General features: G+C 38.4%; 4 protein-coding genes across 4 annotated transcripts; 2 read left to right on the top strand and 2 right to left on the bottom strand.

Moving 5' to 3' along the window:
- Positions 1-378: 378 nt before the first annotated feature.
- LOC309409386 (neural-cadherin-like) lies at positions 379-65,718 on the bottom strand (the record flags this gene model as incomplete). The annotated part of the gene is made up of 33 exons (XM_082005529.1): positions 64,662-65,718; positions 48,669-48,866; positions 47,565-47,790; positions 44,778-44,982; positions 43,098-43,209; positions 41,714-41,963; positions 38,735-38,877; positions 35,435-35,607; positions 34,264-34,432; positions 33,342-33,512; positions 32,220-32,392; positions 30,997-31,164; positions 30,166-30,415; positions 29,941-30,068; positions 28,885-29,071; positions 27,936-28,079; positions 26,199-26,482; positions 24,062-25,676; positions 22,196-22,289; positions 20,824-21,008; positions 20,381-20,610; positions 17,967-18,244; positions 16,922-17,136; positions 15,801-15,928; positions 15,012-15,139; positions 12,699-12,822; positions 11,957-12,137; positions 10,880-11,046; positions 9,842-10,106; positions 7,888-8,068; positions 6,675-6,919; positions 3,856-4,010; positions 379-780 (listed from the first exon to the last, which is right to left on the bottom strand). Exons 1-33 carry the CDS (start codon positions 65,683-65,685, stop codon positions 379-381), a joined length of 8,598 nt encoding a protein of 2,865 aa, XP_081861655.1. The 5' UTR covers positions 65,686-65,718.
- Positions 65,719-78,677: 12,959 nt separating this feature from the next.
- PDCD5 (programmed cell death 5) lies at positions 78,678-81,987 on the top strand (the record flags this gene model as incomplete). Its single annotated transcript, XM_082005702.1, has 6 exons — positions 78,678-78,743; positions 79,911-79,951; positions 80,316-80,377; positions 80,839-80,930; positions 81,184-81,255; positions 81,620-81,987. 6 exons carry the CDS (start codon positions 78,678-78,680, stop codon positions 81,665-81,667), a joined length of 381 nt encoding a protein of 126 aa, XP_081861828.1. The 3' UTR covers positions 81,668-81,987.
- A 4,113-nt stretch (positions 81,988-86,100) lies between these two features.
- Positions 86,101-119,895, bottom strand: ANKRD27 (ankyrin repeat domain 27; the record flags this gene model as incomplete). Its single annotated transcript, XM_082005890.1, has 28 exons — positions 119,779-119,895; positions 118,503-118,613; positions 117,285-117,441; positions 115,604-115,758; positions 115,219-115,278; positions 115,068-115,121; positions 114,921-114,986; positions 114,765-114,841; positions 114,273-114,394; positions 113,230-113,308; positions 112,255-112,387; positions 108,540-108,632; positions 107,600-107,727; positions 107,062-107,144; positions 106,172-106,287; positions 105,291-105,383; positions 104,724-104,921; positions 104,340-104,399; positions 104,108-104,227; positions 100,137-100,181; positions 95,355-95,477; positions 93,334-93,531; positions 92,062-92,181; positions 91,295-91,456; positions 90,274-90,382; positions 88,796-88,877; positions 88,165-88,237; positions 86,101-86,376 (listed from the first exon to the last, which is right to left on the bottom strand). Exons 1-28 carry the CDS (start codon positions 119,878-119,880, stop codon positions 86,101-86,103), a joined length of 3,195 nt encoding a protein of 1,064 aa, XP_081862016.1. The 5' UTR covers positions 119,881-119,895.
- Positions 119,896-130,558: 10,663 nt separating this feature from the next.
- RGS9BP (regulator of G protein signaling 9 binding protein) lies at positions 130,559-131,398 on the top strand (the record flags this gene model as incomplete). Its single annotated transcript, XM_082005492.1, has 1 exon — positions 130,559-131,398. The coding sequence occupies exon 1, from the start codon at positions 130,685-130,687 to the stop codon at positions 131,396-131,398; it is 714 nt and encodes a 237-aa protein (XP_081861618.1). The 5' UTR covers positions 130,559-130,684.
- Between the last annotated feature and the right edge of the window lie 8,216 nt (positions 131,399-139,614).

The following is a 139,614-nucleotide window of genomic DNA, read 5'->3' on the forward strand; positions in this document are numbered from 1 at the left end:
CAGCATAAAGGGATTTCATTAAGTTATAACCAAAGTTAAAGATCACCATCCATGCTGCTCCATTCCTTTACCTGGATCTGCACTCTGTCCAGTGAGTGGGTACCGTAACTGAGGCTCAGTCAGGGAAACAAGAGGGATGTAATACGACATGGACTTTATTTTCACAAGAAAATGTGCTTTTTCCATCAAATAACTGCTACTGCTCCTACTGAAAACAGTACACACAGCATGCATTCTTCATGCTTTGAGCACCATCTTAGCTTATGTACGTACGATCTCCCAAAGAGTCCTTTATTACCTTAGTGACAACAGAATCTTCCTTCAACACTGCGTGTGAATGACAAAGTACCCCACTTTGAAAATAGCAGACTTGGTAGCCTACAGGTCTGCATCTGTATGGGAGTACAGTTCACTTAATTTCTCAAACTTTGGTCCCCACCCTTTAATGTCATCAAACTCTATACCCTCATCTGGTCCAGAGGAGCTCAGGCTACTGAGACTGCTGGCAACCGAGCCTTCTCCTTCGGTGCAGAACACCTGCAGCGAGTCCTGGGGCGCAGCCTGGGCAGGACGGCCAGCATCGCTGACATCTGATGAGTACCAACCAAAGTCTCCACTAGTAAAAGAGGCTTCTGTAGTCGCTGACATTTTGGTCTGCTCCTGTGTGCTTTGGGACGCGTCACTAAAGGAATGCTGCAGTTTTGTTGGTTTTTGTCTCTTCTTGTAATAGGCTGGGCTGGCATGAATAGACACCTGCAGTTCTGCCATGTTGTATGCATCCTGGAGTGAGAAACGGTTCACATTAAATCGGTACTCTCTCTAGGTCCCAAAATTTCACGTTCTAGTGGAAATAAAGAAGGAACAATCCCGAGGCAGTCCGTTTGGTGTGAACACATGAAGGATTGGCTTGTTCAACTAACTCTGCTACCTACAACGTGCCTAAGCAAGCCAAAGCCCACCAAGCAGATGAGGATGAGTGAGGAACACCTGCACAGCCTACACTACTACAATTAGGTTTAAAATCAAGTCTAATTTCCTGTTAGAAGCTACATAAAAGGGACAAAAATGCCCCAATTTTTGTTCTGAAATTCGGATCTGAGTATTTTTTCATCATTAAACACTGATAACAAGTCTGGCAACAACGGTGAGAAAGGATATTCACAAATAGCATGTTAAATTTCTGCATTAGTAGTTCAAACATCTGCTGTGATTTCTGTTAAAATTTTATCAGTCTGTGGAGTAACTGTTCTATGGCATGATTGTAAAAGCCAAGCAACTACGTATTGCACACACACAAAATTTCCCTTCTAGTGAAGCAGCAGTTAATGCTGTCTGATAATTATGCCGCAGTTCCTGAAGTGCAGCTTCTGTCACTAAAGCCAGCACCGTAAAGGTAATTGCATTAACTGATCAGAATCTTTATGCTAGCTGAATGAAAGGAAACTGTTGTCCTGCAGCATCCTTCACCTTCCTGCAGTCCAAAGGTTGTCTCTGGACTGACTTACAGGCAAAAGAACACCACTGACAGACTGTGCAAGACAGAATTCATTAGAGCAAACAAGTAATTACTTGTATTGCTCATGCTATGCATCTGAATAGTAGCCATCAGTGACAGAGGTGTCAAATCGGCACATTCCAGAAGGTTAACAATTATTCTCTCGCATGTTGAATTGTGCACAACACACATCTCCTAGGTAATCTTGGTGAGCCTTTGGAAATTTCAGTCGGAGACAGAGAACTTCAAAATGAACCCAACCTACCTACAATCAAGAAGCCACGTAAGTGGCAAGACTAGGCTTTGGGATAGGGCTGTAATGTAGAATAGCTGCTTATTTCCATTCATCCAGAGACTAAACACCCTTAGTGATGAACAGTGTGAGACGTACAGCACAGCTGCCAATCTCAGGCATACTCTCAGTGTAAGCTACAGTATGATCCCACTGTGAGCATTTTATAACAGCATGGCTACCAGTATAATCAATAAAACATGGCAACTTTTAGTTGTACAAAATTTAAACAGGAGTTTGTCCAAATACAGATTTAAGGATCATCCCTTCAGTGAACTCGGTGATATTAAAATGACCTTTCACTGCTATTAGTTGTTCATTAAAATGACACATTTCTTCTGACTATACACCATTCTTTGTGGGCAGTCTACAAACCTGAGTCAATCCTTGCCTCTAGCTCCAAAGCTGGCTTTTAACAACCAGTGTTTTAGTTGTGTTAAGTATATACTGTTAAGTATATACTCAACAGTGCAGTAATCCACTACAATTTTTATGAACTCCTAATTTCTCTCAGAGGGATAGTTGTTTTTATTTCAGGTGCAGAAACTCCTCAGTGAGACAGCCTCTTGTCCCTGCAGTCCCACCCTCTGCTAACATTACCAAGACAAAACTCTGTTGTCCAAGCAACCTCGTGATCCTTTTGTTAAGGTAACATTAGAATACAATTAGGTTATTGTAATTCTGGGAATTTAGTTGTTTTTTTAAATCTAGACAAACAATTAGATATTGAAAAGGATACTGGAAAGTTTTAGCTGTAATGCCAGCAACTGTCAAATCTGAGTAATTTCAGAACAGTATACAGAACCCATAAAGGCTTCACTCCAAGCAGCATTTCTTCAAGACATAGTAACCGCCTCAAATGAAGATCAAGTCACTAATTTGATTCCCCGGCTTATAAGAACTGTCCAAAAGTAATTAAACATGTCATACAGTAACTGTGGATTTCCTCAATCTACAGACCTTCGGGGTGTAAAAGTGGAAAGTGCTGCAGAGGGAGTTAATCTTCCTGAGGAAAACAGGATTTATGCATACAGCTTTCTGTGTTATCACATGGAAAATGTCCCTGTGTTTTCACCAATTCATCAAGAAATTAAGGATCCTCTACAAGTAAGAATATTTTCTCAAGTGACCTTGTAAAACATTTTATAACTAAAAATTCTTGAAGATATTTGGAATTTTGGGACAGGTCACATTCAGTTCTTTAAATCACTGGCTTTTTTTGATCCATCACATCAGCACCCTGACTTATTACCTCTGCAGGGTCACATCACCTTCTGAATCTATGAAATGAACAATTTCAAAGGCAGTAATGACGTTCCTTACCTTTTTTAAACATAGTAAATGTCCATGGATCAGCAAATAATCTATTTAAATTACTCCTCTAGAATATCTACAGTTTTCTTCCAAAGTTCTGGCTTAAACTGACATGTAGAAATCCTTGAAACAGCTAGCAGAAATGCTAATATTGTCTGGTTTAGGTATAATCTGGTCTACTGTAAGTATAAACACGACTTGTGTTCGCTAATGTATTTTTCTCCACAACAGAAAAATGCAGAAAGTTTCTTCCATAACCACCATGTGCTTCAGGGACTAAGAGGAACAAATGTGGTACCTCGGTTTCTTAACAAGTCAAGTCTGAATCGCTGCTGTTATGAGCAGTCTCCAGAACAAAACTCTCCATAAAAAACAGCTCACGTCAGGCTCTTTCAAGCCCTCGGTGCTACAGCCGTAGTTACCACTGAGAACCTCAGTGGCTCTTCAGCCATGAAACCAAAACTATCAGCTGTTAGTTCTTTACTGCTAAACTCACTCTACAAGCATTTTTAAGTATGCACATAGGATCACTTGCTTTAAGACAAATTAAAAATTGATAGGCACTTCTCTCCGCTTACGAAACACGCACCCTTGTGTACATAACCTTGCAAATAATTAATGTACCAGTTGCAGTAATGAATCCACAGAACAAAGGCTAAGGTCCTCAGTTATAAAGAAAGCATAAAATATTTCTTCATTAGAATAGTGAGCCACCAGTGCCCTCCCAACTGTAATGTAACACAGTGATCCTTACTTGGTCTTGTTCCCCACCCCCTTCTTCATTGTAGTTGAGGATATTTTCTCTGACGTCCTCCAAATCCTCATGATGCGCAGATACGCGGTAAACTCCTCCATTCAGACTTCTGCCAGTCTTCCAGCGAGCCCACAAGAATGCAGCACTGAACAGAGCTGTGTGAACACACAGGAGCAAAACAGAACATCATTCAGAAACAAGTAAAACATTCATATACAAAACTACTGCAGGATGGCTTAGGCAGCAGCCGTTCTACAGGAGAACTGCAGCCCTGGTTTGCTGTCAGAGCCAGCAGCAAGGCTGTAGTTTTGTGTTTCTCAGCAAATCAGCTGATGTTTGATTTTTGCACTCTTCAATGTAGTTACAAGTGAGCGAACATGAAAGAAAAGGCCTTTAATGAGCATTTTAAAATACCCTTTAAAGAACAACTTTGTACTTGTTCAAAGCACAACCAACTGAAGAACCGAATGACCCACGTGGTGTTGAGAGGCCTATTTAATGTATCGAGTTAAACTTTGTGAGAGAAAATGCATACAAAGGGGTAGCACTTAAGTAACAATGTGTTGACAGTAACATACAATTACACAGAAATGAAGCACAAGAAGACACGAGACAAAAGAGGAAATTACTTTATATATTTTACTAGAAAGAAAAGAAATCAGGCACATTTTGCCTTAACATCCATGAATTTAAACATTATTCTTAAATGCTGAGGTGCATTTTACAAACTGACAGTTGTAAAGCTTCAACATCAGATACTGAACATTATGTAAATAGAAAGTTGCATACCACTGTGTTACCAACTCTATAAAAAGTGATAAAGCCTCATAGTAAGACCTCAAACCATTGGATACCATAAACTAACAGTGCAGTGAATTAAAGAGACTAAATCTCTTACACAGTATCCACACGACAGAGTGCAGTTCTGTGGAGCAGCATCTAGATGAGCTTGGGTCTGAAACCGGTGTACACGCAAGTCTACGCCCTGCACGGTGCTGTGTAGCTACACCCTTCAAGCTGAATCGATGCGTTTGAGATGTACTTTTACCTCTTCCACCCTGCTCCCCACCCCCAGTTAAGAGAACATGTCACACAGATTTTCACATGGTAACTTTTTGGCAGTCATTTTTTAGCTGAGCTGATCTCAAGATACTTAAGTCTTTCAGTGTTCTATTCTTTTCCTCTGCTAAGCAGCAGCCAATGCTTAAAATGAATATAGCCCATGTTCCAAGAGTATAACAAGAGTGTAAACCAGAAGCATCCCCACTGCAGATAGTATCTCTTCCATACAGATACCAACAGTGTAAGCTCCTGCCTGGTTTTGTGTCTTTAAAAGCATTCTGTGAGGTTTATTGTTTCTTTGATCCATTGCATTAGTGGTAGGGCAGTTGCAAGCTCCCAAGTATCACCATGTCTTCAACTGAACAAAATGAGCTGAAGTCCCCTCCTGGCAGGAGGGGTGGGGAAGGTTCGTGTGATACCGAACCGAAGTGGAGCGCCCTGGTATCGGTTTACTTACAGAGTGGTTCCATATTTGAATTTAAAACATGTAATCAGATGTCAGAAAAACAGCTCTTCTAATATATTGGAAATTTACACATTTATAATTAAAACTGCATGAATTAATCACTTTTAAGTGCATTAGCACTTTCTGGAAGCTGTGTAAGAGAAAGGGCATCTGAAATCTTGAGAACAAGGAATTAAAACTTCTTTTAACAAACGTTACTTGTGTGATAATACTATTGTTAACAACATCTACTAAAACTCACAAAATGCACACCACTTGGTTAAAAACAACTGTTTCTAACTCATAATTGAGACCTGAAATATTAGCAGGATTATTAGGTAAAAGTTACAGGTTTTTCAGCCAAGTTCAGTCAAGCACAGGCAGCAACACGAAGTCACTCACAATAAAACTGCTCTGACACAGCAAAAAAAAAAAACACTCCTTTGTTTAACATAACAATCTCTGGTCAGCTTTAACTAACTGGGATTCCAAAAAGCTATGAAACCAGTTAGCTTCCCACATTATCAGCTGTTAGTATTTGCATGGCAAACATAGTATCTAGCAGAGTTGGGGAGAGTGATGGTATTTCAGGTGGCTACAGATGGATGCAAAATAGTCCATGATACATTTCCATACTTTTGCTATGACTTGAATGAAACTTAATTAATGCTGTAAAAGCCATGAGAAAAATCCTATGTCCTTACTCAAGCAAACTTTCATGAAATTTGAATAAACAAGGACTCAAAGATTTGATCCTTCCTGACTAGTGAGATCCTTCTTTGTCTTTCCTCTTCTTTTTGAGACCCAATGCCTAAGCCTGAAAATGGCTGACGAAGCCAAAAGCAGCTGTTAGGAGTTGTGACACAACTGGTAAGACGCAAGAAATTGCTCCTGTCTGACCAAGTCTATGCCTATCAGACTGTATTTCTCCTAGACTGAAAAATATGTTTCATGCTCAGTAGTATTTTAAACAATGCTTGTCTGGTAGCAATTCTACTCTTGCTGTTTAATCGAATTTGCTTCCAATTATGCATCTGAACAGTTCCTTAGCAATGAAATGAAAATGTGCAGAAAATAAAACTGCAAAGATTTTCCACCACTCACAAATGTTGATTCACTTAGCAATATATGCACACGGGGATGAAGAATAAGTTACTGATAGACCTCAGACCATGGCAAAGAAATGAAGGCAGAGTCAAGTCTCCATTAGGAAACTGAGTTTTTCAGCAGGAGGATGAGATGACGACCATTCAGGACAAGATGGATAAATGAGTTCACCAAAGGTAATACAAGATGTAGTTGCCATAACTACCTAACAGCGCCAAAAAGCAAATGCAGATGGCAAACATGGAACTAAAGCTCAGGCCTGTATCCTTGCGAAAGACCGCCAGTGTGATTTCACAGTTAGGTCCAGTATAGCCATCAGGGCAGTGACATTGGAACTTGGTTGGTGACTGCGAGATGCAGGTACCATAGTTACAGGGCCTTTCAGCACATGCAGTGTAGACACACTGTCTACCAGTGGCATTCTCCATGATCATGTGTCCCGGAGGGCAACTGAAAAGACGAAGGCAAAATGAAACCATTAAACTTTGAGAAAAGTAGGCATGAAAGGCAGCATTTAAGATTTTAAAACAGTCTTTGATGACGCTCTGTATACAGTTTCTGAAGTAGCTACTAGAAGTAAGTTACTTAGAATTACAGGATTATCATCTTTTCTAAAGCAGTCATACAACAGTGAGCTCCACAACTTTAAACCCTTACATCTGGGGCTTTCAGAACTCCAGTAGTTCCACTGGCTTCTGCAAGATTACCCATGTGAAAAAAAGATGGATTAGGGTGCGCAGTTCTGTCTAGGCAGAATAAGCTATGCTGTGTTCTTTGTGTTTCCATCACAGTGAACTTCCAGGAAAAAAAATACATCTCTAGAAAACTCTGTGCGGACAGTGGCTGGCAGTAATGCTTAAAGTGTACGTTTTCACAGCACAACTAACTTGAATTAGCGTTGTCCTAACCTCAGCCCCAGTCACACACAAGATCTCTGAGCTTAGTGATGTGGTGCTTCTAAGGCAACTGAAGTGGCCTGTAAGGGAACAGAGGTCACAGCTTAAGACAGTGTACAAAGTCAGACTCTAACAAAAGAAAGCACACCTACGTTGCACAGCACGAACTTCACGAGACAGGTAGCCATGCTAGTGTTCCACTCCACTTGAGCCAACATACCTTCTTTTCCTAGGTTGCAGGGTTTACAAACATTCTGGATTTGCTGCTATTCTTTAAACATTTTCAATTAAGACAGGCAGCTGCAATTGTTACAGAATCAATGGAGATACGCTTATTTACATCAGCTAAGGGTAGTACCTAGAAGGACAGTGTTCTGGTAACCTGACGCCTATGCAGGCATCTACCTTAGTGTTTCACTGTGGTTCAACTGATGTGATGACATCGCCAGTGGCAGCCTTCAAGTTGCACATCCACCCTTTCCCACCTGAATCTGGAGAGGTACTTTTATTTCCACCAATTACCTGCATTCATGCATCATCCACAAATCAATACAAATAAATTCCTGGTTACAAGGGTTATTCCTACAAGCCTCTGAAGAACAGCCTTCTTTGACGCCTTGGGCACTTAATACTGACACCAGCTCCTTCACGCGAGTATCCAGAGGGATCCTGTAGTTATTAAATCTGACATCCTTCATACATCCTGAGGCAAGGCACAAAGAGACTGTTTTAAAAGCCATTCAGCAAGAATGATTTGAAGCAGCTGTAAGATTTGGCAGTTTATATTTACAAAGGACACAGGCTACCAAAGTTTAAATCTAGCACTGAATTTATCTAAAGCTTTGTAGCATTGTTCTCTGGTTTTTGACTGAATTTCTTAAAGTTTTGATCAAGACGCCCTGTGTTTTCCACAAGAACCAAGTGCTGCTGCAGGCCCCTACCTACTTGTGTTCAAGACAGCAGAACACATATCTCTTCACTATGTTTTCAATAGAAAAGTCCAAATATTGTGGAAAATCTGTTATATGTGGAAAGTCTGTAATATTCTTCAACGTGTACCTGTATAAATTGTGTTTTGATTTTTAATTGTAGTTTACAGCTTAACTTTATAGAAGAGCAAACCACAAATAATAATGAAACAGCCTTGAGTCACTGATAGATTTGTACTGAGGATGTGTGGCATTAATTTCATATGCATGAGATGCTTCAGCATAAAAGCATGTACCTCAATGAATCAAGTATATTTTGTAACTTCAAAGCCCTTAAGTTTCAGCTGCGTAACAGCAACATTAATTGTCCTAATTGAAAAGATCTTGATGTAACCATTTGACTTCTTTGATCTATTTACTTAAAAATAAATACTATTACTCCCATAAATAAAAATTAAAAATATGGTCCCTAGTTCTCAGCATAAACTTTAGTTATTGGAATACTTCTAGTGAAACAGTAGAAAACAATCTCTTTCCAAATAACTGTAGTACACTTATGCTGTAAGTTGTTATTCTGTTTAATGCATATACACTTCATAAGTTTTCGCCTTGCACTTTTGTGTTATTCACTGAAATACTTCTATCTGGTGAAAACATCATCACCTTGTTTCAGATGGGTTCACTAGAATCTGGTTAAAGAGGTGAACAGCATGGGAGAGAGAGGTGATAAATACCAGGCACATTTAACCAAGAAATGGCATGTGTCTTCCTTGTCAGTATAAAACACATGCCGTGTAACTGCATTACTTACACTGTGATTTTAGGCAAAGGGTGAGCTGCCAACTGAGAACAGAGTAAAAAGCTGTTATGGATAACTTAACCTTACATTTCTCTGTATTTCTCCTTTGTGTAACTATTCAATTTCCAGGCTGAAAACTGATCTGTTTTTTAAACAGACATCATGACTTTGTCCACTCAGTTACTAAAAATGTAAATTGTTAGCTCTCATTCAATAAACCGTTTCTAATTTTAGTTAATGCTTCAACTGAGTGACTGTAAAATCCAATAATACAAAGGTTCCTAAAGGGAATAAACAAGAGCTGCTCATGTGCTATGCAATGCACATATAAAATGGAAATATTCCTTTCAGCATAGGGACAATTGTATTTGGTAGGGAAGGAGAGCTGCCGAATGGGCTGGACAGAACCATGCTACGAACCAGTTCTGTGCATTTAACGGAATGAGCCACCCACAGTCCACCTGGGAGGCGCTTGTGGATCTCCAGTTACAAATACTCTACACGCACTCATGTGAAGAGGTTACCATCTTTGTTCCAAGTCCAGTAGCTAACAGTATTTGCATATAAATTCCCCGCTGTACCTTTTTCTAGTCAGAACAGTTTATTTGTCCCTTTTGCAAAGTGTCATGCAAGACATCTGTTTACTTTGAGCTCTACCTAAACAAGAAAGCTTCACGCAATATGCCCATGTAGTACCAATAAACCTTCATTTTTACAGGTGTGAACAGTGAGATCAAGAATTCCTCACCTTGAAAACTCTTGTTTGAATTGAATGGGTAGGTGTTTCCAAGGACCAAGCTGCTGGGGTCAATCACAATCTCTTTGTATATTCCTGGTGCTTTCTGAATTTCTCTCTTCCCACCTCCTTCATAAAGGCGAAGAGTAAATTCATTTTCGTTTCTCTCCAGTGTGATATGATGCCATTCACCATTATCAATGTGGTAGGAGGGAAGGCTTACAGAATAGTCTCCATCACCCAGATTATATGAGACCACTAAGAATCCCTGAACAACCTTGTAGATAATTAACAAAGTAGTAAGAAAAAAAAGAAAAGTCATCACCTGACATTCTGTATTGACCTGTAACTGTCACATTACTTGAACTAAGACTTGTATGTAATCATCAATCTTAAAGCATTTGTTCACATTTAGGGTATGTTTACACTGCACATACAGCGTAACATAAAGATACTTCAGGTGCTACTGAACTCAACTAAATACTGGCAGCAGTGTACTCGCACTAGTCTGTAATTCACTCACAGTAATCTTACCCTGCTTCTCAGAAAAATTTATGGGATTCTTCAAATGGTTGAGAATCTGGTGTATCACTTCTACACTGACAGGTCAAACCAACTTGGCTGAAGAGGTGACTCATTCAGTGGCATGTATAAAATGAACAGGTTGTCATTCTGAGAGGCGGCCATCATTAGAACTGCTACAGGCACCTTTCTTGGCAGGTCTGAGCTATGCAGAATTAGACGCTCATGACTACAGCTGAATAGGACACTAGGGCAGACACACTACTCATCCTATTCTGTACAGCAACTCTACTTCACTGTAACTGGCAATAAATTCCTCTGAAATCCAGTGGGATACCATTGTTGTGCAGTCAGTATCTTAAGTGAAGGATCAGATCTGTAAGTGTCCATAAAACAAATTCCAAAGTTTTTGTGCTTAGATAAGGTTTTCGGTTCTATTTCCAACTATTAAGCTAATGTTTCTCTGGGCTAACTATTCACTGGCATTGATGTAACTTAGGCTATTGCTGTCTGGGATGCCTTGCTCACCTGCAAGGTGATGTGTTCATCCTTATTTCGAGACAACGTACTCATGATAACACTGTCAGGCTGCCGTGTCCTAATCATGGCTTCAAACAGTGTCCTGCGGGCAGGCACGCTGACGGGAAGCTGACAGCGAACGTGACTTCCTGGCCCAAATGTATATTCTTTGGCAACTAAAAGGACAGAATAAAGACCTTTAAACCATTCTGTAAACCATTCTGTAGGGAGACGGAAATATTAATATTTCTATTATTTTCACAATAAGAGTTGAAAATAAAAGAAAAAATGTAATGCACAGCATGGATCCATGAGACATAACTTGTCTTTTGGGATATGTCCCTTTATCAATTTCCAGAACTTCCCCCATCACTCTCCCACTTCATCTTCCTCTGTAAAGAGGTGATCTCCCTCCTGACTTGATCCTGCTTGTGGTTCTCCTTACAAAGCTCACACAGGATGACAGCAGGAAAGCAGAAGCTCTGACCAAGACAAAAGAAGAGACTGCAGACAAAGTATTAAGTACCACAACCAATTTTCACAACCTGCTATTTTATAGTCATCTTTTTGCTGTGAACTTTGGCTCCATGAGGGCTAAAGAAAAGATCCTACTATACTGAAAGCACAGATCCTTAAGCCAATAGTCTCTTCCAGACACCAACAGAGCAGTAACTTCTGGTTCCAGTTGTGTAGTTCTAATTCTGCACAGTAAGTGGTACTGGCACACTCACATTTAAGTTTTAGGTTATTAGATATTTCTGAAAGTGTAAACAGATACAAATTCAAAAAATTATGACAAGAACAAATAATTTTGTTCACAATTCTTTTGTCATGCAGTCTCCATTATACAGTTATTGCACAAGCACCCTCAGGACTAAAAAAAGTATCTGATACTGAGAAAGTAATTTCTCAAAGGGAATCAGAAAAGAATTTCTTAAAGATTGCTGGCAACTACACTGAAATATGGCTTTACACAACGTAAACATCAGAAACCACCTCAGCAACCACCACCTGCAAACTTTTAAAGTTTTCTGTACTGTAAAGTTTACCACCCTGTCAATAATGTAACAGAAAAACAGACTTCACCTTTATCACATCGATAGCCATAGTAGCCCGGCAAACAATGGCAAGCAAACGAGCCCCAATCTCCAAGACACCTCCCATGAATACCACAGGAGGATGACCCCATGGTCTCACAGCTCCCATCTGTAAGTGTGCAGCCAGGAAAGCTATTCAGAGACTCTGCAGGAGACTGAAGGTCATATACCTTCAAGAGAAAATTGTATGACACCCAAATATTACTTAAGAAACACTTATGCTTCATTCGTAAACAGAAATAGCTATACCACACAACAGTCTGTTCTTCATCTGCATTGCTTAAGATGCTACGTTTGCTTTTTGACATTCAGATTTCAACTTATTTTATCGAGACCATATTTTGCCTTTGAATAAACTCAACTCACTACAAAAGGAAAAAATCCTTAATATTTCCTAACAAAGCAGCAGACAGCTGGCATAAATATACCATTATACAACTGCCATTCAGAAGTTCCCCGAATGCTCAAAGAAGCTTGGAAGACAGCTGCATGAAGCAGGGGATAAACAAAGGCACGGTTTCTGGCTCACAAATCCATCTGTTTGTAACTGAGAAATAACTTTTCAAGGTAGTTATTCTAATTATGAAAGAAAAATCCAGAATTTTCTTGTATTTTACACTGGCATCATATAGATTAATGGAAGGAAAAGTTTCTGGTATAATACAAATCTCCCCAAAATTTAATAAAGACGTTTACTCCTTTGCTAAAGCAAAATGTTACACTTCTCTTACCTGAGTATCCAAGATGAAATTGCGCAAACAACCAGAAAAGTGTTTGTGCAGCAATTGTGGGTAGGAATATGGTAACGATTCTTTTACACCACCCAGCTGTAGAACATGGTTCACATTCAAATACCTTTAAAAATTATATGAATAATACAAATAGATGTGAATTTACCTTCAAACACAGACATTATATATTAAGGCGCATAAATAAACATCTACACTGCACTTCCAAATAATAGAGACTTTGTAAAATAACAAAAAAATGCAACTATTTTATCTCCTTCTTTCTCTGAAATACAGTCAGTCAATGAGCAAAAGCTGGCCCTTTAAAATAAAGGGTAATTTATTTTTTAAACATGATAGTGAAGTCTAGTGGGAGTTTAACTGTGGGACACTACTACAATTCGGGTACATTCGAGTTCAAGTTGGGAACAGCTGTGAAATTCTAGACACCATATTCTCCTTCAAAGTGCTTCTGTGCATACACTTTCATCGTATACTGTAGGAATACTACAGCAAAAACTGTTTTGCGTATGACAAAGGCCAGAAACCTAAAAGTTGAGTCAATGTGATCTAAAAGGTACAGTACACATGTCCAGGCTCTGCAATGTCTCCCAGTCATCTCTCCGAGCCAAAGAATTCCATATATTTTAGTCCTCACAGTTTCTTTTTCCCCAAGTTATCAACTCACTATTTTGTTTTCCTTTGTTCTTGTATTTTTCTTATTTCTTGTGTGCTGCTTTCATGTCCAAGAGGGCTCCATGCATCTCCTGACAAGGCTTAATCCCAATGCTAATCAGAACACTTGCTGGGACTATCTATTCCACAGCTGAAGTATCTTCATTAGTACAAAGGTTTCCCTAAAATATAACTTGAACATTCCTCACTGTAAATTAAAGCCCTGTAAAGAAGAGATTGTCAAAATCCTCTTTATAGTATTCTTCTCTCTGTCTCTCCTCAATTTTCCATTCTTTCCGTTACATGACCTCAGTTCCTTCATTCTTGATAGGCCTTATTCTCAAGGCAAGCCAATTACAGTCATTGCTCTTCTCTGGACTATACCCAGTTGGTACACATCTAACCTGCACTGTGGTGCACAAACTGGACCCAGGACTCCAGCTGAGGCCCAACAGTGCTAACCAGAGTGGAAGAATTATTTTCCATGTCTTAGAGATCTACACAAGTTGAGGTATTACTGTGTAGTGCTTGCCTTTTTCGCGTTAATGTGGCATTGCTGACTCGCTTGCCGACTACCATCTGATACTTAGCAGTTCTTCCCTTCTCTATATTTGTGAAGCCAATTATTTCCACCTACGTACAGTACTTGGCCTTTGTTGTGGTGGAAAAATACAGTATATTTCCAGGTCCTATTTTCAGTTTGCTGAGATAATTTTTAATTCCAAGCCATGCCCTGCAAAATACTGATCATTTCTCCCAGCTTGGTGTCATCAGCAAGGGCAATAAGCATCAGTTGAAAGGACTGAGGTATACTGAATCCAAACCCTTGCAGAATGCAGCTGAACACATCCTTCTGCTTTGAATGTAATAATTGCTTTTTGAATAAGATTTTGCAACTTTTTCAGTTTTAACTGGGGCTGACCCAACAGTACAAGCAATTTAAACCATCAGAATCATTATTGCACCTTGGCTGTATTACTTTGCTGGAAAAGAAACACGGGGGATTGTATGTCTCGTTATGAGACGCTGCAGCCCACAATCGGGCACACCAGCACCAGCCTACTTTAATCAGCAGTTTATAGGAGTATACCAGGCTGTGAAGTGAACAGCTGAGGTATGGATGCATGTGCACATCCCCTGACTCTGCTATGAAGGCAGTAGCCTTGGATCAACCAGAGACCCTGATGTGTTACTCTGCCTCAATACGTTCACCAAAGGTTGTGAGTAGAAGCCCTCGGGCTTGCACTGATCAGATAGGAAGATTGGTTGAGGATCCGGAGTTATTGCCATTGAAGAGTCAACTGGCCTAATTTTGTGAGGTTTTCAAGAACAGGTTTACAGTGACTTGATAAATAAAGTGAGAGAAACCCTGTGTGTAAGGGGTGGTACAGAGTACCCACAAAAGCTCCAGTATTAGCCATGTAGTGCTCTGGGGTTGTCATTTAGTACAACACTACTTGGAGGAAGACTGGTTCCTTAAAATCTGTTTAGTGCTTTAAGGTCCAGTCTTGGCCCAGAAGGTTCTACAGAAAAGCAAATGCTTTTATGCTCCTAGTTATTAACTACTTTGCCTCAATTTGATAGTTAAATGTTTAAAGGCCTTAAAATAAACTGTCTTTCGGTGGATCTCCGGAAATATACCTTGCTCTTCGTGGAAAAGACCCAAAGACTTCACAATTTGTACGATCTTCAGTGGACAGCCATTTGCCTAGTCCTTCTATCTCTGAAACAACAGCTGCACTGCAGTGATCCAAAGTGAATCGAACATCCTACACCAAAACATAGGATTACTGAATTAAGAATTTCTGTAAAATTCAATAAACAAGTTATATCAAATTTTCATCTTTTTCTCTTTGCATACCATCAAACAAAAAGGGCTGGGTTTTTTCCTGGTCTGTTTTCCATCTTGCAATGCACAGTAAAGCCAACTACATTTCATTTATGCTTCTGAGTAGTTTAAACAGTTTCACAAAAACTGTAACTGCATTTGCAAACAAATAGTTATCTGCTTTTTGTGCATAGGTAATTGATTTCAGTGTCTAAATGTGTACACTGAATGTGCAAATTATAACTAAGCCTTTATGCACATTCCACGTGTGTTGCAGAGCTTAAAAAAGAGGAAAAAGACTCCTCTGATCCTGGAATATGGATTACAACATAGGTAAATTTGGAATTGGTAATGCTGTCTTCCCAAAATTCGTATTAGCAATCAAATCTACAAGCCCAGTTAGAATAATACATGTAATTACCCGGTCTGTTTTTTCAAGACATGGTTTAGTGGGCATGGTGGTGTTGGACTTGACGATCTTAAAGGTCTTTTCCAATCTTAATGATTCTGTGATTCTACCCTCCTGTTTCTGCACAGGCAAATGCTGTGGGAAATACAAATATCCTGATGGGGGGGAGGAGGAGGAGGATCAAAAAACTGACCTGACCATTGGTTCTGACTTCTAATTGATGCCATTTTTTGTCCGCTACATTTAGGTGACTTGGAAACTGCAGCATCACAAAACCTGAGCCATGGCTCATCTTCAGCACAGGAATACCGCCAGAGAGTTCTAATACAACACAAAAAAGAAATGAAATTCAGCTACGATAATCTTTCCATTTTGGATATTTTAGCAGTTAGTGAATGTACTGATTTAATGGCAACTGCTGGTCACATAAAGTAGGGTTCACTATAGAAATAACTATAATTATATTCTATTACTTCTATTATGTAGAAATACTCATTGAATATAGTATTTTTAGACTTTAGATTGTGCCACTTCTTTTTCAAAACACTGGAAGTAATTCCTGATAAGCAATCTGCAATTTTATAATGCTCTAAAACAATTACACATGCAGGTTTTACTCCCTCCCATCTTCTACTCAAATTTAAAAGTAACTGCAAAACAAAGCAAAAAAAGAGGTTAATGATTAACAATATCCAACAACTTTACATTTCAATTTATTAGGAAAATATACCAACCATACTGTGCATCTTGTGTATTAATTCACAAAAAATAAGCAGTGGTAACCTTTTAAATATGCATCAACATAAAGCACTAAGTTCTACTTGTGTATAAATTTTCCTACAGTGGCCTGCTGGGGCTGGATTCATCCATCAAATCATTGCCTGTTTAAAAAAAAGTGCAAAAATGCCCCAAGACTGAACGCAGTTTAAATGGATTTCTTTTCTCGCCAAACTAGGTAAGAATGACATGCAACTAAGACTGCATTAATCACGCAACCTATTTTCAAAGTACCTGAATTCCTTTATAGCACTACAGTTTTCCTAGGGGGATTTTTTTGTTTTTAATACATATCAATCTATTTTCCCCTTGATTTCTACAACTCTGTGATGGACCTAAAGCCATACGTGCAGGCTACAAAAATAGACATCAAAGAAGAAACACCTACTAGGAAATGTTTCAAAATATTTTCAAACCAGAAAATAAATTATCTCGTGAGATGGAAAGACAGAATCCATACTCTAACTACTACACTGTTCAAAGGCAACCCGTTCCCAAAAGACATTTATTTTTTTTCACACTGTTTTGCAGAAGTACCTATTGCAATGAAGTTTTCTGTACTCCCATGTTCTGGATTTGATAAAGGACCACTGTATAGTAAAAGTCCATCTGGAACCACAGTAATAAACTCTAGAGAGAGTGAGCTTTCAAAACAAGGCCTGATGGGACGAAACCACGCATAACCATTTCCATGGAAACTGTGCTTAGTCTGCTGGCAGTCTGGTCCATGAAACGAAGCAGGACAGAGACATCTGAAAGAGCACGAACAAAAAAAATAGTTAAAATTCAATGTTCAACTTTTTTTTTGGTTTCACATACACCAAATGTAGCACTTAAATCACAGTAAAAAAATAATAGTGAAACAATCAAGATTTTAGTAGAGTCTCAGGGGTGCTTGGCAATTATTAAAATACTTTAAGAGTACAAAGCATACTTATGCACTATACTATGTCTATCAAAAAAAGTATTTTTGAGGCCATGTTTTTGAGAACAATCAATTTTTTTCACTAAATAAGTAACAGAGAACACCAAACATCAATTAGTCAGTTTATTACAGAGAAAACTCAAGGTTAATTCCTAGCTAGAATAAACCAGTCTGTTTTCACTAAAGGAATACTGGTGCATGCCAGCAAGTTTCCTAAACTCCTTATTACCCATTGTTGAAATTACATTTCATTCCCCCTACATCCTTGCTGCTACCACTGATATTTACCCTTATTATTACTCTTCTGGAAAAGAAAAAGAGGAGAAAAACAAAAACAGAGCACACCTTCCATTCCTTCGTACTGAATTAGGTGTTCTTAAAAAAACGAAGTGTTAATTACACCACTGTTTTTTCCCCAGGGTTTTCTTTCTTACTCACACACTATTTCCACTGCTTTCAGGACTAGAGCACCATTATTGGGCTGTTAGTAAAGATTCTGTTGTCATTCGATCTACACACCAGTGCACTCGTGGGTTTTTTTGTTTCGCCTTCAGTCAGAAGTACATTTATGATTTTTTTAGACCTGTATCTTGTAAGCTTGACACTTTAAAAATGAAGAAAAAAAAGTAAGAGAATCTGCAATACAAGTTTCCTCACCTGTAACCATTCAAAGAGTCAATACACATCCCACCATTGAGACAAGGGCTTTGAGGGTAGGAGGAACAAGACTGATGAACTCGGTCCCTGGCTGAACAGGTGCAGACCGCGTTGATGGTGGTTGTTACCGAGATAAACGACACGCTTCCAGTATCCGTCACTGTTGGGATGTCACTCATGGTGAGGTAGTTTGTACAACCGTTGCCCTCACTACAATTTGCACTCCTACATTCATCTACATCGATCTGTGAAATGTTCAGTTGCAAGGCTGACTGGATCTAAGAGAAAATACAGTTTAACACATCACCAGTCTCTTCCTAATGAATGCTTTTATTTACTCCTTAATTTCTGAAAAATCTAAGCCATCATAGACCAAAGTGCTTCTTTTTTTTTTTTTAAACTTGTGCAGTCACCTCAATTCACCACTGTAAGAACTTTGACCTTTATAATCAATTGTCAGTATATCCTCAAATATTGTAACATGTATTGAAAAACATGTCCCCAGAGGCATAAAATATACTTTATAACAACATGATGTATCCTGTCAATGCAGTTTCGTGTCTGCTGCCCACATCTATCACCATTAGTGGAGTCTATAATGCACATTTAGACAGCAATGGAATACTGTTATAGAAAAACATAGCATACATAAACAACCTTGGCTGCTTTACAGTATTACAATGGATTATTTTTCTGCTAAGTAGAAACAGTTGTTGTCAAGCTATATCCCAAGGAGGTAATGCAAACATATTATTTATTTAGCAATTCAATGAATAATTTCAGTGCTACTTATTTTCTATATTTATAGTTAAACATGTGTACAAAAACTACTGGAGAAATTCTCCAGCTATGATTGGTTTTCTGTAAACTATTGGTAATTACTCACTAGAACTATTCATTAAATATTGAAAGGTGATATATAATTAATACAAACATTTTTTCATTAAAATATGTGAAGCAATCCCCTTGTTACCACTTTGATGAATTCACCTGCCATATATTATGGCACAGAATATTTGAAATCTATACAATTTTCTATATTATTGTTGCAGTAATTCAATAAATATGCAAAAGAAGCCATCATTAATGCTTCATGAATATTATCGGTCTCTAGTATTTCCTACTTGGTCACTCTGAAGAGTCTCGTAATCTACACAACTGTTTAAGATACAGTAAGATGTAGGCAGGTGGTAAGTTAAGATATCTCTGTTTGGTTCCCAGAATCAGGCAGACCCTACCATATCCACACAAAGGAAAGTGCTGTTTTCTCTTCAGGAAAAATCCTCCATAAGATGCACCACATATTAAACTTAATATGCCCCCACAGCCACAAATGACATGTCAGGAAGTACCCTGGGCATTTGTCCTTCCTCCTTGTCCAGGGCAAGTTACAAGCCAGGCAGTGGCATTTTGCCATTGTGTAAGGCAGCAGCTCTAGTATATATTCAGCAGCATCTGCAGGACTGCAGCAAAGCCAAAATCTGGAGGACTACGGGAAATAAAAGTGGGGCCAAGACAGACTGTGTCAGGGTAACGGAGTTACAGGGAGTGCAGGATCTGGAAGCAGGACAGCTAGGGAACATCAGCAAGTGGAAGAAAACATCTTACACTCAAAAACTATTTTCCCCTTGTAACAGTAAAAAAAGTTGGGGGAGGGTGTCACTTTAACAGTAAAAAAAGTTGGGGGAGGGTGTCACTTTGCATTTAAAGTTGTCCTTTGGTGAATTAAATACAATCACAAAATTGGTTTTCTCCACCTCACTTATCTGTTTTAACTGCTCTTCTAACAGTTACATATTTCTATGTATCTATATCTAATCTAATGTAGATATAGAATAATATATCTATAGAACAATAGATATCAGTATCTAATATTCCTTCCAGCAAGATGTTTTCTGTGGACTGTCATCTCTTTGTACAGTACAAATTCCATCTGGGTGGCATCAAGCCTCTACTCTAAGTGTCTAACCACAACGTGATGATTTGGGTATTTCCAACAGCATCTGGAACGTTCAAAAAGCTATCATTTTCAAGACATTCTCTGCACTACCGTACCACTGCGGCTTCTAGGAATTCTTCTGATTTCATATTCAGAAGTCTGATAAGTTACACAATGAAACACTGACTGGAAAAAACACAGTTAACTGTACCATGATGGGAATGAAGAACCATCTTTCTGCAACTAAAAAGTGGTTATATTTATTGAACCAGAAGTTAGTACAACCATATAATAATTGTATGTATGGGACTAAGGAGAACAAAGAAAGCTTGAATTAAGCACTTGCTTAACAAATGTTTTTGTCCTGAGTGAAGCCAAAAAAACTTATCTGTAGGTCTGATGTTTGGCATATGTACCTTGCAAACTCAGTATTTGAGTGAATTACAGAGAGGCATGATAACCCTAGAGAACATACCTCATTTTTAAATGCTGCCATCTCAGCATGCAGTTTCTCAGGTCTGTAATACGCCGAGCCACCATGGACTGCAAATCTTACATCTGTCTGTTTTCCATCAATGTTCATCACACTGAAGACAATGATATCACTAAGCTTAGCAGGTAATATTTTTGCTAGTAATTCCTTGAACTTTTCATGTCTCGTTTTGCCATGTTCATCTCTCCTTATGAACTCCTCTGCTGTGACATCTGAGTTTGGGATTCAAAAACAGATAAACATGAAATATTGGGAGACCACAGGTTAATTTCTCAATTTATTTCTTATTTAACAACATGGAAACATACTGGAAAGTGCCCTACAGTGAGAAGTTAATCAAGTATTGGTATAATAATACCTATATCACATAATCATTCAGTTATAGAAGCAGCTAATCTAAACTCTCACCAGCAAATAAAACTAACCTGATAGGCGCACAGTGGCCGAGTTCTGTATGGCTTCATTTTCCAGCTCTTTGACATGGATTTGTACTGTAGATACAACATCAGGACAAACTCCATCAGAAACTCTAACTTTTAAATTGTATATTCCTTGAGGAGCATTATCGACCATCATCAAAGAACCAGTCCTCTGATTTAATCTGAAAGACCTAGACATAAATCTTCAATTAGGAAACCATAAGAAATCAAAATTGAGAACTTACTTTGTTCATCAACATAGTTCAGAAGGACTTAAATGTTACTATGAAGACTATAGGATCAAAACTTATTGGAATTAGCAACCAACCTCTGAAAAGCACCAGAAACACCTTAATTCAGAAATTACAATCTGCAGAGCTTATAAAAAGATGTTTCTGCCACTCCCAAATCCTCAGACTTTCCTAATACTGAATAAAAGCAGTGTGTAGTTAAAGCATGGGGTTCAACATAGTCGTCAGGTCTATAAGATAAGTAATAGAAAGTGACAAAGCCACACAAAGTCATTCCAGATGCTCATTTATGCATCTAGAACAGAATAAAGTTGGTATGAAATCTCTGCTATCATCTTAATTTGCTACCTCAAAAGGACAGCAGTCAGTAATTATGGAAATATTCCATGACCACCATTATGGAACAGTAACCTCTTAATATGGAAACAGGCCCAGGGGCTGCTGATGGACAGAAACTCAGTCTTTAATTTTGGGCTACATAAAGCTTTTAAACCCTTATTCACAGCGGAGACAAAAATTCACATTCATTTTCACACCCATTTTCTGTATTTCAAACAGCATACAATTATGCTGTATGCCACCACACTTTATGACATGAACAAAGAATGGGTAAGTAGGAATTAAGAATCCAATTCAACATTTCAATTAACAGAAAAACCTCCAGTAATCTAAGAGCCATGTTTTTTGCACGCAATTGTTAATTTAGCCATCAATGGAGATCACCAAATTCCTTTCCACTTTTGATGAAATAATTCCATTCTGCCCCTTTAAATTTGGGATTTGTATTCCATCAACACTAACATTTGAGAGCAAGTATTAAAACCTCTGCCTATTTTTAAATTAGATCTTACAGAATACACGTTTTTATATAAATTAATGATGACATCCGCCTAAAAACAAACATCATGGTGTGAACCTGCATTCTGTTGGAAAAAATGTTTCATGCATTAATTTCTTAATACATAGTTACCCAAGTCAAAAAGAAAAAGAGCATTCAGAAGGTACATTCCGTAATACACTCAGTAACACCAGCCTTATGCACATCCTGAACACAGAGAAATACATGGTGAGTAAAATAATTACAGAAGCATAAATATTACTCATTTTGACGCAAATACAATCCTCACTTGAGTAGTTTTCCTTCAGAGACAAATGTTTTATTGTCCCAGTCATCTTGATCTGGTGCAAACACTTCCCCAAGCACTGTTGTTGTCCATTTTCCTGTTGACATAAATTATAATAAATCTGCATTTAATTTTTGCTTTTCAGTGAACTTTATATTCTGCCGCATTCACTGCTGCATTTATTATTTTCAGAATCCTGCTCAGTTTGGTGGTGGTTATGATCCAAGATTCTTAAAATAGTGCATAGCCTGTCATGTAATTTCTGCCAGTTCTGGAAAGGTGAGTACACTATGGATGTTACATGCAAGAAGAAAAGCTGAAAGCAACACAAAACAACAACAAAATGATACAAAATACAACTTTATATAAAATCCTCAGACAAAAAAAAAAAACCAAAAAAAAACCCCACCACATCAGGAGTTAATCCCCAAATGTTTCATTGCTACTCTACTATTTTAAATGGCACACCAGTGGAATCCAGCAAAAGAGGGAGAGCATTCTGTGGGGTGCAGCTGGGAAAGAAGGACGTGACTGAAAAAAGGAAATGGGCAAGAAGCCACCAAGCTGTGCCAGTTCTTGGCTTTTTTTTCAGGCCCCGGTGGACTATCACAGAAGTGCAACATCCAAGCAGCTGTTCTAAAATAGCAAAAGGAGCAACTCCAGGGAAGGAGACCTTTGAATTCCACAGCCAAGATCCAGCAACATGGGAAGTTTTTAAGGTTCAAATCGGGAGCCAATCCACCCTAGAAACTTCATTCTCTCATTTCTGTGGTAGGATCTGGTCATATCTTTTTCTAATTTAGGCATACTGAATTCAGCAAAAATAAGTCATTGCAAAAATACCTTCTGTAGATTAATCTTCTCTAATATCAGAAATTCTACCATTGCAGTGACAATTGAGATATAGCCAAGTCTATCTGGAATGGAAGATTTGGGGAAAGCTGTAACAAACCATGCTTAATAGGGGCCACCAAGACTAGTTTAAGGTCAAGTTTTGCAGGTAATTTCAGGAAAAAACACAGTAATAGAAATTCAAGACAAATTTTAGAAAATATTATTAAACTGTTCATCCTCTGCTAAACCACTCTGATGAAAAGTAGTAAAGCATTCCGTTAATGGCTGCATTTGCTCTGCTCTCTCCTACTACAATGTTTAAACCTCATAGTACTGTGGCTGCTATCACAGAGCAGCTCTCCTGCTGGTATTTCTTGAACTAGGTACTCTGCACCACTCTCAAACACATCCAGAGCAGCATATTTTTTTTTTTTCCAGTTCAAAGACTACATGTTCTGGGAAGCAGTTACGTACTGCACCCCAAAGATCATTGTTTTCCTAAAAAAAGGACTGACCCAGCTTTCTCTCGGATCCTTTCTTGGCAGCAGCAAACGTCCCTCCTCAAGATTTCTATCCTGCTCAGCCACACAGTGGCTGTGACAGTGGAGATGGGACTCCTCTACAATTTTTGGTTACGGCTTATCTATGAACCTCTGTTTCTCTCAGTTGCTTCAAATTCTGCCATGCTCATCTCAGATACTTGCCAAATCATGTGTGCACACACAAAAAACTTCTCCTCTGTGTAGGTGAAAACTAGTCAATGGAAAATATATTTTACTGGTTTATAAAAATACTGCTTTTTCTGCAAGTGCAATATGTACTTGTTTGCGCCTAACGGATTTTCAGTAGATGATCTTTTACACACTAGAGTCTGAGCTTTGCAAATATACTTTACTCATTCCACTTCAGAATTGGAGTTTCTGTTTCAAAATATGTAAACCATCTTAAAAAAAAAAGTAAGAACTGCAAGACAGAAATTACGTATAAAACTGTGCTATTTTCATTAATTTGATATAATATCCAGATAGCACTTACCATTGTAACTGTACACAAAGACTTCCTTATGGCCAGGTTCATGGCAGTTGTCATTTTCATCACCAATTGTTATAGTTAGGGTGTTTGTAGAGCTCATAGCTGGAATCCCACTGTCTGTTATAACTACTGGCAGATGAAACACTTTTTGCTTTTCTCTGTCAAAGGACCTCAAAGCAGTTACAGTTGCTGTGTTATTTCTGTTGTCAATAAGAGAAAAATCCAAAGAATTCTGATAATCTGGTGGCAATGAAAATGTAAAGGGTGGTCCATTTTCTTCATTGTCTGGATCAAATGCATGAAGCAGTTTTGATGTATAGTTCATAGACACTATTTCAGGCCTCAGTATGTTTTCCCAAACTACAGGCATGTATGGTGCCTCAAACCTTGGTCCATTGTCATTAACATCAAGCAAGTTAATAAAAACTGCAATGCTTCCAGTGTGGGCAGGTGTCCCTTGATCTGAAGCTTGTACAATTAAACTGTATTTCTGCATGACTTCACGATCCAGTGTATTTGCCACAATCACATGACCATACTGGTCAACCGCAAACTGTCTCATAGGATCTGAATCTGACTTTATAGAATATATAATGTTCCCATTCAAACCAGAATCCTTGTCTGTAGCTCTCACTGTGGTTACAGTAGTACCTACAGGCATGTTTTCAAAGAAAGGGCTTGTCTGAATAAACTGATAAAGGAAAACTGGGCTGTGGTCATTAGAGTCTTCAACTTCAATCAGGCACACTGCAGTGCTAGAAAAATCAAGATCTTCCACTGTAATAGTAAGATTAAAGTGCCTTTCACGTGCATTCTCAAAATCCAATTTTCTTTTCAGTCGAATAGTGGCACATTGCCATTCTTTGTCATTCTCAATATAAAACTTCTGATCTGGGTCTCCCCCGATGATACTGAATATTAAGTCAGCATTGTCCCCAACATCTGCATCTGTAGCACACACCTGCAGAACTTCCGAGCCAATGGCACTGTTTTCAGGAATTGTTGCCTGCCACATCTTTTTTGTGAATTTAGGTACATGATCATTGACATCTGCAATCCAGATAGTGGCAGTGCCAGTTGCTGTTAGCCCTCCCCCATCTCTTGCTTCAACAGTAAGAAAATAATTTTCAGTCCTTTCTCTGTCTAGCATTCCTCCCACTACATGGATTGTACCAGTATTGGGATTGATATTAAACATGTCAGTACCAAACTCATTTTTTACATTCTCTGTTATCCTGTAAGTCAGGACAGCATTAAGACCTACGTTTGGATCATCACGATCAACTGCACCCATTTCCATGACTAATGTGTCTGCAGGAGAATTTTCAAAGACACTCCTGGTGCAATCATCAGGCATGCATGTGAACATGGGTGCATTGTCATTTATATCCCACACATTAATAATTACATCAGCAAATCCTGTAAGTCCTTCTCCACCTTCATCAGTAGCCAATACGACAAATCTCCACAGCGCTCTCTCTTCCCGATCCAGCATCTTGTGCGCATAAATGCTGCCTGATTTCTCATCTATCGTGAAAATGTCAGCTGCACCATGCCCATGCAACGAGTATCTCAAATCTCCTTCATCCACATTACTATCAGGATCATTTGCCATAACCTACAAAAGTTTTGAAAATAAAAACCACAGAAATTACAAAATATGCAATGGTTGCATTACATCCTACACACTGCTACAGTCTAAAGGAGTCCAAGCAAAAGTATATGACATGCTATTAATACATGCATACCAGATGACTGGCAAATGAGAGGCGGCTGAGGGACAATTCGTAGTAGGTGAATATGCTTTGCACTACAATAACAATGTAGATATTATATTACTAAAATAATATTTTATTTATTCATATTTGTAGAGGTAATTTAACTATGCTATTCTGATACATACTTTAAAAATATTAACGACTTGCTTTTTAGGATCACAAATTATCCATCCTGCTTACCTACTTACTATCTCTGTAATTGTTTTTCCATAGAAGTCCATTTCTCTTCTTGCACTGACAAAAAACTCAGTAAACTAAATTTCATTAATATATCTGTGCTGGATTATTATTAACATAATTGTACCAGAGTAATCTGTGCTCTTTCATTGAAATATTATAATCTCTGAAACTGCATACACTACCTGAAGTACAAAGACTGGTAAGCCATCCAGTTCCTCAATTATACTTCCATAGTATTCATTGATAGAGAAAACTGGAGCCTCATCATTTTTATTCAGGACATTGATGATGATAACTGCATAATCTTCCCATTTCCCATCAGAGGCCAACAAGTGAATCTCATACATTTTTGTTTCTTCATAATCCAGTGGTTGGGCAATAAAAACGGCTCCTGTTTCTGGTTCTACATCAAGTACTCCTCCGGTGTTTCCAGCTGTGAGCTGATACCGTAATTTAGCATTTGTTCCTGTCAATTACCAACAGTGTCAGAAAACACACATTTCTTGAAGTAGATTAAAACACAGGATGTTAAGATGAAGTACGAATCATACGCTAACTGATTTTTGGTATTATAGTTTTCTGGTCTTTTAAAACATGCAGCTACGTCAGATTACTTCTCAGCATTTTCAGTTCTGGTATGGCCAATTTTAACTTGTGTATAATTAAAAAATGTGTCTTTGCAATGAAATATTAATTCAGCTTTTACTTATTATCCCTTGAATTCACTGAAGGATCGATATGACTGGCCAAGGTTATGGGACCAAAAAGACAAATTCTTATTTGCTAAGGAATTCCCCAGCATGTAGGAATGAGTTATCATAAAATACTTCCCACCATTCTGCACTCATATTCATTTAGGCATAGACTTGACCAACAAACAGGACAATTGTGTATCAAGCCAGAGGAGACAACAGAACAGAACTTCTCAAAATTTCAGATGCAGTACCAACTTGTCAATGGTTTTAGATCAAGTAAAGACTTCTAACCTTTCTGCAAACCTCTTCCTTCACGTTACCATTCTTCTCTTCTTCCATAGCTACATCTTTAATCATTCACTTCATTAAGAGGACAGAAATGAAGTGCCACATATCCTTCACATCAGGTCCCCTGATCCAACACTATAGAGTAGATTTACAAGCAGCCTAAGTAACAAACTAGAAGTTCCTTGAGTAGGTAAATACTTCTTCAGTACAACTTATCCACATTTGCCTCAAACTCCTTGAGTGGGTGAGGAATCAAATACAGCCAGGATGTACTTGCACTTCACAAACATACTGACAGAACTTGTGGGACTTGTGCAAACAAACTTTCACCATACAGCAAAGTCAAATTAGTAGTGCACTGTGGCCAGAAGATTGAAGTCTGTACCATCCCCTCTCTCATTTATGAGCACTGGTTATGTACTTATTTTTACATGACTTACGGCTGAATTCCTGACTGATTTGTAGATAAAGCAATATAGCTAAGACTCATCATATGCATTTAGAAAGTCTAGTTTCAAATAGGAGACTGTGTACCAAAAAAAAAAAAGAACAATACAACTATACTGTCCATAGAGAAAGCAAAATAATCTCACTGAAATCAAGTCTGATTCATTCTAGTTAACCAGGACCTTTTTATTGGTGCCCATTTGTAAGAAAATTGTATGATCTATAATAAATTTGTATTTGCTGGCATAGAAATTATTCCCCATCATCCCACATTAATGCATTGCCTCCCGAAACAAGAGTTATTTGACTTATGCCTCACAGATCCATTATGAACTAATGGTCATGCCTGATCAGTTCACATGTAAAGAAGTTTTAAAATATAGAAACAAAAAGATATTTTCCTTTCTAGCACCACTAAATATGTCTTGGTGTGCTGAAAGGAACTCATTAATATTTTGGGCACAGTTATGGGGACTTCCAATACTTTACCTTCATCTTCATCATTAGCACTGACTGTAATAATAGTTGAGCCCACATCCTGGTCTTCATCCACATTTACTTCATAGACACTTTGAGTGAAGACAGGCTTGTTATCATTCACATCGCTGATAAAAACGTGCACGTAGGCCGTGTCTAGAGAGACAAGAAACAAGAGATTAAAATACTCAGCTGTGCCACTTCTGTCAGCTACAATTCCTTAAACTGTCTAGCTGCACATGAAATGAAGACGAATATGTAGACAATACAGAAACAAACCCTTAGGGCTGTGAACAATATACATACCAACATTACTCAAAAGAACTTGGATATCAAATGAATGTCACATCCAATTTGTTTAAACAGATAATATGTGAATAATTGATGCCTAATATGGAAATTGTACAGTTTTTAGTCATAACTTTTTGTCTTGAAGCTACAAAAGTCAAGCTTTAAGTCTTTATTTAAGCACAGCCATCAATTGAGATACGATTTTCTATCTTGAACTTTCCTGCTTCATACTTCATAATCACTTTTGACTGAATACACTACCATATGCACTACTTTGAGAAACACCTCCACTACCCATACATCTGCATCCTGCGGATAATGGCTGCATCTTTGCTAGCTAGGAAATACTCTCTAAATTCTAAGTATGAAGTCCTAGCTTTCTCTTAATTTCAGAATAAAAAATTTTCCTGGTCATCACATAAAATATCTCTTCCAGCTCTGACACAACTGTTGCACAGACAAACAGTAAAAAAAAACCCCAATCAAAACCAAAGCAATAGACACTCTTTCACAAGTACACTTGAAAAAAAGGAAACTAATGCTTAATTCTGCATTTCAGAGCTTTGATTTTCTTTTCTTAAACGTTTCTGGTTTTCTTTTTTTTTCTTTGTGGTTGTTTGTTTGTTTGTTTGTTTTTAAATCGTGCTTGCCACAGATTTCTATCTCTTACCGGAGTTTGGTTTCCCATGTTTTCCAGGTCGAGCTGATTCAGAGCCATCTACTGACTTGACTTCTAGAAGATAAGACCCCTTCTTCTCTCTATCAAATACTGAGGCAGTATATATTGAGCCTGTCTGTGAGTCCAATCGAAAACACGTGTAGTCTCTGCCGCTGTCATGTAACAGGGAGTAAGTTATCTAAAGTATTAAAAAGAAGTTGTTAATCTCTACCTTCCTTTTGTTGGATAGTTCACAAGTAAAAACGTACTTAAAGAGAGGAAGAAGAGTCTTGCGTCTGAGAACTTATCAGGGCCAAGAAAGCTGGGTAAAACTGCCAGCTTGAGCAATTTAGTTTAAAGTCAATTAACCTGCTTGCTGGTTGACTGCCGACCTGTAGATGGAAATAAATCGTCTAGTCAGTTCCTAAATTCTCTAACTCACACCGGCACAGTGCTTAAGCAACAGCACTCAAACTCAGCTAAAGATACCAGGTACTGACTAGCACAACAGCCACAGGTGAGCTGAATTTGAACCTGCTCAGTATCATGGACCATGTTCTAGTCTCTATACATGTTTTTGTGCACTTGACTTCAGCTTGCACTCTTGTCCTTAGGACATACCTACTTTTGATTTTTAAAATCAGTAACAATACATCCTCTTTTGGTGTTAACTTGACGCATTTTGTAAGGGTTCAGTTTACAGTACCCCCAATGATTTACAACTCACAGAAGCTTTTAATGCATTCTTTTCTTCCATTAATTTATCCTATTACATTTTAGGTCTATGGAGGCCTTTCCAAACTAGAGCATTCTATAGCAAGTTTTTCACCTGAACTACAGGTTGTATAAATGTTTCTTCTTTGTTTCTGTCTCACACCTACTAGTTTTAGTTGCATTTTTCAAATGGCAAGACAGAGAAACACTGAACTAACTACTTTATTTCATGTCATGTTTCTCTATTGGTCATCTGTTTTCCAGGTTGAAGACTTCTAGTCTATTTAGCCATTGTTCACACAGAAGTTATTCCATATCTTTCATCATGGAAGATGTAGGTCCCCACTTGCTTACCTCACCATTCTGACCAAGGTCAAGATCAGTGGCAGACACCTGAGCAACAAATGTCTCAACCCCAGCTCCCTCTATTACTGAGGCTTCATAAATAGATGAAGTGAAGAATGGGACATTGTCGTTGACATCTAAAATATCAAAAACAGTGCATAAAGAAAAAACTATAAAACTTGAAAGAAAAAAAAGTACTGATGATACTATAACATCACCAAACAGCTTACGCACCTGTTACATTAATGTAAACTGTAGTGAAGGCTGCCAGAGGAACCGCAGCAACGTTCTGTGCTCGAACCCTGAGTAGAAAGCTCTTTGTTGTTTCATAATCTAGTGGCTCAGCTACCAGGATTGAAGCAGAACCATCATGTCTGTTTGGAGTCAGGTAGAAACGAACTGGCATGTTGGTCTCTGGAACAAGTCCCTCTTCTAGGTTATAAGTCACACGGGGATCCCCAAGGGGAGAAGTTGCTTTGATTGTCTGCACAGTTCAAAAAGTTTCCATGATCAACACTTTCGTGAGCACAGAAACATTTCTAAAAGCTTTTGTGTATTGACTCTCCCAGACCTTCAGCTCTCAACTGAACACTAGGACAAGTATTTTCTCATACCAAAACTTAACCCTGCCTGATACATCTCCAGGCTGCAAATAGCTGCAGCCAAATCTTACCCGTCATTACATGTTCGGTTACTCACGCTTTTATCCTAAAAGTACGCATGTTGGAGTTACTTCATAAAGCTGTTCCGACTGCTCATTCCAAGCAATCAAACCGAACAACTCTAAGTACTTTAAGCCAAATAATCACCTCCGGTAACACAGAAGCATTCAAAAAACTGGAACACCTATAGTGTTGCCCAAGTGGGAAGGAAATTAAATAGTGGCTGCACGAATTAGAACAAAAATTCTGGTTACCATTAGAATTTCTGAAAGAAAAGCGATAGCAGATCATTGGTCCCTACAATACACAAAATTGTTATAAAAGCTTACTGTAATTAAGCAAATAAGCAAAGTTCAGTTACTCTGTAGCCTTAGAGCTACAAACAAGTCCATCCCAACCTTACCAAAATTGATGCATCTCGTGTAGTATTCTCTGGAATAACAACTTCGTAGCTGTCTCTTTCCCACAGGGGAGGCTGGTTTTTTGCACTGGTAATAGTTACTGCAAGTTCAACTTTACTGCTCCTATTACCTCCATCTGTAGCAATAATCTCTCGAATTACAGATGACCTCTGAACAGTAAAAAACGTTTTGTTACAGAGGGTTTTGATCAGGGCTCCGATGAGCGCTTTTTTTTTCACCAAAAATAAATGAATACATGAAATTAAAGGCACACTTAAAAAACTGCAAAATACTGAGCTCAGAATATGAAGTAGGTGCAAGGTTGCTGAAAATTCTGCTATTTGCTTTACTTAAGATTGTTGGAAAGTGTTGCTAATCATCTCAATAAACCTTAGCAAATGTCACACGAATTTTAAAACAAAACAGAAAAAAAGCCACTTTGTGGAACCCCTTAGTTCTTAAGCTTACCTATCAACAGTTTTTGTTATTAGGTCTGTAGGGTTCTTAGATTCAATAAAGAAAATATATTAAAAGGATACACCTGCACCAAAGTTTTGTGTGTCAGTTACTTAGAAGTTAAATTTCAATATTAAAAATATCTACTAGGTGTTTAAAAGATTGACATCAACAATATTTTTGTTTCAACACAAATTACTTTACAACTCTGTAAAATATCAAACTGCTCATGTAGGTATCTAGAAATAGCTGAAACTGGTAAATTTTATATAGCTACATTCAACAACTTTGTTCATTATGCCTTCACCTTCCTGATGGATAGCTATGACTTAGTCCACCATGATATCAACATGTATCCAGTTGGGAATCTGTGTCAGAAGCAAAATTTCACACTCTTTCACATTCAGGTGTGTGTCTTAACTTATTGATTGATAATGTAGTGAAGTCCTACACCCAGGTTCTTGCTCTCCTGCTTACAGTCTCAGCCCTCCAGTCCTTGCTATTAGTATGCCAAAGCTAATAAAATGGGAAAAACGCGTTCTCAGAGGCAGTGCTGTAAGCTTTCCAGCTGAAAGCATGGCTTGCTTATATGCCATTTACAGCCAATGAACCCATCAACTAAAAGCCGTAGACTCATGTTTAATTTATGCATGATGTATTGATCCTTTAACGTCAAGGAGTAACATGGAGGTAAGGACAAACTCATGACCTCAGTCCCTCCTATGATATATTGAGATAGCCAGCTTAAAAAGGAAAGCAAGTGCCATACCTGAGATATGGGTTGGTTCACAAACACCCAGCCTGTAGTAGGATTAATTTGTATATAATTTGGTTCTTCATTTGCCATCGAATACGTAATGGCAGCATTTGAGCTGTAGTCATCATCGTGGGCTGCCACACGAAGAAAGCTGGTCCCAATTCTTGTGTCCTCCCTTAGGAAATCTAATGTAAGGAAAAGATATTTCAAACTGATCATTAATTCACTAAAGTACCATGAACATCTTACTAAGAAATGAAGAAATACTAAAGTAATAATGTACGGAAGCTATAACTTTATCTTCCTTGGAACAATGGCCATAAAAATCAAAATGAGTATTTTAAAGAGCTGCCATCACTCCAGAGCCATGGATCACATCTGAACTTCATAATACCACATTCATAACCTGGAATTGTTATTTCTGATAAGATACTACTTTTTTTCCTGTCTTGTATTTTTACGAAGGGATTAATGGCTCTGTATGAAATGTACATAAATGGAATTTTAATTTGCTGCATAAAACCAGAAGAGAAGGACCACATTGTCAGAAACTACCTTCTAGGATTTGCATAGTATAACTAGCTAAGAATTATCAGTCTTCATTTTTTTATTATTTTATATGCCTCTGGGTGTTTATCCATAAGCAGGAAAGTTTTTTTGAAGAACCAAGATGGAAAGGTAAAAAAACCAAACAATGAAGAATGATGAAATTCAAATGGGAAAAGGAAAAGTATGTAATCAAAAGTTATGACAAAAATCTATTAATCAAAAAACAAAGGATACAGTTAGTGCTCAGCACTGCACACTCACATGCTTAGTACAACTTCCCCATCTCTGTGTAGTACCACAGACACTTGGTATACTCAGGTAAGGAAAGATACCGACATGGCTATTGTTTCAAGGAATCTTCCCGTAACAACACTCAGGAAGGCCTACGAGTCACAACTGTACTTGTTGCACTGCACATTACACAGAATAACAGTTCTGCAATTAATTAAGGTAAGTGCATCTCTGGCTGCAATCACCTAGGTGGTCACAAGATCTACTGCCAGGAAAGACAAAACCCAAAAATCTTAGACATCAGGTAAGCTCACACTCAGGGCACTGAAACTCTATCCAATGACTCTCAATTACATTCATAGTGGGTGTTTTCAAATCTGGGATCATTGTCATTTTGGTCCAGGATGATAATATTTATCTGACATATTCCAATGAGTGGTTCCGCTGCCTGATCTGTTGCTGTCACAGTGATAGGATATTCCCTCTGTTTTTCCCGATCAAATACCTGAACAGTTGTCAGAACTCCTGAAAACAAATTAAATACCAGAGAGTTAAAATGCTCTGCATTTGACAATATTCTACATTTAGATGTTTATTTGTCTGTCGATACATTGAGATACAATGCAATGGATTAAATACACCTATAATGTGAACTTCAGGTTCAAGGATCCAATCACAAGATTTAACAAATTTCAACAGCTTAAATGGTATTTCTCAGGCAGATACAAACTTCATATTACATCTACACACAATTGGAATTAAATTTAGAAAACAAAGATAAGTTCTAAACTAACTTTAAGAGAATGAGTTTATTAAAAAAAAATTATTTTGAAGAGCACTAAGTACAGGGTAAAGGCATGTTTCATGTCTTTTATCCTCCAAAAGTTCAGCCTGAATTTAGGTCTTCCAAGACTTAGTCTCTTTACTGTTTGTAAGACTCCTGTCATTTGGATAACTCATTTATATGCCATTAGCAATGCTGCAAGATAATGTGTACATAAAATAAGGCAGGTTTTTTAACCTAGTTACAAAAATACAGAAGCTATTTCACGCAGCAGAACTTCCACATTTCAGGGAAAACATCAGTTCTAGTACAGTATTGGACACATGAAATTAAAGGGAGAATATTTGTTCATGCAGTTAATACAGTTGATATTTTGTCTGCTATCAAAAACTCAGTGAAAAAGCACAAAGTCTGATTTTATTTAAGCTTTTTTTCCATCAGTGTAACGAAGTGGTTTCTATATGCCAGTATCAGTTCTGATATTCGCTTTACCTGTGTCAGGATGAATACTGAATGCTGGCAGGACACCACCTCTGTGCATCAAGCCGTATTTCACTATACCATTGGCTCCTTCATCAGCATCAGTGGCTTCAACCTGCAGTACAACTGTCCCTGAAGGTTGGTTTTCCAATACAGAAGCATGTTCCCGATAATACTGACACTAAGAGAGGGCAGGAAAAAAACAAAAAAACCAAAAACCAAGGACTTAGAATGCCATTTGATTTAAAGACACACTAGAGGAAAAAAAAGAAAAAAGATTTAGCTACACTTCCATTCACATGCACCAACGTTAATGTTTTATCTGTACCATGATTAATTTACAGACTTCACTTGCTATTGTGCAGTTATACAAACAACACACAACACGAGGCCACTGAGCATCTCCAACTAGTGAAAATATTTGGAGAAAAAGTTACAGTTGCACAGACTTCCAAATGCAAGTATTATTCTATATTAGCAAAAGTTATTAAAAAAAAAAAAGGGCATACACTTGCCCAAACCACAGAATTGCTTTGGTGGGATTTCTACACAAAGTAACTTTGTCAAGGACAGATTACTGAGAATTTCCAAGACTGACATGAACAGACTGCCTTTTCAAAACAAGCAACATTGCCCATCAAAATTTTAGCCATCAGCATCAAACTTGAAATTTTTAGACAACAGATCTTTAATATGAATTAACATTCTGAAAATGCATTCAAGCATTTATTTTTTACAGTAGTTTACAAATTAAGCTAAAATGCTTTCATTTTTCTCCCTTTCGTCTGTTCCAGACATGCACTCATCAAAAGAAGCCTATGTAATTTAGAAAGGTACTTTGGAACAAGTCCACTGCATAGATAGTTGTACCTATCGATTCCTCATCACATGTCCCACTGAACCTCCAAAAGTTAGTCACCTGACCTTATCTTCTAAAATGCCAGAGACGAGATGTGGTTCAGGGAAGAGACAGTGCTCACAGGAGCTGTTCTGACACAAGAGGAGAGTGAACTCTGTAAGTCTTAGGAGAGGGATGGAAAAGATGGAGAAGACAGAAGCATCAGGGCTCAAAGAGAGACAAAAGGCTTCTTGAATAGCTCATCTGCTGCATCACTTGCAGTGACAACAGTCTTAAACATTTACCACACAGTCTAACACAAACGACTGAGTCTCATCTACTTACCTTCTGAAAGACAGGTTTGTTATTGTTGACATCATCAATTTTCACAACAACCTGGGCAGTATTTGTAAGAGAATGGGGCCCTCCAGAGGCGTTATCATCAGTAGCTGTGACATTAAGTACATATTCTGTGCCCTGCAGCTTAGGAAATGGACTTGAACGAAGTCTAACTAGCCCTGTAAAAACAACAATAGGTTGTGGGCTTTTATTTAACCAATTACTGTTATTCTTCTCACTAGTGAGCACAACAAACCATTCTGGTTTACCCATTCACCAATAAACCACAAGGCTGCTAGAGTTAAATTAAACATTGGTATTCGTACTGCAGTCTGATATTAAAACAAAATTAAGACAGCACAATAGGTTGGTTTGTCTGCAGGTGTGTCTACAGAGCTAAATGAGACAACAGCTACAACTCAGCTGACCTGCACATTTTGGCTTTAGTCTATCTGCTACAGTAAAAACAAAACAAGACAAAAAATCCGGAGCAACATTGTGGCAGACTTCTGTTTAATGTCCACCAGCCCCATCAGCACGCCTGGCCAAGTTCCTGTACCATTATTGCAAGGAAGCATGTGTCACCACGTCTACAGCTGTAGCCACCCATGCTAGCTCAGCTGAAACTAGTACACGTTTACCTTCCTGCAGCACAATCATAGCAGCATTTGGCTATAGAGGCATATCCTCAGAAACCTGTATTTTGCTGCTCTCCCGAGTCACCCAAATGATACACCCTGCTGGATGGGACAGAAAGGCACTGTCAGAGAAAGATGTATGAAAGATTTGCTACAAAAGCAAAAGAGACTACAGCTATCTGAGACCATGCAGTAAGAAGCTGTCATTCTTTTGCTCCATCATCCATCAATCACCCCTCTTATTCATCAGGCATAATAGCAATTGTCATTACAACCGAGTAGTGTCACAGCATCAATGTCACTCAATTTGCTTGCAACTGTATTGCTTTAGCTGCAGCACTTATTTTTGACACATTTCCATTTTACCTTGGCATGTCTGTGACAAGGGGGTATAGACTATTCCCCTGACATCATTTCTGAAAAGAAACTGCTGCAAGCCACTGTATAAACCTTTATTGGTTTATTAAGCAACAAAAGCCCAAAAGTGTTTTGAAAATAAGTGCTAATGTTTCTAAATTAAGTTTCAAAGACTATAAAAATTAATCGGTTAAAAAGTATAAAAGTACATATACATGATTATCTGTATTAAAGCTATGGGGCTAATCCTAAGAGATGCTATCAATCAAATGTTAAGAGTCTTTAAGCACATACAATAAATGTTTTCGGAGGCATCAGATATACTACCCCTGTGGCATTTAGACACTTTTAAAACCATAGTTCCTCTTTAGGTGTCAAAGTACCTTTAGAAATTTAACTCTTGGAACCTACAACTCTCTTTTTAAGTCAGAAAGGATAAAAGAAGCTATCAATAAATTCAGCATCACGCTTCAACACTTCCAAGTTACCTGCAGACCATATTTTTGGGAACATTTCAGAATCTAACATTAATATTGCAAAAACGTGATTTGCATTGAAATTAAAATTTCATGCTAAGTGAACTCTATGAAATAGAGAAGGACTAACTTAGGGCGGCTTACTCCTTCCTATATAGTCTACACTTGTGCTCTGAAAAATGTAAGTTCAGATTTTTACTGCAGTTCAAAATCTGTTAAATATAAAGTAGTTTAACTGAAGTTAATTAAGTTACTTCTATCTGTCAATGGGATTTCAATTTGCTTGCATGTTTCTGTCTCAAAACATCCTCTTTTTTTTTTTCAAGCAACGAACAGCAAAATAAAGGGATATGCCAGCCTACTCAGCTGATGTATGTTTGGGCATTTTTTTTAATAAGGACACCAATGTATTGGGATTTTTTCCTTTGGGGTTTTAAAAATACGTGACTGCTGAAAAGAATATACTTTTTGCCTTCATTGAAACAAAACAGTGGCAGTCCCATTCTGCCTACAAATGCATCATTTTGTGTCAGTACAACACAACTAAATTTGGTTAAGAAGTGTTTGCTCACACATGTGTAATCAGGACATAGACATAAGCATGGGGGAAAAAAAAGCCTCATCTAAAAACCCAAATGCCCACTTTAAACCAGTGAAAACTGAGTTATTGAAAAAAAACACAAAGAAAACTTCTCCAGTCAGAACTGTCATCCTCTTGGTTTTTTGCCTCACATGGCTATTTGATTACTAATAGTATCTTTGCCTAATCACAGCAGGTGGATGTCAAGCTTTGAGTGCATCTGCAGGCCTTACAAACTCTCCCTTCTGCTCCCTGGAGGGGAGTATTATTAGACAAGATAGTAAATGGGGAACGTGATAAAAATGTAGTGTGGCTCTAAAAAAGCTGATCATGCCAGACTAATCCTATAGTGTTCTTCGATGTGATAACATCAAGCCAACTGTGCTAGATCTAACATACTCTTTTTCAGTGAAGCCTTTCATGCAGGCCACCCATTTTCAAGGCCAACTCTGACACCATGCAGACAGCTAACCCTGGATCAAACTGCTAGTTGTCAGAAGCCTTGTCTGTGGCCTCTGCCCCACGTCTCAGGGGCTGCACTTAAGCCTAGGTCCTTTCCCGAGCTCCCCTGGGGGTGTGCTGTACCTGGCTGTGCATCTTGCTGACCCTGACACTGCCTTGCTGACTTGGCTTCCTGCTTGACTCGAGACCTGGCTCAACACTGCAAGTCCACATGGTGACAAGCAGACTGTTGGATGAACCAGGTTTATATCACGGGACCTGTTCTGCTCTTCTTGCTCAGGATGGTGCTCTGTGGCTGTGAGGTCCCTGCTCCTGCCTGCCTTGCCGTCACCCTTGACTCCTATTTCACCTGACCCTGCCGAGTACCCTTTTTTTGCTGCAACTTCGAAGCTAGTCTCCTAGACTAAATGTTATTCAAATCCTTGTCTGATATTTTGGAATGTCACTGTTATCAACAATAACATTCTATATTAAGTTACTGTCTATTAGTTACCTGTTATCTATACTAACGCTTTCTACTAAGTTATTGACTGAAACTGAAAAAAAAAAATTAAGTAAGATATGTCAGTTGTACAAAGCTTTTAGGAAAATTATATGGTTTTTTGACATTATAAGAGAGTCTAGAACAACTGTATCTTTTTCCTGCACTTTTTAAAGTTAGGTTAGTATTAGCTTCAAAAATAGCAGATGCTATTCAGTTTTTCTAATTTCTACCTAATGAAGAACTAATTCAAGCTGCATCACATGAGAATCAATATAATGATTGCTGCAGCAAAAGGTAACGTATTATTACCTTTCTTAGGGTCAATAACAAAGTTTCCTTTTTCATTCCCAGACAGAATATCATATGTCACACCATCTCCATCAGGGTCAACAGCATTAACTGTAGCAATCAGTGTGTTTGGGCCTGCATCTTCAGAAACAAAACTCCTGTAGCTGTTAAAAGAAATTAGGATAACACATTTATGAATTTAGACAGGAAATCATATATGCAGAACTATGCTTCGTAATGCCCACTGACTACCTGTACAAAGGATGCTGCAGAGTAATTTATTAATACAATTACACTGATAAGATGAAATGATAGCATTGATGATCTATCCAACCATTCACATCTTTCCGTTGTTACCTCCCATGGATTTCCATTGCAAACTTTCAGCAGTATTGAAGCTCCAAAGCTTAGCTTCGCCAACAAGATGTGGGTTAAATGCAGAATTCACTTTTTTTAAAATTTGAAAAAAATGAGTTGTGTGATTCACAGAACCAAAGCAAACATTTGCAAAGTTAAAGCATTGCTTGTTATAGCACAGTTTCTGACATGAGCTGTCAAAATGCTTTCAGTGTAGCCTTTGCACCAGCGTGACTACGATGAGAATCCGATCTGGAGGATACGTGCATAATGTCAGTTTTACAAAAATCTCTTCACAAGTCCAGACACATCACTGACATTCTAAGCTCTTAAGAGGCATTATCAGCCTAAGCTTAACGCTCTCTGGAGTAGAAAAGCCCCCTGCTTTAGCCAAGTCCCAAATATTTATTATTTTATCTGACTGAATTGAGCATAGGCCAGACTAAGCATTACTACAGACCTGTCCACAATAGATACCCCAAAGCTCAGGCATAAGAATGAACTACAGCTGTCTCTATCCAACAATATAGATAAAATACGTATGTACCACTGGGTTCAGAGTGCTTATGGACCCACTCTTCATATGCTGAGAATAGAAAAAAATTCAAAGAAAAAGAAAATGGATGCACAGAAAACCTCTCCCTTAGCTTTTGCTATCTAGGTATGTGGGCTTTCATCAAAACCTTTGTAGAGACAGCTTTTTTTCTTCCCCCAATTTAATATGCAGTGAAGTAACAGAAATAAATTATTCTGATTTAGCTCAGCCACAACCCTCAGGACACTGTCTTAACTCTGCATCTGGAAAGCAAATGAACAGTACTCCTGATAATTTTGAACAAGAAATATAGGGACAGAAGTGTTCAAGTCATCACAAGAGGTCTCTTAAAAAGGAGAAAGTAAAAACTGACAAAATGAAACAGAGTGGTAGCCTCAAGCATTTTGTAACTGAGATACAGAATAACTGTGATGAAAGAATGCTCGTGGCAAGGAATCATAAGTTTATACTGGACTGTAAATCTATTTAAACAAAGGGCTAGAAAGACAGTGTCATCATCTTGATTTGTATCAGCCTGCCACAGAGCACAACATTAATTGCAAACTAGTCCCTCAGCAGGACCTAATTTATGTGTGTTCATGATGAATCTATTTTACAGAAAACTTCAACTAAGTTCTGTCTGAAATTCACCTTTGGGTTCAAGACTTTTTTCATAACCGGAAAGATAACGCAAAATCAAAGCCTCGTTAACCTGGTTAAGCAAAAACTGGAGATAATTTGAATTCCAGGACTTGAATTTAATTCCCATGCCAGTCTACACATGTATACAATAGCAGTTTCCCTGATATTACATAGGGAACAGAAAAGCTTTTTGTGAATGTTTGGTAATATAAAATACTGTTCATTTTAATATTATTCAGTAACCTTAAATATAAGACATGGCAGGGTTGGGTTTTTTTAAACTGTTTTCTGCTTCCAATTTGTAAGAGATGTTTACTTTGATATTATCACTCATTTCTGATTTAAAAAATATGAACGATAAATATTCAATGACGCTTGAATATTAAAACAAATAAATGAAGAGACTTTTCTCATCTGAAGAGTGAGAAACTTAATCTCGTTTAGTATTTGAAAATGCATAGAGATCTAATAAAAATTTACAAAAGATCAAGTTTTCCAAGCCATATCTCCTAAGCAATATTTAGGAAAGAAAGGAAGGCACAAGATTTTGAAGCCAGAGGTTACCTTTACATAAAATAAGGACTGATGTTTTTTTTTAGCTAAACCACAAGCTTAGCATCACCGAAATCTCTGCCTAGGTTTTATTCTGAGCAATTTCTACTTTTAAGAGTAGAAGGCTGATGCAGAAGCTGACTGGGAATTCCATTACTAAGCCTCTAACACTAATGCAAGGATATAGTACTTCTGACATTTCTTCAGACACTTCTAAGCCCCAGCTATAGAAGAAAAATTCTTACTGATGCTTTTAAATTAAAAAAAAAAAAAAAAAAGTACAGTTTGTCAGACATGGGACTAAGTGAAATTAAGTGAACTCCACTTATTGACATTTATCTTGTGTTTTTTATAACTCAGTGGTCACTTAGGATTCTGTCATCTAAGCATTTTTCTTTAACCAGGGATGCGGACTGTTGGCTCCATCTAAGCTTAAATTGCCTAATTAAAAGGCAAAATTCCACCATGCACTCTGGATGAGGGCTGAGGACAAGACTGAGCTGCCTGCTTTTTCTGCTTGATTTCCTTTGGTGATTGATGGGTCCTCTTGAAATGTATAATCTGAAATTACAGCACCACCTCTTTCAGTACATACTGGAAAAAACGTTAAGTGCAAGATCCATCAATACAGACTGACTATATACTACCCCTATCTAGCTAGACACAGAAGTCTTACCATACATTGAAAGCATGCCTAAACTTAAAATGAAGAACCAAATTTAGGGCCTTTTTTTTTTTTTACTGGTAGTAACAGAGTCTCAGAGTCAAAAGATCATCCCACGTTTGTCAGTCTAACTCTCAGATTTGATTGAACTAAAGCCAGTTACCATCCTGTAATGATCAGCCTTCCAACCAAAAGAAAAAAGCAACAGTAAGAGACAAAAATAACAGAGTTTTAAGAATTATGTATTTACATTTTCTGGGAAAACTCAGGTGATTCATCATTGACATTTGAAACATGGATCCTAACAGTTGCTGTCCCAGTCTTCGGCTCTTCCCCTTTATCTACAGCCATAATTATGAACTCATAAAGATGGTTAGGTTGTTCATAGTCCAACTGTGTTGCTGGAAAAATAGTACCATGAGAAGTAATACTAAAGTCTTGACTCAAAGTATAATATAGTATTTCAGCATTCTCTTTTGAATCGCAGTCAGTGGCTGTCACTATTAAGAGAGAAGAGAAAGACATTGTGTAGATCAAAGTTTGTAAATTGGAATATTAAGTACTTTAACAAGAGAATTAGTGTATAGTATAAAACTGTAATAGCATTTGCCTTGGCATGTGATGCTTGAGATAGTTTATAAACTGTACTATCCTCTGTACTTTTTATTGAACTAACCCTTACTTCAAAATAAGTTTTTTAAAAAAAAAAGTTAAGTCCCTGATTTAATTCAGCCACTAGATCTTGCCTTTGTCTGCTGGTTTTAAAGAGCCCTGTACTACCAAGAACATATTCCCACACAGAGATATACATACACATGCCCATCTGCTGACTTAAGATTACTTGGACAGACCACACCCTGTGTGATTAAAGAGGAAAGTTACATATATTACTGAACTGATTCAAGTTAAATTAACGTGCTTGTCACATCCTACCCATAACCTACAAAAACCTATGCTAAAAGCGCAGTTACCAGAATAGTAACTGACTACAACTGTCTAGTTGACATAAATTTGTTTTATTGCCAGGACCTGCTCATTTCTTTATAAACATTTTCAATATAAGATCTGCATGGTTTACATAAGCAAAATTTATATAACTTAGGGAGCATCATCATTTAAAGCTTAAGTTATTGATTACATTGGGAAGAAGCAAAGTCTTTTTCTCAAGCATCCAAACAAAATCTCACATACAACAGTTAAAGCATGCAAGAGGCTTTTAATACCAAAGAGCAGTATTCCCTACAGCAAGCCCACAAAGGACTCTCAAAGATGGGCAGAGAAGGTAAGCTGACATGTCCATAATTTCTCATCCAACATCACTCTCTTCCTTCACAAAAAGAAATGTTGCAAGATTGCTACTATAAACCTGCTGCTATAATACCAACCACAACTGAAGTCCTGTTACTTCAAAATTCTCCAAAGATTTGCTTCCTTTGTCTCCTGTCCACCAAAATTGCCTGGGCTGTGGCAGTAGTAAATAATTATGACCTAATTCTACAAGGTGCCATTTGACTTCAGAGAGTTGCAACTACCCATGCTGGGGCAGGTAATTGCCTTCTGAACTGAATTCTAATTAGTGCAAGGAAAAAAAAATAATCATACTGAATGTAACAAATAGTTTCAGAAGTACTAACCTTGTAGAAGTGCAGTTGTCATAGTAACTGTTTCAGGAACACCAACTTTGCTGTAAATAGACTGATGAAATTCGGGGGCACAATCATTCACATCTGTGATTACAACCAAAACCTGAATGGAAAAGGGGGGAATGTTAAACAGCAAAGTGAATCAAGGCAATGACTTTATTGCCTTAGAAATATCAGACAGAAGAATTTCCCCAAAACATCCTGAAGTCTTCAGAAGCTATAGCACATAGGATAAGCCATTTTTCTTAGATTGCTCTTTTCCTGCTGAGAACCACTGAAATTCTAGATTCCAAAATACTAGGAATTGCCAAGTCCACTACAGCAACATTTTCCACTCACCCTTCATCTCCATTTATTATTTCCTATTACTAACTTAAAGGAAAATGGACCATCTGCTTTCCAAGCATCCTTTTTCCATTATCTTCCAACACTTCTGCTATTTGTAACACTAAAAACTCTACTGCCAAGCATATTACATTTTAGCAGTATAAATCTCCAATACCAAGTTCTGAATTCAATTACAGCTGTGTTAATCAGACATAAATGAAACTGATTATGGTAAAACAAGTAAGAAATGCAATGCTGCTTCTAACATCTTTTAAAATGTTTTCTTATTCCCATGTCAAATATGAGTCCACAGTTGCATTGTTTACAATCCGAACAGTAGGGAGTGTGTTAAATCATCCTTTATGGTGGTTCATACTGCTACACTTCAGACTGTCTGAAGTTAGTTGAGGTATTCTGCATCACAGCGCAACACATAGACACATACTCCATCTTCCCTTACACAGGTTCATATGAACTGGGAGTTGCTCTCTCATAACTACTGAAGCTGTATCAGTGCAAAGCAGGTACAAGTTAAACTACATTTAGGCTAAATGTATTTGTAAAATCATCTCATAATCCTCTTTCAAGTCACATTCTACTACTCTCCATCCTGTAGTACGTCAAAGTGTCAACAGAAATTATCAGCCTCTGGTGTGTTACAGCCACTGTTTGTTACATTGACATACTGTCCCTCTGTGTCCCCTCACTTATTCCTAATAGTTCTGCTTCCTCTTCCCTCTACAGTGTATATCTTATTTCCTGCAGCAGGAGCAAACTGTTATATTGCATGCATTTCCTAGCTCAGTGAATCCTTGAATTCAAACAACTGTAATAACTATATTTAGAAATATTTTTGCTGTCAAACAGCTTTCTAAAACACCGTGAACCATCATCGTTTAGTATCTGTGAGTTTTTATTACTTTGTCTCTTTACAAGTTCACTTCATGTTCTCGATATGAAACAAATAATTTTGTATTCTGCCTTTGTTTTAAATTGGAATAACCTCAAATATACATCATACTTTATGAAGATTTAGAGTAAGGCAAAACCTCATGTTTGGCTTGGACGCATCTGTTTCTGTATCTTCCCAGATAAGGCCTAGGACCTATGATGGGATGGCATACTGATCCCTCAGAAATAGCTTTTTCAGCATCAGCAAGAGCAAACTCTAAGAGTACCTAAACCAGGCCTCAACATCTACCCATAGACAGAAAGACTTTTCAAATCAACAGCAGAGTAGACAGCATGAGCTGGGGAAATGGGAGCCCCTAGTGAATCTGTACAGAAACCTGGAAAGGCTGAAGGAAAATGGAAATACATATGCTGCCAGAAGAGAACACCTACCTCCGCTGCACTACTGAACTGTTCCTCATTTTCCTCTGCTCTGACCAAAAGACGATACTGGTGTTGGTCACTCTCATAATCCACGCTCCGAGTTAAACTGATATCTCCTGTTGCCCAATCAATACTGAATAGACCACCAGGATTTGTTAGCAAACTGTAGCTCAGAGATTTGTTTTGATATGATAGAGCAGTGACTGTAAGAAAGCTGCATTTAAAAAAAAGAGGACTCTTAAGGAAGTAATCCAACATACTGAAAGGTATGACAAAAATTATACACATCAGAAATGATGGTCCAATCCTGTAGGTCTGATCATCTGATTAGAGCAATACTCACTGAAGTCAGTGATAGATGTACCTAAACACAAAACTCAAACATTCTGATACACAGTAGTTCTATCATCTTGAGGTTAAACAGATACAGATGGGATTCTTGTAACTAAAAAACAGTAAGGATTAAGAACACAGGAACAGAGGATTTCATTTTTGCTGCAACTGAATTTGCCTACGCTAACTTTCTTCTACGTTTTAGAAGTGATGTTTTTCAGCCAGGAAACTAAAATATACAGCAAGATGCAAAAGATTAATTTTAATAACAGCATCATAAGTTTGCTGCTCCAGTCACACCATCCTGAAGTTCCAACAGATAACTGCAAAAGGATAAAAGCCAGTTACTAACAGCGTGCATGTTACAGGTTATACAGGACATATGTTTTTAGCTCTTGTTTGGCACTATCTTTTTTCCACTGACGTCCAATGTGTTTAAAGTCTTCAAGTGGGAAAAACACTTGCAGTATGAAGTAAAAGAAGTTAAAAAATAAATATTTTCAAAGGGTTTAAAACAGAATACTAATTCTTCAAGTGTTTGTTGCCTTATCACATAGGTTTCTTAGGAAAAAAAATTCCACCTCTCAGAAGAACATGTATGTACCCACCAACATGTATGATCCAGTGACAACTACAGTCAAAAATAAAAAAATCACTTTGTCTGAATGCCTTTTTTCCCCTTTGTATGTATAGAATCACACAATAGAATCATAGAATCTTTTAGGTTGGTAAAGGCCTTTAAGATCATCAAGTCCAACTGTAAACCTAACACTGCCAAGACCACCGCTAAACCATATCCCGAAGTGCCACATCTACACATTCCATGCTGCTGTCTTCTCACTTCCCTCAGGTGCAACACTGAAATAATGGGAAAGGTTGCTGTAGGTCATTATCTCACTTTAGTCTTTTTTTGTATTTTCCTATGATGTGGTCTCACACTCAGTTTCAGCCAGTGCCAAGACTATGTTTCTGCCAAAAGGAATTAATTTGCCCTCCTTTTAGCTCCCTATCCTGGCTGCATGCTCATGCCACCTCTCCTCTCCTGTCAGCACTAAAAAATCACAAGGCCACACTGTGAGCACGTTTAACAATCCAACTGAAAACTTTTTTCTTTTTTTGGCTTTGTCTTTCATCATATCAGCCTGGCCATGCAGCTAGTATATTAGCGCTAGTGATAGACCAAAGGAAGAGAAAGATGTGGTAACGCTCCTCTGGTCCGCAGCCTACATTTGTGAACGCCCAAACCTAGCGATCCAGTGCATAACAGCAACTCTGTTTTTCTGCATACTTGGGTAATCGGTCCAATTTAAATACCAGAACTTTAGGATTCTACACAGATTTTCATGACTATTTCTGGTCAACACATAACAGGAAACCACTTTCACTGGGGGCGCTGTCGATACTCAAACCTCTGCTGACATAATAACTGCATTAAATACTTCATTCCTTTTGGTTATTATGAAGTAATTTGACAAACTGACTAATCTACTATCTTCTTAGGTGTGCAAACTTATTTTTAAATAGTGACAAAAAATAGTTATGAAGAATTTCCTTATTTTTAATCTTAAGCAACACTGAACCCAAGACAGCAGGTACCTGTTAGGTATTGTAGCGTTTCACAGTTCTTACATTTGTTTTATGCCTGCGCCATTTAAGTTTATTGCAGTTTTAAAGAAAAAACTCATTATCCACTATTAACAGTCGCTAATTTTTTTTAATATTAACACACCTTGGTTATTGAGACACTGTAAAACTGAATGTTGTAGATTGAACAGTAAAATACACCACCACAGATAATATGAGTTACAGTTGAATGGCCACACAAGGAAGACATTTACTGGACAAAAGTACTCTCAATTGAACTGGAAATGTTTTCCATAAGAACAAAACAGTTTGGGACACACGAAAGCCAGTATTCAAGTGGACCTGCATTACTAACATTTTCTGTGATATTTAGATGCACATGGTTAAACAAAGGATGGAAAAATAAAGTGATAAGTTTTGTAGCATCTTCATTTTTGCTCAGTTTAGCACCATGACTGATGAAGACAGCAAAAAGACAGTCTTTTGTTTTTCCTGATTTTCATCTGATGAAGAAGGCACTTCTCCAAATTTGACACATAAAATTATTATATTCTTTCACACCAGGATATCTTTTTTCATGATGTAACAGTTCTAATTTGTATTATGCATTTTGTTTGAAAATTAAGACATAATCAATGTCTGCTAATACTTTGCATATTGTTTAAAAAAGCAAGAAACCGTAATTATTCAATACCACTTTTCTGTATAAAAGGGTGACTCAAAAAAAAAAAATCCAACTGTATCTTGATCACTTCTATTAAGATCTCTAAATTGCAGTATCTATTTATTATTCACAAACAATACTGAGGCTTTGGGGAGATCAAACAGAAGTTAAACTAGGAACACAATCTCACTGCATTATTTTTAACTGTTACTTACGATTTTCCTTGTGGCATACTTTCAGGAACATAAGCAAAGTATGATATGTTGGTGAACTGTGGTGGTCGAAATCCAGCAATTACAGAAACAGAGGCTGGAGATCCTCTGCTTCCAAGTTTATCTGCTGCCAGTACAGTCAGTAAATATTCCTTGTCCCTCACCAATGGCAAACCTGTCGTTTTAATCCAGCCAGTGTCCTTCTCAACTTCAAATCGGTCTTCACCACCTAGAAAGAACAGATCCACAAACAGATTCAGCAAGAACATTTTTACTTGATTAAAATTAAGATGAGAATACAATATCAATTCCTGAGTTGGTTTTGGCTTAAAATCAGCATGCATAAAAAAATTCAAGTTTATTTACAGCTTAAAAATTGGTAACTACATTCATGATTACACTTCTATGTTGCATTTTACTTCTCTGGACAATTATCACTCTTCTTTATCCTCCAATTCTTTGCTTTTGTTTGACTCTAAATATCCCTTACCAGACAACAACCTGCTAGAGTCCTGGCCAAGAGGAACAAATTCACCTTTGGAGTGGTACTGCCACTCCTCTTTTGCTTAGACAGTTTTGAACTATTACTGAAGTTGCTTTTAAGAGCCTTACAAAGAAAATTATTAGCAAGTCTGTACTAGCTTTGCAAAGCTAAGGCACAATGTACATCCTTAAGTATTTGTTAGAAATGAACCAGAAGCCCAGCTCCCGCAAGGCGAGAGGAACAGTAACCCTCTCACCCAACAAACTCTGCCCCACATACTGCCCTATCTCATAAACAGGCAGTCCAGCAGAGAGGTACTGACTAGTGCTGCCATTGCCACCCCCTTGCCAAAGCCCTGAGGAGTACTGACTGCTCCAGCCCCCGTTATCCCCTGGGGACGATCTGGGCAGGAACCCAACTTTGCAGGGAGAACACACTTCAAATCTGGCAAATCTGTCCATACCCTCAATAAAAAGTTGATTGTTCTCACACAGAGAGCTGAAGGCTTATGAACCTTTTGCGGGAGGAAGGGAAGATCTTTCACTAACGAAACTGAGGGTAGAAGACAAAAAAGTCACAATAGTAAAGCTTAATACACAGGGAATGAGAGGGTTAAAATTTACCTTCCAAGAGAAAATATTCTACAGCTCCATGGATCCCTTCATCTGCATCCACAGCAAGCAGCTTGTATACTTCAGTACCTCCCGCAGCTTCAGGGGAAACCACAGCCAAGAACGGGAAGGGCTCCATGGCCCATTCAGGGACGTTGTCGTTCACGTCTGTCACAGTAAGTGACAAGTGCACCAAGTACCAGTCCTTTCCTAACGGTCACAGAAAAATGAAGAAATACTTAAGACAGCTTCTTAATGGCACTCAGAATAACAGAAACATGTATCAATTCCTGAGTGTGTATTGTCTGCAATATTGCTGGCATGTAATCCAGAAAAATGTGGGTTTTAAGGCTCTTCTGCAATCAATATCCAGACACAACTGAGGGAAAGAAATAGCCAGCACAAGCACTGCTGAACTGCAAGATTGGGGCCACCCGTGTTACATTCTACTAATATGTCTTTTTAGGAAAGATTACACATTCTTAGATTTCCAAAATTTAAACACATTTTCAGAAATATTTTCTTCCTGAAGAAAAAAAGAAGTATCAAGAAATATTTTGTTTATGCAATCATTACAGCAACTCTGAATTTTGAAAATTAAGTACTGGTTGCCAAAAAATTCTAACTAATCTACCTTAACTAGTGATTGATTAGAAAGTTCACTGAAATCCTAATATGTTTTTCACTTTATTAAAGATTAAATGCCATTAAAAAACAACCAAACAAAACCCCAAAAACAAACCACCATGGAATGGAACTATTCAATTCTCCAAAAATTGACAACAGAAGATCCTTAAAAACCGAGGGAAAAGTATTTGTTATACCTCTGCCATTATTAAATCAATCAGTGAAGACAGCAGAGCTCCTAAACAAGTAATACATATCAGGCAGGTATTGCTGGAAGGCTGGCAGAAAGGAAGTACGACAGACTGAAGAAGCTGCTCTGAAATCTCCAGGAATGGAGTTAAGCATTCCTGTTAAAGAAGGCAAGAGTGGGAGAATATCCTGGGTGAATGTTGTTTCTGAATACAAGACCAAAGGATAGGATTAGAATTTTCACATTCCAAAGAAAGCAAAGTGATACAGAAGACAGAAAGTCTTTTTCTTCATAATAAATTTATATATGCTTTCAAGTAAAAAAATGCTTACTTCCATTACACACAGCTAGCTCAGATTTTGAGGCAACTTAGCTGGGGTGACACAAGACTGTGACGAAGTGTGTATTTTTTAGTAACTGGTAACATTTATCATTAACACCAGGGAGCACAGTATAAATACAGCTTGGACCTTTGGGCCAGCTTGGCTTCAAGTGGACAGGCACTGAGCTTGCAAAAAGTTTTGCTACAGAAGCCAACTTGAGTGTTCCTGCAGCCCACATTTAATGCCTCAGGCTCCGGAGAAGTGGTGCCTGCACACCCTGTCAGACTCCGAAAGCAGTGCAACTGCACTGACATGGCACTATGCCCCAGCTAACAAGCCTGGGGAAGTGAAAGGGAATATGGTCCAGGTAAAAAGAGCCGCCCACATTTATGACACTATTTATCCACAAGTTTAATAATGGATGTAAAGTTGGGATTTTTAAAGCTAATAGGTGTTAATACTTGATTTCAGTGTGTATTTATTATTTACACATACATGAGAACATACCTATACACACACACACATTTATTTTCAAAATAGCTTTACGGGAACCAAAACAACATACAAAGAGGAACACCCAAAGTTATCAGTTTTAATTTAAATCTAATTAATAATCAAAGAACTTAGTATTTAAGACTCTAAATATAAAGTGTTGCCAAAACGTCTAATCTTGTAAACAGCGTTATCTTGCTATGGAGGAATATTCTCCCAGGAAGGTGCAGGACTTCGGCTGTACAGCTCTACTCTCTCCCCTTCTCCACTTCCTCAACTGCAGCATTACATCCCTCTCCAAAAAACATCCCTGTTCCAACTAAAAGACGTTACTTTTGTCTGATGTGTGCATTTGCTGATGTTATCCCTTCACTCCCACAGCAGTACTAACATAACTTTCACACAAGTCTCTTGCAAGCTTCAGCTTTTCATAATTATGAACCTCTGTCTGATGGCAAGTGGCATATTTAGTACACCATATCATAATCTGCAATCTATAAACAACCAGGAAGTGGATTGTCATAAAGAAAACTCCTTGGTGCTGTGATTAACGAAGTCAAATCTAAGTTCCTTAGTTTAAATTCCTGAGACTTAATCCATCATAACCTTTGAGTTCTTTCTGTTCTTATTCAGAAAAGTATCTTAACAGAAAAATCAGCATTCACCCAAGATAACAGCATTTCTTCTTAGTTAAACTTGTAAAACTGTATTAATTCATCTGAATTGTAGAATTGTAACTGCAAATACATCACTTTTTTTCTTTCTCTAAAGAGCAACAGAAAGTATATTGACAGTAACTTGTTAAATCCAAATGAATTTCTTTGTAATTATATCCTGTACGCAGAATCAAATGTTCCAGAGAATATAATATTAGCTTAAGATAGCACATACAAAAAACCAGCAAAACCAAACTTCTAACTTGTCAAACAGTAAAACACAGAAGTAATCATACCTTGCACCATCATAGAACATGAACATATACAACACACATTTTTACATTTTCGTGGAAAAATTCTCAGTTACCCTGTACATCCAAGTCTTACAAAGTTTTCATGACTCTGAGATGAATTGTGTGCATTACGTATTACGCTTCTGCAGTCAGAAGTGTTAGGAGGCCTTCTGTAAGGCTGCTCAATTCAGCTTCTCTAGCCAAATGGTCTATATAACATTGCATGTGAAGCCAAAGTTTCCGAAGATAAACTCAAATTGCTTCATTACAAAAAAAGACTGACAGAGGTGAGACTACTGTAGCCCACTCTGCTACTGCACTGTCCTCGCAGTCACGCAGATGGAATCCTCTTCAATATTTAGACAGACTCTGCAAAAGCAGCTGCCTGCTTTCTCCTCTGCTTGCAGGTGCTGCTAAACGGCACAGCACAAAAGCAGCCAGAAGGACCATCCAAAAGAAGTCCAAAAATCATGATGTAAAGAGTAGCAACATGGATATTATTTCCCACTACCATACCAAATAGAAACAGATGTGTTTCAAAGAGATGTGTTTCATGTCAGAATGTGCGTTCCAAAAGTCCCAGGGCAGCCAGGCCAAGACACATGAAGAAACTGCAGAGGAGGAAACTTGTCAGATGCTAACCTGAGTCTGAGCTTGAAACACACCACAGCAACCCACAACAGGGGGAGTTCTAAATGAGAAGTGACAAATGAGATCAGTGCCCCCTTGAACGCTCCAAAGATTTTAATTAAAAGGTTGTCCAAAAAGAGTAAGTGCAAAAGGGAGAAGTTAGCGTCAAAATCGCTCGTCTCTTCACAAAAGAACAGGTCTTGTGGAAGCTGTCACAAGTTTGTAAATACCCGCTATGAGCTTAGTTTGCCTGGGCGTACTGCAGACTTAAAATAGCAAGCATTAAATTAGAAGCTGAGTTAAGAACCTCTGAAAATCTGCCTCTATAATAGCAAGATCTATTAAGGATTTGAGTGTCACATTGGTAACCCTGCCAGGAGTAGAAAGGTTACTGAATTTTTCCTCTCTCAAGCCTGGAAATCAATATCCTAATCAACCTGTGCACTCATTCCGTTTCACGTCCTGCTAGAGTTCTTAACATGCATGTATTCCTCTATCCAAAAATAAGTCATAAGTGAAGAATAACTGATTTTTATTGAACAAGAAGTGATAAACCTGGATACAAATTCCACTCTTGCCACTTACTGATTGTCAGTTCGTGGAACATTAATATGCTGGTACTTAGTTCATAACTATAACTGAGAAATACCTCCTTAAGGGAACTGTGGAAAACTGCACCAGGACTGAGATTAATCCTCACATGCCCTGGCAAACTTTATTAATAAAAAACTAAAATGACTTGGACATGTTTCTTCAGGTACTTGTGTTTTAATTGTTAGAGACCTTAAAGTCATTTGACACCCTGGCAAGATCAAAGCTTTCAGCAATATGTCGGTTACCTCTGAAATCTGAACACTCTTAAGAATTTTCTTAGGGTAGTCAGCAGGAACTATAATACACATAATCAAAGACACAGGCATAAGTGTCTTTCTTGACCATTATATGTAAACACTGCATATGACCTTACAGATCTTACTAGTATCTTATCTTCTTCCATCAACCATAGGCAATCTGATTCACAAGCAAAAATACTAAATAAATCATCATGATTTTGCATTCAGATAAAGGCAGTCTGGAGGAAAATGACTGTAGAGTTTTTCCTTGACTGCCTACCGTATAGCAAAGCAAAAACTACCACAGAAACACCCAGTAGGACTGTACGTCTCTGCACAGAGACCTACAAATGTCACCTGACAACTTGTAGAAACAACATCAGGGCGTCCAATGAAGCACAACTGGACAAGGACTTGCCAGAGGACAGCGAGTGTGATGAAGGGACTGACATGGACAATAACATGTAATATATGTATATCTAACAGGACAACACATTAAGAATTTCAAAGTATATGTTTATGAACGTGATTTTTAAAGCATAACTTTGACATTCTAATGAGTGCAGCAAATATTTAGAAGTTTTTCATTTGTTGTAATTATCATTACATACGCATTACAGCAATGAAGTCTCTCATATTTCGTAACTGACATAGCCGCTTTCCTACAAAACAGTTGTTTTCCTACAGAATGGAGCTTAAACCGGATCTTTAACTAATTTTTAGTAAGGTATATAAAACTCATTTTCTCTCCTATTTATGAAAATGATTTGTGCTTCAAGACAGTAGAAGGAAGGAAATTTTAGAAACATACATCTCTTGATAGTTAACGTATCTCAATGCCTCCTTCCATCAAAACACCCCCACATATGTATCTTGCAGATATATTAATTATACATGTACATCAGTATATTAATAGTAGTAGTACATTATTATGTATCTGCATTCATCTATTATGACTAATAGTAGTTTATTAGTAGTATATAAGTAGTACATGTGCAGTAATATAGCTACATTACGGGTGAAATAACATGCTACAATTCCACTCAAAATCTTAGCAAAACCAGCTTAAAACTGGTAATCCTCTGTGGATTTGGGTTAAGTCCTACAAACACACAGCCAGGTTCTACTTAAATGATCTATTCCAAATACCAGGCCCTGACAACAGGTGGAGATACCTGCAACTATATTCAGCAGTGTAAGTCAGCCCACTACTCAGATTAGGAATCTGACGCAGGCTTAATTATACCTAAAACAATTGTCAAACTGTTTTGTAACACACTACCAATTAGAATTTCCTCAATATTAAACACTAGATACTTGACTTGCAAGCCAGGGTGTCATCCATTCAAAAAAATCCTAGTAAAAAAACAGTTCTGCTAATTACATTGTTGTCACACATGCAGATTTTGCATTTGACAGATTTTTCTCCCTAGCTTCAGACAACAGAAAAATTTAAATCGCTTTCTCACAGACACTGAGCAAAAAGAGGTAAAACTCAAGATGGCTTTTGCTGCACAAAAACACAATAGTAACATAACACTGGAACATCTTACATTTAAAAGCAGTATTTTTAAAAGTCATATAGAAAATAATACTCCAAGAGGGTAAAATCATCTTTTTATTTGATCAGAAAGTATTTTTCCTATTTTTTATTATTTTTCTTCACGAACAGAAACTAATTAAAAGAGATTCTGTGAGCAGATTGTTTTTCCCACATACTTGCAAACACCACTTACTTGCCCTCTGCAATATCAAGACTAAGCCCTCTCTACAGCTCTCTTTTCAATACATATAAAAAATTAAAACCAAAATTATAAAATCTAGTCTGGAGATTTTTCCTACTTTAGCTGCTTAATTCCCTATTAGAGTCAATTCGTGTATCATCAAAAATCCTTCTTAGGGCAGCTCATCCTGAAGTCTGCTTTTTCTCTGATATTCCCTCCAGCTGGAATTACTTCCTTTTAACTTAATATTACTGACAAAAGCTGCAGCACTGAAATTCATTCCTTATCACCAAAATCAATCTTCATAATCCACTGCTGAAACCTCATCACAGGTATCTATCTATAATTGCTTATTTTTCATGCCTATCTGTGGTTGAAAACTGATAAACAGAAGGATTTATTATACTGCCTTACTCTGAATTCAAACTACGTTAGGTAACATAATACACTAGCTGGCCCAAGTTTCTGCTCAGAGGAAATACATGATATGCCATGGCTCAGAATTTTCATCCTTTGGGGGTGGGGGGGGCAGGGCAGGAAAAAGCATTAGCAAAATATTAACTGACTTGCTGGGAAGTTTAACCATAGCAAAAATGCTCTGTAAAAGCAGCAATAAGCAACTAAAAAAATTTTTTTTTAAATTAGAGAAAGAGTCTCTAAAGTATCTTTCTTTAGGTCTGCCTGTAGGCAAATTTCTAGATCCATACAGCTAATGAAATCAGTTCTCTACCAACATACTCTGAGTAAGAATTACATCAACATAATTCAACTGTTGGTTTCTATAGCAGAAGCATTTTAAAGAATGTCACAATTTATCTACACAATGTCCCTAGGTGTTAGGATTTTCATCATTTTATGTCAGACTAATCTTAGTGCTACACCTGTTTAACCTTTCAACAGATGTAAAAAACATAGGCCACCTCAGCTATCTGAGGAAATGGATTTGATAAAATCAGAATTACTATGCATCCAATAATATTCCTTAAAGTTCACAAGGTCCAAGCCATAATACAGATAGGATTTGTGCAATATCTAAAATCTTCCTAGTTTAAGACAAAATTAACATTTTTGAGAGGAAGTCAATTCTCCAAGAAAAAGCATTAAAATCTGTTACTCAAATGCCTTTTGGAAAACAGCAGTGCAGATCAAGGACAGTGTCTGCTGTCAGCCTCCTCGCTAGATTCCTTTTTCCAAATCTCCGTGATCAAAAGGCAGACAGGGCCTCATTATGCACAGCTGTTAAGATTGAGATGCTTTAATAAAGGCAGAGTTAAATATATAGGAGAAAACATAACATCTTAAATTAACTATTCAAAGTTAGATATTTGATCCTTTGGTGAGATCCAAACCACATTTGTATAATAAAATAAATTGTTCTTATTTAAAAAAAAAAAAAAAACCAACCCAAACAACACAAACCACAACAGGAGGAAAAAAACCTTAATACTCATAATACTCATATACTATGAAAACTGGGTTACACACTTTGTCCAAAAAGCTTAGGAAATTTTCTAATAAATAAAAAGGTGTGTCACAATCTTGTAAAATAATTAGTAATTTTTCACATCAAATTTAAGACATATAGAGGGACTTAGTATTTAGAAGGAACAGAAAGTCCTCTCAAAATCATGAACTTCTACGTGAGCCGAAGTTAGAGTCTTGTCAAAATTGAAGAACGTACTGAAAATTACAAGAAGCAACAAAATATCTTTATCAGATAACAGTGCCTTTCTTCTTTAGGTTCTTCACTAGTTCTTTATGGCTCTACCAAATCCAGGTTTATCCGAAAAAAACTCTTTTGTGATGTTCACCATTAGTTTTCTAGGAAAGGGTTTCAATGTAAAGTAACATGAACTAACTCATCCAGCCTGGCATCGAAGTCAGGTTATAAAGACTCATTGGATTGTACACAGATATTGCAAACTAATAAATACTGTAACTTCATACAGCAACTGAAAAAAATATTCCCCGACCTACCTACATTGTTAGACCAAGGGTGGCAGGAAGGAGGAGAGGGCTTTAATACTTAATCATTCAGTTAACAACAACTTTTGCATGTTACCTGGTTAAACAAGCCTTGAAAATCATACATGATGAAATAGCTTGATTGCAATTTCAAATACTGTAGGTTGGAGTTGCCTCTAAACCCAACTCTTTTCTCCATGTCAAGTTATAAAAGATGCTGTCAATCTGTGAAATCCAATGTATTCTCAGACTTCTGATTTCATTAGACTTATATGACTGTCTTTTCACTCAAAAATCAAATGGATACTTCTGTAAGATGAGACTTGAAAATAAAATCCTTGTATTCATTAAAAATGTAGGCTTCTCTGCTCCAGTGTAATTGATAAAACTGATAATGCCAGACATGATTTTAAAAATCTGACAATATAGAACATGTACTTGACTGAACATGTCTCTACAATTGTGGACAAATATTATACATTGCTTGAATGTACTGGGGGAAGAGGTATTATATTATTTTGATTAAACAATAATGGGTGAGAGGCTAGGTTGCTCCTGGCATTTTTAGGTCATTTCAATTTATTTTTAAAAAGGAGATTCTGAGAGTGTTAAAAGTCTTGCAAGCCTTTAGGTCAATATAGCTATTACATTCTGGTCTACATCTACCAGCAAATTAAGCATTCAAGTTAGTATTTTTCTTTTTGTTTTTTAAGTTGCTCCAACTTCCAACACTTTTACCTTAAAGTGGCAAATGGTTTTTGAAAACTCAGGGTTTTGTCATTTGTTTGGGTTACTGCAAGTAAAATATTTCGGGTTTTGCTGGAGAGAACATTGTTGTTTTGAGGAGGCTTTGCAAAGATCATACTGAACTCTTAACACCTCACTCTTATAATATCTTAATGTAAAATGTCTAGTGACTTAAAGTTTGGGAAGGTAAATTTCCAGAAAAAAATCTTAATGTCCTAAGCCTCTAACTGCAATCAGGAGAAATCTGTTCCCATTTTCATACCATGAGAGAAAAGCTACTGATTATTGTACCCAGTCCTACTGTACACCCTTCAAGAAATACGACAATCATGCACGAACATTTCTCTACTGTCATTTCTGAAAATTCATGAAGTATATGATGGGCTACTTTTAAGTACAGTAGTTTGCCCATTCATAAAACATAAACCTGCTAAAGAAATAACTTTGATGGGCTTAAGCTGTGGACAGCCCACATTCTCTCCTAATATACTTCATCTTTTTTGCAGATAGAATGATGACAGTCTGTCATGTCTCTGTTCCTTACTCTCATCTGGCTTTTAAAATAGAGGTTAAAGCAAACCAGAAAACAAAAGTACAAAAGTAAATAAAGCATCAGAGGAGCTAAATGATCGTGGCAGAGTGGATCTTAATATAAATTACCAATTAAAGGAGAGTAAAGTGATAACCATGTTATCAGGCACTTCCCAGTGTAGTATCCACCTGCTGAGAGTGGCAGACAGAAAAACCAAGCATGCCCAGACACGAAATAAATTACTACAAATTAATAATCACAACAGACATCATTAAATAACAAACCATGTGTCTTAATAAATGATTATTGATTGCCAAAAAGCATTATCATGAGGAGTGAACCTAGCTAAAGAGATGGCAGCTACCGTACCACTGTAAGATGGAAAGTTCTCTTGAAATTTTCCTCAGAATTTCTTGGGGAAAATCTGTTTTTTTTCTCTGCAGCCCATCACATACAAGAACAACAACAACAAAAAAAACCCCACCAAAAAAACCACCACAATCAGTAGCCTCACCAACACAGCCTGCTGTACTACTTTGTATCATTATGCTCAGAAAGTCTTTTGAACTAACATTACCTGGACTGCAAACTTAGACACATGAAAGACAGGAAATCATTCTTAATTTTCCAGAAAAAGAAAAGGAGAAAGAGAAACCTCACCATGGCACATCATGTATCAACACTTACATGCATCATCAGTAAACTGAAGCCTACTCATACCACAGAGGACTCATTAGGGCTAGGAAAAAGCAATAAACTGGTATCTGCTAAGTGCACTGTTATTACAGGGGGAAACGGACTAGGCTGTGAGACTTCACAAACATTTTTTTGCAGCAGGGGAAAAAAGACTGACGAATCTCAAGCTGTGCTGAGGGGTAAGCTGTCATATAGACAAAGTCTTCCTTATCTATTTCAACCCTCTTCTGCTCTAAAGCCCCCAATTGCCCTTATCCCAAATCTGGCACTTCCTTAACACTTTTATATGCAATTCCCATTTAAAGTAGTAAACATTTTTTATATGCATAAGATTAATCATCTAAGGCAATCAAATATCCTATTTAAGATATTACGGCCTCTTTTATCAGAAAAAGGAAAAACAAAAGCAGAGTTTATGCCTGAAACACTGTGTATTAGTAAATACTATATATTATTAATTGAATCAAAAGGAAACTGTCTTCAAAATACAGAATTTGTCCCCTACTTCCACCAAAACACCTTGAAGTCAAAGGAAAATTTACTGTGGGCTAAGTCTCAGTCTCTCTTTCATTCTAAAACCTAAACTCAAACATACCAAGAAGGTTTAAAGATATTCTATCTACAAATTTGGACACTTCTGAGACTAACTGAAAAAAAAAAAAAAGAGGCTAGGAAAAACTGAAATAAAACTATTTCATAATCTAATAAAGTGTAACATAATGGCCATGTCAGCCAGAGAATCAATGTGCAATTAGAAATGTTATAAACCAGCTCTGCAGAAGATCCTATCCATATGTTCTATAATTTACTACTTCTGTCAGATTAACAGATTTGTGATGAAATTTCGTTAGATCTTAAAAAAACAAAACAAAACAAAAAAAACATTTCTTTTGCAGAAACTGAATGTCTGAGATGACAAACAGCCAGAAGATCTAAACAGCTTTGGTGTTCAAGTCCCAATAGTCTCACAAAGATACTTTTAATATGACTGCTTGGAGTAGAAAGCATATAGTATCAAAACATTCAGACTGAATAAACATCAACATGGTGCTCTGAAGCTTCCCCAGACATTCCTTTCTACCACAAATAAACATTCCAAACCTGTAAACACTCATAGTTGTCCCGAATGCACACAGAATGTATGTTTTCTTTTGACTTAATAGCCTGAAACCCATTGCAGTTTAACAAAACACATCTGCTGGACAACATGACAATTTCAACTTAAGCCCATCTTGCTGTGTAACCATGAACATAGTTGTAATTCATAAAAGAAGTAATAAGAGGTGTAAAAGACCAAACATCATCTAGAAGCTACTTGATTCTTAGGGATTATCCACACAGAATCAATACAGCTAGTAAGGAACTAAGGCCTCAGATAAAATTAAAACAGAAGATCCTTGGCTTCCAAGCATGAAAACCTTCAAGGTTTAAAATACACGTATCACTAAAATTGGTATCTGCACTCTATATGTTGAATTTAAACAGGACAAATATACTTAAAGTGTAAGTGAATGTTGTTAGGTATTTGGAAGGCATGTCAAACATCACCCTTCGTAAATCCTCTGATAAGAAAAAATTAACAACAGGGGATTACAAAGCTAATGCCCATGGATGAAGTAAGGTCAAAGGAGCTTGAGACAACAGAGGATTAGAGAGATGGGATCTTTCATGTACTTCCCCCAAGCATTAATGGAATAATAATGGCTTCTTCTCAAATTAAATGCTAGCTCTATGTTAAAGTATTAACGTGTATGGCAGTCTAAGAAATTTTACCTACTGTTCACTGGTTACAAACTTAAAATAGTATTATGCTTTTGTGAAGACAAAATAAATTGTGTCCCAATAAATTAAATGGGATGAAATCTGAAATGCTACAGAAAACGTGAACATAACCATCACTCCTTCCACGCAAGGTTAACTGAAGAATATAGCTCAGAGCTGGGTGATCAGTGGGGTCACTAAAGGAATTTGCTCATCGAGAACCATGTGCCAAAAAAACATGCTCATGAAGTTAAGCCCTGAAATTTTGGAATTCTGTTTAGCATCTTGTTGCTTGAACTAATGTAGGAGTTTTTCCTGGCATTTCTCTTTAATTTGAGGTTGTGGCGTTTGTCTGTTTGGTTTTCTTTTGGACAACATATTGTAAAATTATGAAAAACATATATATTGTTCAGACATATTTCAATTTCAAATGAGTGGTTTCAGCTCTCTTAAGATTAAATTCTCTGTCCAGCATCCACGCAGAGCAATTTAAGCTCTCAAGGTAGTCAGGGTACAGAGAATATTTTATACAAATGCACACACGCTGTTGCTGAAGTTGCATAATTTAACTGCCAAGGAGCAGCAAGGACATGCTGCTCTGCAGGGTAAGGTCAAACGGGAGTCAAGCGGGACAGCAAGGCAGGCAGGGACCTCACTGACACTGAGCAAGAAGAGCAGAGCAGGTCCCATCATGTAAACCTGGTTCATCCAACAGTCCAGTGACCACCAGACAAATATGCAGTGATCAGTCAGGTGTGTCTCACGTCAAGCAGGAAGCCAAGTCAGCAAGGCAGTGTCAGGGTCAGCAAGACGCACAGCCAGGTACAGCACACCCCCAGGGAGAGCTCCGGAAAGGACCTGGGCTTAAGTGCAGCCCCTGAGACGTGGGGCAGAGGCCACAGGCAAGGCTTCTGACAACTGCTGTTAGAATACCAAACAAGTTATGGACTTTTTTTTTGCCAACTACATTTAAAAAAATAATAAAAATGAAATTTATAAACAAAATATGTCCAGTCAAAAAGTAAAAAAGGCATGTAGCTGCACTGGTAATGACAATAGTGATAATAGTGATTCATCCACAACACTACAATAAATCTTAGAGCTCAACTGCAGCTTTACCAAAAAACCCAACCATGCATGCCGAAGAGTTGTTCATACTGCAAATGCCCCTGAAAGCTATCCCCATGCAGGAAAATGTATACCAGCGCCAAGCCTATGGTCACACCACACGTTCTACTAAGAAATACTCCACATAGTGAAGAGTGAGTCTGTTACATCGGTAGTTACTCCCTATCCCAAGTGGAGTGAGCTAGGTTAGCTCATACCTTCACCAAGCTGCAACTCAGAGTGAGAAAACGCTTCTTCTATGAACATGTGGAATATTATCTGGAAATGGAGATGCTAAAGGTCTGGCTGCATCTGGAACATTTACTTCAATGGAACATCAGCCCTGGACACACTGCTGAGTTGATTATCCAGGACAGAACTAAGAGGAAGCAAACAGAATCGTATTTAAAATTCGATTTTAGTTGAAGAGAAATGAACAAACCTGCAGCCTGTTACACAACCCTTGTGCTCCTCTGAATAAAAATTCATTCAGAAACAGGACATCTCCTACACAGTCCCATTTATGAACTGAAAAGTAAGAGCTGTCATGTAACTAGGAGGAAACGCTGCTGAATGTTGCCTTATTTCCATATAGCAGTCTTCTTACTACTATTTTGAGAATGCTCCATCAGCCAAGAAAGAAAAATTAATCCAGTTTTCTTCCTAGAGATGTATTAGGACCACAATGCTTTTAAGCGTTTTTTACTACTTTAGATAATGAAGCGCCCATTACAAATGAATCGTAATAAACTACACTAAAAAGATGAAGGACAAGGAGGGTAGACTTTATACACTAAAGCATCTAAAAATCTTGTCTTGTCCTTGATATCATTGCCTGGGTTGAAGAAGAGACTAATGCCAGAAATAATTATTGGTCAATTTTCAATCTCAACTACCAGGTAGCAAAAATTAGGGGGGTAGAAAATGAAAAATACATTAAAGGAATTAATAGAACTTTATACCACTTGAACATAAATCAAAATCTGATAACCATAAGCTCCGATACCAGAAAACCATAGCTGCTGGAATATTTATGGTTATGTACAATGTCAAATAAGCCAGCAGGAATATTAAAAGCAAAGCAAAAAAACTGAAGAAAGAACCTGAACTTACACTTTTATTCACAACAAAATTCAGTGTAACTGTCTCCACTCCTTAATTCATCCTGAGAGCTCACTTCTGTAAATACTGCGGGTTTTTTCCCCTGGAGATTTTGCAATCTTCTGTATCTCCTTTATTTCAGGTTAAAACATCTAGTTCTGCCAGCTATCTTTCTTCCTCTCCTATCCCATGCTTTTCATTATCTTTTCTCACATTACTGAAGTTTGGATTGTGAGTAAGGAAAGAGACATAACTTTCTACATCTGTTTCAAATACCTATGTATTTTAACGTCTACAAAATGAGAATGTAAGCCTTCTGCAACTTAAAAGTGTTTTAAAGGTGTCAGGTCATTATTAACCTTTATCTGATGAAAAAAATAGGACTAATATAGGTGTATTTTTTAATTTAGGCTCCTTTAAAGAAAGACACTTAAAATCACTAGCGTCTAAAGTATGCCATTTGTACTGTCCACAATTGCCATCTACCCAGTCTCTGAATACCAGAATCTAGTTCTACATATTTCCTAGAGATTATTATCTTACTACTTCATACTACTAGTAGTAATATATCAGGCTAGTGGAAAACACTCCAAACTATTTAGTAAGACTAGTTTTACTAGTTTACTTTTTCACAAGATGGTGAAAAAAAAAAAAAGTTAAAGTTGGTTTAGGTTTTTTTAAATGGATTAGCAAGCATTGCTTTGGAAAAGAAATCTCTGGCATGACAGAGTGACAAGCTTTGTTCCAGGCAACCTCAGACTTCTATATTCAGACTAGGTAAGAGTAAAAACCATGACAAAGGTGAGACTAGCAGTAGCCGGGGGCAAGGTTAGCTACCGCTTTTCTAACAACATCATCTTGATCCTGACAGAGGGAGCTGTGACACCAACAAAGGGCTGAAGCTTGAGCTACATGACAGAGTGGGTGAACATCCCAGAAGCATACTTAGACTGACCCGACAGATTTTGTCACTGCCTCTGAGTAATGACAGCCCCTTTGGCACGTAGCCTTGCTCAAGATTGAGTAGCAAAGATGGACCAATTTCCAAAACACAAACGCTTTCTGTGTCCTATCAACCTCCTGGTTAGCAGCCAAAGAACAAGCCGGAACACAGCGCAGAGCCCGTACAAGCGACCAACATCACAGGCATGACAAAAAACAAGTGAGAACGAGAGAAAGGTCAGAGGGTTTTTCTTCAGGACTCAAGTGAAACGAGTTGGTGATCTAGCCAGCTTCACAGGGGGAAGTATCCACATCACTGAAACTGTCAGCGCTAATTGGAACCCTGCAGGCATCCCCAGCCAAACAACTCATTTCTGCTGATACAATTTTCTCCAGCATACTCACATTCTAGCCAACCTTCAGAACTTTGTTACAATCACAAGTAACACGAAAATAGCAAGAGACATGGCGAACCTACACAGATACCCACCATCCGGTGAGCTAAAAGTATACCTAAATGAAGCTGTAGTTCATACGTGAAAAAATATTAACGAAGATGGCAATTCAAAATTTAAAAAAGAATTTTTTGAAAAGTAATAGATGTAATCAGAGATAAATGAAATGAGCTGTTCTATTCAACTTGAGCAAGACCCTGTGAATGACAACAATTTATACCATATGCGTGCCATTTTAACAGTGCACATTGGACTCCTCAGATTTTTAAAAAAAGAGCAGCCACACAATCACAAAGGCACCAATCTTGCAAAATCTCCCATCATGCTTGTGGGTCAAACATGCTTAACTTTAATAACGACTCAAAACTCAATGACTTCTGCTGCACGCTTCAAGCTAAGCATTTACAGGAGCAGAGCTATGGGAAGCAGTTTAATTGAAAACACGTGTGCTTAAGAAGCACGGTATATCTAACGTGCTTTGTCTCAACGCAGTAACGCTTTGGTTACACTACACGCATTCCACGCTGCTCATTAATGACTAAGACCTTTACCAAGTGAAACAGTTGAATTCTGATAACCGCCTCGCCGCTCCCAGCATTTCGCATAGCTGTTCAGTCCACATTCACTAAACTCCTTGTCACCTACAGTGTTTTGTATTAATAATGTACAGATTGAAAAGATCAAGACTACATTCCGCAATGTAACAGCACGTGACACGTGGTGGTAAACCGCCGTTACGCGCTTGCTGTCATTTGGGGACTTTTTACTCCTTAAAAGACAAGCCATCCTCCAACCTACTGGTGGGACGAGGCCGCTACTCTGTACCGCAACTTCTTTTGCGGCTGCAACCGCGGGGCCGAGCGCAGCAGCGGCGCGCGTGCGGGCAGCCCGTGTCCGCGGCAGCCCTCCGCGTCCTCACGCCCGCACCTACCTCGGCGCTCCTGGACGCGGACGACGAAGTCCCAGGCGGCCGCCGCCTCCCGGTCCAGGGCGGCGGCCAGCGCCACCTCGCCGCTCTCCCGCTCCACGCGCACCGGCGACTCCTCGACGGGCGGTGACACGAGCTCGAACCAGGCGGAGGCGAAGCGCGCCGGAGCCAACGTGGCCAGGCGGCTGCCCGGGCGGGTGTCCTCGGGCAGGGAGAGCGCCAGAGGCGCGGCGGGCGGCGGCGCGGCCCGGCGGCGGCGGGCGGCGGCGCGGGGCGGCGGCAGCCGCTTGGCCTGCGGCAGCACCTCCAGCTCCAGCGCGTCGCTGAGCAGCGCCGGCCGCCCGCGGTCCCGCGCGTAGAGGCGCAGCGGGATGGGCGCGCGCAGGTGGAGCAGGGAGCGCACCAGCACCACGCGCCCGCTGCGCGGCACCACGAAGAAGTGCGCGCTGCGCGGGAGGGCGAAGTAGCGCAGCTCCGCGTTGGCGCCCGCGTCCGCGTCCTCGGCGTGCGCCTGCCACACCTGGGACTTGAGCGCCAGCGTCTCCTCCACGCGGAGCTGCGTGACGCCGGGGCGCGGCGCCCCCACGAAGCGCGGCGCGTTGTCGTTGTCGTCCAGCACGCGGACGGTGAGTGCGGCCAGCTCGGCGGCCGTGGCGCCGCGGGGCAGGCAGTGCTTGCAGCACAAGCCCAGGCGGAACGAGTAGAGCGCCCGCGCCTCGCGGTCCAGCGGGCGGCTGGTGCGCAGCCAGACGCGGGCGGTGCGGGCGTGCAGCGACACCCGGAAGTGCGAGTGGCCCTCGCCCAGCAGCTGCAGGTGCCAGCGGCGCCCCTGCACCTTGGCGCACCAGGGCTCGGGCCCCAGCCGCGTCAGGGGGATGCTCAGCCCGCGCACTCGCGTCCCCGCCGGACGGTTCTCCGCGACGTGGCCGTCGAACGAGGGCCTCCTCCGCGGGGCGGCGCGGGCGGCGGCCAGAGCCCAGCAGAGCAGCAGGCAGCCGGCGACGCGCCGGGCTCCGCGGGGGCCCATGACGGCTGCGACCGGCGGCGGCTGCCGGGCGGGCGGCGCAGCGCTGCCCCGCCGGGGCGCGGCGAGTGGGTGGGCGGGGAGGGGCCGGGGCCGCGGGGCAGGGCCGGGGCCGGGCGCTGCGCTGGGTCAGGGCGGTCCCGCCGCGAGCCTGGCGTCTCCTGCAGGCAGCGGTGCGCGCCTCCCGAGCTCCGCCGGCACGAACCTTCCCGCGCGTCTGATCGCGGCTGTCCCGAGCGGGGTAAGTACCCGTTCGCCCAAATTATCCCTCCCATGTGACAACCTGGCCGCCTGCTTTACCTCCTCCAGCCCCCCGCCTTCCCCAGGAGCGCAGTTCTTCGCCCACTTACCCGGGGCATCAGCGCCCAGGGGCTGTCCTGCAGTCTGTCCCGCGTGTCCAGCAAGCGCTCCCAGCACTCGGGTGTCTGCTGAAAATATTTTTCTTGTTGACTTCTACATAGCTACGTATTATAAAAACCCAGTTTTGTGCTCAGCGTGTACTTGAGCAACGTCACTGGCCTAAAGTTACACCTTTTGTCACAATTAATCATCTCCCTAATACCTCCAGGTTTGTAAAAGTAAAAGAAATTCTATAGGTGAAATTTGGCTTAACTAGAGAATGATCCTGGTAATAAACAGAAAGAAGTAGAATCCAACATTTATTTAACTGTGTTGGATTTTTGGCATAAGTGAGTAAAGCTAAAAAAAACATTAAAACTAAATTTCACCATTAAAGTTAACTGACTATGTAAATCAGGTATGTTGTAGAACAAGTGACTATATTCAGCAGTTCCTCTTCAAAACACAATTGTGCGATCAAGAATAAAGTCAAAACACAATATGAAATGGGCATTAGCTATATTTATGTAGTACATAAATCACTTAATCTTAAGAATCATTCTGAGATTGAAGAAAGGCAAAAAAATAAAAGATACTCTGTATTAGTCAAATTAATTACTCAAATTCTATGAGACTGTGAATAATGGTTACTTTTCTTATAAAACAGTGCATTTTCCTTATACTCCCAAACCAAGACTGTGAGAAACTTTAGAAACACAATATTGTACCTTCCTGATCTCTTTTTAGAGAAACTGGTTGCCTTTATGGGGAAATGGGAGTCCAGGATCAAGTAGGAAGACTATAGCAGACTCAGAATGAAAAATCCAAGTGCTACTATCACCACAAGAGTCACCTTCTCCATTTCATCCTGAAAGTAATTAAGGAGATAGAAATCATTAGCTTTATATATTAATATATTATCTCCATTTATGCCTCATCCTGTGTCCTCTTTCCACCAAGCAGCTGTAGAGTAGCTGTACTCACCTTCCCTTCCTCCCTTTGACACTAACAGTCAGTAGCAGCTTCAGACTGACAAATTTCTTTGGGGTCCAGGGCAGGATTGCTCTTCTATTCACCCACAGAACGGAACAGGCAGAGGAGCTTCCAAGAATAACACACCTACCCCTAACATGCATTGAAGCGTAGAAGAGGGGAAAACAGGCTGAGGAAATGCCATCTGAGGTAGAACAGTGCTGCGGATAAAGCGCTGGTGGCACATCAGAAAGGCAGAACCACTTACCTGAAACAAAATTAATTCATCCAGAGTACTAAACAGGAATCGTTTCTCCCATTCTCAAATGTGCCTGAGATTTCAAGCATTTTCAATTCTACTTTGGCATAAAACCCGTGGTGTAAGAAGTTGCTATATCTGGATTGCAATACAAGCACGGATGTCTTGATTAGGATTAAATAATAAATGGGTCAATCTTTCATCTATTTCTCTAACAGAATTAAATCTTCATTATAATTAGCAATAATAATGAATATACCTTCTTTAAGAAAAATATTTTAAAATATTACATTTGTATTGACCTAGAAAGTTGGCATAATGCAAATTCCTAGGAGAAGTTTTCCTCACAGAGTTAAAATGGCCTTGAAATCTCTATGTAAAAGCACCCTCCTTATGTGGGATGTTAACTTCAGTGCTTTTGTGGTGGCTTTTTCTTTTTTTCTTAAAAAAAAGAAAATTTGTAAGGTCTGTGGACTGTGTACAGAACAAAGGGCAATACAGATTGGGATGGGAAGAACCCATAACTTGGTCACAAAGATTTCTATGACTCTAAAATAAAAACAACTTTTCCAACAGTTCCCTAACCAGTAGGATACTACAAAGAAGCCACAACTAGCATTTGATAAAAATTTGGTCAAACCATTTTGTGGGATCATTTTAGTGAGTTCCATTCTCTACATCCACTAGGATTTCTCTCTGTAAAAACCCTGTGAAAATATACCAGGAACAGAGCTACATTTTGAGAGGCGTTTCATTTCTGCATCAAAAATTCAACAGGCATTTTAATTAATTTAGACACAAACGTGGTTCTGACTGACTTTAAATATAAGCCTCATTCATGGTTTCAAATGCAGAATTCAACCTACATCATTCTATCAGCATGTAGACAGAAAACTCAGATATTTCACACATTTTTTCTTAGGAAAATAGAGACTTTATACTGTTGCTTATTAAAAAATAAAAGGTTGTTGATTTTTATAGTTCACTGCCCTGTGGTAATCACAGACAAATACTTGAGACTCTAATCCTATTACTAACTCTGCAAATTAGTGGGAGTTTAAATTGGTGCCCTGGATACTTGTACAGTTAGAATCTTTGTGACTTCAGCCCATCTCCAGAAGTCCTGATCATCTGGGCACTGACTTTACAGTACAAGCTCCTCAGCTCTTCTACTTCACAAGTTTATTGAGATGGCAGATCTAGAAAGCATAAGAAAATTTACACATCGTTTTCTTCCTTTTCCTGACTGTTCAACAGCACTCTCTGAGGTTACATCAGGGTTCTCTGAATGTTCCAGGTCATTCTCCCGAGTAGAGAGGAACACCCGTTATTTCTGCTAGCTCTAATTTTGGATTTGACAGTTAAGAAGCACCAGTTCTCACACTAAAGCAAGAATACTTTTCTTGTTCCTGCCTTGAATTACCTGTGTGCATATTTTAATATAGTAATTAGAAGTTTCCCTCTTTTTTCTCTGTAAAAGTCAGGACCCTATGGCTCTCAGGGTACACTTACCTACCTCAGAACACGTCTCCTGACTGGGCGCCCAGGCTGTGCAGCTTGCTGGCTGCAAAGCCTGGAGTGCAAGGTAAGCATAGTTTCCAGAGATCTCACACAACCAAAGACAACTCATGGTCACACACAGCATCAAGCACAACTGACCTGCTGGTTACTGAGGTTCACCTGTGTGATCAGGTGATGGCAAGGCCAAGACAAAACCATAATTTCTGTCACAAATAATTAATTAGTGTTTGAAAATTACTGAATTACAGGCTTTGTAACTTACTGATTTATAATATTAACGTAAATTTTTAAAGAAATGTCATGCTAAGTATTTGATGCAGAATTTGCATTTTACAAGTTAGATTTCCTTTAAAATATGAACAGGAAACATTTTGAGGAAAATCTTGCCTTAACCTTATGGAACTATACTGTAAATACTGAGGCAGGAGAGAAGAATGATGCTAATTATTCTTCCTGTTTTACATATACCCTTGTAGCTGAAGGGCTGGATGGCTTAGGGAAAAGTGGCACAATTTACTTTTGCAAATATGCCTGAAGCAATGGGTATTCTTGACTACCACATACTCAGTAGCTGGCTTTCAAGAGGGAGACAGGAGCTGGAAGTCCCTTAGGGTCTTTTATGATAAATAACTATAAATATATATGAATAACAAAATTAATATGCCCCTCTGGAGCAAGCTGATATATATGTCATCTGGTACACCTGACAGACATTACTCTCAAGCACTAATTTAAACTTTCAGGAAGGGTTCTGCCCTGCTGCATATCTAGACATAGGAAGCTCTTCCTATGCTATTTACTTCCCAGTCATGATTCTGCAAGTGTTTTGGCACACAGCTCTGCAGGATCTAGCCCAAAGTGACAAGATAGTCCCGGTGCTATTTTAGATGGTTTGTACATTGTCACTTTTTATAACAACATTTGTAGCTCCATTTTCTCAAATTCAAGTATAAGTGATAATCCTTTCCCGTATAATTTTGCAAACTAAACCTAAATTATTCAGAAGTACAGCTGCTGTTGTCTAATCTTTGCTAGCTCTTTATGCAGCTTTCTCACTATACTTCACAATTTTTTCTTGGAATCTAGCAGTCGAATGAGTGCCAGAAACACCTTCTGTCCTGCTAAGAGCAGAATCCTTCCTCCAAAACTGAAAAATTGATGACATTTTCAATATCTTTCAGTATTTTGTAATAATTACTTTCCAGTTAATTTCAACCACTGGGAGACCCTTTCTGCTGTTAAGCATAGTGCACTATATACAAGTCCAAGAAGGTTAGAATAAATGTTTTAATTACAATAATCTATGTAAACAGACGTACTTCTTATGCAGTCAAAAACACCTCCTACAATCAAAGTAAATGAGGTATAGTACAAATAAAAAAGTGAAATCTGAGGTGTGTTGAAATCAGACAATACGGTAACAATAAATTCTCACTGAATAACATTCTTAATGGTATATTCTGTTTTCCCTGGCTGTTGCCTTACTACTTACCAAATTTATTACATTATTAATATTCTCAGTAAACAGCTTAAAAATCTTTACAGAAAATGTTTTCTTAAAAATCCTAAGTTTTCACAATAGTTTTTCTATTAATCAGAATTTTCATTTGTGACTGACCCTGAAAAAGTAATTTCACTTTTTTTACATGACTTCTGTAAGTGACTTCATACTACTCTCTAAACATCCATTTTTCTCAAAATTATGCTTCATCCTTATAACTGCCTTAATAAAATATCTATGCGAGAAGCAGACTGCTGTTTTTGCATTCAATACATAAAACACAATGAATGTTTATGCCTGACACCAAACTGTAGTAAACCTTGCTTAGAGTATTCTTCAATTATCTGTATACGTGCAGTAAACAGAAAGAATCTATTCATTCTTGCTTGTATTTCCTATTTATAAGCACAATTCTCAAACATCAATATTTTTTGTTTTGGTCATCACATTTCTGTGTTTCAGAATCCCAAATTCTTTTCACATCAGTAGAACTGATCAGAAGAACATGATTTACATTGTCAGAATTTGCAGATTTGGCAAAGAAAACATGTCTGATACAATCCTGCCCAGGTTCCAGCAGAAGCCAGGCAAGTTTCTGGTGAGCTTCTCAGCATCCTGCCTACAGGGCTGTTGGGAAAGCTGGTCTTCCAGATTCCGCAGTTCTGGGAAGCACATCATATGGACTGCTGCCCTATGGCTTGGGATGTTACAGCCCCCAGGGTCTGGAGCAGAAAACTGCTACAAAATCAGAGAGCCCACATCTGCTATGGTCAGTAGCTCTGAAAGCCACAGATGGATCGACCTAGATCCAATGTAACACTCTTTCATAGAGATTTTCTGGATTTGAGAGGTGTTTGCTTCTACAAGGTACGAACCGCGTTTTTAAATATCACTCATCAGCACATTTAACAAAAAAAGTACTTAGGTTTACACAGAGTATCCTTTGAAGATAATGTTTGTTTAAATAACTAGGAACAGTGTGACAGTACCAAACACTGGTATCTGTGCTCATTTGAGGTATCTTAATCTGTACATCAGAATTAGCATGTGTGTCAGTCAGATCGACAATTATTCTAAGTAATATTCTGGTTTAGCGAGTAATAAATAACAACATACTACCTACAAAAGCAGAAACTACCTTTAAAGTTTCAAAGTAAGTAGCATCTTTGACTTTGAAAGTTAAAGAAGATCTTGAGTGATATCAACCTAAATTAATATTTTAATTCGTCTGACGTCCACTTCAAGCTCTTACATCTTAAAAATACTCAAGCATAATATTGCTGTCAGTTTAGAAACCAAAGCTTATGGTTGCCGTCAGGGCATATGGAAAGCCTATACAAGGGAATACAGAGAAAATATTCTTGTTTCTACAGCCCAGGGAATCAGTAAGGAATGATGCTTCCATGAAGGATTCATCATCTTCCTTCACGTTATGCAAAGATGTGGCGAGACAAGCTGAAGGCAGTCAGTCTACCTCTTATTTAATTCTGTCGTAAATAATCCTAGGTAAAAGACTGCTCAGGCAGCAGATCGCCTGCTTTCTTTATAATACAGTTTTAATATTTGATTTTGTCCTACTTCCACAACCCTTTCTTAGAACAGCTGCTGACTCATATGTGTGTGGAGTATCTAAAACATTGCAGGGGTCAGCTCAGATTTTTCGCACCATACCCAAGCAACAGTAAATGACAAAAGCAAAAAAGGAGCAAGCACTACTTTTTATCCCAGTCTCACCTTTCCTTTCCCAGCTCTAGTGTTTTGATCACCTTTCTCGGTAGCATTCCGTGCAATCTGGCCTCCATTTACTCTTCTTTTACTCTTTTAATCTCTATTTACGAAGCAGCAGCCTAAAGGGGTAACGGACAGTGAGTTAAAGTGGGTTAACTTAAAACATTTTTAATGTGCATCTTCCATTCCATGGGCTCTTAAATAAATGAATAATTAGAACCAATATTGTTCCATACCATATGAAGTAAATTCTCTTCCATAAACTACAGCAAAATGTAATAGTTGGAATACAATAAATACTTCTCTTAATGATTGGGGAAAAAAAAAAAAACCACAAACACACAAAAAAAAACCCCAAACAAAACCCAAATCTAGTGCACTTCTTGTACCTGTGTCATTTCCAGAAACAAATCTTTGCTATTAAAGAAAGCAGATACTCAATATACAGGAGAGATCCGCTAGATTAATGCCTTTGATTTTACATGGTAGTATCTTTTAATAAAGCCACACTTCAAATTTAAAAAATTCAAAGGATATGGAAGGGTTTGTTTGGTGCTGTTTTGAGGAAAGCAAAAATTAATTTTGGTGGATGACACGGGTATACTACCATATGTAAATTTATGAAGTTTTAAAACTCCTAAATTAACACTTCTAGAGAAGTGACAGCATCTAATTTTATTACATAAAACAATACTACTGGTAAGTACAATAGTTTTACTTTATCTTCAGGAGATATTTCTGTATTGTCTACTCCCTGTTATTCATAGTTCAGTGATTGATTTGGGAGCTGTGGAACATGTGTTTCAGAGCAAGCAATGTTCAGCTGAAAATACAGCTAAGGGAGAAGCACGATCCTGACCTTCTCTTACCAGAAGTGCTTAACATGCTCAGCTAGGCTGAATACAATGCTTCCAGACTGTTAATACCCTTGTTCCATTCATATTAATTCCTAGTTTGAATCTGAAATATGGTAAGAAAGTCCTTAAGAAGGGACAGCAAGACAATATAGTCAACATTTGTCATGAATCAAACCAACAAACAAGTGACTAAGTGCTTCATCTTGTAGAAATTTAATAATACAGTAAATACTATTATAGGGGAGTGTGATGATGTAATTACAATTCCAAAAGAAAAACAGGAAATTGTTTTAATCCATAGTCCACCCCTCACTTCATATATGTGCTGATAATGCAGAGTTCATGTTTTATTAGCTTTGCTGTGCTCCAGCTCATTGAACACAGCTGCTGCATTTGGGCATAAATACGTTCTCCAGAAAAAGAATGAACAACCCGAGATATAAGATTTTAGCCAAAAAAACCAAAGGCATTCATGCTCTAATTCTTGATAAAGCAAAAGAAAAAACACTTATTGTAGATGTTTAAAAAAATTAAGGCATCAAAGCATATAAAGCAATAAAAATCACATTAATGGCTTCAGACAGGATAAAGTAACTATGAGCACTTCTGTAGCAGAGCAAATCCATAAATGATGACAATCTAAAAGTAAGAAATACGTAAATATATATTTTAATTTCACTGGATTTTCCCATGGGCTGAAAGTCACACATGAACTCAAGTACTTTGCAGGTGTTGGACTTAAGCCCTGACTCAGTTCCTACTGAAATCAAGGTCAGGTTGGACAGGGCTCTGAGCAACCTGATCTAGTTGAAGATGTCCCTGCTCACTGCAGGGGGCTGGACTAGATGGCCTTTAAAGGTCCCTTCTGACCCACACTATTCTATGATATCTGTGAGATGCTATCATTGACTTCACAGCTTCAGTATCAGACTTTAAATACATATAGCATAAGAAAACATTTGAGTGTGCTCAGATTTCATAGCATTATTCCTTCAAAACATTTGCTGTTTATTCTTTGAAATAAAATGTAATTAAAAAGTCTGTCTACAAAAATGTAATGAATAACATTTTTCCTTTTTTCACTTTTGTCTTTTACACTCTGAGATCTCCCCATTTGACTCACGTGTTGATGTCATTCCATTTCCAAATCTATTCTACTGTACTTTTACATTATTGCATACAAATCTTTGTAAACTCATGAGGCACCCATTCAGACTGTTGCATTGCAAATAATCCTTTTTAGCCTTACTGTCTATGTTTATAGAATAATGGAAATTAAAGGGGAAGTTTTCTATGGCTTCAGAAAGCCTTGGAATAGGCACGCTGTGATCATAGAATAACTAATTAGATGGTTAAAATTCAATGTTAATAATTTAAGATTACATGTTTAGTTTTCACTGTTAATGAAAGTTTTTCTTCATTTCTCACATCAAATACTGAATTCAGTTCTCTTTAAAAGGAAAAAGTATTTTACTTCAGTTTCTGTAAGGTGGAAAAATATTGCAATGCTTATTTTAAAGGAACTGCAATGTTTGCTAATTTTCTCTTAAACTGCAATAGCTATGTTTATGTGGCTAATTTTTACTAAACTTTTAATTTAGGCCAGAGGTGACTAAGCAAGGATTTAATCAAACAAGGAATTCCAGCATATCTTCCAATCGGAAGTACTAAACAGAGTTTGCAGAGCGTTGTCATAGCTGTAGGTATTTTGTTTACAGTTGCTTGAAGAAGGAGATGTTGTGTTCATTAACTCATTCATGCATTGCCATTCTTCTGTTATTACTATAATAATGTCATTTTAAGGATGATTATGAGGTTAATGTAAGCGTTACTGAAAGAGAAACACTATTTATACTGATTAAAACCTTGCCAAAAAAAATCAGAAACATTTCTTGAGCCCTCTAGTGTTTGAAATTAAGTCTCAAAGGGCTTGGGAAAGATCCTGCTTATCAAAATCAATATCCTTGAGAGTCTTACATATCTCAAACAGTACTGACAACTTTTCCTGTCACTCTACTGAATTACTAATGTATGTATAGTGCATTACTACTTGCAACCCAACTGATATTGAGCACCTTTCACAGCTGACAAATGCATTCTTCACAAATACATAGTATTCCCCTTCAAAATATTATTTTTCTCCAGTCATTATAAAAATGTTATTATTTTAGTGCCAGAGTGAACTATTTGTCATCCATTAAAAAAAATTAATTCTGCTAGAAGACTTTAGGAAATAATTTTTAGATTAATCTCACTAAATTACATAGGTATAATAAAAAAAGAATTAATCACATCAACAGAGTAACAAAATGTTTCCTTTAGGGAACTGTCCTCTTTCCTAAAACGTTAGCCTGAATATTACATGCATGATCAGAACATGAATTTTCAAATGGGGTAGGATCATCTCATAAAACATAAAACCTTAACCAATGGAATTTAACAAAAATGGACATACATTCTATTATGAACATTTCCAGTTTCCCAATCTCAAAAAAAACTCCATGTTACTATGTTTATAAAGGGTCTTGGTTCCCACATCAGCTGTCCTCTTCCGCTTAGTCTTTCCATTTTCTGCCCTCTGTCTTGTCTGTAATCTTTACCTGCTTATTCACCCCAACTGCCTTTACACCAACAGTATATATAATAAGTGCTAATAGCAAATGTTGTGAGCATTCAGCAAACATTACTTGACTTGCTGACAACACCACAAGACAGACAAAAATCTACCTGATAAACACCGAGTATTGTTTAGGTGACCTCAGTATAGCTACACCGTTCTAAGCTCATGAGACAACAACCAATCCCATGTTATTTAGCAAGGTTTGATGTGACCGATAATGGAAGAATTAGTACTATTAGTATATCAGAACATATAAGATACAGTGTTTCTAGAACAATGTATATGTCATGTTAAAACATGTCAAACAGCTTGAGATGGTTGGGTATCTTAAAAGATGCTATAAAAATACTAGAATTGTTACCATATCAGTTGTGTTTAAACCAAACTTGCCTTTCAATGACATGAATTTTAACTCCTGTTGAATTTACTGATGTTCATATCTGTGAAACTTAACCTGATGCCTCAGGTAGGACAAAATCATAGCCACACAATGCTATCAATGTAAGACCTCACTACCACAACAGAATCCTATTTTTTGGCTTTTAAGCCTTCATTGGCCAAGTAACAAAGCCTAAGTTTTCAAACATCATTCAACTCAGGGGCATTCAATAGCCCTATTTGCACTGGAAGCTTAGGTCTGTTTAAGTACCTCAAAACACGATACACCAAAATAAGGCTCTTAAAATATATTTTTTAAAAATTCTACACTATACAATTATAATTTAAAATATATTTTTATTGTATGGAGAGATTAGTTATTAGTATATAACATTTTCTATTCTACACACAGTATGTTTGTTATGTAATATAGTTAATATAATTATATAGCACTTATACTACCTATGATACATAATATATACTAGGTTGCACTCTAAGAGCTGCACAGTTATCATAAAAGAAGATTAAAAAATAGAAGAAAGTCTTTTTAAAGCAATTCTTTTCTGTTTACCATTCTTCATTAATATAAATGACACACAGAGCTCTGTGGGCATATCAAATGTGTATAAAACTTTCAGGAATCCACTATTTCTGCATCACAATTAAAAGTCCTGAACACTATAAAGCAACTCAACCAGTATTGAAAAACCTGTATCTATTCTTTCATGTTTTCATATCATAAGCTGTCCAGTTTGCAGAGATACTGATATATACCTCTAAGCGGATGAAAAAGAAACTAGGCATCTGACTAGATGAAAATTAAATACAACCTAAAGCACTGTGCTACATGCCTCCAGATTTTTTTTAATTAACCGAACTCTCCTTTTTTGCTTCCTGAATCTCACATTGTAATTGACAATAACTACAATACCTTCTCAAAACATAAAAACTCATCAACTACCAGCTCACTGCTAATAAACTCATTTAAAACAACTTATTAAGACATAACCTTTAAGTGTGTGAGCAAACAATATGCAATCAAACACACAACACAAATATCTATAAAGCTAGATGAAGTATTAGCATTAGTACAGCTTTCTCTGACTGAAGCAAAGCATATGGTGGTATAATGGAGCATGAATTTACAGCAACAGAGATGTACGATATAGATTAAAGCTTCATCTGTGAGAACATACTGCACAGCAAAAAAACCAAAAATTTTTGTGTTTTCTGGTTTACGGCACGATGGGCACCAAATACTCTATTGTAGAACTAGGGCTCCCTCTGCTGCTAACATGGAAGTAAAATCCAAAACCTCCCACTGAAAACACGCTCCTGAAATAGACTCGATTTTAAATTTATCAAGGTATAAACATGCTTGTCGGGCTATCTGGATAGATGCAAGGTTTTCGGGTAGGACTTATGTTACACATTTGCAGCATGCAGCATGGAAAGCTCCAGAGAAAATTAATTCCACTCCCCTGTATCTGCATTCATTGCAGGAGTTCATAATTAAAGTACTAATGAAAAAAGCACTTGATACTTTTTGTTACTTTGTAAGACTAGACCAGAAAAACTTGGTAATGGATCTTTATAGAAACCTCTATCTTTAGGAAGTTGTGGCTTATTTATCCTGGTAGAACAGCTTTTGGTGTTCAAGTTGCTTCTTTAGTTAAATTAAATCTTGAAGTATGAGTGGAAAACATACAGCCTTTACCAAGAATGTGTGACTGACCAATATTAAAAGCCAAAATTTGAGATGCCAAAGTTACTCATTTGACATGACTGAAGCTATCAAGTGAGCGTGTCAACAATAATTACTTTGAATTGATATTCAAGTGACTTTGTACCAAGTCTGATCAAGGCCAATACCTTTTGTCAGCTTTCTACACCCAGATTCCAGAGACAGGGCCACACCTCATAGCTGGGGGGCAGCAACCCGTATCATTTCACTCTTTTTTTTGTCCCAATTGCCAACTGTGGATTGAACTTGGAAGCGGTGGTCACAGCACTGTAAGTTCTTGGGGAGTCACAGCTGAACAGAGCTTGGGGAAATACCAATGTTGCACATGCAGGAAGCTTAACCAAATCCTGCCCCCTCCTCCCCCCTTTTTCTTTTTGAGGAAATCAGAGGACCAATAGGAGACACAGCCAAAGTGCAATCAATCCAAGGTTAGTGTCAATGATAACAGTAGTAGACTACAGCGATACAAATGGACACACCAAACCAATGCTGTTTCTATCAGCCTAGTAGCAGCTTACCTCACATTACATAAGCATTCTGCAGTGCATCGTCACAGATACCGAGCCAGAGAACAAGCGGGCCTGACCTAGCCTGATTCGGGCTCCTTATGTCTGCAGCTCTCAGAAAAAGGGCTGTAATTTCCTCTCCTTTCTCTTCACGGCATCACGCTGCTACAGCTACAATGACTGCGCTAGAGAAACGGAACTGCATGCAGGCTCACCCACCCGACAGGCCTGGAATTTGTGAGGAACAGGTAAGCTCATGGACCAGAAGTTTGGGCAACACAACGAACTGCTGTATGGAATGGGACTGAAGAGAGCTGGGAGCCAGGGTGGAGTCACCCAAACCTCGGGGGAGGGCCAACACCCGCCGGTGCTTTCACGCGGCTCGGCTCGCCCCGGGCCGGGCGCGACGCCTCGAGCTGGAGGCCGCTGCGCCATGAGGCGAGGCCAACGCCTCAGGGACGCCCCACCTCCGCGCTCACCCACTGGGCGGTGCGCTCGGCGGTGGACTTGTAGTGCCTGGCGCAGGCGTAGTACGCGCGGGCGCTGCGGCTGCGCGGCCACCGCTCAGCCATGGCGGACGAGGAACTGGAGGCGCTCCGGCAGCAGCGGCTAGCCGAGCTGCAGGCCAAGCACGGGGTAAGGCGCGGGGGTACCCGCCCCGCCGCCGCTCCAGCAGTGCTCCCGCTCCCTGCCGCCGGGCCTGGGAGAGGCGGGTGCTTGCCGCTTGCGGCAGGGCCTGTCCCTCTGCCCGGGCCTCTCTCGGGCGTGTGTGGCGGCCGCCTCAAGAGCGCAGGAAGGCGCGCGGGGGAGAGGAGGGGGCGCGCCTTGAGCAGGCTTCTCCGCGAATAAAGGCGTCAGCGGGAGGCCGAGGGGAAGCGGGAAGCGGCCCGGCCGTGCCCGGTGCTTTGGCGGGAAACGTCGCCGACTGCGGCCTCGGCGACTGGCGCCCGGCGGGGGGCCGAGGGCCCGCCGGGCCCCCACGGCCATCTCCTCTGCTGTTGCATAAGGAGGCATCGCCCAGGCGCTGTGGGCTTGCCTCCTGCTACCTGCCTTGGGTGCCCTGGCTGCTGCCTTGGAAGGTTCAGCACATAACCTTTCCCTCCCCTGACCTTTTCCCGTGCCACTCACCATTTTATGGGTTACGGTCATCAGTCTTTTCAGTCATCTCTGTGTTCAGAGCTGAAGTGTATCAGTCTGCTCCACTGTTCCTGTGAAGGGATCTTCCATACCTTTGATCAACCATCTCTGTATGGTTTCCTGTTCTGCTTTCACACTTCGAAATGTTACCTATAAAATTTGAGGTGCAGATTCAACATAAAGTTCATTTTTCCCCTCTTTTTTTATTATTTGCTTCTGAACAGTCATCTCAGCTGCCCATTTTAGTCCCAAAATACCATGCTAGGATCGTGTTTTCCTCTGAATTGATAAATACAAAGTGTTACATTGCATTTCATTTGTCCTTAGCTTACTTTAGTGGGTTTGAAATGCTTTTGTCTGTTTTTTGTGCTTTGGGAAAGTTTATTATCTTAGGCCTATTGGGAAGGCCTTTTAATGTTCAAACCTACAACAATCTGTGGATAGATCCAGTAGTGCTAGTCATCACACTAGTTTGTTTGCATTACTGCTTTGTGAGGAAAGCATAGTATGGCATATTTATTTGCTAGGGTAGCAGATTCTTTTCAGGATCTTGTCCATGGTCAGGCAGGTTTAGCTTACATTGACTCTGCTGCTGGAATATTTAAATTTACTGTCCTGTGTGAAATGTTTTTGGATTATCATATTTATTCTGATCTCATTCTTTAGGATCCTTCTGGTGATCCATCGCAACAGGAAGCAAAACAGAGGTATAAATGAGAACTGTTGACTTTTGCTCTTAAACTGTTTTGAACCGTTTACTTTTTTTGAGTATTTAATTTCTTGGGTATACTCAGCTGAATTTTTTTTGTTGTTGGAAAAGCCACCAACAAAGAAGCTGAAATGTCAAAGATTTCATCCAAGGATAGGTAAAATCTGATGGATCTGAGTGTGGCTCCCACGCCATGACTATATTGGATGATCTACAAAAGAGCTGTCAGGCAGTCTGAACCCTGAGTGGCTGGGCAGGGCGAGGGGGGGCATGTGGAGGAAAGATGTAGTTTACTGTTTTGTGTATATTATTTTAGGTGTTTGAAATCCCACTTTTAATGTGTGGTTAATTTTTCATTACAGGGAAGCAGAGATAAGAAATACGATTTTAGCTCAAGTTCTTGATCAAGCAGCTCATGCAAGATGTAAGTACCCAAGTCATTTTCTAATTAAAAAAAATCTCATCTAGTGTACTCTAGTGCTGCTCAAGTCAAGCACGTACATGGTTTTGTAGAGGCCAGACTAGAAAAATGTTGTTGTCAATGGGAAAATGAAACTGTTACAGCTTTTCAGTTGGTAATATCAGTGATTGGAGGGGAGGGGTTAACTGACATCTGAATTATGTTAATCAATTTTTCTTTTTAATTAATAGTAGGAATTATAGTGAGAGTCAAAATTAGTCAATCTAATTAGGAGCAAGTATTAAAAAGAAATACAACTATCTTGTATCTTTATTTTATATACATGAAAATTTCTTTTTCAATTTATTTCATGACCCTGGCATGAAGAAGACTGTTTCACAGGGACATTTGTCACTTTTTAGTTACTAGTGAAGGTATTTGAGTATGTTTTAAAACAAAATGAACAGAGCCTATTTTTGTTGCAGTAAGCAATTTAGCTCTTGTGAAACCAGACAAAGCAAAAGCAGTAGAGAATTACCTTATACAGATGGCAAGATTTGGACAGCTAGCTGGAAAGGTGAGTTATGTTTTCTACTTCTTTCTCGTATATATTCATTTTCAAACCTAAGTCACTCTTAAAAAAAATGGATTTTTTTAATATCTGTAAATTAAATAACTGAAAAAGGCAACTGAGAACTTCTAAATTCTATTATATAATTCCATTATATAATTCCATCAAACACCCTTTATAAGAAGGGAAAGTGTGATTCAGTTGTTTGATACTACTACACTCAGAATGTGTTTATATGGCGTTTCTTTTGCTTTCCTAGGTATCAGAACAAGGTTTGATAGAAATACTTGAAAAAGTGAGTCAGCAAACAGAAAAGAAAACAACAGTAACGGTAAGCATAATTTCCTAAATGTAAATTTGTTATAAAATGTAGTAGAAAAATTGGATGTATTGGACCATTTCAGTTCAGGGTAGAACTTCATGTTTACCACCTCTCTTACCTACACTGCTAAGTACAGGGATTAAATCATAGCAGTCCTTATCAGTAGCATAATTTGCAGATAATAGCACCAGGGTATCAGTGTTCTGTTGTGAGACAGGCTACCCTGTGTCCCCAAGGAGGAGACTTGGGAGGGTGGATTGAATGTTCTGCTCGCATGTAATGTATTCATTGTCACATGCGTCCAGTTTGAAAGGCTTGGTCTGTTGGATTTACTGTGACCCTTCTATTTTCACCTCATATATTTCAATTTTAGTTCAACAGAAGGAAAGTATTGGATTCTGATGAAGAGGATGATTACTAATACTACTGTAAGACTGTCTGCCAAACAAAAGCCTGGAAAAGGCAAGATACTGTTATCGGGCAGAATGTAAGATCTGAAAATGTTTACGCTTCTTTTTTTTTTTTTATAAAAAGGCCAACAAATGAACTTCTCTTGTAAAATAAATCTGCGAAGGGGATTTTGTAACTTAAATTTTTGTAGTATAAGAGGCCTGAACAGCGTGGCGTTCCCCACTGCTTTGTTAGCATGAACATTTTGTTGCCCCTTACTCGGTGTGTAAGCTATGCTTTCAGCAACTGCACACACTTAACTTGCTGCTATTGGAGGTACCATAACATGAGGATGAGCTAAGTGTAAAGCTGGGAACAGCCACTCCCTCTAGGAGTTTAAAGACTTAACCTCCAGGCTGTAAATCACAGAAGTGTTAGAAATGAGATTTCCTGAGCCCCTCAAGGAGGCCTATCCAGACTCATTGGCTCTGGAGTCCTTACTGGAAATTTATAAAATAAAGTGAAGGTACCAAAGTAGTGTTTGGATCAGAGGACTTCATATCAGGCAGTCTGTGTAAAGAAATTGTAACCAACATACAACGGAACTGTTCCCCTGTGAAATGATCAAGCTATCTCAAAAAAAGCAAGTTAACTGTGTAATACATCACTGTTTAGACACTTGATATCGTATATTCTTAAAACTACCTCCATTTTTATTAAATGGCTGGAGTCTTTCTTACCTTGGGGGGAAAAAAAAAAGGACCTTTTTCCTAAACTTTCTGCAACTCCTGCATGCATAAAGTAAAACTGACTTGTGCTATACGTTAATTCAAAAATATGGTTATGGAAATATGTAGGATAAATACTGTAACGTGCCAATAAACACTCTACCATCACAAAACCCTTTCTGACATAATTTAACAGGAACATGTATGATCCCAACTGCAGTGTTTTTTTGGAACAGAATAAAATCGTTTAAAGTGAGTACTAGTGGGTGTTTTTCCTCTTGTGTGAAAAATAATTTAAACAGTTGGTTTTGTTTTATTTGGACTAGACTGGGCATTTTGCTTGTCTATGTTTGTAATTAGGGTTCCATAAATTTAGCAGTACGGTGGGTTAAATTTCTTTAGACTGATGACCCTTTACCGGTGTGAAGAGTTTCAAACCAAGGTGTGGTGATAAATGGTTTAGAAGTTTTCCTCTTAGGAGTACAGATAAACCCTAACCATCCATGCTTCACATTCTTATTCCAAAGTTTATAAAATTCTACTTGTAACAACATAAGCTTTATTGCCTTGCTGTTCTAAAATGACTGTTCCAGAATCTCAGTTGTCAAAACTGTGAAGTAATGCTTTGGATTGATTTTAACTTACAAGCTTTTGGAGATTAAACTAGACTGTACAGTAACATGCTTTGCAGACAAATTGTAAGTGTCATGAAGTTGACTTCAGTATATTTGCACTACAGGTTGCTAGGGGAAGCTTCCAAGGGTACTCCCTTCAAATCCTTCCTCAATGTAGCCTTTGATCATAATATCTTTGAATATTTTGGTATTTTTAAATTGTAAGCTCTGTTAAGCATGTCAAAGGAAACTTGCAAACTATTTAACTCACCTAAGTAATTTGTTAGTCATCATCTTTCCATCATTTAAATTATAGTGGAACTGTTGGGCATTCAAGTGTTTTTTTTTTTTAATATACATCCAAAATGCCTGGAAATAAGCTTTATCCTAGACTGAACACTGAATAAAACTGAAGCATGTTTCAGTCACTAAAGTAGCCTCGGGTTCACAATGACAACTGTTCTGATACTGTAACAGAATAGAAAACTCAGATTAATTCTCATAAATTTACACTTTCTTTATAAAACTCTAAAGAAAAAAATATTCTCATGTCAGATGTCTTAAAATAGCGATTTTGTTAAAAGATACAGTAGGCAAGATGCACCAAGTCTGCATTGCCTTACTAAGCTACTACGTGGGGTTTTCTGCAAATTGTATATTTCAAAGGCAAGCGCTACTTTAACACTTAGCCAATTCTTAAATTTTAAGAGTAAAATGTAACCAATAATTATATAACCATTCATATCAAAGCTGAAACTTGGGAGTGTTGCAGCTGTGTCATCGCTTGCATAGAATACCACATGTTTAAACTGTAACAGTATCGAACAAGTTGTTTTCCTTAACCTATTGTATTCAACATTTGTTTTTAATAGAAAAAAGCAAGTATCTAAATTCAGAGTTCACATCCTCTGATACTTATTTCTAACCCTTTTCAAAGGTATTTAATAAGCTATCTTAAAATTTGTTTCTAAAGCTATTCAACCACACTATGCTTGAACTTAGTGTCACTGTGCTAACCTATATTCTGTAGTTACAGCAGTATATTCTGTACCTATCCCCTGTAGCACATTATCACTGGTATTATAAAGCTAATAAACTGATTTTTCTCATCTATATTGTCAAGAAGTCTTAAGACAAGAATCATTTAGTTAAATGCATAGTAGAATTAAAACACAAGCAAAATTCTCTTTATGTAGTTTGGAAGTGAGATCTATGAAAGTTTACTTTTACCTTAAACTTCGTAAATAACTTCTAGGTTATTTTTGCTACAGGTAAGGATAAGTGACTTACTCTAGGTTACCTTTATACTGCCACAAGAAGCAAAAAAACTCATTCATATCTCTTTCCTCTTGGTTATTTGGCTTCTAATAGCTGAACATCCATCCTACTTTTTTTCAATGAAATGTAGAGCTAGAGAAGGAAGTTATGTTCTGTTTCACTAACAATTCTATATTGTATACCTCTATGCTTTAAATCCAAACCCACACAACCTAATAATAGTAAACCAAGAATGCAGGAGGGAAGAAGGTAATATTGAACTTGAGAGTAAATTCCAACAGATCCCTCAATTTACACACAGACACAAGGTGAAGTCTTCAAATGCCTACAAAAACAAAAGCAAGGAACTCTGCATAAAAGACTCAATGCTTTGAAAAAAGCACTCAAAGAAAATGGCACTTTCAAGAGTTATTTTACTATTTTTTTTTCTTTCCATCATTTGGCACAAATCCAAGGCACATCAGAAAATCAGATGAACTCATAAATTATTAGAAAAATAAACACATGACCCTCATCTCCAAATGTCAGTATGTGCACTTACTGCACATTTTACCTCTTAGATTAAAAAGTTACTTGAAAAAAATCACCAGTATGTCTTCCAGCTTTGTACTTTGCCAGGCAGTTTAGTAATACCACAGTTAAAAGAAACAGAATTATTCATACAAATAGTTTATGAAATAAAATGCAATCTGCATATGAGCCAAGAATAAAAAATACTGCACTTGGAAACCTGGCTTGTGCTGCTTACACATTCTCCTACCATAACTGAAACAGCAGAAAATGTTATGTGCAAGCTTTCAATTTGTCAGTGATCACCTCTAGGAATGGGGTAATATTTGGCCTATTCCTACAAATGCTTACTGAGAAGTACCTTTCGCAGTTGGAATTTCACCTTTTTGAAGAGCGGTCCGGAGCAGGCTCCTAAGCAGCAGTTTTGTCTGCAGATGATTCTGAACCTGGGCAACATGAACATTTGTGCATTTTTGCATGACTTGCTTTAGAGGAAGGAAAGAAAAAAAAAACCACACAAACCCAATTTAAGCCAATTTTGTGTGTCATTACACATGCTTCCTTCTGCATATTTTTTTTTATTAGGCTGCGAACAGTGAGTCCAACGTTCAGCTTTGTCAAGGGCGCTCTACTTTTTCCCAATATCTTGGCTCCTGTGTAAGAACTTGATCTTGCTGACCCAATACAGGGGACCATTGCAAAAAAATCAGCAAGGATGACATCCCTTCACATTAATGGCATGTATAAATTTCTAATGCAGTGTCTCAGATGTTACAGACTATTGTTTTCCCAGCTACTGAAATATACAGAAATATATACTATAATGGTTTGTAACATTACAATAAAAATAGAGACATTTCAATTACCTCTGGCAATAAATATCTTGTTATCCAATATACCTTTATATATATAAATATATATATACTTATCCACTGTGGTGATAAAAACTGAAAATGCAAAAATTATTCAAAGACTTTTAAAAACAAAGTGGGTGGCTGAAAAATACAATGCAGGGTTTGGTTTGGTTTACTGTTAACATACAATTTTTTAATAAGTGCTAAGTAGAATAGGAAAGTAATTTTGCTGTCTACATCTCGGTACATCCCTGTTTGAGACCAGTAATCATCTGGCTGTGTAGTCACCTCCAACATACACAGAGGATTCAGTCTTCGAAAGCACTAGGAACATTCTGTTTCTGCTGAAGAATCATCCTTGTGTTCTGTTCTGAAGGCACGCTTGCAAGCATCACTGAATTCTCCAATGCAGAGTGAAGGGTTATTGAAATTAACACCACCTAATTCCTCAGCTTTTGACATCAAATTCACACTTCCTAGTTAATGTTTTGAAAGCAAGTCATCACAGCAGTCTCTTGATTGTGAAATACATGGATTTCTAGGGCTGGATAAACTAGTATTGCTGACGTTCTCTGCTGGAAGTGGCACATTAACAGTGTGTCTTCGGTGCATTAATTTACTCCTGTGAGGAACTTCTATCACGTCATCATGTTTTACAAACTCACCGCTGCATCCTGGGTCGATAATCTTAACTTTGCTCTGGTCCAGCGTTTCAACAGATTTTAACTTGGTTTTATCAAAGCTTTTAATAGCTAACTGTGAGGATAGAAAATGGTACATGAAAAGCATTGCCTACTTTCTTCATTACAAAGAAGTAAAATGAATATAGTGTTTCTTGAATATAAGTATCACATTAATTTCATAGTATTCTTTATACTGAGAACACAGACAAAGATTAAAACTGGCATACTTTGTAGGACAGTAGTTCTATTTGGTCTACATAGAGAAAACAAGAAGAGGCCAACCTGTCCCAGGCTACCTGTGAATCGGTACCAGGACTGAAAAGATAATGCAGGCATTCCAAAGCTTATTTTCACTGCACTGTCCCAGTATCACCCTAACTCTTCTGAACACCTTTTGTAAGGTGTTTGCAGGTCTCAAGGTACTTGAAATTAACAGCCATTTCTTTTCACCATTAAGAAATGTGTAAGTAGTAATACAGACAGGCTCCATCAGGCAAAGGCAAAAACTCCCTGCTTCCAGCTCTTATCTGTCAGGGAAGAGACACCCACCTTCCCCACGCCCCTTAAAGACTCTTTCTTGGTCTTTCCAACTATTCTTATTTTCCATTACCATATCCTGATTTTTCCTTTTCAGAGTGGGTGGCTCTCCTTGATTACTGGCCACTCTGCAAATGTTAAAATAACCAAGAGAAAAAAAAGAGAATCCGAGCATGCTAATGACAGATTTTATAAGATAAGAACTAAAGGCAGAAATTAAGTATGATACCCTTTAACTGAAATAATGGCAACAATCTGGAAAAGCTTCAGATTAAGATTATACATGTTTAAACCCACTAACAATTTAGCGCTGTACGACTTGTGAATTCACAAAGCCACGACAGTCGCACATGGTTAAAGTGCTATATATCATGGTCACATGCTACTTTTTTGACACCTGCTGTATTGCATGATGATGCAATATTATAAAATCTAAATTCCACATTTAATTAGTGAGATATTATCATTAATACTAGAAAAATTAATAAAACATTACAGTTTTATAGCATTAATTTGGCATTCTCAAGGCTCTTTGCAAATGTTCAATGTCCTAAGGGCTCTATGAAATAGAACAGTATTTCATTTTCTAGATGGAGATGAGTGGCAGAGTCTACATCTAATAATGGGCAGCTACCGAACTAACCTGGTAGAAAACTGTTTTCTTCTGAATAGGTTAGTTTTTCTCTTGATTTAGTATCCTGAAATAGCTTAGCAGAAGGTCCAATGAGAGTCAAAGCCAGTGTAAAGGAGAAAGAGGGAGCGTGTGCTCTGGGTGGAGAGCAGCATCCAACAGTCAGATTGGCGTAGGGTTCCATGGTACCCCCAGCCATAGATGAATTGATTACAGGTATTTGTGTCACAGCTGACAAACACAACACACTGTTTGCTATCACCCTTGCAAACAATTTCCTCCTACAAGCAGACTTAGCGTGCAACACCCCATTTTAATCTACTGAAAAATTTATCTCTTGTAAATAGAATCTCCGCTTGGCTACAGCGCTGATAAGCTGTAGAGTTTTTCAAACCTTGGTATAACCTAGATTTTGCTACACATGACACAGAAAACAAGACAGAGATGAGGCCTTCAATAAGAGGCTTAAGAGATTTCAAAGTAAGAATAAGATGTTTACAAGGTGTTATAGAGCACCACTGAAGTTTGATACAGGATGAAACATTAACAATTTAGCAAACAGGTCTGAACTTTTGGGATTCACTGACCACCACTAGTAAAAAAAAAGACTTTCCTGTTATATGTATCTGTATTAATAGCAGACAAAAAGAGAGCTGTATGATACAAATAAATCAAGCAAGTAGTTCCACTTACCTGATGCAATAACTGATAGTCAAAATTAGGGACGCTTTTATCTCTTGTTATTGTTCTCCGTAAATGTTTTGCTCTAAAAAATATTTTGAAGAAATTGAATTTAACTCTTTCCACAAAAGTCCAATCACAGAAAATCCACAAGGTGGCACTATCTCAACACAGAAAGGCTATTTTCTGACACCATCTTCACAAAATGACAGGCTACTTAGTATTTCCTGCATTTTATCACAGAATACATATTAACATTTAAAAAGATCATAGGCAACACTGAGCGAAGCACTAAGATTATATTTTTAAAGCAGTCTGGCTCTGCAATTCTTAATTTATAGTACTCCGAGTATTAATGCAAAACCAATTTTAAATACGTTTGCAAGTACTCCTTCACTGGCCAGCTTTTCCCTCCTGCTGCCCAGCACATCACTGCTGTTCACCACCAAAGAGCACGTCATGCCTAGAATGTCTGTTTGGTCATACGAATGTGCATGCCTCAGAGGATTAACATCTACTGTCAGCTTAGTCATATGTGATGTGTAACAATGCTTGACCCACTTTAGGGCTTTATTAACAGTTGTATTTCTTGTTTGCTTATGGGAAACAATAAACATACTTCTGAGGAAGCTTCTATGCTTACTTGTTAAATCTGTTAATTGATTGGACCAGTTGAAGTTGTCTGCTTATGGGATCATCGGCTTTTTCACATGGCTTAGAATTCACTAGGGGTTTAAAAGAACAGGCAGCTAAAATTACAACTGAGTCACACTTAAGAATTAAAATAACCACAGTTCTGAATGAAAAGAGATATCTACTAACATTAGATTTAAAATTTTACAGTAAAACTATAATAGCAATAACTTGAATCAGAGTCACAATTTATCTTTTTAAAGATAAATTTTAAGTTCTAAAGCATTTTAAGTCTCAGGAGTAAGCATTCTTCATCAGATTAGCATGACTGACCAAGATTCTGAAGAGACTGTGGAATTCTGGACTTTGAGGCCCTTCTTTCCAATTTTTACAAACCTGCATTAGTTCACACACAGATGCTATACCACCTCTTCATTAATATTACTCACGTCTTCTATTGTTCATATGGAACTATTCTCATAATATTTGAAAGGACTGTATCAATCCTTGGCATCAGCATGCTGTGATTAATTTTGGTTTTGCAGTAACGCAACATTCACAGTCTTTCCTAGGGAAGGAGGCAAGAGTTCTTTTGAAAAGCTTAACTAAAACTCATGGATGCTGAAATGGCCACTCCTCCTCCTCATCTTCCCCGGTTCCTGCGAGTGCAACCTCACAGCCTTCTTTCCACAGTTCTGGTGGCAGCAGGTCCTTTACTACACTGAGCTGTCTGGCTCATCGCAGAACTTGTTACAGCCCTTGCCCCAAGTTACTGAACTGTATCAGCTTGAAAGTCAATCTGAAGAACTTCTGAGCCAGCATAAGGAATGTAGTGGACAAGCAAGACGAGAAGCAGAGGGCAAGAGAGAAGAGGCAAGGATGGACCGTGAGCAACACCATCTCTTTTAAGCGGCAATAAGCCATTGTATCAGCTCAGCTGTATTTTCAAACTGTACCGTGTATCTCAACATATTTGCTTAGACTGTACTATATGCTGCCATTTACTGAAAGACATTCTATTGCAAACCATGCTTAATGGTTTAGATAGTGACCTTTGTAGCTCTTATTTTGTCCCATAACATGACAGACAGTAGCTAATGGAAGGGTCACTCCCTAACCTGTTTTAGGGCAACGTAAATGACAACTAGAGGTGATTTAATGTTTTACTTTGCACTGAAATGGACAATGATTACATAGTTAATTATATAATCTCAAATGTGGCACGTTTTTTAATTTTAAATGGTTTTGTATATAAAATTCACACACACACCCCAAAAAGGTGAAAACTGAGTTTGCGGCAATGTCATGAATATAATACAAAGTCTGCTGCATTTAGTTACAGTATATTAGGTGTTACCTGTAATAAATATGCAAAATAGTTGTCTGTTGTTTAATTATATGTAAATCAATTGTAGAAAATATTTGATGTAGTCACACATGAATTCCTAAATCCCTTTTTATTCATACCAGTGGAAATACGACACGTACCTTTTTTGCTTATCTTGATAGAAGCATGCTGTTCACACTCCTTTTCTCTCTCTGCTGATGTAGATACATAGCTTGGTGCCGTTTCCAGCAACTTAATGATATTTGAATTCTTAATTTTAAAAGTTTCCATTTTCACCATTATTAAAGAAAAAGAAAAACATCAGTACAATTTACGATTCTAGTCTATGCAGAGTGTGTTAATTAATTGCTGCCAAAACAAATGTGATGCACGCAAAAATACTTCATTATAAACACAAACTTTAAACTCTATAATTTTGAGAAAGGATAAAAATCAGCGTTCCACAAGTTGCACTGTACCAGAGTGATGATTTTGTGGTCCTGACCTATTATTTTAAACTGTATTATTTATGGTTAAGCTAATTTCCATTTAAATGGTAATACACATACTAAAATTGATTCAGTACAGAATTTTGTGGTCATTATGCTACATCTCAGAGGCTATTTAATCACAAAGATAGGGACCATGCATCAAATCATTTAAAGAGTAAAATAATTCTTTCTTTATAATTTAGTATTATATATTATGTTATTGCTATTAATAAAAGGGAAGGTCAGAGTTATCGATGACAAGATAAAAGGTATCAAAAAGCATGGTGGGCAAAAGATGCTGGGTGGAACAAGGAAGATTGCTAGCAGTGTAACTGATGAGTGAAAGGTGTTCATTTTCCTACATTCAACATTTCTTCTGCTCTCTCTGCCATTACTAGCATAGATTTTAATGTAAGTTTCATTCATGTATGTGCTCTCACTCTTCCTAGACTCATCCTTTTCATCTAGGATAACTTATTTCAGAGCACAACCGGTTTCATATACAATGGGTATCATATGGTACATTGGACAATAAACAGGCATCTTGGTCTTTATATCATGCATAACTGCTAAATACGGAAGTCTTGGCAAATACGGCTGTGACAAACAGTTATATTTGTTTTCTTTCTTATATTATGCATATGGAACTTTAGGAAAAATCTAACCTTAGAAATGAGCTTTCTGCACTCACCGGCTCAGCACAGTCTGCAGGGGTGCAGTTCCTTTCGTTCCTTATGTGTGTCATTGCACCATTCTGAAGTAGCAAGTCTACCAGAGCTTCATTCTTTCCTATCACGGCCTCGTGCAGTGCTGTATTTCCTTTGGCGTTAGAAAGGTTAACAGAAGCTCCATGCTGGACAGCAAGCAAGATAAAATTGAAGTTATAAAAACAGAGTAGCATGAAAAGGAGGTAGCACATCACTATTCTGTTTTTCTCTCCTTTTATTTTCAATGTATGAATGAGGACAATGCAACAGAAGTCTCGTAGCTGTATACAAACGCAGAAAGCATATGCTAGCAATCACCAGCTCAGCAATAAGCCACCTGATCATAGTAGTTCCTCTTCTCTCACAGCCACAGTTTCACGGATCAGCTAATTTCATTTTTGCATGTATCTACTACATGTTCCAAGTTTAAGAGATATTGAAAAGAAACAAATAACAAAAAATGCAAAAAACCCTATGCGATAGAATCATAAGCAAGCAAACCTAAGACCTGTCATGAAAAAGTTCCATAAAAACAGCTAGCTGTACAATAGTAAAGTAATATTTATCTAATAAAAGTCCACGAAGAGAAGGGTTTGAAAGGAATGAGATAACAAATACTCTTTTTTTTTTTTCCCCCTGAGTAGTTTTGACAGAGAAATGCATAACTAAAAATACTGATCCTGAATACTGGAGAATCACAAATATCACGTAAGAAATACTATAGTGAACATTCTGTTCTCTGTGATCTTACCTGTAACAACAAGGCAGTAGTCTCATACTGACCATTCAAGCATGCATAAATTAAAGGAGTATTTCCATATATATCCTTTTTATTTTGTTTAGCATTGTAATCCATCAGACACTTCACCACCTATTGAAAGAAGTAACAACTCTTTAATTTAAGATACCAGCTAACCATAATCACGCAGTGAAAGCCCCCCTCTTTTTTATTTTTTCGAAATCTAGAATTGAAGAGATGGAAAAAAAAAGGATGGAGAAAACAAGTCTCATCTTTGCCAAATGGATGATAACCACAAGCATCTCTTCCTATCGTACTCATTTTCATATATTACCACACACTTTTAAAAAAAAATCTTAATCAACTGGAAGAAAGGCCAGAAAATAAAACATGAGGTATGTGAAAAACACACATACTCAGTAACTTAAAATATAAAAAACAAAATCCCACAGAAACAGTATCCTTTCCCCCTTTCCAAACTCATCAGAATGCCTGGAAAGAGTTCTTTATGTTGTAAATACCTCATGACCTAACCTTCATTAACCCACAATCTTCAATTGTAGCCTCATATTCTTCTTGCTTCCCTAGTGCTTTGCCTCCCCATCATTTTCATAATTATCTCTCGGTTTTTTTCCTCTTGCAGTTCTCAGCTCCTTATTCTTAAAAGCCTAGTTTTCCACTTTCCTGCAAATTCCCATTTGCCTGTCTGCACCTGCTTTTTCATGATCGCTATTTTTTCCCTCTCATTTACTCTACTTCCTGTATTAATATCCTCCCCTCACTAGCTCGTGCTTCTCCTTCACTGCTTATGCTTCCCTGACTTCAAGTCAGGGATGAGGTTATCTGCTACCCTCAGAGCTCCACTTGGCTCTTAATCTACTTAAATGAGTTGCTCCATTGAAGATAAGTAAATATTTAATACTGTGGCTACTGAAGATACCAAGTCTTGCATCAACAGATATACACATAATCTCCTTGAACAGAAGGGACAGAGAGAAAATACACAGGAAGATTCAGCTGCACAAGGTATTTCTAAAGTAGCTATTGGCAGCACTTTCATTAAACCATTATTTTAGGTGATTTAGAAAGAAAAGGTATCTACTGAAACTGTTTCAGTCAAAAGATCCCCTTTCCATCTGGAGATTTTAGACATTGATAGAAAAAACAGAATCACCAAACTAATTTTCACTGTTACTGGTTTAGTCTTGTTGAAAATTTCACAAAACGGCTTTTTGTTGGTCATTAAGTGTTAAATAGCTTGCATTTATGAAGAGGCTCAGTTACCTGGAAGTGACCTTTCTGGCAAGCTAGGTGAAGAGGAACTGCATGTTTTGCATTCTTGGCACTGATACTGGCTCCGTGTTTCAACAAGAGAGAGGCAAGTTCAGAGTGTCCATGCAGTGCAGCCATATGCAATGGTGTAAAACCATCTTGGTTTGAAACGTTTACTCCAAGTCCATGAGCAGAGATCCTTGCAAATTTCTGTTGAGGAAAATACACAACAAAACTATGTAAAAAAGTGGACAAATAACTGCTAAGTATACACAAAACAGGTAGACAGACCTTACAAGAACTTCTGCTACGGAGACTAATTTGAGACCTTCAGGAAAAGAGTTAGTAAACCAGAGCAGCTTGGTACCATTTTTCAACAGAACAATGAGTTTTATTTTTCCCTCTTCTCTTCCAACATGATAGCTTCATACGGAAGAATTCCAGGTATTCATCATACCATTCATATTTCATATTCATCATTCATATTCCAGTATTCATCATACTAAAAAGAGGCTAAAGCAGCACAGGCTGAGATGGAGTAAAACTCTTAATTTTTACATAGCTGTTAGGATGCTCTTGTTTATGGAGAGTAAGTGTTAATACTATGAATTAGTTATTTTCATTTATAAAGACATTTATGCTCTTGGAGACAAACACTACACACCTATTTTACTGCTACGTGGAGCTCGAGGTATTAAGGATAAAAACTAAAATTAATTTTATTCATGTGGAAGTGACACTGGCCCAGAGAACAGAGTCCAGACAAGGAACACAGCATCTAGAACACAGCTTACACAGCAATACAGAACATCCCTTTTTACTCCTGTTGCAAACTGTGTAGGTGCCTAACATTTACAGCCGTAGACAATCTCTTATTCTGCCTATCCTCACTGTGCTTTTTAAATGTGTGCCTACCTAATACAGTGGTGAAGATTAGTTAACAAGTTCCTTCTACTTTGCATTCAGTAGGCAAGTAAATTCCACAATATCTGTGGAATCAATACTGTTACCAATAAAAGGAGCTTTACGGCCTCAGGCTCTGGGATCTTTAGCACACTGTCTCTGTACACAGGGTACACGGACACGTGCTGTCAGGGAACACAGCACAGTGTGAACGTGCAGCATTTAAGGACAACTAGCATACTCTTAGCCTGCACAAAATAAACATAAAGTTAGCAGTAACGAATTTAGAAGTTGTTAAGTTAAGCTATCCCACATTTTCTCTGTTAAGTCATATGCATACTATTACCTCAAAGTAGACTATACACTGAAAATTTATACTTTGGTTTATTTTGCAGTGACTTATCCAGTTACGTATACCTTCAGACACAATAAACCATTTTCTTCCTGAAAGGCAAGTAATTGGTTTTCTATTTCCAAGAAGCTGGGATCATTCCTTATTTAAATTTTTAAAAAAGTGTGTTGTAAAGACTAACTCTCCTCTACAGTCCATGATAAATAAGGGGAAAGGAGGTCTTTGCAATTGAAAACGAAGTCTTTGCAATTATATTTAACCTCTGAAGAGGTTTTAGATATGGCTTGTATAAAAGATGTCATGGCATTAAAAAAAAGACTTTATCAGCATTACATTGACTATAGGATTAGCAGGTATTACTTGCTAAACTGATTACTAACAGATCAGTGGATACTCTGTGACAGTTAGCAACGTAAACTGTAAAAGAGAACCAGGAAAAACTGAGGCTTAGAAAAAGATTTTTCCTACTTATTCAAAGTTGTCCAAACCTTAGAATATGTGCACTGCTGTCATTAAAGGCAAACTGCAAAGTTTTTTCACTCCATTAGATATTGAGGAAGTCTTTGAACACTGTTACTGTATCCAAAATTTTCTACAGTTCAATTAAAAAGAGAACAATTTCATGACATCAGATGAACTCTTGTTATGATCTGTATACTATTTACTCACTTCTTAGACAGAAACAGAGGTGTTGGGCAATATAAATGCTATTTCCCTAGACCTAAAAGTTACATTACAAGAATATAAAGTATTCTTTTTACAGAATGAATATTCCAACCTTTTGTGCTGGCCCACATTTTGAGCACTGGCATAATGGATGGCAGAATTCTGGTTTTGATGTACCGACTGTGTCATTCTCTTCTTCTAAGTCTTCTTCCATCCATTCCAAGAGATAACGCACCTGGCATAAAAAGCAAGTCCTCCTTTATAGAGTCCAAAAGTTCCATGTCCTAATAAATTTGCACATGTAGACAAGTAAGCTTTTACAAACATGCACTTGTGAATATCTCCGGGAGAATATACAGCTACCTCCTGGCATCAGCTGCCCATAGGCCAAACTAAAAAAATCAGATGTTATTGTTGACAAAGCAGCTAGAAAGTTCACCAAGTATAGCAGTGAAATAAATTATAAATGACTTCCTGCTGCCTAATCAAGACTTCAGTCTTCACCTATTCTCAAACCCTCCAAATCCTTTTAGCTCAAATGATTTGTGCCAGCTCATACCAATGCGAATGTTGTTTCATATTTTGCTTTAACAAACCTAAGAAGTGACAAGGATGACGATAACCCATTTAACCAATATCCAAAACTTTTCTTAGGTCTGTCACTTCCCAGGAGCTTAACAGTTTCACTTTTGCCTCAATGTACAATGCCTCATTTTTGAGGAAGAGAGGGGCCCTTCAGTGAAGACAGTCTTAGAGCATTCATCTGCAATTTGCACACAGCGATGCTTACTGCATGTTAATTTTATATTACATTTTATGCAACAAAAAACACTGTTTAAGAAATACATTTTACTTTGAAATTCATTAATCCACTGTAAACGAAAGACATCTTAGAATTAGCAGTGGCTGTGTTAAGTCTCCATTATTACACCATCTGGCAATGTTAAGCCTGACATCTACCTGGTGTATCATTCCGAGTTTGTATTATGCTCAATGAGACAAGTCTTTCCGAAACTCAGGACAGAAGTGGGAATTCAGCTGGTCTCATAATGCAAGGAATAATACATTGACAGCCACCTTTTTCTAAGCGCATGAAAAGGGCTAACATCACAGCACTCAAAAACCAAGAGAGAAGGAAGCTCACACAAGGCTCTGGTGTGTAGAGGCTAGATCTGCCGGAGCTCCTGCAGATCTTCTGGGGCTTCCCAGACACAGCAAGTTACAGGATTACATAGCGGGTATGAAGCTGTAACACGTGTCATCTTGCAAAGGGTCTTCCTTTTACTCTTCCTTTTTTTTTAATTTATATCAGCTTTTAAGACAGCTGTCAAAAGAGGTACCATTGTCCTGTGACCATGAGGAAAGATTAGCCCTTTGCCTCCCACTGAACAGTGCCACGGAGCAAAATCGAGGAACCACTGTCTGCTGAAACTGAGATCGAGTATCTTCGCTGGATTTGGGGGTTGGGTTTGATGCCACAGAACGGGACCAATCCAACAGCTGTACAGATGCTAGTCAAGCAGGGAATGGGGAGAAAGGAATTTCCTGCAGGTCCCTCGCACTGTATTTGCTCTCCCCTTGTCAGCAAGTTCTGCTTCTTACCATTAAGGTAGCTCAGGGAAACCAAACACACATCAATAATCTATCTAATTAAACAGATGCAGCCAGAATAAATCCTAGGACCGCTAGTAAGGCCCAAATACCTGATTCTGAATTATAATATAATTGAGACAGAATGCTGAAAATTGAGACAGGGATATTTCTCACAGGGAATATTGCTTCCCTGCAAATTCCATGCTGTTCTCTGGAGTAAAAAGAAATCTTCTCTCAAGCTTGTCCGTTTACAGAAGGCCAGATCAGTGAAGGTTTACTATTTGCTACATTTGTATATGTCTAAAATAAATATTACTGTCACTTCACTTCCCCCTTTCCCTGCAGACTGACCAAGACTCTCACAACTGACACTTTCTCCTTCTATCACAGCTCAATACTGCTGCTCTCACTATCCAAACACGTCACTCTCAACATACTAATACCAGTGTCTCACCAAAAGTCTGAACATGCATACCTCTTTATAGTTACAGTGGAACAGCCATTTTGGGGGATTTTAAAGTTTTTTTAGTAAGAAGGTTAAATGTACTTTTAAGCAGACTCACAGTGAAGCATCTAAGGGAATTGTCCATAATCTCTCTTTGCCAGGTAACTTGTCATCTAAAGCCTTCTTTACATCGCAGAGTAACCCTTCCTGGAATATTCAGCAGAGCACTCCGGGAGCACTGTACCCTGGGTGCCAGACTTTCAGCTGCTCTACAACATTTATTTTATACAAGAGATTTGCTTTTTTTTGTGGTGGATTTGCACATATCCATTCCACCAGAAGAGTCAAGACTAGCTGGGTGGAAGGAATTTCAGAACAGTGCCTATCCAGTATTCTACACTGAGACAAAGTCATTTCTTCCTTAATACCGTTAACAGTGGTTTCACCAATCTCTTCTCAAACACTTTTAACAGAAGAGGTCCTGTAACCTCCCAGGTCTGTTCTAGTGTTATCCCACTCTAATAAAAGGGTGGGGGTTTTTTATTCGCTTGTTTTTTAAATCTCTTTGTTGGAAGCTGAATGGTTCATCTGTCGCTAAAGAGCCATGGCATACACCTGACCATCAAATCCAATCACTAAGAATGAAAGACTGAAAACTGATGTTAAGCAGTATTGACTACTTCTATAGCAAACTTTACTGACTTAGAGCCATATAAAGGCTTTGTTCAAAGCAATATCCAATGGGCTAAGACAACTCTTAATAGTGAACACCAATAATGGAGCTACAACAATTTTTACCAATTCAGTAACCACTAAACACGTAAAAAGTACAGTTTGAAAACCACCCCCAAAAACCTGCTGCGTAACTTTGAAACATATTTTGGGAATAATCTTAATCTTTTCTATACAGATATTCCCTCCATACTGTCCCAAAATATTTCTTTCTCACTATATACACAGAAAATTTAGCAAAGTGGGCTAAATTTTGTTTTCAAAATGTAGAATTGGTTGCCATTGAGACAGCTAATTAAAATAACTGTCATTGATTAACACCATTATCTCCAATCTAAAGCATACTTGCTTTTGAAGTCTGCAGGTGCTACAACGATGACAAAGGTTGTTGTCTGGCTTCCTGAACAATCACAGCATAATTTTGTGTTTTTAAAATCTTCCAGTTTCATAGCACTTTTTTGTAATGCCTCCTCATGCAAAGCTCAGTTGGCTGGCACAGTGGAAAACTACAACAGCACTAATGACCCTCAGGCTGTCAGAACAAGGTAAGAGTTTTTAACTAACTGTGGGGTTTTTTAATAGGTATGCAAGTTGTAACCTTTGCCATGCAAATGGACAATTCTCTTTATAATGAACAGTTTTACATGAACCTGAGTAATGTAGAAAGTAAAGCCGCAAAAAAAAAGTGACTCTGTCATGTGAACACATAAATAAGTTAGATTTTTATATGCTTTTCCGATATCTGTTGAGCAGCGTTAGATACTCATTTTCCAGCAAATTATAGCACCATATTTAGTTTTCTTTAAATATTTTCATGATGCAGTTTAGATTTTCACAAAGTCTGTGAAAAGTTAATTGTAATACATTCATGTTTACTACTTGCCAGGAAGATAGTAAGTATCAACATTGTATATATTGCTGCTTCTTGAAATGACTTAAGGGCTGACCTGGAAACAATTACTAAGATTAAGTTACATTGTAAATTAGGATGATGATATTTACTTAACAACTGAACAGTTCTCTCTTCTATCAGTTGATAAATTAATTTGTTTCTATCATCTAACTGGAATAAAAGATGAGAGGCTCAATACTAACATGGTATGTATTTTGTGACACAGATCATCTATTCTATTACGACTGTGTGATTCTTCATTAGCATCTGTAACTCCTGGTACATATCACCTAACCAAATTTTTCAGAACATGTACCAGCAGAGAAACGCTGCATTCTCACATGGGTTCATGATTTTGTTCTGTGAACTACAAAATAATTAAGAAATGTACAGCCTTATACATCTTTCCAAAGACAAAACTTCTAAAGATTTCTGTGTCATCTTCAATTTTTCAGTGGAATGACATTAGAAGCACCTTATTGTTTAAATTCGCAGGAATAAAGGGCAATAGAAACTAAAAAAATATTTCGAGACAGGTAGTATGTCACAGCACTGCCACTTGAGCATGTGCATCAATTCACACATCGGGAAAGATACAATGCTGTGACCTAGGAACAAGCAACTGGGAATAATAAGGCTTTCGATTGGATTTGCTGTCAAAAATCAGGTTTACCCAAAAACTCATCTATTTTGCCTTTTTTTTGTTGTTTTGTTTTGTTCTGATTGCATATCCAGTCCAATGTTGTGACTTTGGTATATGTATCTTTTTACAACTTTGCAATGCACCATGCTTCCCATCTAAGAACAGCATTTGACAGTGTAGCTTGAGCACCACCTGCAAGCACATAAATCGCTCTTTCCCACAATATTTCTTTTCAACATGCCTGCCCTGAATGTTGTTCTTTCCAAGTTCTTTGCATCTCCTGGAGGTGACTATGCATACATTTTTAAATGACAGACCTTCACAAAGAATTATTCAATTTAAAGTAATTTCTTTAGTGCAAGAGATCATGGAAATGTCAAAATAATGGGCCTTAAAGCACTGTAGGTAAAATAATCTGGGACATGGAGTGAATATTCTTTGCAGAAAATGAGCTGAATTTGATTAATTGTTGCTGAAGGAAGGTATTACCCAAAGCATTCTTCACTTAATACTAATTACTAATAATTTCCTCAATTTGAATGAGGTAAATTGGAATTCAGCAATATTCAACAGCCATGCTAAGACTCACCATTTCCAGATCTCCGTCAGCAACTGCTCTTAGGAGTTTTTCCACCTATGTATGAAGAAAATTTGTTTGCTTTGTTAGTATTGGTATTAAGCTGTACACAGAAAATCCTGTCTCCTTTACTAACCTCCTAAGCTCATGTGGTAGGATTACTGCTGGCCCATTTCATATTTGTTGATAAAGTTTTAAAGAACCATCTTCCTTTATGAAATACAAAAGCTGTGCAAGGCCTGTGGCCATTTGATGGTTCCTGACTTGCTTAGTTAAAGATAAACAGCACTTACCTACACAGAGGACGTGTAGTTCACACATAAACAAAGCCATGTAAACTGATATGCATGATTATGTTGCTTCAGCAGCAGCTGACCATGCATTTCTGTTGTGAACCTAACATTAAAAATCCCTGCTCAAGACAAAATTCTACCCTGTCAAACACTCGTACTGTTCGGAGTCTTACTGAGCTACTATATGTTACCAGAAAGCACAAAGGATGGCAGGTTTTATTTTGCTATTTCAGAAACAACAGTTTAAGATGAAAAAGATGTTTTCCAATTGTTCACATCTGCAGATTACTAGTTTATTCCTATATTAAAAACCAAACATTTACAAATCTAACTTGATTGTAAGTATGACATTTGTTTTCTTACGTAAAATCTGAAAAGATATAAATATCAAAGGACATGCATTAACAGAAACTTTTCAACTCAGAGAGTTATTCCAGGGGACCAGCATTAGACCAATTATGTGTATGCTCAGGCCAGCTAATGCCTGAGCACGACTGCTTGGTGGAGATACTCTCCTGTTTACGAGCTCTGCAAGGGGAAAGAGGCAAGTGGGGGGAAGAAGAGATGGAAGATGCTCTGCAGTGCCCTGATGTCATTCGCTGGTCCCCCCGACTGCTTGTGAAAGCAGGAGAATGAGATGTACTTGTCTCCCCACGTCTCCTCTGATTCTCTATTCTCCCATGAAGGAGTTGAGATCTAACCTGATGGAAACAGGATAGGTGCCAGTAAAAGGGCAGAGAGAGTCCATTAGTACTACCAAGAGGCAACTTGTCCGGCCTCTGCAGATTGTTGAAGAATCATTTAATAAGCTTTGCGAAAGTCTGTTTCACCATTATAGCAAATTATTCCAGCACTATGCCATCACCACCAAAGATGCTGCTGTGTAAACAAAGTTGTTTCAATATTAAGAAACAACTTGCAAGTTTAAGATGTCATGGAGTAACAGCTACAGACACATTTCAATCCCATCTAGAAATGACTATCTGGCTGGACTGTGACACCAATGTTCAGTAAAGCAAACAAAGAAGAACGAGACTAAAAGGAAGTTGTGTTTTCCTGCTCTGACTTCTTTAAGGCTTCAGCAGAACAAGACACATCTACAGGTGAAGGATGTCTCCATCCATTTTTATCGCTTTTTAGGAAAGCTGGTAAGTTTTATTTTATTACTACTTTTCTAATACAAGGTGAAGCTCCTTGAACTCATGCACTAAGGACTCAAGGCAGGATTTCTCTTACCTAACTTTGCATGTCTAAAAGTTAGCTGTCTAAATCTAAGCCAGTTATTTACACTCCTTTTCTGGTAACTACAGAACAAAACGCAGTCAAATGACACTTGAGTGTCTTATTGATCACTTGCAAGTGACTTACTACAGCCTTTCCGTACTTACAGAGGGCTTATAGGAAAGACGGCGACAGGCTTTTTAGCAGGACCTGCTGCAATAGGACAAGGGGTAATGGTTTTAAACTAAAAGGGTAGATTTACACTAGCTATACGGAAGAGATTTTTCACAGTGAGGGGGGTGAAACACTGGCACAGGTTGCCCAGAGAGGTGGGAGATGCCTCATCCCTGGAAACATTCCAGGTCAGGTTGGACGGGGCTCTGAGCAACCTGATCAAGTTGAAGATGTCCCTGCTCACTGCAGGGAGGTTGGACTAGATGACCATGAAAGGTGCCTTCCAACCCAAACTATTCTGTGATTCTATGATATTAACTCAGGTCAAACTAAGCCATGTCTGAGATTAATTCCTCTCTGGAGGTACCAATTCCTTTCCACTGACTAAGGAGGGAAAACAGATGTCTAACATTAAGACAATTGTCTTTCAGACATCTGAAGTTAGGTAGCCAAATCACAATCTCTACAGCTATACATCTGAAATGGACAATGTATACTAGGGAGATCTGTACCTTCCATAAGTTTCCCCTGATCATAGAGGATAATGTCACTAGAGAATGTAAAGGTCTTGTTTTTCAGGAGCCAGTCTTACCACATACAGGATGCCTAACAGTAACAGCAAGTGACCGACAAGCTCTGATAATATCTTTCTAAAAATAACAACTCCCTTCCAGTTCTAAAAACTGCCTCAGGCCCTAGCAGTGGAGAAGCACACAATGTCTGTTATGCAGCTTATAGATAATTTATTAAGAGTACTTAGGGCAAAATGTCTGCTACATGCATTTCCCCATCTTTCCAGTTTGCTTTCTCACTCCTCCGTGGAACAGAAGTACCTTCCTTTAAATGTAAAAATGGATGAAACAAATCTACTGCAATTCACTCGCAAGCTCAGTTTTTCTGTTGCTGAACAGAAATTGTGCAAGGAGTTACAAGTTCCAACAGAGGAAGTTCCACATTTACATGCCTGGCTCTTTTACTCTCTCTTTTTTAAGTTGTGAACAAGCCACATACAAGACATATACCATGACTTAAGTGAAGAGTTTAATTTACCAGCAGTACTGATTAGTAAAGATCAGCTTCCCATTAGTTCCAGTGGCATTCCCTTCATAGCGCTCTCTCAGGATAAGGCCCTTGCCTCATTCTCAGTAAGAATAAGAGCAGTAAGCCCATGTGAAATTTGGCAAAGAGAAATGAACTAAAGCTGGATTATAGGAAAAGGTCATTAACCCCAAGAATCCAAGGTGTAAGCTGCTTGTAGCCTTTTTCCCTGGTTTGAACTACAGCCTTAGCTCCTGGGTATGATAAATTTGTTCCTTTAAGGAAAAATAAATCCTCAATCTATGAGGTGAACTTTTAAGTACATTAGACCTTATTTAGAGTGCTTGACTGTACAAACAGGAAGGTACACTCCTACACTGAGGCTCTCAGAGTAACTGATAATGAAGTGTGAAGTAATATTATCCAGGCAAACTTTACATCTTTGGGTTTCTTGAACATTTTTAGAAAATAAACTTTTGGCACGAGAAGAACCTTTTAAGAGCAGGAAAAGGAAGAATTTGAATGTAGAGGTGATATGGAGAGAAACAAAAATACTAAGGAGGTCAGTTTGGGAAAAAATGGAACAGAAGGACTGGGGAAAAAAATAGAGAAGCATCAGAAGGAGTGGTGATATGACAGTCTTAGGAGGGGATAAATGGAAAGTATGGATTTGAGGTCCCACAAGAAAAAATTCAGAGGATGTGAACATCCTTCATTGGTGTTGACAGAGAAAAATCAGCACACACATGTGTGTAAGATATTTAGTATATAGTGTGTACTTTTTCATACGTTTCAAAATTGATTTCCTATGCCTATCTTGAAAGCTTGTCTTAACATTCTAGTTTAAGTTGTCTGCCAGAATGCCTGCACTAGTCTCTTTTCCCTGACAGATTTTGTAAGCCTACAATAGCATTTAATTCCTGGACAGGACAGAAGGTCCTTGGAGCACTTACTGCCATTATAATTTTATAAACTTCAACAAATTCTCAAATTATGTAGTTAACGGCAGTAAATCTGAACAACTACTCCAAATATGCTTTCAATTTTTCCCCAGAAATAACCAGCAGAGCAGTTGATACCATACAAAAATGAGTGTTTAGATACTGACATGACAAGCACCTGAGGATAGCAGCATACAATTTTCCAAACCAGACAGAAGGCTATTCCTGAAGCAGCAGTTTAAAACAGTGTTGCAAAATATCACTCTTCTTGCTTCCTTCACCTTGCTTATTGTTAAAATTTATACCTCAGTCTTACCTCTTTATAACTCTTTTTTACTTCTTCTTGCCTTATATCAGTTGATGCTGACGACAGGCTTGAGACAGATGATGCTCTGCTGAAAGTTTCTGTTGAGCGCTGAGGAGACCTAAGCGGTGACTTAAAGTTGGCAAGAAAAAAACCCCAAACAAAACAGAAAAAGTTACATATCAGATTAAGCAGGTTAAATGTAGGCAAAAATACAAGTTTAGCAACTTGCATCGGTTGTTACCTCCGAAGCACTCTGTCCTCTTTCAAATGTTAGATAGTTTAATTCCATCAACGACAAAATCTGCATAAAAATATTAACAAAGAGAACCAATGTAAATCCACTTAAAGAGGAATCTACAGACTCAAACACAAATTAGCCAACAACCTAATATTAGTAACAGATTATGACTGGGAAAATTAAAAGTACCCATTTACAAGTTTATGTTCTATACCACAGACTGTATTCATGCTATTAGATTTAAAATATTACCCTTGTTCCTCAAAGGTAAACACACATTTTTCACTTCAATAGTGCCAGACCACAAAATCCTATTAACAAGTAAGCATCTACACCTCCATGGAATTGCATCAGAAAGAAATCAGGCTAGAAGATAAAAAGGAATACCTTGGAATTTAATGCACACTGTAGCGAAGTTTCTTTCATCCGGTTTTGAATTTCTGGATTTGCCCCATTTTGCAAAAGCACTTCTATGATCCCTTGGTAGCCCCAACGAGCAGCTATATGGAGAGAAGTATCTCCCTTTTCATTACCAATATCTAGTCTACAGGAATGCACATCATAGTAGACTAAAGCTTTGACACACTGGAAAGAAAAGGAAAGCTATCAATAAATTATGGTATTGTCTCTCAATTCATGTAACACATGCAATCCTAAAAAGGTTTTTTTTTCATTGTTGCTCATATAATCCATTGCCTAAAAGGCAGCCTTCTATGGTTCAGTGTCATTAAATAAAGAGCTAAATAACTCAACTAAATTTGCACAATACTACTATCTTTAATGTGAATGCATAATAAAAATTGCTATGAACTACAGAATAAAGTCCTAATTTACAGCATTAAATAGTTAGCCTCCAAATCTTTTTAAAATATCTAAGTTTAGTGCAAATTCACATCACAGTTTAATTCCATTCCATTAGAATGTCCATTAGTTTGTTATAAAACAATTACTTACATCCTCATGACCGTAAGTGCAGGCTAAATGAAGTGGAGTATTTCCATTATTGTCCTGAACATCAGTACTTGCCTTATAGTGCAATAAGAGAAGCTTAAAAGAAACATAAAATTAGACATTTAAGTAACTAAAAAATTAATGGATAAACAATTTTTACTCTGTAGATTCCTTTACGTTTCTAGCATGATGAAGCACTTAATGAAAAACTAGCTATGTCTCTCCTGTTTCAGACACTACCCTCTTGGCGTTACCATACTGTCTTTACCCTACCCTAAGAACCAAATAAAGTTGCTTCTTACATATTCAGAGTTGTCACTGAAAAAATGAATCATCTACTGCAGCAAACACTGCAATACATGTACTAGATGATAATTTATCCTATATTTTAAGAGCCTATGTAAGTGAAGATACAGCTTAATTTCAACAATGCTACCTGAAGAATCTCACATATATAAAATTCAAGTACACAATAATTAATGTAGTTACACAGTCTATCCTAAACACAGTGTGAAGTCATTCAGTTCATTCCAGTAACTGCAATAATTCTGTCTTAATCAAGAGTAGAGATGTTCACAGGCTCCCCATTTGTACTATGTATTAGAGATTTGTATTAATAAAATGGATTCATTATCATGCACGCATAGCTGTCAATTGCTTGGTTACTACAAATGGCTGAAAATCTTGCAGTATAGAAAAAAATAAAATATCGTGCAAACTACAATGATAAGAGATCCTCAGTTCTGACAGTGTACACAGTTCTGGTAAAAGCTTCTCAGAAGACATAAAGGACAGTAACAGTAGAACAGCTTAGTAAGAGTCATATATTTATTATTTAGGTTAAGTATTTCTTTTTATTTCTAACTAAGCCTTTTGGTGCTTACTGTAACGTTTTGATATCCCTTCTGACAGGCAAGGTGAAGTGGAGTTGAACCGTGGTAATCTGTAGCATTGACAATGGCTCCTTTGGCTACTAGTAAATCCACTAATGATGTTTGCCCTTGAAAAATACACAGACATTAAAAGAAAGAAGGAAACTTGGCACAAGAACATTGCTACTTTTCAAATTCAAACTGAACTACAAACCAAGATACCTGCATTTCTGCATACTATGTTTCTATATACTGTATATTCACTTCCTTGGTATTTGGGGGTTTTGTTGCAGATTACTCAAGGTCAAAGCTCCATAAAAGAACCTCCAGCTAAAAGCAAGCTATGCTTGTATCTTATGAGTAAGGAAAAAAAAAAGGCAAAAAACCCATGTCACACAAAGCACTCTCCTATTGGGATTCAAGATAGTAATAAAAAAATTATTTATTAAAAAAAAACCTTACTAAGAAAATTAATACATCTTCCAATAAATGTAAGATCAACTGCATAATGAACATTACAAGACAGGAGGTGGTACAGACCTGCCATGCATAGCCAGCCGCAAGAGAAAAAAGATTAATTTCTCAATCTGTCAGTTCTTTGAAACAAGACTTGTTTCTGATGACACATACTTACTTTTTTCACAGCTGAAGAAAGATATACTGTGGTAACCACTAAGGCAAAAGTAAACAGCCAGCGAACAAAACAAACAAACAATAACTTAACCACAAGAAACTAAGCTTAAAAGAATATACAATAACTTCAGTCTGTGCCAAGATAAATGCAAAGTTGGAAAACATGCCAACATGAAGATAAGGAACATAAGGAGTAGCAAACACTAGTGAAGAAAATAATATTTTATTATTTTCAATAATAAATTGATCAACTAACCAACAATACTCACCACAAATAGCAGCTATATGAAGTGGTGTATATCCCCGGTCATCTCGGGAAAATGGAGTGATAATGGAAGGATCATTCAGTTTCCTTTAAAATACAATGGTTTAAAAGCAGCTCAGTTACCTATGTAGCAGTGCTAAGGAGGAGAGAAACAAAAATTGCCAAGGCCAACAAAAAACTTTTGGAACTTTTTATCCTTTACCCATTTATGTTGACAAATCATTCTATACAGAGTTTTCCCTTTTGTTAATAGACGTGGTTTTGTCCAAAACGTGCAAGTTAGGTCGAAGAGAAGAAACATTTCACACCACGTTTACCCAAAACACATACAGCCTCCATCACAAAATTGGCTGGTTCCAAGGAATTCTCCTAATTCCGAGGTATTTTCCTAATATTTCTTCTGCTTTTTCAAACCACATGAACGTACGCTCTCTACTATATCCCGAAGTGCTACCAACTTCCACTGTAGCAAAAGCAGCATACTTTCTAAAGTAAATCTTAGATGAAGACTTTGTGTATTTGTGGACATGAAAACTGCTTACCCAGAAACTAGCTTCTCACATCTGTCACAATAACAGAGTGGATGGCACATTTTCTGTACAGTGTCCTTATCACTGTCACCTTGACTTAGTAATCGCTCCACTTCCTCCTGATTACCTGAAGCAATATGCTACAAAAAGCCAAGAGAAGAAAGAGAATGAGGAGCCAATATAAAAAGCCTCCTTTTAAGGGAAAAAACCCACCAAAACTACACAAAAAAGAGAGTCATTTACTGAAAGGAACCAATTATAAAAGATGTAGTCAAGCATTAGAAAGCAGAAATAAACAATGTCACAGCACAAAACCCCCCGATGGCCATTCAGTATTAAAAAGAATCTGTTCTTGGCTTACTTCACTTTCTATAAAAAAATTAAAACAATTCCTATTGTTCTCTTTAGACTCGGCCACGAAATTGAGCTCTCTCTGTGCAAAAAAATTTCTATAAAATTACTAATTCTCTAGCCATAAGCTGTGAACACATATAATTAGCAGCTCTGCTTTGTATCCTCGTATACGCAAAATTCTTTTAAAATGACAAAATGAGACTAACATATAATATGAAGTAGTTGTCAGGTGACCAAATTTAAACTATTTTTAAAAACTCTTTCAATTTCAAGCACTAAAAGCTGTGAGAGACAACCAGATAGCAATATCACATCTGTGCATTAGAAGGGCCAATCAATACAGACAGCAGTAGCATTTCATCCTCATTTGCTTCCATATTTTTTATAATGTGCTGAAATCCATATGATCATATTAACTTGGTAACATTTTGACATAGAAATACACTAGATTCAAAACACACTTTTAGCATCTACTAAAACACATTTCACAGTACAAATGTAATGAACTCTGCAGTACATTTTAGAAAATCACTGAAAGGAAGTGATATAAATATGCAATATGTAAGTACATACAGATTCTGCCATAAAAGTTATTAACCTTAAATAAGTAGTCTATTGGAGTAGCAGACATCTGGGACAACAAGTTCATCCTTTGTCTTAAAAGCAGCTTGTCACACAGTCTCTCAGATTCCTGAAAATAAAATATATAGATCGATTAGCTATATACTCACTTACAGGCGAAAGTGAAGTATGTTAACAGTGGAATAAACTTTTTAAAAGATTAAACATTGTATTTATCACTTATGAATTATCAGATGCTTGTAAAACCTAATTCAGCTTCACATTTACGATTCTGAGATGTAAAAGACTGCACACCTGCTGTTCAAAGAGATAATAAGATGTTCACTAGAACATCCTTTTACTGTAATTTTCCATGAATAAACCAAGCATTAATGAAATCATGGTTGTACCATCTAAAAAAAACCACAGCAAAACTAGAAAAACACATTAAAAAAGACAACAAAAACTGTAAGAGACACAATGCGGCTTTCTTACAAGAAATTAGGATTCTTCACTCCAGAAAAGATTTGACTGTGCTCCAATGGTCTATAAAAATCAAGTATTTTACAACAGAACTGTTCCCCAGGTGGAATAATTTTTTCAGAGAGCCACTCGAGACAGCAATCCTTATGTAGAGTTACTATCTTATTTATTATATAAATCAGAAAAAAAGAGTTCATCTCAGGTGAACTACATATCTACAAACATGACATACAGAATGCAGAAGAATCAGGTGTTGTTTGAAGTATTAATCAAGTTTGGGCCTTCAAAGATAAAACTCAGCTTGTACCAGCTTTATTTGCACTTGAGGAATTAAAAAAAAAAGGATTGCTTTGAGTGGGACTCTCAGGTATTTTAAATCTGTCTTGTCTAGAAAAAACACATCCAAACATTAATGATCTTATCTAAACACTACTCCCTATACTAGAGAAATGAAATATTTGTATGTGAGGCTGTATCATGACCTATGCAAAGTGACTTTCACAGATTACAACTGATGACTTGGGGAAATTATCTCCACTCCTCCTCCCTCCCCAAACACATTATGAGCCTCAGCTTGTATTCAAGTCCTTCTGCTCCCAGATTCTCCCACCTGCGCTTCCTCCATGCCAACTTCATTGCCACCTACAGCTCCTTCCATACAGGAAGGAAAATGCTGCCTATTCCCATGGGGCTCTAGGTCCCTAATGTATATCTTACTTCAACCCTCTGAACTAGAGGGTCTTACTACACATTAGCTGTGCATAGGAACATAACTAACCTGCATTCTAATTAAATATGGTTGACAAGTCCTAGAAAATAAAATGGAATCTTCCATGCTATCAGTTACATGCTCCTCTCCCATCCACAACCCAAATGTCTTTAAGACTTGTATGACCTCAGGTGATGGTATTTGGTAGGTGTCTCCTAAATATAATTTTCTTACTGACATGAGGGTGATAATATGCCCATTATCCCACAGGGTAGTACATTAGTTCCCCACTGAGTTTTCTTTATGTAGTTAGCTTCATTAGGGACTGGACAACAGCATTTCTCAGCTGCCAGAAGCTCTATCTGAAGCCAGCTATAAAATTAAGTGTAGCCACATGAGGGGCTGTAACGAAGCCCCAGGGCACAGCAATGTTCTTGCTAACTTAAATGCCAAGCCCCTTCCAGCACAAGCTGGAAAAGGAAACCAGGGAGCATCAACACAACAGCTACTGATGCTTTAAACAGAAAGCAGATCTCCTTTACCAGCTAGTAAAGGAAGTATCTCGACTGGTAAGTTCATTAAGGGAGAGGAATGCTATCAGAAGTTCCTACCATGTTCTTCCACTGCCTCACTACCCTTTTTGCAGTTTCTGTCAAGGGACTATTTCCTACCTAGTTTCTTCCTCTTCATTGTGTGCCACCTTCTCCCTCACCCTACACTAGAGAAAAGGGTGGTCTAGCTCTTTCTTTTTCAGCTGTGCTAGAGAAGAGGGGGTCTTCAAGGTTCTGCTGTTTTCTATCTCATCCCAGGGTGCTGCTTTCAAGCCATGTTGACTCCTATGAAAGGCAATGTAGAAGTAGGTCCTGTTGCACCCTCACTGTACACACATTGGAACAGGAAAGAGGCTAGCACTCTAGGTCTGGAGCCGATCCAGCTGAGGTATGGACAAACACACTTACTGCTTGCTCTTATACTGGTGCAGACACTAACATAAGCAGTACAAGACTGGCCTCATTTAGACTTTTCACATGTGTAGTTCATCTTTCAAGACAGATGCCTCCCAAAGAAATCAATATAGTATGTTAATGGCAGTGGTACTTGAGTTATAATCATTTGAGGGCAATCCCAGTATTAAAAAACTGCTATCCTTAACTACATAAGAAGGGATAGGAGCAGGCATTTAGTTGGAAATGGTTTTTATTCTAAAAATTTAGGAGTTGTATATTTTTTTTTCAGCTTGCTGGCAGTGTTGTGGAAGACAATTCTGCTTGGGTTCCAGTTCTCCATCCAGACCATGAGCATTGCTATTTGTATATTGATTGTTAACAATAACCAAGTGACTGCAGTAAGCAAAGTTGTTTGGCAGGTTATTTTCCTTTTAAACTAACATTTTTATTTTATTTTTTTTAAACATAATTCACAACAACATTACAGACAAAAAATACCAGTCTCTTTACACAAAATGAAAGAGTGCTTTTTTTTGAGTGTACAAAACAAATCTATGCATGACAGGTTCATGGGAAGATCCCAGAAAAGAACAAAACCAAAAGTAACAAAAGGCTAAAATGTTACTTCAAGTTCTTAAGATTGTGCCCCAGGTTGTCCCATCCCAAGCCCTGCACACTGAGCCATTATTCTGGCCCCTGCAATTAGATTCCAGTGCTTTGCAGTTGGGCAGACTGAGACACATTGGATTCACTCTGGTTCCACGTTCACTCCTTTTGATTTCCACATCAGATCAGGAAAACCTAATTTTGCGATAGTACAAAGTTTTACAGGAGCAGTAAGACCAAATTCGTTTACTAAATAAGCTACAAAGTTCTTAAATCATAGACGTTTCTGAAGTCACATCAATATCCTCCTCGATCAGCCTGCAGGGATTAGACCTGATTGACAGAAGGTCTAGTTGCCCAGTTGGAAATAACTCATGCATCCACAAACTTCCCCCCCTGCTAGGTTAGAGATCCCAAGAGCCAAATTTGACCTTCAAACACCACCTAATCATACTCCTGCACTCCCATTAAACTATCAACTTGGTACAACATAGTAATCTGCTCTGCAAACACATTTTAGAGCATGAAGATTTACTGAATAATCTAAGTTACACTGCAATCTCCATTTTGCTAGCATAGCTAGACCTTTCAAAATTAAAGAAAAAAATCTGTTTAAGCTATGCCTATTCTCAAACACTGCATTGCTTTCACAACCATGATAGGAAGAGGACACACAGGAGATATTAAACTTACTGAAGACTCAGCTGTTGAAGATAGCGCTGTCATTTTTCCTCTAATCATATGAAGAGGCAGACTTGACATTCAACTACTTCCTCAAGGAATATACAATAAGCAACAAGTATTGCTACAGGATTAGGATTTCATTGTAATCTTTTAGATCATTTTAGCATTTGCTTCAGATATAGTTACCTCAACTCATTTCTTTAAGTGCAAAAAAGGAACTCTTACATTAGCTCTTTGTATCCTCTGACTGAATTTACTCCCAGTGGTACACAGTCCTACAAGCTTATCAAATACACATTTGACAGACTTTAAGAGTAGCTTACTGTTGATCTGTCAGAGAGGTTGCCTTGTCGTATGTATTCTATTGCTGCCTCAACTGAGGTTAGACAGTATCCCAATTCATCCTTCACTGAACTGCAAAGCCTGAAGTTCTTTATGTAACTCAAGTTGGCCATCCTGAAATAAAAAGTTAAAGCCATGAACCACTAAAAATAAGACACCAGCATGACATATCTTAATACTCCAACTTATCTCAGGCAATCTGGGCAGACAATAAGTGTGGGTTAAGAATGAGCTTCTTAAAAGATTGTTAGGCTAGCAATACTATGGCTGTTCTGAGCTTTGGATCAGAACTCCACTTCACTATTCAATGAAAAGTTATTAATTGGATATAAAGAATATGAAGGACAGGATAAGGACAGCAGTAGGATACCGTTGCACACATTTCAAACATGTTAATGTTTCAAGCACCATAAGCACCAGTGTAAAGTGATAGCTACGAATTAAAGGAAAAATGCTAATCTGAGATATGGGATACACCAACACTAAGACTCAGTTCAGGTGGAAGGTTTAGATACACTTTCACTGATAGTGAGGAGAGATAAACACAATGGCATAGGCTAGCAGCAAGCAATTAAGCATTCAAATCTAGTTTCGCTATATGAGATGCATTAAATATCTAGAAGGTGCATAAAGGTTTCACAGCTCCAAACACAGACAAGACAGGACCCATCTATGAAGTCTGTATTAACATGCAGATTTGGTATAGAGATGGCCTCCCATTACAACTTTTTCTAGGCTAGGAAACAAAGACACAGCACTTGATTTCCTGGTAAGGCCTTAATTCAGTCACACCTGTAATACATCTTTGTTGTTTGTCCTACTAAAGTTTTCTGCATTACATCAGCCCCTCTTACACTTTCAGTAGTTATTACTACATGTTCAGAAACATTTACCCTTACAGCAGCATTACCTATAAGATATGGTGAGCTCTGTATAGGCAAAATACAATTACATACCAGTTTGGGATTTCTGTTTTTACAAGTAAATACAGCAAAACAGAGAGAAGATCATCTGCACACACGGTTTCCATGTTAACTAAAAAAAGAATTTACACCTGGTGTTAGCCATATCATGGTTCAAATGAAGAACAATATCTACAAATGGAGTTCTACCTCCTAAGATTAAGGGCCATCTCTACTAGTAGAGAATGCATTGAGTAACCAAGACAGCCCTTCAAGTGTTCTCAATCCCCCTTTAAAATAGACTGCCAGGAGCCAAAAACCAAATACAGTTTGTACTGTACAAATTGGAGTATTTGACCAGCATCCCCTCCTTCCTACACAGAAAGCACCAGAGCACTAGCTCAAGATTTCTGAAATTCGAGAGCCAAAACTACCCTCTAAGATAATACCTTTTTCCATAACCCAGGAGTCTTCCTGGAGAAAGGAAGAGACGAAGCAGTGAAAGCATAAGCTCACTGTACTTGGTTTTCCATTTGCTTAGTGGAAGTATCTTCTCTCTCCAGGCTAGATAAAATTAGTATTACGTTAAAAGGTCCATACTTTCCTATCACAATCATTTCTGTAATGCATGGTAGCACTTTGAATGCAACATATAGGTTTGTTCATTCCCCACCAACACTGCACTTGGCAAGAGATGCATCTCAAGAGTATTGATTTCAAGATTATCAAGGAGCATGGACAAATAGACAAGAATGATCTAGCAGTAATCCTCATTGTTTAAAAAGATCACCCTCAATTCTTCTGCATGACAAAATGTCCTAGCACAGGCAAGCTTCTCACATGCTGTAGCTCAAACATATGTAAGCTAACCAAGTACCCTACCTCACCCCATGAAGCAAGTACCCTACCTCACCCCATGAGAAACAATGATGAAGTGTCTATCTCGCCTCCATTTTGCTTTTAGAGACCTGCAAGGCAGACCCCAGTCTGTGTTTAATCCACAAGTGCTATTCAAACAGCTGTTTATATAAAAAGCTTTGTGTGTACTGGTTAAGAAAAAAGTTTAAAATTAAGTTATTAATTCACTAATTACTGACCTCTTTGGCTAGGAGATTGCATAATAACTTGTACCACTTTTCGGAGACAAAGTAGCTTCTGTTGAGGGGAAGTACATTTGTTCAACTGACCCAGTTCTCGCTTTGCACGCGGTATATTAAAGCTATCAAAGAATTTGAAATAAATGGTTAGCATAAAGAGTTCCTGTGCAGGAGGTCCAAAACCCAAGTTTTAACTTATTCAGAGATGAAAAATGGTATTAAAATATTTCAATCTCTACTCCAAGTACACACTTGCATTTCTGTACCCTGTAGATGGAGAGGGAAGCATAAGAATACAAAAGCAAAGGAGATAACGATCAATACAAAGACTGCCCTAAAATGACACTTGCAAAGCTTTACTTTTCCATCTCAAAGGAATGACCTATGAGAAAGAACTGCTATTATCTGAAGAAAGACACTTCTAGGCTGGTCCGAGACCTACTTAAGACAGGATCTCAGTGACTCCTCAAAGAGTCCACAATCATCTCTCACCTGAACTCAGGCTTCACTCCAATATCTTTTTGCTGCAGATCTTGAAGGCTCCTCGTGATTTTGTTAAAAGCAGCATCCTAACCAATAGAAAGACAACAGTTTTTGAAAATGCATTGGATTAATGTCACTAATCTTTAGCAAATCAAACAAACTTACCTCACTCGCCTCAATAGTCCCCACGTATTTAAAGACTAGATCATAAATAGCATGATGTATATACATCTGTAGAAAAAAACAGTACTTTAGGCATGAAAGGGAGTTAAAAATAGCTTTCTAATTATTTTCTTCATTTCATATACTTACTTCAACTGCTTGTTTGATCAGATTCATCTGCTCTTCTTGCTTTGCAAGCATCTTCTAGAAAAGTAAAGCCATAGAAACAGCAAGAGAAAGTTAGATAATTTATTGCTTAAGTAACACTATGTACTACATATTTAGTGGAGTATGTGTTTACCAAGTGCGAATCTCTCAAAAGATGCTGGAGGCATTTGGTATAAAGTGCATTGACAGAATCCTGGGCGGCGTGGAGGGGGAAAAAGAAAAGCAAAAAGATTCAGATTCAGGTTAATCTGACTTGAAGCAACAAAGCATAAACAAAGAAAGGACATCTTCCCTGCCTTAGAAGTGTGCACTATGACAAGATTTTTAGCTAGAAAAAGTTGCCTTTACCAAATAGTTAACATGTGGTAATTCACAACTAAGAATTCTACTTTCTCCCTTCCCACCTTCCTCAACTCTAGACTACTCTGACATGGAAAAAGCTCAGTAAGACAAAGATATCCAAAGCAGTGAAGGGAATTATATTTAGTAAATTAACCATCAAGAAGCAAGATACTGACTATGTAGTGGCGCAGGCTTTTCCTCTCATGTTCTTTAAATGTTCTATAGAAAGATCCTATGTATTTATCAAATCTCTCACAGTGCCTTCCCAAGAATTCTCTAACATCTTCAATATTTTTAAGAGAATAGGAGTTTGATGAAGCTGTAGATTCACCTAAAATGAAAGCCAAGAATTAACACATAGGTTTAATATGTATGCATGGTAAAATACTTTGTTCCTACATACACAGCCAACTTGTGTGCAATGAAACGTTAATCCAGCTTACTATACTTTTAATTGAAGGTATTGTTTTTTAATTAAAGAATTTAATGCATCACATTTAGAGTAGGCTCTCTTGCCTTTTATGTCAAATATTTATTTGGAATAGCTAAAACCGTTTTCACATGCTTTTTTATCCCAGGGTAATTTATTGCCACATACATAACTTACAATCTGAGTGCAAGTCAAGCTTGAAAGTAGAAAAGCACATTACAGTATTGACTGAAAGCCCATGCAGGAAGACAGTGTGCTCCAAGTGAGCTGTACAAATCCCATCTTAGATTTTTATATAACCCATTCTTTATTTAGACATTTTTTAGACTTTCTCTGAATGGGAGAGCAAAGTTGCTTCATGTATACATTAAACCAAATCCACTTTCCTTCTGAATAAGACAATTGGATCCCTCACTTAAAATTCATATTGCTTTTCCAAAAATGTTTTTTCTAGGCAAGTCTTTCATTTGCAATCAAAGGCAGCCAACTAATAACAGGCTTAGATCTCATTCATTTCAAATTACTTTTGAAATTACAAATTACCTCACTTCTGAAAGACTGCTATGCAACTCCATTAAGTAACAGCGAAAAAAGGAACACCACAAGAATAATTTTTTAGGTTTAGATTAATATTTATAGAATTTAAGTCTATACATATGCCAGCTTTTTTTTTTCCCCAGAACTTCCATACTTCTATCACAGTATTATTTTCACATTACCCTAGTATTACTTCACTTTGTCATCATTTGTTTCAAATAGATATTCTTATATATTTAGGAAGACTAGATGATTTTATTTCAGAAAACGCGCATGTTTTAAGAAGGTTCTGTTCCTTTTAATTAGTAAACAGATTGTTATACAAATTCACAAGGAAATCTTGTTATATCACAGCTTTAACAGCAGCCTTGGAAATAGTATTCCAGCCTTATCACAGGCACTTTCAGTACTACGACAAAAATTAACACATTCAACTTAACGAGACAGACCACCACCAGAAGAGCTGCTACATAACCATGCTATGAAACCTCTAACCACTGATGAAGCGATCATGAAAGAATTTACCTCTCCATTTTTTTTTGTGCGTCCACCTTGTATCTCAATACACGTCACATTTAAGACTAAAAGCCTTTTTAATTAGTCAGCACTAAACTGAGCATTGCTAAAAAATCATGCTGGATCAAGTATTCCACAGATGATTTTTAGTGCTGAAACTGGGGCATAGACCCTACAGAATTAAGTTTGCCTGGCAGCAACTTAACATTTCTGTACAGCAGTATACCAACATCCACCCCAGCAGGCTAATAAATGCCAAGAGCTTTCAACCAAGCTAACGTTTTTCAGAATGAGGGAATTGTATTAAGCATATCAAACATACTAATTTGCTCACTGTGCAAGCAAGATCACCAAGTTAACACTTCAATACATACTTGAGCTTTCTGTTTTTTCCAATGGATGAGCTATGCACAATATACTAAAGCTTTCTTCTTTTTCATTGTAAAATGTTTCCTCAAAAAGAACAGGTACTGAGAGATGATAATTAAAACCAGTTCCTAAAATGATGAGGTTTCCTTGTATGAAGATCTCCTGAAACAAACCAAAAACCAGACCAAGTGTAAAACTCCACCAGAAGAAAGTTACTCTTTGGCTTCTGCATTGCATAGTTACATTTCCAGGGAAAGAAAAGAATCTTGCAAGATAAGAAAGCCCCAGATTCAGGCAATTTCATGTTCTTGTGTTGTGTGGACACCGAAACAGATTCCTTCAGTCTGTAATGTCTAGCTAAACCTTGCTTACACCTACTTTCTTTACAAGTCTACTACTAGAGGAGGCTGCAGGCAGTCTCCAAGGTCTAAGTGACTACTTGCAGGCTCTTAGACCACTTTCCTTAGGAAGGAAATTGAAAAACAACTTCAAATTGGGGCCTAAGTCCAGCTTCAGAAAAACACTACACATCTTGTCTACATTTCTCACACTTGGCTTTATCTTCTCAAGGAACTCCAGTGAGGAGGACAACTGCAAGACAAAGATCTAGATGACAGCCTGCAAGCAGGTGCAAGATCTCAGACTGTACTGCAAAATTACAAGTGACAAAAATGTGATCCTATGCAGCATTAGCATTGGTTATCATGGCTTGCTGCTACATGAGTCAGTTTCTAATCTGCTTACTGAACTGAATAAATACATCAGGCCTCAGATACAACACAATACCAGCATAATTTTGTCTTAAGCCTTGGTATACTTGCATCTGCATACAGTATATAGGCAGGCTACTATTTGCCTAAAAGCTAGAGAGACAGTTCTTAACTAAGTGATAGAGGCCCTTCTGCCACATGACAAAATTCTTAACAGCCGTAAAATACACATAAACTGACAAAGTTGCTTTGCCAAAGTACTAAGCTGAAATCAGATGCAGTGTTACCATCTGAATAGGACAATTATTCTTGTGTACATGCCAAAATACAGCTGTTGCTAGAAAGCAGTATATCCCTGAGAACTTTTGCTTAGATGGGCATCATACTATTGCCAGTTAGCTGTGACTCCTAGCTACGTCCTGTAACCATTAGTTCATCCTATCAGTCAGCAGCTGCAGAGAATCATTTACTGGAGCATTCCCAAGCTACATTCAGATATCAAAACAGAAATACCTTTCCATTTAAGGTCTGAAAATTTTCTTCCAGAGGCTTTAGGACATAAGAGTCAAACTGGCAGGTGGAAATACTGTTGCTTGAAAGGCTTCCTTTGCATGGAACCAATACCTAAAAAAAGTTAATAATGTTTTAGAGAAATGCCATGTATCACCAACTAAACACCAAAAGCTTTTGCCCTTTAGAAGCAAGCAACTGAATCTGGCTTATAAACGTTTACCAGCAAACATAGAGCAACCATAGCTGCTTTGTTTAAATAAGGCCATTGATAGAAACACAGTCTGGTGATTTACCTAGAAGTTTCATTTACTGACTTATCTGAAAAAGGATGAGAGACATACCTGAAGCAAACAGTACTAAGAAGGAGATTAAGTCTTATTTAAGTTACTTAGCATCAGTCACCTGAATGACTTAAAATTAGGCAGCTACTAAAAGCAAAGCATGCTTTCAAACTAAAATGAAAACCCATCAGAAAGAAGAAAAAAAAAATCTAAGATAAGAAACGTTCTGGGTCTACTGCACACCAGACTGGAAGTTTGAGACAAATTCTTAATTAGAAAGCAACACATTATGAATACAACAAACACTGTATACATGCTGAAAAGAAATATATGTCATTGTCAAGGAAGAGAAGCATGAAGCAAGTGTTTTTTTCAGTATGCAGCTTTGAAAGACTGTGTTAGAATACAGAGAGAACTGGTGAACACATTTTAGCATTTCAACTGATCACATCACATCTTAAGTAACACACAATTGGAAAGAACCCTCTTCAATTTCAATATTAATTTTGTAATCTGGTAACAATAACCCCCTGAGTCTCCACACACTTAATTTTGGATGAATGCTAATTGTACTATACCCAGATTAGAAGTCTTAAGGACTGGAAAACTCCAGCTCAGTCTAATGGCTTTATTTTGCTATGTAAAATGCTGTCAGAAATAAGTGCTTGTCTGTCCACCAGGGATTTCAAAAGGTCAGTCCCATTTTAAGTTACAAGTGGGTGAATATGTAGTTTTAGGTCATAGCAAAGAAAATAAGCTTGTTGTAAAGTTTAGAAACAACACCAACTTTGGCCTTTTTCTACCATGCAATATATCAAGAGGTCCCTATCAGTAAATAACAAGCAACTTAAACTACAAGTCGCTCTGGTTGGCTTCCAAGTTTTGTAGGCTTGTACATGTGTATAATCTTTACACATGTAATAGCAGACATATTATTTAAATACATATAGCTACTATTTAAGAAGTTGCTTTTAAATGTACTTATTTATACTTACAATACCATGGAGTTCTGCAACTTTGCTGCATAGATCAGGACGCCGCTTCTGAATGGCCAAATAAAAGGGATTTTTCAAGATATCTTCATCATACATAGCCATATGGACTTCAGATATTCCAAGTAGATTTTCTAAAATAAATACAGAGAATAGTAAATGTATCATACGTGGTATCTGTTAAAATATAATATTTAGGAACACCTAGGGGGCAATTTGATTCATCTTGTCTAAAAAGGAAAAAGCAGTTTCAGGTCTTGATGCAAGCAGTCAGCACCATGCTTAACTGGTAAGAAGGTAACTATAGTTATTCAGAAAGATTATTTTCCATAAACATACATTTCCAGTTACATAGTTATCCTCATAATGTCTCCTTAGGCCCTCCAGTTAAAAACCTACATTATTACCACTGATATACAAGCTAACTTGTACTGCTAAGGTCTAAAACAAGCCAAGAGACATGAATTACCAGCTTCTTTACAGCAGATTCTACTGCATCACAGGACATTGATGCTTTTGCAGTATGCTCATGTGAGTCTCAAGATGCACCTGTGTACAGATTACTGACTGACTCACATCAATAAGACACAACAGGAACCCCTGTGTAAGGCAATCCTCAACTTTCCAGGGAAAGTTATAGGAAAGAGGTATGTCAAGGAGATATGAATATCTGTGTCATAATTAAAAAGTCACTGCAAAATGCATCATTTGTGGTCATCTCTACTCACATGGAAAAAGTCTCAATGATCTGAGGTCAGGCTGATGCATAACGTCTGGCAAAACAGTGAGCAAAAAAAGTGACTGGAGACAGAAAATCCAACCTGTAGGCACTGGAAAAGCTATGATTAGGTGTGTCACAGGGAAGAGATGATCTCTAGATGCACTAGGCCCTTGACAGCTTGCTTCCTCATTTCTAATTCTCTATAAAAGACTATGACACACCCTAGACAAGGGCAAGAAAAACCCCAATAGGTTCCTTCTGGAATAACTTTGGAATTATTTTATTCAGAAGAATTGGGATTAATAGGCTTACAAGTGCTTAATTAACTAGTCTGTTCTATGTCTTTTGCCCTCATCCAGCTACCCTTAGGAATCAACAGAAGTTGCATGATTTCCTCATGCAATTTCAGCTATATGTCCTAGGAAAGGATGAGAACAGCATCAGAACTTTAAAGCAAGCCACCCTTACACAATCAGTATTCCCCATTTTCTTAAATGTAGAATTATACCTATGACATTATTTACTGAGTGTGAGCTGCTTAAGCTTGTTCTGTAGCACTTGCAATATCCTACTACCTAATGCTGGTACTGGTACTAAAAAATTCCTTTCTCTGTAGTTCATGGAAGAGACATGAAGCCATTATATGGCAGTTTAGCAGAGTGGAAACATACACCCAACTCCCACTGATTTTTAGATAACCTTTGAGTTTCAGCTATGCTGTTAACTGATCTACAGTCTGTTAACTGATCTACGGTCCTTATAATCACACACAAGGAGAGCTCCCTTAGAGAGCTAAACACACACATGATCAGCTAACGCTGCAAGCTATTTCCACTATCAAGTTATCACCAGTTACAGCTTGGACAACCTCAGGCTGAACCACTGAAGTTTGGCAGTGGCAGATAACCGCCTGAAGCAGAGTTTTCCTGTGAAGTTCCAGATAAAATGGTTCATCTATTTTCAAAACATACAATAAAACTAAAGAGCTTCTATGAAAGAATACTAATTCAGCAGTCCCAAAACAATGTTCTTTGGACCATAGATCTGAAGTTTGCTTACACAAAGGAGAAGAAAATATTTGCTCATTGACACCTTCAAAAGAGTAGCCAAGTTCAATAGTTACGAGACTTCAAACCTAGAAGTACAGCTTTGCACAAGATCTGTCCTGCCACAGTGTCTGAGTAAACAGGATGATCGCCACTAATTCCACAGCTGATTATTGCTATAAGCACTTCCTGGCAGGCAGCTGCAATTCAAGTTCAAGCTGTGGGCTGCCTCAGCCAGTGCTGGGGGAAGAGAAAAGGCAACACAAGCCCAGTGGCAGGTCTGCTGCAGGAACACAGATACCTCACCACTGATCCATAGAATAGCAGGGCTAAGACATACCTTAATAAGCAGGACTAGTTAGCCACAAAAAACACCTGCCTGCTGAACAGCTGGCTAGGCCGCAATTCCAAGTGAGATCTTAACTGCAGCTTTCAGTCCAAACATGAAACAGTAGCAATTTACTATATATAAGCCAAACACCAAACAGGTCTCTATGTAAACCTATGTGCAGCCTGCAAAACAGTCTGCACAGCAAGACTTATTTTGGAGTCCTACATCCTTATTTGGGCACTACACTTAAGAGGACTTGGACTGGAGGAGAATCAGAAGTGAGAAAGGCAAAAAAGCTTTGAAAGCAGGATCCAAAGCATGAAATGCAGTGATGTTGTTTATGCTGAAGAAACTGCATGAAACAGGTAAGAATTTTTTCCCCAGGTGTATCAAGCTCTCCATGACAGGCATTTTTTTCCACATCTGTAGAAGAAATAGGCCTTAGCTGAAGAAGAGAGACTCAGATTACAGATCAGGAACACCTTTAAAAAAAGATAAACACATGTTTTAGATTGCTTGGCAAAGCTATCAAGTCTCTCATGTTGTCTATCAAGTCTCTCATGTTGTAAATCTTCAAGAACCTGTTAGACAAGCCTCTACTAGAGGTGATAATGGACACGGTGAGGACAGGAGGCTAGATTATATGGCCTCTCAAGGCACCTTCCAAATCAAGCTTTTATTAGCGTAGTTGGCTCACTGAGGCATCTTCATCAGCCTATTTATTTGGTGAATTCATGTTCAGTATCTGGTCAAGTGGTAGATGAGACTGCTATGATCCTCCCCGAGACAGTGATGGAGAAGGTATTTGCATACCATATATTGTGTCAGGGAAAAGAGCACACTGACGCAAAAAGGCAACCAAGCATGAGACTGCGGACAAGCACACAGCACACAAGTGCTAGAGCTATATTGCCACTTTTTCAGCTTAAAAAATCTTCAAGTCCAAAGAGTTCTTCCCATGATAGCAAGGGGGAGAGAAGAACACATGCCACAAATCCTCTTTATCTAGAAACCAGTATATCAAAAAAACAACTGATAAGCTTTGTCTTAAAAGGGATTAAAAACGTTTCATTTGCTGGCAAAACAGGTAGAAGAGATTTACGGGAGGACAGGAGCTCCCACAGAAAACCTGAGCTTATGAAGTTTGCTGTCTAGGTAATTGATGTAGCTCTTAAATCATTGTCTGCACCTGAAAAAGACAAGCAACTACAGAATCATTTCAGTTGACAGATCATCACAGGAAGAGCTTGAAATTATAATCTTCAGTTCCCAGTTCATGAGTTACACACCACAAATAACTAGTTTTAAAACACTTAGTGGCAGCCATGTGGATTCTTTTACTACAGAACCACTGCCAGGTTTGAATCACACTTGCAAGCTCCAGCAAGAAGTGGAAAGAAGCTGCATTCAAACATTGAATTCTCACATTTTAGCTACTGAAATGCAACTAAGATGCCATCAACATGCTGTACCCCAATAAGGAAGCTAGAACTTCTAGTTCACACGGGTATTTGAACCCATATGCAAACTCTGAAGTGCTCACCACACGCATGTTCCTACACAGCAGGAAATAACCACCACTAGCCAAATTAGTACTGTTTTGAGAATCACAGTTCTGAATTTCCTTCCCTTCCCTCTCTCCCTTACCCCTGCATCTGCTCAGTGCTACATTGGTGGATAGCTCTATCATATCTGATTAAAATGTGGGTATGAAAATGAAAGGGTGGGATACTATTAATTGAAACAGTCCAGTTACTGTTTTTAATTGGACCTCCTTCCCCTATCCACAGAATTCTTCAGAGACACAGAAGTGTGGATGTATAAATCACCAATTTAAGTAATTACAGAAAAACAAAGGACTTCATACTAAACGTCAGTAGATTAAGTCTACAGAATCAAAGACACTACATTAAAGCTTCCACAAATTTTGGTTCAGGCTTTTTTAAGATGAAGTCAATTTCCTTCCGCCCCAAAAGTTAAATGCATCTGCAAACACCAGCTAATGCACTGCTGTAATTCTAAGAACACATTAGAACACTCCGTTGAGAGTTTGTTGGCAGAACATAACATCCAACTTCAGCGTAATTTGACTTGGGGGGGAAGACACCAGCAGGGGTGGGGTACAGACTTATTCTTCAGTTGCACCTTGGACAGCTTTAGATTTACTCACATTAAGAAAGCACAAAACATACAAAGCCTTGTATACATTACCAGAACTGTTTAATGCTTTACAGAAAGACCACTAAAAATTGTCATAAGCCATATTCACTATGAAGTTTATTAAATTTTATCATGCTGAGCTGTAAAGCAATACACAAGTACTAATGTTACATAAAAGGTTTAAATGGAATCACTTAAGTGTATGGCTTCATGCCTGTAAACACAAATAGTTCAAACTGCTGAAAGAACAGAAGCTAGCTGATCAGAGAATCTAATAAGCATTATTACCTTACTGTTTTTTAAAAAGCATAATCATAACCTTAAAACAGCCAAATCCTTTCTAGATTAATAGCAGAGTGATAATTCTAATGATACAACTAATGGTACAAGGGATAGCTAAAGTGAAAAACGTACCATGGAATCTAAGCATGTCGTGTTTTCTCCAAAACACTGGAAATGAAGGCTTATGACCTTAGGTACTGAAAACAATGAGTAGGATTTAACTATGACAGTTTATTTTGTCATTGATGGTGTTTTCCTTTAGAGATGGTCAAGTGAGGTACCTTTTACAGACCCATCAGGTTTCAGTTCCTTTTAAGAAGCATTTTGAAATTTAGAAAAATAGCCATTAAAGTAGAGATTGTCATTGTATTTGCATTGTTCCTTTGTAGTTACATCATGTCCAGAATTCTTAGGCACATCATCTTCTGAATGTGCTGCTATAACACTATTAAAGACCTAAAAAAACATACCACAGAGAAAATGCCTTTCATAACAGAATTAGGGATTCTATACACAAACACTTCACATTCAATGTTGAACAGTATAAGATTCTGTGTTTTCACTAAAGCATTTTAATAATACTTTGGCAGAGACGGTAAAACAGCTACCAAAGTTGGTAAAAATTATTAGCCTAGTTCAGTAGCCTGAAATCCCACCAGGAGTGCAAGTTACACTATTACAGTGGGATGCTAACATCAAGTACATCAGTGCCCTCTCCACGAAAGTCCACCTACAGAGAAGCAGAACGCCATGTTCTCCAAAATCTTCAATACCAGATCCATTAGCCTGTCGTGTTCAATTCACAGACTTTTACTTGCATAGCAATACTGTGAAGTTTCACTCCTCCTTAGTTCCACATGACATGAACTTCATCTTCACTTGCAGACTCTACAACAGTAACAACTGAGGCTTAGTAAGCCAGTAACCAGAATACCACCTGCTGAAATGCTCAAAAGAATGCGAAAAATCAGAACAAGCAGCACCCATTACTCAACTAAGATGTTTAGCTCGGAGTATGAGACAGACATTTCTGATAAAGTTTGTGTGTGTATTTATCACACCAACAAGCTGCAGAGCTCTGCAGAAGAAATTAGAGGAAGCAATTGTTCCCCAGTTCTAAATTACTTAATTTTTTTTTTTATAGAAGTATTTTTATTCCTCTAAGAACACCACTTGTTAGCAAGAACAGATGAAGCTAAGCATATCTTAAAGCACTTTGCAAGCAAACGGGAATAGAGTCTCAGTCCAAATAAAAATCTAGTTACCACTTCAGCCACTGTTTCACCTGCACCATTACTCTTCATATTTACCCCTCTCCCAGGCAAAGGTTACAATCTGGACTTGAGCACTCAAATCAGCACCCACCTCAAAATAAAAACAAAAGATCCTTTCCCTGTTCCTGAGCACACAAGAAACCTTACTCCCTCCCCTGAAAGATGAACACTGAGCATCTTATGAAAAACAGCTCCAAGGCACATTCCAGTGCACCTTGCTCACCAGCTGGCACAGGATCTCACAATTTTGGTTTTGTCTCTGCCCAACACCCTCCAAGCCCTTTTTTGACTTAACAGCTCTGGCTCTCCTACCACTGCTCCTACCCTTCTCAGACAGGCCTCCCCAGAGACCCTACAGCACCTGGCATCAACAGGGGAGTACTGTGCGGATCGGTTTCTATCAGTTCCTTGTGCAACTTTTCATTATGAACTCCACCTCGTAAACTCCAAAACTGAGCTCATTCTTAAAAAGTAGTAAGAAGGTTAACCATTTGTATTTTAACAGTGTATTTGCACCATAGTTTGATGTGGACACATTCTTACTAGTCTCAGACTTGAGGCCAGAGAATATAGTGACTTGACTCTCCACAGTCACTATTTCTTTCCTCCAGAGAAAGTACGTTTTAATACATGTGGCTCATCCTTCAACAGGCAAGCTTCCCGCTTCTATCCAGTCACTTCTGCTGATTTTTAAAATAATCTTACTTGTCATTAGCCAAGTATAAGGAACAAGCCGCACCTTCCTCTTCACAGCAGAAGAGAGACTAGATTCCCAATTCTCAGTTCTTGCAGGTTTAGAAATCCAGAGTAGCTGCAAAGAATTTTCAGTCTCTGGCTTACCACAATTAAAGGTGCATTAATTTCTCAGATAGGGAGCCCTGAGCTATTCACAAGCAAGCCCTGAAACAGAGTGCAGAGCATGCTGATCAGTGAACCACGTAAACAATTACAAGAACACATTTAGAGGTAAAACATTAACAAAAAGTACAAAGTTCCCAAAACAGCTTCTCAAACAAGGATGTCTCCTCCAAATATTAGTGAGATGCGTTCAAGGCCACTTCCTCAGGCTTGCAGAGGTCTCAACACATGCACTTTATTTGGAGGGGGAACAAAAACTAAGGAGTTGAAATACAATGACAAACAGCATTTTACTTCAGACAATTATTTGATCCTTTAGTTACCGAGGCAAGACAGCGGTATGATTCCCCAGCCTCTGTACTGAGGGTGCAGTGGGCCTCAACACTGTACTGCTGAGATGCGGGTCACAGAAGGTAACACCATTTCTTGACTACAGAGTTACAGTCCACCACTGTTCACAGCAGACATAGGTATCAGCTCCGAGACTAGTGGCAAGTCTGTAACGAAACCAAGTATGCAGGGTCAGACCCACCACAGGCCACCCACAGAAATCCAAAGGAACTGAAGCCAGCAACCCTGTACCCCATTTACCTTAGTTCAAATTGTCCTTAGACCAGACAACTGGACACAAGTTTAATCCATTCTCCGTGCACCTCAACAGGAAAACCAAGTCCTGGCAGGCCAGCACTAAGTCTTACCTCATCATTGCAAAAAGCTTAAACATCAGACCATTACTAAAATATCTAGTTATGAAAAACATTGTAGAATTACACTAGTCCCCTCCTTCTGGGAGCAGAGTAGGGTAAGGAAGGTTGGAACACAATTCAGCAGGTAGGTTCTTCAAACTAGCAAAATAAATTATTTTATCCACCACTGGCATTTTGATGCTACATGATTACCTCAGGCTGGTATATGGTGCATTAAGAGCTTCCTGACAGTAAACACCCTGACAGACATAGCAATCTAACATTCTTCCATGATATAAATTAAGGTTCTTGCTATGCATCAAATCCTCAAGCCACTTTACCAGCAAAATACTTAGCAGAAAGCAAATCACAGAATAATTATAGAAGGAAGTTGCACAGTGTTATCAGTTATCGTGGAGGAAAGGGGGTTGATGTCATGTTTCGTTTTCACTGTATCCCATTCTTATTTTTCTTCCTCATCTCACACTGGCTTCAAGCTTCCCCAGGCCACAGCATTCTACAGACCGAATTCAGCATATGAGCTTACTCCAAAAGCAAGCCCATCAGGCAAGGCTTACCATTTAAACAGAACAGACTTGTATTTACCCAAAATTCTACTTAAAAATCTATTAAAATGACAATTCTAGCATTTAACAAGTAACAATGTTCAAGAAACATCACAGAATACTTTGCAAACATTTTTAAGGGTACTAGAAGAGGAAGAATATGGTCATTAACATCTATTGCAAGAAAGCCTTTCCACAGAACCAGGAAATACATTTCTCCTCCCATTCATTATGGTGTTTCCTAATGCACTTTTAAGGATTTTTACACCCCATTCTAATAGTTCTCCCAGGACAGTATTTTGGCTAGTCAGTATCTTGTTTGAAAGCGGTATCAAGGTCTGAATTTTCAGAACATCTTGCCTATCTGACAAACTACAACTGAATTTTAAGAGTTTCCACAATCTACCTGAAGTGGGTAACTGCATGCAGCTGAACTTAACTTAGAACTCATGTAAATAACTGCCTCTTTCTTCCCGCGACATACCTAAAGATGTATTTAGGCACTACTGATACAGATTATAACCACTGCCACCTTCAGGTTTAAGTAGTCACATGTTCCTGAAACAATACACACACCCCCTCCCCTTTTCAGCTACTTCCAGAGGAGAAGCAGTTTCAAGATTCTGATGTGCCACAACAGACAGTAGCTTTAGTGATATGTGGCAGACTAAAAACAGAAACTATACACACACAAAGATGCATAATTTAATTAGCGGTAAGCTTAACACTTAAGTCAAAGGACTCCAGATTCAGACCCAGAGCTAATCCTTTTTCCACCTGACAATGATTAAGCAATTATAAGACTTCACTTAACACATCAAAATCATCCTGTGTTTCTCTATTCCTATAAGGAAACAAGCATTACTGATTCCTTGCTTCTGGGTTGCCAACACGCAAATTGGTAAGAGAGCTACTCCATTTACTCCGTAGTAACTTGGCAATCTACAGAAGATAGAAGGTAGTTTCTTCTACAGATGGCAACCTGTAGCAGAAGCTGCATATAGCTTATAATTAGGCCAAAAATTAAGGCAGAATGACAAAAAACAGTGGAGTCCAAGCTACTAAGATTCTGAAGAAGGAACAGTCCAGACAAGACTCTTCAGGCTGGGCTCAGCACTAGAAAGCCAGTCTGCCTGGACTCTGCTCCTTGTAGCAACTCATCTTGCTCATAACACACACTGCACTACAGGGGTGGCATGACAACGGTCACACTCCCCTTCTCACAAGAGCATGTCTTAACATCTTTTTCCAATTATTATAGCATCAGTAGACCACTGTTACCCACAAACTTTAAGGCATATGGTGTAGCATGTTACTGACAAGGAAGTTCTCCAGAAGACCACTTCAGCAAAGACACATCAAGTCCTAGTGACAACATAGCTTAGTTTACTATGTAACACTCAGCATCATCAATTCTGTTCTTCTAGAAGGTCCAGATGTACATGTAAACACAGCCTTTTAGTGTCCGTTGTACTTCAGCACATTCACACGGGCGGTCTGTGAAGCACCGTTCCTGCTCGTGAGGAACTGAAGTGTTCCCTGTACTTTCTGAGGTACAGTTGTGATCAAGTTGCCTGACTGGAGCCAGCTGCAGACGCTCTGGATCGCACACCGGCAGCGCTCACTGGACGCCTTACACACGCCGTGCGAAAGGCGAGGACAACACGAGTTCTTTCCCCCAGCACCGCCCGGGGGGGCCTGCGACACCCGGGACGGCCGCCGCGCCGCCGATCTGGTAGGAGTGCGCCAGCACGGACCTCACGGAAACAGCCTACGCAGCTGGCGGTAAATGAAATTCAACAACGCGTTATACCGCGGTGAAGGAGCAGGGCGGAAGTCAGGTGCCAGCGAGGGTGCCGTGCGCCGACAAGTGCCGTCCGTTCGCCCGGCGGGCGGCTGCGGGCCCCCGAGCGGCACGGCAGCAAGCGCGACCCGCCGTCGCTGCAGGCCCCCCGCCGCCGTTCCAGCCCGGGAGCAGGCCGCGGCCGAGGCCGGCAGAGCCCCCACCCACCGCACGGCGGCCAGGCCGCGGCCGCGCCGCTCCCGGCGCCCTGCCCCGTTCCCCGCCACGGAGGGGCGGGAGGGCACCGCCGGAACCACCCCGGCGGCGGGGCGGCGGCTGCCCCCGCGAGGCGGGCCGGCCCGGGCGGCTCCCCGGGGCCAGTCCCGGCGCCGCGCGCCCCTTCGGCGCCGCGGGAAGCCGTCCTCCCGCCGAGGAGCGGGCCGGGGGCGCTACTTACACCGACACCATTGCCTCCCTTCCTCCCCGGCCGCAGGGAGCCGCCACCGGCCCACCACCCCCAACCACTCCGCACCTCCGCCGAGCCCTACCGGGATCCAGGGCGGGCCCGGCGCGGCAGCAGCGCCGCACGAAACCAATGGCCAGGCGCCGGCGGGGACCGAGCAAGGAGGCAGACGGCCGCGGCGGGGTCAGAGCCTGCGGAGGCGGAGCCTGCGAGGGCTTATAGGGCCGGGCCGGGCCGCGCCCGGGCGGCTGCCGGCGCTCCCCGCGCGGCTCCCTGGGACGCCGCGGGCGCCCAGCTGGGGCGAGTTAGAGGCGAGCGGCGGCGGGGCCGGACAGCTTTCCGGCTGCCGTTCTCGAGAGTTTTTTTATTTTTTCTCCTGCCTTCTCGGTGCTTGGCACTTTTCGAAAAGCGGCGCCCGATCGCTGGAAGCCCTGGCTGCCGCTCGGCGCCGCGCGGAATGAGCCGCCCCGATTCTCCTGCACGCTGGCAGTAGCAGGCGGGGAGCGATGCTGCCTGCCCACCGGGGCTCCCCGCAGCCCGCCCGGGCTCCCAGAGGCGTCGGCGCCGCCTGAGCAGGGTAAAAGGGTGCTGAATGGATGCGCGACCTGCAGCTGCCACTTGCCATGTGTGCGGGTAGCACCTGGCTTTGGCAGCTCCCTGGTCCCGGTACCGGGTAGTCGGGGCGGAGCGGCAGCCGGGCTGAGCGGCGGGGACGCGGCCCCGCGCCGCCGCCGGGATCATGGTGAAGGAGGAGTGCAAAGCGCTGCTGGACGCGCTCAACAAGGTGACCGCCTGCTACCGGCACATGGTGCTGACCATCGGCGGCACCTCGGACTCCCAGAACCTGCGGGAGGAGCTCAAGAAAACCCGGCAAAAAGCGCAGGAGCTGGCGGTGGCCAACAGGAACAAGCTCACCACGGTCCTGAAGGACAAAACCGTGAGTAAGGAAGATAAAGCCGAGTTCGAGAGACTATGGGTGATTTTCTCCACGTGCCTAGAGATCCTGGAGATCGATATGAGGAGAGCCCTGGAGCTGGGCCACGAGTTCCCACTAAACGTCCCCAAAAAGCACCTGATCCAGACGGGCATGAGTGGGGGAACCTCTGGCGTGGCTGCCAGGGCCATGAGCGTTCAGAACATGAAATACGACGCTGAGCGCAATATAGACGTGGTGGATTTGAAGGACCTTGAGAACGAAATCAACCAGGTAGGAGAGATGATGTACGAGATGGAGATGAAGGTCAATGTCCCCCAGTGGACAGTAGAGGCTAAGCAAGACCCAGGGGCTGAACTAAAATCCACCATCAGCGTGGGCGCTTCTTCTATTGGCATGATCTCTGTGGAGGAAAATAAATCCTTCTGTGATATCAGCAAAGTCCTGGCTGGGATTATTTTCTCCGCTGTGCTCATTATCGCTATTGTCCTGGCAGTGTGTGTGGTAAAACTTTCTTAGGGTGGTGCAGGCTCTGACAAGAGCAACCCCCCTCCAGTCTGACTTTGGAGTTTTCACGCCTCACCTTTCATTTCAAAACGGGTCACTTGGATGAGCTGAGAATTTAAACCTAGCACTTGAAAAAACAAAGCAAAACTTTTGCCTCTCAATATCCTAAAATGCGCAATTTGTTTCTTCTTGCTTTTTGAAGAAAAGAGATGCAAATCAGCCTGCAGAATAGGATGTCTTCATCTGCTGGACTATTAATGGTTAACTACAAAGTACCAGGGTATTATCACTACTGGCTATAACAGGGATTTGTCTGCTATTAATAGATCACTATTCGCAGAAGCTTGTATTTTTTGTTCTTGAACAGGCTCTCATGTTTGCTGCTGGTCACTGTTTACAGCGCTTGAAACTAACACAAACTGGGAGGCTTACACTGGTCTTGTGTCTGACAACGTGAATACTTTTTTTCTTCCCACCAAATACACAAAATATTATTTCAGCAGAGGAAAACGGGATGGATAAAAGAATGTAAGCAACCTCTATGTTAGATAAGTTACTGGTTGGGAAGGAGGGGAGGTGTGGAGGAGGATGGAGAAAACAGAACAACCCATGTTTGATACCAAATACTGTTTGTTGATTTAGACTGGCTTGTACAGAACCCAGTTGCCCAGGCTGGCACAGCATACACGAGTGACTAATCCCTTTCCAAATCCAGAGAGCAAAAAGGGGGAGCTGCATATTCAGAAAAATACTAGCAAGCCTCATGGTTCTCATCCACATTTACCACAGTTTTGTCTTCCCCTGCAGAAAGGCTGATTCCTGCCACTGGTTCAATTTTTTCTTTCTGTAGAAGCAAACAGTTTGCACTTCGCAGCTAGCTACGAAAATAGGAGCAACAAATCTACCCATAGCAGAAGCAGTAGTTGTTGAAATAGATTTTGGCAAACAAAAATGATAACGAGTTAAAGCAGACTTTTCTAATAATCAAAAAAAGAGATCCCCTCTCCTGCTGACAGGCAAGGATGATGCCTGTATATATACAGTCACATTTCTGCAAGCTCCTGAATTCCTTGCAGAAATCCAGACAAAGCTAAAAATGTGTCTCAGTTTCATATCTTATTCATGTCCAAGTAATCATTTGGGAAACGGGAAGCCTGAAGGATTGGTCCAATTTGATACACTGTAATTTTGGGAGGTAAATGCAATCGCAGCATAAAACTTTCCAGTGCTTCCCTATTAAATTGTCAACGTTTCAATGTAAATTGGTGGCAGAGCAGACACTAACTTTGCAGAGAAGCTCTGTAAGTTTTGTAGAAGAACCTATGTATTAATGTATTTATTATGTAACTTATGGAAATGTCTTCTGTTACTATGAACACACACTTGCTGTTCAAGAATGCTTGGTCCATACTTTATAGTGCCATAGGTGTATGAGGGACTCCACAGGCGAATATAAAGACCCTGTAATAACTGCATTTTAATAAGTTATTATTCTTATGCATTGATTACTACAGACACGTAATCAAAAAGTAACAATTGGACATGTTTTGTGAAGTTACTAGGCAACAGTCTTCATGCTTGTTAAATAAAATTATGTTGACAACACTCATGAACAGCTAATATTTTTGTGTTAAGAACTAAACATACTTTGAAAAACTGCAGCAAACTGTTTATTCTTTAAAACTTAAGAGAACTGGATTTGGGGAGAAAAAGTGTGTGACAAATTTGAATCTGGTCACTTGTAGGTGAGAAAAAAAAATCATGTAGGTGAGGAAAGATAGTAAGTGGAGGCATGAATTAAAGGCTATAGACTATCATTATGTTGAAGGATAATGCGAGTTCTGTGCATTGATCCAGTCTAGCTCCATTCTTGATGGAATTCACAGTTTTATAAGACGAGTCCACATTTCTTTCTATTGTATTTCACTCATTCCATAGGATTGTCTTATATGTAGTTAATCTAGGTTCATAGAGATCCGCAGCAGCATTCTAAGAGTCAAGCCTGTATTTGTCGGTGCTACTGTTTCAGTCTGTCTAGACAAGGTGTGATTGCTGTGTGTTGATTTAAACGAGATCTCTTTTACAATCATATTGAGTAAAATCGTATTGAGAAAACACAGCAAAAGCTGCAGGAGAATATACATATTTGGACTGCCACCACTAGTCCCTAAGGATTTGTGGGTATTTTCACTCTTTGCAGTCTCCTTTTACTTAGTTCACAGGAAGATGGTTAAGAAGTCAGATTCTACTCTGTGCTTCTTGAAAACTCCATCTTCCTTTTGAAATCAGGTTGTTTAACCACATGTTCTGAACATCCAAGTCTGGTTTCTGGTGGATAAGTAAATGGTAACACCTACAGCACTCATTATCTTCTATCTTGCTATCCTGAAGGGGGTATACTGTTTATCCACAGTTAGCTGTGTAGAAGAATTTTTAAGAATAGGTAATCTCATCTTCAAAAGCAAGCCTCAGTGAGTTGGTAAATTGCAAACTTTCAGTCTGTTGCATTTTTTGGAATTTGGATTTTTGGATATAGGACTGAAAGAGTTCATACAAGTAGCCTATAATTATGTTAGTCTTGCTTCATTATGAATAGACACACATTTAGTATTTATAGGATTGGACCTTGGATCAATAATGTATTTTGAAATCTTAAGACAAAGCTGGCTGCAGATTTATTCATCATTAGTTTGTTCCTAAAAATCTGTATCATCTTATATTTAGGTTCTCTGAAATTAAAAGATTAAGCAGAATTCTAACAGAAGATTGGCAGCATCTAAGTGGGTAATGTTCCTGCCGTTAATCTCCTACACTTGATACAAGTGTATGCTCAATGTGACAGAGTTCAGGCACAACAGCACACAAAATCAAAACAAGATGAAACCACCATTGCCTGAAAGTACTGATGCTTCTATTAAATTAAGAAATAAAGAGATGTTGTAGATTTGCAGTCTTCATTTTTTTTCCCCACCGGAATGCAACTGGAGGGAGACTGGAAATGCTATTTTTGTAAGTGAAAAATAGGAAGTCAAACTTCAAAATATGCTATTCTTCAGTAGCATTATGAAAATGCAAATACTCTTATGCTGATGAGCGAATGAGAGTGTTACTGTGTTTCAGTACAAAAGAAGAAGGTCATTGCTTAGTTTCAGTGTTGTTCTACTTCCATTCTTTTATCTTTATTCACAGGATAAACACTTTTAATTTGCTGTATACTAAAATCTTATTCCTGACTTGAATTATACTGGTTTTGCCTGTGCATGGGTGGTATTTTCTACACTTTGAATAATTCAAACTTGCTACTGTCACTATTCAATTAACTTAAAATAAAGAACATTCTAGTAACTTACTGGTTGGCTTGCAGCAGTAATCAAAACCAAGGAGAAACCGGAATATTAATACAGCTTGTCAGTAAGCTCTTCTAAAGAAAAAGTTCCCATTTCAACCACAGGAATAAAAGCAATATGCTAATCCCTCTCATTACAGTTTTCTTTACATAAATGCACTCTTCTCAAGCTCCCAAAGTTGAATATTGATGTCCCTTAATTTATACTGCAAGGGAGTCAGCAGTCTGAACAGTCAAGAAATCCCTGCCTTAGGAAACAGCTATAATAACATGTAGAATAACACGGATGAGGTTGCCCTCAGCACTGCTTATTCAATGTTGTTGAGTAAAGTGCAGAACCATTGGCTTGGGCAATCAAGAACTAGAGAATGTATTGGACTAGCCTAACATTAGATCTTCACTGTGTTAGGATCCAAACTCTGCCACCTTTCCACCATCAAAGCTCGCATTTACTTTAGCAAAAGATATACACAACCTAAGGAGTGTGAAATTTGGTCCTGTGGTATTAGCAGCAACAATGATCAAGAGTTGTATCAAACTGCCAGAACTGAGTCTGTTAAATGGAGCAATTTGTAATTTTATTCCAGGACTTCCAGTCTTTCATCATAAAAACCCTCTGCACTGTTTTTTAGTTTACTAGTAAAATGAACACAGAACCATAATTAAAGTGATTCTCCTTATGTTGCAAACAATGTAACATCAAACTTCACCATTATGAATATGAAATAAAATTAGTTTCAAAATTTTTCATGTAAATATGAAAATATTTCTATTTATTTAAATAAGTAATTATTTAAAAATAGACTAAACAACTGATGACATTAGCTTTCAGATTAAAAATTAAACATGTACTTCTTTTTTGTAGTCTGAAAGGGTTGGTTATGGGATTTCTTCTCCTTCTCTTATAAGTTTTTTTTAATGCACATTTTCCTGAAATACCTTAGATTTAAGTGCCAATGTAACTCCTAGTCAACATACTTACCCTTCACAGATTTTCATTATGTAAAAAGTCATTCAGTAAGACCAGTGGATTACAGATCTCTAAGTGCTTTTTCTCAATACGATTACATAAGTCTTTTAATGCAGGAAGAGATCTGGACAAAATAGTAGTCTACACGTGAGCAGCATTTGCTGTGGTAAGCGTACCATAAAAGCGGAATTAGAAAAGAATGTCTTTCATATAAAATTATCTGCATGTGTTGAGGGAAGGAAAAGGAAGGAGATGGATGTATGTAAATGTGTCTTCATCTTATGTTAGCAAAGTATGCTTTTTGTTAAATGTGATATAACAGCATCACAATGCTATAGCTTCTCTAGAGGAAGGTAGTATCTTATATCCAGTGGAACAAAGAATATAAAATACCCCTGAGTGGAAGTGACCACTCATTCTCTGATTAACTCAGTACAGAATAAGAGTAAAAATATCTTGATTAGCTACATGTTGATATAAATGTTACAAAAAACAACATTTTTCTCTCTCTGTTTCATACTACAAGGGACTTTCTATTGGAAGAAGATGGTCCCGGAAGGCTGGATTCTGTCATCCATCCTGACAGCTTCCTGCTACAGTACTAGGATGCAGTTGGAAATGTAGCTTAATCAGCTACCACTGATTAAACACGTGGAAAGGTGAAAAGTCACATAGCATTTAACCAGCATGAAGGCTCTTCTGCATCTTCTCTACAGCTGAGCACAAGCCGTTCATGCTGGAGGCAATGTGACTAGAAGCCATATAGGCAAATACAAGTAAAATTACAGCATCTCTGAAAATCTGCCACCCACAGAGGCTAGTTAGCAAAAGCAATTATGTTTATTGCTCAGTTCCAGTAATTTTGTCAGAGTACCTACTGTGGTTTTCTTAACTGTCAGAAATTGTCTTCTTGAGCCTCCACAGGATCAGGTGGGTTGTTTTGTGCTGTTTGATTGAGCTGTGTTTTCTTTTATTTACGCTGTATTGCATGACATTATTTATCATATGCTTACTAATAACATCTCCACCAAATTAAACAAACTAACAAATCCTCTAAAAGCTAGTTCTAATTCAAGTGCACAGAAATGGAAGTCACAATCATAGTATAAATGTGCGGTCTGTTACTTCGGTCAGTTTCCCACTATGCATTAAAATAATCACTGAATTCTCTGATCAGTCAAGTCCGTCTCTCGCACACAAATGTTCAAAGAACATACACAGTTGAACTCATTGATGTGTCACAGCATTAAGGAATTACATAGCCTAAAAACATTACTTCAAAAATCATGGGGGTTTTGCAAGAATAGTAAGCGTCAGGTCATACAGCCATGTATAATTGTTTTGAGGAAAAAAAATTATTTAAATATACAAATTCAATTCCTGTGTACGATCTGGAAGAATCTATATGTAAATAACATAAACCTTGGCGGAAAAACAAATGAGAAAGGTGGAAATGAGAAAAGAAGACAAATTTAACTATTTATGCCATATAAAATGACTAAGGAGTACCTGACACACCAAACATGATACTCCCTTAGCAACGTTATCTCATACGCTAATTGCATGGGTAACTTTATATATAAGTACACATTTGAATTCTGGGTCCTAGGTGGAGTGGTCTGAATCATTACTCATATAAGCCATCACTAATCAGTTTAATGAGAAATTACATGTGTGAAGACTATTCATGTAATTAAAAGCTGCAGAATTAGAACCATAAGTTTAGTTTGCATAAAACATGTAATCCATTACGTGTCTGTTGGAAGTAGAACATTTCCTGTTGTTAATACTATCTGTAACCTAGTTTTCTGATCTGCTTTGATTTGTTGGAATATTGTTTGGTATGAAGGTAGCTATGTTTCCTATTTTTAGTCAATCTATATAATGGTGCTGAAGGTAGCTATATTTTTTATTTTTAGTCAATCTATACAATGGCGCTATTATCATAAATCTGTATTTCCTAGATTTGACTTTTATTCACATTTTGGACACAATACTTGGAAAACTATACAGTTAATCTATTTACTTTTTATATTATTCGTTAAGTCTGCCTACTTGTTGATATTATATGAGCTAAACAATCTAAAAGCTTTAGAATGTAATTTTGAAATAAGTTTAAGTTTAGAAACAGTTTAAGAAGTAGTAGACATGCTCAGTGAAATCTCTTAATTTTTTGATACTTGAGGTCGTAACAATTTGTTCAATATACTTACTAGACACTACGTCTGCATGGGGACAAAGCTTTCAGCAGACACATATAAGTTAAACCAAGAACTGACTTAGTATAATCATCTCCAACTCACAAGATAGCATGTAAGCCAAATTAAATTGTGAAATAATGGTGGACTTTGTTTTTAATCTGAAATTAATTATTGCTGATGTGATCTGCACTGATCTGTATGAGCAAAATAATTTTTGCAATGATGCGACAAAAAGGAATGAAGTCTTTCTATTGCTAAGTATTCTAACCACACACAAAAAACCCAGAAAGCTAATTTTACAATCATTTCCATGTATCTAGTGACCTGAATCTTTTTTCTTTAAACAAACTAATGTTTTATTTTTTTCATAAGCAGTAACTGAAGTGGAGTGAAAAATGTTGAAGTAACCTCCACATGGCTGAAATACGATCCCACAAAGAATTATTACCAGTGCAATAATCTTACAGTGTTTCATTTGAAAATGTTTTTTAAAACCACCTGAAATACAAAAGTATTTGGGGCCCACTAGGTTAACAACTGTATATTCTGGCATACAAAGAGCACAGGCAGTCGAACCCTTAATTTTTTAGCAAAAATCCTTTTTTTTGTTAATAATTTAATCTGGAGGGGACCTCTCACTCCCCAGCCCTCTCTCTTACATCTTACTGAGCATCACGCATATCTCTAGCTAATTCTTGCCATGGGGAGACTTTTCTCCAAACTAAAGTCTCCTGTATTCCCAGCCTTCACACTGGTCCTTGAAGCATCATGCTGGAGCCCAGCTGAATGTAGAATGCCCTTGTGGTGGAACACTTGTACTACAGTAATGGAATAAACTAGTATGCTTGGTTTAGGATTGGCATCCTGAGTAATAGATTTTCTCAGATTTCCCATTCTTTCTGAAATCACTCGTAGCACTATACAAATTTTAAGTACAAGTGAGATGAGCTCCGCATTTTAGCAGAATATATTGAAGAAAGAAGTCATCTAAGCTGCAGATGAAGAAATTAAACATGTTTTATAGATAACCTTACATCTAGTTTGGCTTCAAGACATTTTCTATATCCATTTGAGCTATCTCCAGCAAGTTAGCTATAGCTTTGAGAGAGCAGATACATGCACACTCACTGTGCTTAGATTTTGCCTTTCTTAGTAGGAAACTGCAAGGGGGTAAAACACCCCTTTTTCACACTTGATCTTTGCTCACAGAGTTTCTGAGTGTCAGAAACACTCAGTTTCCAAGTGTTCATCCTTAGAACCCCCTACCACCTCCAGTCCTGATAACTGGGTCAATTAAAGCAGCTTTATGGCAAAGCACATTCCTAACAAGATGTATACTTAACACAATAAAACAGGTAACTATGCTAAGAGCACAAAAGGCAAATACAAGGTGAACATGATGATCTTCGGTTCAGAAGGCCTTCTACTAGGAAACATCAGGCACATCAGTGGTCCTTATGCTTCCACTGCCTAAGATGGTAATTACTGAGCAATAATGGTTAAGTGAGTATGAAAGAGGCTAAAGTTACCAGATGTCTTGGTTTTGCTTGTATATATGCCATGAGGAAGGGAAGGAGAGGGAGGGCAGACTTGTCTATTGTCTGGCTATACCACAGCTGGTGTTCTGCCCCCGTTCTAGTATAATCAGCTGGCTGGCTGACCTATTCTCTGCTGACTTCAGCCTAGCATCAGGATGAACTTATGGCCCAGC

This window comes from Phaethon aethereus (assembly GCF_964289735.1).
Source record: "Phaethon aethereus genome assembly, chromosome: 13".
NCBI classification, from domain to species: Eukaryota; Metazoa; Chordata; class Aves; order Phaethontiformes; family Phaethontidae; genus Phaethon; species Phaethon aethereus.